This window comes from Kogia breviceps, chromosome 14 (genome assembly GCF_026419965.1).
Source record: "Kogia breviceps isolate mKogBre1 chromosome 14, mKogBre1 haplotype 1, whole genome shotgun sequence".
Classification (NCBI taxonomy): domain Eukaryota; kingdom Metazoa; phylum Chordata; class Mammalia; order Artiodactyla; family Physeteridae; genus Kogia; species Kogia breviceps.
The window spans coordinates 41,598,995-41,743,173 of NC_081323.1; positions in this window are offsets into that span (position 1 = coordinate 41,598,995).

Sequence of the window (144,179 nt, forward strand, 5' to 3'; positions counted from 1 at the left end):
CTTTCAACAGTTTTATTTAATGAAAATTAACATAATAAAGTGTCTTTATTGCAGGAATCATGCTGCAATGGAACCCCTTCAAAACACATGTCTTTCATTTTTTTCTTGAAAGACTAAAATATCTTGCCAAAATAAGATAGGCAAAAAAGAAAAAAAAGTTTGATTATTTAACATTCCATGATTTGTAATGGATGGAGTATTAGAGAATGACAGTGATGAATACCAGAATTGATCTCATGTCACCAACTTAAGACTTTATTTTTGGTAGCATTTTACAGTGACATGTGGTAAAAGTAGTCAAAGTGTTAGACCAGAAATGAGGGGGTGGAGAAAAAAAAATCCAATTTTGTTCTATAAGAATTGTGAATTGGGAACAGTCTTTTAAAATGTTAGTTCAGCTGAGACTTTCTGATGAGTAGGAAGGTCTGAGTAATTTGCTTTGGAAAGTAGTCATTTGAAATTGCTGGCTATTTTTTTGAGAGCTAACGAGAGCAGGTAACATGTAACATACTTTTAAAAGGAATCACTTAAAGCTAACAGTTCCTTCTAAAATGACATCCTTGTTCAACCAAACTCCCAGCAGAGAATTACCACTTGTGTACATTTATATTAGGCAGGTTTAGGCTGAAAGCATATTAAATGAGACATTTGCAAGATCTTCAGTAAATTAATTTATACTGAACTTGGCATGACAACAAGAGAGGGAATATTCTCATAGATTTTTGGCATGCTTAAACACTAGACATGACGTTTGTGGAAATGTAATTAAGTGCATAAAATATACTTCATAATAGTACAGTTGGCAAGAAAGGGGAAAAATTCTCTATTAAAAAAGTGAAAGCATCTAATGTAAGAGCAGCTATCCAATGTGAGCATCTTGAGCTTTGCTATTTATTATTATTGATGACATATTTTCTTTACTAGCATGGGCAAAGAGAGAAGCATTTTTTGAACATAAAACTAAATATATTATTTATCCTGTAACCACAAACATTACTGTAAACATAATTTTTAAAATTATCTGAAAAAACAGACCTATATTTACATATTATCCATTATATCTGATAACCCAACACTAAGTTAGACACTATACCATTGAGACTCACTTATCCATCTCTCACAGCTACTTATCATAGTTGTCTTCTAGAATCCCAGGTGGATTTGGTAACTTGTTCAAAATGGTGCAGATGAAAAAAACACCTTCTGCTACTCCCAACTCTAAAGCCTAACTCCAGTCTAAGAAGATGGAAATCCAAATGGAGAAACCTTCATTAGTCTAGAGCAACTTCCATAGATACAGGGCAGGAGAAGATTGCACCTACCTTAAAATCAACAGCTCAGTTCATACAGAGTGAAGTAAGTCAGAAAGAGAAAAACAAATACCGTATGCTAACACATATATATGGAATCTAAAAAATATATACATATATGTTCTGAGTACCCAGGGGCAGGACAGGAATAAAGATGCAGACGTAGAGAATGGACTTGAGGACATGGGGAAGGGGAAGGGGAAGCTGGGACGAAGTGAGAGAGTGACATGGACGTATATACACTACCAAATGTAAAATAGATAGCTAGTGGGAAGCAGCTGCATAGCACAGGGAGATCAGTTCCATGCTTTGTGACCACCTAGAGGGGTTGGATAGGGAGGGTGGGAGGGAGATGCAAGAGGGAGGGGATATGGGTATATATATATATATATATATATATATATATAGCTCATTCACTTTGTTATATAGCAGAAACTAACACAACACTGTAAAGGAATTATACTCCAATAAATACGTTTTTTTTTAAAGAGTTCAGTATGCCTAAGGATCAGAGTTTAAGTGTAGATAAGCAGATTAAGCAGAGTTTAAAGGTAGATAGATATTCTCTACCCTTCACCCAAGGGTGAAGGGTAGAATATATCTATCTTTGAGGTGGAACTATCACTGGAAACTATTAAGTAAGCCTATGCCTATATCTACTGTAAACTCATTTGATTTACTTTTGACTTCCTGTAGTTATATGCACCAAATGCTTGTTTTTATCTCAGTTTTGAAGATCTGTTCTCCTCTCCTTGTTTAGGACACTCTAGCATTACATTTGACAACGAGGAGGGATCCACTAAAGTTTCAAAGAGACATATAATTAGAGGAATCTCTCATATCCTGTTCCCTAAATGTCCGTCTCTCTATTCCATAGCTTGCCAGCTTAGCTTCAAGGGCAAATGGGACTGTAAAATCTCTAGTCCAACACTAGTAACCAGACTTATAGTCATGCTTATGGTCAAACTATAGCCTCATTCTCCAATTTGAATTATTAGGTTACAATCTCATTTTTGAGATGCTTTTCACTATAGTCCACATGTATCATTTTGACATTGCATAGTTAAATAACTTCAGAACTTAGTGATGTTAAAAACAAAAGTTAATGACATAAATTTTAAAGATTTCATTGGCTTTATTCAATGATTCATGAATCAGAAAGCACCCAGTAGGAAGGAACTCTGAGGAGCTGTACAAAATGAAAGACTTTTATAGGCAGAAGGGAGCAGGAATAAGGAAGTTATACTAGATGAAAAAGCAAATTGGTTATGGCAAGGTCACTTTCCTTTAGAGGGTGGTCAGGGTGTCTAGCAGGCAGACTACATAACTAGTGCTGATTAGGCAATTCTTGATTGACTGGTTTAAGATTCCATTTTTGGAAGAGCTGTAACTGTAATCAAGTCTTGGTTTGGTGATGTGGAGCTTAGAGTAAGTGACTCCATTTTAGGGCTGCTGTCTTATTTTTAACAGTGGCTTAAGGATTAAGCATTTTATTGGTTCAAGAGTGTATGTATCAGCTAACTGCTTCTGGTCTAGGCTGAGATGTGTCTGAGGATGGCTGCAGTGTTGGTTGGTCTAGGCTGTCCTCAGCTAAGATGCCTCCTCTCTGCCCCATGTCACCCCTCCCTCTCCAACAAGCTAGGTGGAAATGAATTTTTATAGGCTTTTGGATCAGAATTCTAGCAACTTCTATTAAAATTAAATATGTCTAAACACTTAAAATGAGCAATGGCATTATTAGAATACCATCACATAGACAAAGGAAATGAGAGGACACTAAACTATGAGGACAAACTTAAGAATTTTCTGGCACCAAAAACTTTGAGTTTACTATTCATACATTTTCAATAAAGAAATGAATAAAGGATACACTCAGGAAAGAAGAAACTGAAAATGGAAGGAAAAAGGAGGGTAGAAGAAAGAATGGTTGTTAAGACATTTATTAAATTAATTTAAAAATTGACTATTGGAAAACAGTTTAAAGTAATGACAAATTTGATGATTATTAAAACAAGGTGGAGCTAAAATTCTAGAAGTACAAGTTCTCAAACAATTTCCTTAAAAAAATGCTGAACAAAATGCTACAAAATGTGCCCCAACATAAAAGGGCATTAATTTTTTTAAAAGAAAGATATGATATCCAGGAGAGCTGAGATGCAACCACAATAGCTGAAAGAAATTTTTGTTTTGCTAATAAGAAGAGATCTTAGAATGACAACTTTATATATGTACAACATGTTCACAATACCTTGTAAGACACAAGGGTGATAAGAGTTAAAGAATTATAAAGTTCCTATAATATTGAGAAAACAAAAATTTTTATTATTTTGAAATTTTGTTTAGAAAAAATTCATAAGAATTAAGGTGAGTTAAGGGTGAAAGATGTTAGTGAGAATGGCAAACTAAGGACCTCCAAAAATTCCACCCTTCATAAAAGCAAGGATAAACTAGCAAAGTTGTCAGGATCTTATTTTTTTTTCAGAACTCTGGAAATTAACCAAAGGACTGCAGCAATCCAGAGAGCTTTAAAGAAACACAGCTGAATCCATGTAAGAGGAGAGTTTTGTGGTCTTTTAATATACCCTGGTCCCATTTCTCACACTCCAACTTATAGTAGCTTGAAAAAACAAGCTCACATTCCCAATACTGATGGGGGCAGAACAAAGCTGCAGCTTTTTCAAATTCTCATTCCCAAAGAATTATCATTATTTAACCTGTCTAATGGTTCCCTGAAAGACCTCACTTGAAAAGATCATCTTTATCTAACCTGATTAAGTGCTCACCTCATGCTAAAAGCCCCTCTTTGGGGGACATTTATCAAAAACATTTACAGGCAAATATTTTAATGTCATGGCTGCCTGAGGCAATGGATAACATTTGGGGTAAACCAGAGACGAATGAAAAATCTTAAAAGGAAAAGCTGAGGAATGACATGTCCATAGGGGTTTTGAAATGCTTTGACATATTCCTGGGAATTTAGAAGCCTATGCACACATGTAAGGCTGTGTGCATGCTCAGGAAAGAAATTAAAGAAGTATCCATTGCCTTTTTTGCAGAAATGGATTGCTGTTACTTAAAAAAAATATGGAAATACAAGGGACACAATAGAATCTTGAAAAAGAACAAAGTTGAAGGACTCAACCCTTTTTGACTTCAAAACTTACTACAAAGCTACAATAATCAAGTGTGGGGGGTATGAAAACAGACATATAAATTAATGGAACAGAATTGAGAGTACAGAAATAAACCATACATCTATTGTCAATTGATTTTTGACAACAGTGCCAAGAGTATACAATGGGGAAATAATAGTCTTTTCAACAAATAGTGCTGACACATCTGGTTATCCATATGAAAAAATGGATTGGGAGTCCTAACTCACACCATATACAAAAATTAACTCAGAATGGATCAAAGACTTAAATGTAAGAGTTGATACCATAAGACTCCTAGAAGAAAATATAGGTGTATATATCCATGACTTTAGATTAGTCAAAGATTTCTTATATGACCCTGAAAGCACAAGCAACCTGCCTTAGTCTGTTCAGGCTGCTGTAACAAAATGCCACAAACTGGGTAGCTTATAAACATCAGAAATTTATTTCTCACAGTTCTGGATGCTGATAAGTCTAAGATCATGGCTCTGGCAGATTCAGTGTAGTGGCTGGTGAAATTTCACTCCCTGGTTCGTATGTGGTGTCTTCTTGCTATGTACTCACATGGTGAAAATGGCTAGAGATCTCTGTAGGTCTCTTTTCTAAGACACAGATTCCATTCATAAGGGTTCCACCCTCATGACTTAAGTACTTTACAAAGGCCCCACCTCCTAAAACCATCAACTTTTGGGGGTTAGGATTTCAACAGACTAATATGGCAGGGGGAGGGGGTACACACATTCGGAGTACAACACAACCAAAACACTGGAGATAAATTGGACTTTATCATTTTAAAAACTTTTGAGTATCAAAAAACACTATCAAGAAAGTGAAATAATCCACAGAATGAGAGAAAATATTTGCAAATCACATGTCTGATAAGTTTCTAAGATCCAGAATATATAATGAAGATGTACAACTCAACAATAAAAATGCAAATTACCCAATTAAAAAGTGAGCAAAGGACTTGAATAGACATTTATCCAAAGAAGATGTACAAATGGCCAATAAGTACATAAAAAGATAATCAACATCATTAGTCATCAGGTAAATGCAAATCAAAACCACAGTGAAATGCCACTTCACAAACTGTAGGATGACTACGATAAAAAACACAGATAATAAAAAGTGGTAATGAAGATGTGGAGAAATTGGATCCTCATACATTACTGATGGGAAGGTCACATGGTGTGGCTGTAGAAAATAATTTGGCAGTTCCTCAACAAGTTAAACCATGCAGCCTGGCAATTTCACTCCTAGGTGTATACTAAGGGAACTGAAAACATATATTCACATAAAAACCTATACACCAATCTTTACAACAGCATCATTCACAATAGCAAAAGATGGAAACAGCCCAAAAGCCCATCAGCTGATGAATGGGTAATATACTCATACAATGGAATATCTTTCAGACAAAAAGAGGACTAGAGCACTGTTGCAAGCTATATCATGGATGAAGCTTGAAAACATTAGAGTAAGCTAGATCCAAAAAAAACTATCAATTGTATAATTCCACTTATATAAAGTGTTCAGAACCGGCAAATCCATAGAGACAAAGAGTAGATTAGTGGCTGCCAGGAGTTCCAGGGAGAGGAATGGCGAGCTGGGGAACAAATGTAACAGATGCAAGGCTTCTTTAAAGATGATGAATATGTTTTGGATTAGGTAGTTGCAATGATTTTACAGCCTTGCAGTTATACTAAAAACCACTGAATTGAATATTTTAAAATAGTGAATTTTATATGTGAATTATATCTCAATTTAAAAAAAATTAAGGCCATAACTAAGATAATAGAAATAGAATGTATAACTTTCAAACCAATCAAAGGTAGAATATAATATGATCCACTTGAAATCAGTAAAGATGAAAAAGAAAGAAAAAAGAAAATTTCTAAGAAACAACAACAACAACAAAAACCACACAGAACTGACCTAAATGTATCAGCAATGACATCAGGTATAGATATTGGAAAATTATGTCTTGGGTCAGAGCCTTGCAGCCTGACTTTGTACAAACTAAGAAGGAAGAATGGACTTTGCATTTTTAGAGTTACCATAAAGAATGATGAAAGAGGTGGGGGAGCAGCAGCCACTGAAACCATGGCCCTCAAAGCCTAAAATATTCACTGAGAGGCCCACTACAGAAAACGTTTAGTTGATAACTTAACCTTTCAAATATGACATTTTAAAGTTAAACACAAAATCTAATAATAGTATAAAACCAAAATTGCCCTTGTCAAATATCCTCTGCCAATTTCAGAAGAGCTGCTGGGAACTGCCTATTTCAATGTGTTATTCCCTGTCTGTTTCCAGATTAAAGGTTGCCACAAGTGACACTGGCTTGACATTTGGAAGGAAGGAGGAAGGTCAATATCTTCTTTAGCTTCAGCCTTCTCAGGAACAGGCCTAGAGAGTAGGTAGTGGCTCTGCCAGAGACTCTCAACAGTCGTAGTCTTTCCCGGTGAACTTTTTGGGACTGCCTACTTTAGTGCTTTAGCTAAGGTCCTCAGGGATTTTTATTCTCCAAAATTCCTGCTGCTTCTCAAACTTCATTTCTCTATACAATCATATGTATCGTATGTATATATAAATATCTTGATATCTGAGCTTAGAACTTGCTTAAAACACCATCATTTTTTGCCACATTCTATTTGTCAAGTGAGTGAAAAAGCAGGGATGTTAGTTTGTGAAGTGTCTGACAGGAGAAAGGGCTCATCATTAAAGAGATGCAGCCTAATGATGGCAACTTCACAGAAGAAACCAAAATAGATACCCATGCTTCCCTCTCTCTTTGTCTCTTGATACTGTTCCCATTGGCTAAACTAAACAGGAAAATATGTCCATCAAATCAGCCTCAATAAAAAGTGTAGAAAAAGATGGAGAATAGACCCAGAAGGGAAATAGAAGCCATCCTGCAGTTATCAACTTAAATCATTAATTCATGCTTGAAAAGAAACACAGTCTTACTGGTAATTGGAGAAATACAGATTAAAGAAATAATCTACCAACTCATAGTCTTAAAAAATAGTAGTTATAAATTTGAGAATCTCAAGCATCAGCAAAGATGCTGTAAAACAGTAATGCATATTAATAGCTGACTGGAGTGCTACTTGCTACCCCCACTTTATAGGGTAAATCAACAATATCTAAGTTGATGGTCCACCCACCCTATGGTCCAACAATTCTATTCTTGGGCATCAGCCATGGAGAGATGTTAACACATGTACAGAGGAACATATATAGGATTGTTCAATGTTTGCAATACCAAAACAAACAAAAACAAAATACACTCACATTTAACAGTACCTTAGAGGGAGATTAGAGGAATAAACTCATTTAAAATAAAATAATCATAACATTTAAAAGATATAGACTAAAGTCTCAAATATCAATAATGATAAATCTTTCAAAAACATCATGTTATGTAAAGAAAGCAAGGTGCCAAATAACAAGTAATTCACAATAAGTAAGATAAAATGTATACAATATATATAAGTTTAGATAACACAACTACTTGGGAAGGACTCTTTAAAAGCAGAGCCTGAGGCAAGTGTTGTGGTATATGTGACCTACTGCAGGAAGGTTCACAGAAGGGCAGGGAGGAAAGCAGGTCAGAACAGAGGAAAGAGTAAACCAAGGTTGCGGGCTTGGCTGGAATCTCATCTCAGCCTGATCCCAAGAGGAGCTCTGGAAAATAAATTGAACTACAGCACTGGTCTCATCTTGAGGCAACAGGGTGATTGCTTATCTTCCTTAACTCCCTACCCTGGACACATACATTTACTAGTCAATCACTGGTTATGGGCTGACCTGTGGGAGGCATTCTCCCAATGGAACATCTTCCATGTAGCCCAGGACAATCCTTCAGAGAACAAGAGAGCTGAGAGCCATTAATAGCTCACCCTCACTGCAGTTGGAATATGAATGCACCAGCAGTGAAAGGGGTCTGGCAGGGGTATGACAGTGTCCACTGCACACATGAAATAATGGTGTATGGTTTATGGTCTTAGTGGGTAGTATAATTACAAACATTTGCATAGAAATAAAAAACAACGCTCATTTCAAAATAGCAATTTCCTCTAATAAGGGAGGGAAGAAGGAAAGGAAAGTGACTCAAATACTGGCCTTATTCTATGTTTGCATTATTTTACTTCTTTATAAAAAATAGCCTGAAGTAATAAAATTGTTAACATTTAAATCTTGGTGTAAGTACATGGCTATTTGCAAACTTTAAAACTTAAAATAGGGGCTTCCCTGGTGGCGCAGTGGTTGAGAGCCCGCCTGCCAATGCAGGGGACACGGGTTCGTGCCCCGGTCTGGGAGGATCCCACATGCCACGGAGCGGCTGGGCCCGTGAGCCATGGCTGCTGAGCCTGTGAGTCTGGAGCCTATGCTCTGCAACGGGAGAGGCCACAGCAGTGAGAGGCCCGTGTACCCCCCAAAAAACCACACAAAAAACAAAAAACAACACCTTAAAATAATGTATACAGCCAAAAATGAGTAGTAAAATATGTAGATTTAAAAATAATAATAGTGGTTCTTGTAATATTTTGATTTAATTTATACCAAAGGTAAAAAATATATCTTTTCTAAATTATAGGTAAAACTAGAAATTACTGTTTGTTTAATTTTTATCCTGTCATTTTCATTCATCAAAAAAATCATACTTTTAATTGTAAAATGTATTTATAAGATTATTTAGTTCATATAGTATCTCTTTTGATGTTTTAATCTGACATTTTATGTGAAGATATGAGAGAGAAAATATTATAATTTCTGGGATAGTACTTACCAAATTTTGAAGTGTAATATATCCGGATTGTGGGATTTGGAATAGTTTATTAACTTCTTCTTTATAAGTTTATTAATTGCTTTCATTTTTATAATGGCCATTTCCTCATTTTTACAGAATCAACAGTCACTCTTAAAAATAAAGAAAAATATGTATCTTCCTTAGTAATAAGACCATTATAAAGTCAACAACTCCTTGATGTTATTTTACACCTGATATATTTGCCAAAATTAAAATAAAAGAAATATCCAAAATTGGCAGCATGTTTTTAAACTTGGTACAATGATGTATTGCTAATGGCAGTATAAACTATTATAATTCTATTTAGAAAAATAGAATCTGGCAAAATTTCTTGAGTAGCAAACAGATGTTTATATCCTTGTATCCATAAACTCATTTCTTAGAATTTATTCCATGGGAACATTACAATAAGGAAATATCTTCTCCATGAATGATGGCTATTTCAACAAAGAATTTGAAACAATCTACCTTAGCTAAGAAAATCATGGCATGCTAACTTAATGGGGTTTTATGCTCTGATTATGTAACAGGGAAGAGCCAAATCTGACTGCATGTTGGATCTGTTTCTTTTACTTTAACCTTTGTTTCCCATTGCTTTTGTTCACTAAAAGGATATTGTCTATACATAATGGCCTGCCTTGGGGAACACTGCCCCTCTGCCTGAATGTTAAATCAAAGTGCCTTTGTTCAGGGAAACATCCGGATGCTGTCCACCTGTGGATGGCTACAAGAAAGAAGAAATTAACACATCCCCTCCCCGAGGCTGGCCATTCCAGGGGATATTTGCAAATCTTATGGCCTTTTTATTCTACTTCCTCATCTCCTCCCCCTCTCTGTGCTATAAAAGAAACTGGCATTCAAACCCTGATAAGATGTTTTTTTGGAGACAGTAGGCTGCCATCTTCTCAGTCTGCCAGCTTTCCCAATAAAGTCGTATTCCTTGCCTCAGCACCTTGTCTCCCGATTCATTGGTCTATCGTGCAGTGAGCAGAGGGAGCTTGGACTTGGTAACAATTATAGCATGAAAATGTGAATAAGGAAATATGTTGATAGTTCCTGGGCACCTAATTAGGGAGCTCAGGTGATTTTGTGAACTATCTTCTCTCTCAAAATTCATGGGTTCATTGTCATTAAAATACCCTTACAAGGGGAAGGAACCTTTTGCTCATAGTCACATGGCAAGCTAATAATTGGCAGGAGTGTTAAGATTCCCTCCAAGTTCTAATTCCAAATCCTAAGCTCTTTCCACTGAATTTTTTTTCTTAACTGTAAAATTCATTTTACAAGTAAATGTGTAAGCAGAACTCTTTTAGCTCTGAATCAAAGAGATAACAAAGGCTGAGCTTATTTAGATGGATGTGCTGGAGTGTGGGCTCCAGTCAGCCTCACCCCACCCATTTGGCTTTACCCAAATCCTAGAGAGCCACAAATACTCTTTTAAAAATCACTCCACTACACCATATTTCATCTGGAAAGTGTAAAAATGGTTTGATTTAATGTTATGTTTTAAAAGATAGTAATATAAAATATTGCCATTCACAACTCTCAGTTGAGTAGAAGGATACATAGAAACATGGATGAAAACATTCCTGTGCAAAGAACAGACCTGCTGCTATTTCTTTCAGGTGGCAGCATATACAGCTCAGCAATGGGCCCTGGGAGGACATCTTTGGTTGTTTTTTCCACTGCTTTGGAGGTGGTCCTCAGAGCTTTATTAAACCTGGGTAGATCTTTGTGCCCATTCAGACATAGTTATTCATAATATATTATAAAGAGTATGCATTGTTTGTGAATGTGGATGTAATTGGGAATGGGAGAGGAATGAGAAAACTCATATGTACATGTTTAAGATCAAAATATATTTCCACCAAACTGGGACAGACAGTGTGACTCATCTCCTTCCTTCTTGCCACTTAGGAAACTCGAGACCCTGTCATCTATCTCCCCCAATTCTGTACCAGTAAAAGCTGAAGATAGCTGAAATTTGCTTTACCAGCCTACTATGAAGCTATAGTATGAACATGTGGACCACTCTTTGTCCACAAGATATTAGAGGGAAATCTAGTGACTCAGGGAAAGATTGCTATTTCTGAGATGTGTGAAGAGCAGGTCTATTTCCCTTCCTGCCTGTGACATTATCTTGTAAGGATGTGAGGCTTAACATTACTACAGCCATCTTGCAAATCAAGAAAATAACCAAAAGTTCCAGGAAAGCTGACAAATACCTTCCCACACAGAGTTTGATCTGTGGTAAAAAGGACCTTCTACTGTTTAAGCTCCTTTGTGTTTGGGCGTTCTGTTATGTGTAGCAGAAAATATCCTAATATAAACTGCAGAAATCTATCAGACACCCGAAGTTCTCAACTAGAACGTACAATTCTACATTATTAAGGGTGTCGTCTTTTTTTTTGCTAGTATAAATCAAATGGAGTTACTTCCAATGTGGGCTTTCTTGATTATGAAGAATTTCTGGTAATTTCCTTCTTTTTACAGTGGTTATATCATAATCCATGAAGTTTATCTGAAGTGATAGTTTCCGATTATTGTGGCTTCCTCCTGATTTTCATAAGTGAAGTTGCCAACTTCAAATTGCTAGAAAAAATGCTGGCAGCTTTTCAAGGAGCATGGCTATTATGTCCCCAGAAGATGAAGAATGAATTCTTTCCTTTCCTTTCCCTTGGCTTTCCCTTCTATCCTTTCTACTCTAGGGCCAATATTTTGAAATAGCCCTCAAATACCACTGAAGTAAATCTCTGCATACTCTACTGCAAGGATCAAATAAAATATGTGGAAAGTGCTTTAGAAGCAGAAGAACATTCTGCAAGGCTGTGGGGCTGACATTATTTGTTACATCTTAACAACATCGCCCCATATTAACAACAGCAAAGTAAGAATAGACAAGTGATTGTAGGGTCTGCCCAAATTATTTTCAAAACTAGATTTGCTCTAAAATTGGGATAATGCCTCTGACACTTCATCAGCTTTGGCTGACATGGTCATGATAAACAGAAACTTTTTATTGTTTTTATTTAATAAACATTCCTGTAACAGTGGTTTAATCTTAGTTGTATTCCAACCACTGATCAACATAAGCTGACCCTTGAATAGCACAGGTTTGAACTGCATAGAACCACTTATACTCTGATTGTTTTTCAATAAGTATAGCACATGTCTTTTTCACTTTAAAGATCTTTAAATTAACTAAGTATGGGGAAGAGTTTGTGTCCTATTAGAGTTCACAATATGTAACATTAAAAGAAGTGGGGTTTGAGTCTTGATTCTATCCAGACGGTCGGTCACAGCTTCCTGCTCTTTGGAGATTCATTGATCAATTCCTTTGTTTTTGAGGCAAAGATAGCAGTATTAGCATTTCTGACTATGTGGGTGGGTTCGTGCCCCTAACTCCTGTATTGTTCAAGGGTCAACTTTATAACAACTCTTTTAGTTCTTATTACAACTTCTGAGGGAGATACTTTCATTATTCTCATTTTGCTCATGAGGAAACTGAGATATGAGATGTTGATTGTTTAAGTATCTTGCCAAAGCCACACAACTGGTAAGTGGCAGAATTGGAATAAGAATCACTTTACTTGACATTGTAGGGAAGGAAAAAGTTTCTTCAAGCCTCTTAGGGTTCCGGGCTGGGTTTGAAATTTAAACTGACAAAGACAGATTACTAGGAAAAAAGCATACAAACATATTTAGTACAAGTTTTAAATGGCATGGGATCTTTTGTGAGGAAATGAAGACCTGAAGAAACAGGCCAGTGTATTTTAATGCTAGATTTGATGGACTGGGGAAGTTGTGTAGAAATAGGATAGTCAAGGAATATGAGGTAATTGTAATAACCTGGGGGAGACTTAGCAAGTCCTGTTTGTTAGGATTCTTCTTGGTGTCCCTTTGTCTTTGGAGATAAGGATGCTCTTTGCCTCCAAGTATGGGGAGGGAATCTCCTACATGAGGGTTTTATGATCTCTTTCAGGGAAGAAGGGTAGAGAGGAGGTCAGAGGGACCTACCTTCCTGTGTCTTCTGTTTTCTCAAACTCTTTCAGCTTAAAATAGTCAATGTGCCAAGGTGTAATATTTTGTGGGTGGTGTGTCCTAACTCCATCAACATATAGAAATAAATGTATGAAGTCATTCACTAAAAGTGAGAAAGTGTGAACAGGTTCACCACATGCTTCATTTTGCTTTATGGGCAAGTTTAAAAAATAAGGAAAGGAAGAAAATAAAAGGAGAAAAAAAATCTAGTTAGGACTTTCTTTTTCTTTTCCATTCTTTTATCTTCTTTTCTTTTCTTTATTTTTCTTCATGTGTGTGGTAGTGGTGGGAAATGGGGGAGGATAATGAGCCTCTTTGTCTGAAAATAACCATGCTTCATCAACCTGTACGTACTGTGAGAGGGAAATTTTACAAGAGAAAAATCATACGGTGAAAAGCTCAAAAATCTCTCCAAGTATTAACTGAATGATTACAATGATGACAATTATATACCAAAAATAGACACGGAAGCCATGTCTCCAACTGGTGTTATCTTCCAGAACTTCCTTTGGATCTGAACACATTTATGGTGGGACATATTCAGCTTTCTTTACATTTTTTGCCTTATATGATCAATTGCAAAACTGACCACAAATTCTTTCTCTTCCTATTTCCAGGACTTTTGCAGTGAGACATTGCAGCCTCTCCAAAAAGTGGAGAGTTTATTTCTCTAGTTTTTGAATCTGGATTTAGGCATGTGACAGACTTTGGCCAGTGGGACATCAGGAAACCTAAGAACCTTGACAAGTGCCTGAGCACTGGGGCTTTTCTTCTCTTGCTATCCTTAGGAATTATGACAGCCACCCTGTAATGAACCTCAGCTAGCCTGTTGGAGGATGAATGGCACATAGTCCAGTTACTTTCATTGACCCTGAAGCCAGGAATCAGCATCAGGCATGTGAATGATGCCATCAACCTTCCACTGATGAGAGCAGAGATAAGCAGTCCTGGTTAAGCCCAGCCCAAAGTGCCAACTTACATTATCATGATAAAAGAAGAGATTGTTAGTATGAGGCACTACTTTTGGGATCATTTATTACACAGCAAAACTACTCTTCTTTTAAAGGGAATCATATTTGATTCACCTTTACAGAGAACAGAAGCTTTAGGTACTATATATGACTAAGGAAGAGAAGTCTCATCTACTTCTGGAGAAGATGTATTATTAGTGGCCCTGGGAGAAAGTCAAAGTTCTGACAAAAATGCTGAAAATTGAGGAAATTTGATTCAAATCCTTCCCCAAGTCTCCATAATATGTTCATTAAACTCAGGGAAAGAACAATCCAGTGAAGGGTTGCTTGAAGTTTACAGGAGGGACAAGACCCATTGTAGCCAAATGTGTTTTATTTTTTCTCCATCCAGCCTTTCTTTAGGCTTTCTCATGCTTAACGGCCCTTGGAGGTAGAGCATATAATGACTCTATGCTTTACCAGCTCAAGGGCATTTCAGTGCTATGGATTAGTCTTAATTCTCTTAGAATATGTCTAACTTCATTGCAAAAGCAATATATTGGGCTAATGAGACTTAGACCCCTTGACTGTGTTTCCTATCCTTCCCACCCTAGAGCTCTTGCCACTACACAGCACCTTTCATTTCCAAAGGATGCCTGAGGACTTCATAAACTTAGCCAGTGGACTTATAAACTTTATGGTCAAGGAATCAGTCCACCTCTGAAAAGTAACCTGCTTCTGGTGTGAAAAGTAGCAACTGTTTACATATGGTTAACCTGAAGGCATAAAGAGGTCAAGCATTAGGTTTAAAACCCCGAGATGCCTTGGAGCAGGTCCTGGTAGGATTTCCTTTCCTTTATTAAGTTCTCTTCTGCAATGGATTTAGTTGACTGAGCCTAAAGGAAGTATATCCAATGAGTGAACTGAACCTGTGACCCTAAGCACCTGGTTAGAATTGGCCCTTGTGTAATGACCTGGGAAAGCACCACCTCCTCCACTTGTAGGACATGTCAATGAGAAGAAAATCACATTTTAATGCTGTTAATTTCAAATAATTTTTCAAGGAAACCTATTTAAACATTATCATTTGCCCATTTTTCTGTACCTTTTACATTGAATTTCATATTTTTTATCTTGTGTCTTAATTGTTGAACTCATTGTTTGCCCCATTTAAGGCAGGATCTTTGAATGAGTCATGCTGACAACCTCCTTAAACCACATCACAATGAATATGTAGAAAAGGAAACTCTTCTGTCCACCTCTGAGTTCAGCACTACCTGCCACCTCTTCCTAATGGTAAATTTGTTAATCATGAAGCTAAGTTCAGGACGTTTACTGGACCACAGTTATGAGTGGCAGTGTGACTGTGGGTTAAATCGGGCCTCTGTTTCTCCCTTTATTCACTACATGCAGAGAACCAATAGCTCTTGAAGCTCAGGAGTCTTGCTTTCTTCACTTGCACTCTTCACAATATACTGGCCATTGCTTCATATAGTTTGACACCATTATGAATAGCTAGTACTTCTTATGAATTGGGATGAGAGGTGGGAGGCAGTAGACTCAGTTTTCTCAGACCTCTTTGCTGATTAAATGTATTCTTATTTTCCATTGGCTATTGACCAATGTGTGTACTTATCTTGGTGACCTCCAGATCAAAAGGAAAAGAGATGATTCTCAGAGATGGGACATCTCTGGTACTGCTAGTGCAAATACAATCAGATACCTTTTCTTAGCAGAATGTTTTGAAACAAAATTAGCTGTTGATGTAATTAACTTACTGATGAAATATTTTTTATTCTTCCAAAATTATTTGTTTGTATTAAAAACTATTATCTTGCAACCCAAAGTATAATTTACTAGCTATAACTATAATCTTTTGTGATTCTTGATTCAAAATAGTCAAAGCAAATTCGACATCATGTGTATTTCCAGCAAGGTTAGAATCAATTCAGTCAAGACATTTCATGTGGGAGATTCCCATGCCGATATATTTACTACTTCTCACAGAAGCTACCTCATGTATCAATCGAAACTCTTATGCCATGGATCTGGGTTTTCTTCTCTTCATTGGTCTCTTCTTTGTGGTAATGAAGATAGTCTGAGTTATTCTTCTGCTTTTCCTTAGTAGAATATGATTTGTTGGGTCTCATCAATAACTTCACAATTGATTGGGCTGCTCAATTTTAAAAGTCTTCTAGGAAGTGCTCAGAGACTGATGGGATCATGCTGAAAAGACAGACAAGCCAGCTGGAAGGGGCTCCTACTGGCCAAATTTGGGACAATTTTAACATTGGAACATGTAGGATAGTAAAGATTATGAGCCAATATATAAAACAAGAATCCAGGAGAATATCCTGATATTTATAAATCAATCAATCAATCAATAATTGAAAGTTTGATAGCTAGTGGTATATTTACGAGTTCAAAATACCTCTTCTCAAAATATTTCTTAATTAAAAATGTGAAATTTACAGTGGAGGATGCTGGAGACAGCACTTTAACCAAGTGATTACCAGTAAAGGGACACATCAAACGCATGAGTCATATGTGTGAAACAATGAGATGAACACAGCATTAGTTTTGTGATTTTTCTTTCTCTCAGTGAACTATGACTTAAATTTAATCAGAGAAGAAAAATAATGAGCCCAAACTCAAATTGAGGAGCATTCTACAAAATAAGTGACCTGCAATCTTCAAAATTTCCAAGGGTAAAAAAGTCAAGAAATGACCAAGGAATGTGCACAGATTGAAAAAGACTGAAGAGACATGACAACTGCAGTGCAACATGATTCTTATTTTTCCTTAATTCATCTGCTAGTGTTCTATTTTTTCCAGCTTATTGAGGAATAAGTGACAAATAAAATTGTATATAAACTATATAATATAATGATTTGATATACATGTACATTGTGAAATCATATAATTCTGAAATAAGTCCTTTTACTATAAAGGTCATTACTGATGCAGTTGGTGAAACTTGGATGGGATTTTGTTAGGCATATTGTTATTATGTAAGAGAATGTCCTTGTTCATATAAATACTCTAAAATATCCAGGAGTATTGGGGCATTGGGTTAGTACCTTACTCTCAAATGGCTCGGGGGAAAAATTTTGTACTGTACATGGAAAAATAAAGAAATAAATAGCTTCTCCTAGAGTCGTGGTCTCAGACCATGCAGTTTGTCTAATTAAGTAGAGGGCAGAGAAAATCAGTCAGAAATGTTCGTGAAACAAAATGAAGAGTCAAGGGACACCTTACATTTCAAAGTCAGGAGTTTCCATAGATGCTAAAGCAATGCAAGGTTTTAATAATTAGCTTAAAGTAGGTGATCATTCCTGCCAAAGTTTCCAAAAGTGTGATGATGAAGCAGACACTCTGGGCCCTGCCATTCTCATGGTTCCCAGCAGCCCTTCAATAAACACATTTCCATCTATTTCCTGAATATTATTTGGTGATTAAATCTACTCTGCCTGGCTACACAGGTTTAATTAAGTGTCTCAGGAGCAGCCTACTGCCACTGACTAATGGATTTAGTCTATTAAATACTCCAGCTCCATTGCTCCATAGGTGGTAGAACTCTTGATTTGCATGTTCCATAGCAGCTCCCAGAGTTCCCTGTTGGGACTGAGTTCAAGCTGCCCACTGTGGTAACTTGCTTGATAATACACCCTCTATAGGTGGCTTTCTTTACCATAAATCATTCCAAATTCACTTCCTGCAATCACTTCCCAAATGAACTACATGCCTCACATCCTAGTCTTAATGTCCTTTTTCAGAGAACTCAAACTAAAGCGTACGTTTAGCTTAATTATTTTTAGTAGGGCCCAGCCTAACTCTAGGATATGGATCCGTATAAAGTTAAAACATTGTTTTACCAATTTCTCCTCTCACTTTAAATCAGAAGGTTTACCAATCTGTGTTAAATCTAAAAAATAAATTTGATGATGATACATTATTAGCTGTTTTAAATATGGTTGAAACCACACAGATAGCAGGATTGGACCCTCTTTCTATTCCAGAACATACATTATTATATATTCAACTATTACAATGGATGAATAACACCATTTGCTATGAGCAAAGGAAATAGTTGAAGAAAACAGTGCACAAAGCAAAAATTCAAAGTAAAAAAAAAATAAATCAAGCTAATGCAATAGCTTAAAGGTGTAAAAATCTTTCTCCATAGATTTACTCCGAAGCTATATTTCCTGTAATAAAATATATATAATCACACACACACACACACACACACACACACACACACACACACACACACACACACACACACACTTTTATTCCAGTGCTCCAAGGAAATAAGTGACTGTCTTTGGGTCTTCATGCATTTTCAATTTGTCTGGCTCTGTCACTGGGATATGAACAACTGAGAAACAGTGGAGGACAAAATACAGAGCTGAGGCAAGGGGTAAGTAGAAACTGTTCTATTATGTGCAGTCAGGCTTGAGTGTGAATAGGGCTGCACCTGGAGGAAGAGAAAAAAGGAAGCATTCATCCATCTCTCCTCACGTGGGAAGCCAGATAGGGCAAGGGGGCTATCCTGTCAAGAGAATGATTCAGGAGTCTTTTCTCACTGAAGATTAATCATACCAAAGGGCAAGGGTAAAGAATACCTTGCTCTATTTGCTTCCAATCTCTCCCCTCTGCCTGGGTTCCAAATGATTCTATTTTTCTATGTCGAGATATTAGTGGAGCAGAGCTGCTGAAAGGTCTGGGACATCTGGGAGATGAATCACTCCATGCAGAAATGGAACAATTAGCTATGTTTAGTCCAACATAAAGGGCTTGAGAGGTGTCTAATTGAGTGGCCCGCAACAGAGCCAGGAAACAATGTGGATTTGAAAAGAATCCCACAATTAATTTCTGCATTGACCTAATGGGATGTAATTTGTTAATGTGTCCAGAGCCCAAAGTGGGTATATTCCATGATGCTTGTGGATTTAAATGGCATGGCATTCCCTTGTGTTTGCATGTGCTTGGATGAGTGCATGAACAGTAAAGGATGTAGTTAAATGCAAACCTTTTTTGCAGCCCATTATTAAATATATGACCATTTAAATATAAAATGAGACATTCTGGCATGGTTTAAGCCACACATTTCTCCAGAACATCAGGTTTAGAATTAGAGACATTGGCAGTCAAATGATCTTGAAACTTTCAGACATTTTACAAAAATCACATTGCCTTTAGACAATTTTAGAAATAGAGAGAAGGTAAAAGTGTGTAAAACAACATATTTTTATTCAAAAAGTGGAAACAGATTATCTGACATGAAACTCCCTTGCCCAAGAAATAAAGCTCACTTTTTTATAGATGCTAAAAATATATTAACTATACAAGCTTATGTGTGATTGTACTTTAAACTCCTTTCCCCCTGGTTCCCAGAGAATTAGTAGCATGTTTGTTAATTTTGGTATTTTAAAGAAGAAATTATAGTTATTAACCTAAGTGAAGTAATTGGAGGAATCTAATGCGTCTTGGCCCTTTAGAATAATAATAATTTATCACTATAATTAAACTTGCATTTTCATAATAATGAATTAAACGATATGAGTTAAGCTTAGATTTTATCTCTAGTTTTTTCACTGATTTTTTGGATTCCCAAGCAAGCAGACTGTGTGAAGACAAACACTTAAGCACTTTTATCAGATTTCTTTGTGTGAAAAAGTAAGGGAGTAGAAGGAATTGATTCACAGGAGCCCTTCCTGCCCTGACTTCAAAGATGCCATAACTTCTGTAATAGTCACAAAGATACAATTAAATTATCAATGTGAAAAGATCGAATTCACTAAACTAATCACAAATCTCTCCTTCTTTCTAACACCTGCCAGTGAAGTAGCTCTTCTTTAGAATTGTATTCTTGTGGGTCCCAATCTCCAGGCTCCAGGGCATGACATGCAGCAAAGGGGAGAGTGACACAGGACTTTATTGTGTTGGAGATCACATCACTTCAGTGGGGGCTGATTCTGTAGCGGAACAGACTGACTGAAGAAGTTGTAGGCTTCAATGAGAAGGTTGGTTCCTCTGTCAGGAAACAAAGAATTACAAAAAGATGGGAATAAGCAAGAGAGAGAATGACTTAGAAATTGGTGTGTTGCTCATGTGACTCTTTTGGCTTACCACTGTACCTTAATGGATGCAGCAAAATGTCTGGGACATGATAGGTGCTCAGGAAATGTAAGATATATGAATGTTGGCTTATGTGTCAACACAGCCCCTTGACCTAAAGCAGACCTGAGGCTGAAATGGTACAGAGAGAAGCAATAAAGATGCCACATGGCAGGGGAGAGCTGTGTATGGGTTGCCACTGCCAACTCAGAATTTGAATTTATATGCACAGCCTTTCAACTTCTACCTGTTTCCAGCAATCTCAGACAAATAACTGGTCAATTCAGGCAACAACACAAGTCAAATTGACAGGTTTATTGCATTAGCTGGTCAGCTCAGACTTGGTCACTGATCACTAAGCTGGTTTTGTGTGTCCACAGACTGGAAATCTCAAAAGATTTACTGGACTAGGTACCCAAAAGTAGATAAAGTAGAGTAGTAGACAACTAGTTTTTCACTATATTTTTGATCAACTATACACCTTGTGGTGCTGATGGGTGAAAAACTTCAAATTACTAGCAAACAAAATAACTGCTTCTATAGATAGAATAGCTAACAGTCCTATGAATGCTCATTAACTTTTTATAGTGAGGGAAGGTATGAAAACTCTGTTCTTTGAACATCTTAGTTGCTCAGTTATCAATATCACAGTCTTAAACAAAAATCTCTAAAAGAACTCTCTATAGCCAAAACTTGTACAAACAAATGCATATTAAAAAAATTATTTCACTTATAATACAATGGAGGACAATGTTGTCCTTGATGGAAAACTGTTGGAATTCATAGACCAACTGATGCCATGTGGAAATGCTTTTGTTAAAAGATAGAAAAGCATTCATACAGGCATATCCTTAATACTTTCATGATCTTTATGTGATGGCATAAAGCAGCCTCCAACATTTACGTCTGATACTATGAATGCATCCTTAGTCCCTTGACCCTAGTTAGAAGATTTCCTCTCTGCCTCTTCTCTGAACTTTGAAACCTAATGGTCATATGTGAAGGGTAAGAGAAAAAGGGTATCAAGTTGACTCTGAGTTACTAGTGTCAATCTCTTCTTCAACACCCATGAGATTCAAGATCATCTTTTACTTCCTCTCTATTCTACATTACACATTCCATTGGTGACACCCCAATGTCTTCTGAATAAAGTTCAAATTTCCTGATTGTTGTAGGAAATGCTCTTCCTACAGTGCTCTTCCCAGGCCCCCAGACTCTGCTCCTTCAGAGCATGCAAACCTGAGTAACAAGTACTATTCCCTGCATCTCTTTTCCTGAAAGATTTTTTCTGGACACCAGAGCCATATTTGCTGGTGCACATGGGAAGGCAGAAATGCTGAGGAATTACTTCTTATGGAAACAACACTCAAGGAATTACTGAGGGATGGTATTTTATAATACACTCCAGTCCCTTCACCCTTCAGGAGCAAAGTACCTGAGGAATGTGTTCAGCACTGTTTCTGAGTTCCCCAGTGAGACTGAGCTCTAGTTGCCCAGAGTAATTTGGAAATTCACCCTAGAGAGGCTTCCTCTTCTTCCCAGTCTAACTTCCCCATTCCATCATTACTGTTTCTAGATCACTTTTTAAGTAAATCACTTGCATTTGAATTCTTAACTGTGAGTCTACTTCTAGGAGAAGCCACGGCATATGGCATTAACATCATTTGTAATCAGATCCTATATAGTCTTCTCTTCTTAGTCATTTTCAAGTATCACAAAAGTCCCACTAACTCTCTTACCAAGAATGTATTCTCACAGAGAACTTTGTGATTTTCAGAATATTTAATTACACATATGTCTGTTTCCAAAAAAATTCTGTGATATCATGGAGCCCAGGAACTGTATTCTATTCACATCATGGTCCTTAAAACTTGGTACAATGCTTGGTACATATCAGATGTTGTGATGGTTAATTTTATGTGTCAATGTGACAGGGCCATGGGGTGCCCAGACATTTGGCCAAACATTACTCTGGGTGTCTCTGTGAAGAAGTTTCTGGATGAATCATTTGAACATACTGATGAACATTTGAATCAGTAGATTAATGAAGCAGATTGCCCTCCTTAATGTGGGTGGGCCTCTTCCAATTAGTTAAAGATTTGAAAAGAACAAAAAGGCTGACTTTCCTACAAGTAAGAAGGAGCTCTTAGTATCTGACTACCTTCAAGCTGAGATATTGTGTTGTTGCTGTTTTCCTGCCTTTGGACTTGAACTGGGTCTGCTGACTGCTGATTTTGGGACTTATCAGCCTACGTAATTACATGAGCCAATTCCTTATAATAACCTCTATTGGTTCTATTTCTCTGTAGATCCCTAATAACCCTAATACAGATTTTGTTACCAAGGATGTTTCTAGAAGAACTGAATTTTAAGGATAAGTTTAATGAATTGGTTCTGAGGTTTCTGGAATTGCTCTCTAATCTTATTAAATTAAAAAATGCTGACTACTCTCTTCCCAGTAGTAAAGAGAAACTGATATCTATGGCATGATCTGACAATAGAGATATGTGAAATATCACCATCGGATACTCCTAATCAACCACTCACAAGAAGTGAGGTTGTGGGTGATAATGTGGGTGACATTTCTGAAGATTTTTGTCAAACTAACAAGTATGTTAAAATTGGATGGTTGCTCCTAAAGTCTCTGGACAAGACTGGGAAAAAAATGATGAGCTCAGGGATTTGAATTCCCAGCTCAAGCACCACATAAATGACTTAATGGCTACTATGTCTGCCCTGAAAGAGACCCTTATCTCCCATAACCTCAGGGATGAAATATCTGATTTCAGCCTGTGACTGGCTAAATTACAATGTGTTAAATAATGTTGATTCTCCTCAGTAACCAACCCCAGCATCCCTCTTTGCTTCCAGACATATAACTAGACTCAAGTGACATCAAACGCCTAAAGGTGAGGTACAAAGTGTGACTCATGAGGAGGTGACCTATAATTCAAAAGAACTACTTGAGTTTTTCAAATTATACAGACAGAAATCCAGGGAACATATGTGGGAATGGATATTAAGGGAGTGGGATAATGATGGAAGGAACAGAATGTTGGATCAGGTCAAATTTATTGATTTAGACTCACTACACAGAGAGTCTACATTTAATGTTGCAGTTTGGTGAGTTACTAAGGGCTCCAATAGTTTACTTGTTCAGTTGGTTGAAACATGCACCATAAGGTGGCCCATAGTGAGTGAGTTAGAAATGTCAGACTAAACTTGGTTTAATATAGAAGAAGGGATTCAAAGACTATGGAGACTGGAATATTAGAGTGGATTTGTCATTTAAAACATACTCATCCTCTCTGAGAGTGTCCAGAGACGTACCTTTTGAGACTGTGAGAAATAAATTTATGAAGGGAGCCCTGATATTCTTAAAGAGCTCTGTCATCACTCTCTGTAACCAAGAACTTACAGTGGGAACTGTGGTGACTCACTTGGGAAATGTACATACAACAAGAGTAGTTGGATCTAAGAGTAGTAGGGGTCATGTGACAGCACTGGATCACCAATGCAAAGGTGGGCATGGTTACTGTAATGGAGATAGGAGTCAAAGTACCAATCAAAATAGTCTAATTCATGAAGATGTGTGGCATTGTCGAGTTGATCATGGTGTTCCTTGAAAGTGAAAGAGATAAGAAGCCTAATAAATTCTTACTTGTCTACCTAAGCAGAAAATTTCTAGGTCAAGTGAACAGAAATCTACCTCAATGATATTAACACAGACCCTCAATCAATTCCCAGACTTGAGCCAATTTACAGACCCAGAATCCCTTGAATAAAAGGAATTGAGGAAAAAGAAATAATCAGACATATCAAGGACTATTGGACACTGGCTCTGAACTGACACTAGTTCTAGGAGTCCCAAGACATCCCTCTGGTCAGAGTAGGGGCTTATTGAGGTTTAGTGACTCAGGTAATCCATGGAATTTTAGGTCAGGTTTACCTCACGGTAGACCCAGTGGGTTCCTGAATGCATCCTGAAGTTATTTTACTAGTTCCAGGATGCATAATTGGGAAAGACATGTACAGCTGTTAGCAGAATCCTGATATTCGTTCCCTGACATGTAGAGTGAGGGCTATTGTGAGAAGAAAGGCCAAGTGGAAGCCACTAGAACTGTCTCTACCTAGGAAAATAGTATTTCAAATGTAATACTGAATTCCTGGAGGGAGCACAGAGATTAGTGCCGCCATGAAAGACATGAAAGATGAAGGTGTGGTGATTCCCATCAGATCCTCATTCAACCTATTTAGTTTGTGAAGACAGATGGATTATTGATAATGACAGTGGATTATTTTAAGATTACCCGTTTAGTGACTTCAATTGCACTAGGTGTGATTTCATTGTTTGAGCAAATTAACACATCCACCGACATCTGGTATGCACTTATTGATCTGGTAAATGCTTTCTTCTCCATCCCTGTCAATAAGGATAATTAGAAACAGTTTTCTGACAAGGCCAGAATACACCTTCACTGTCTTACCTCAGCAGTGTATCAACTCTCCAGGCCTATTTAGTTCATAGGGATCTTGATTGCCTTTTTCTTGCACAAGGTATCACACTGGTCCATTACATTATTGACACTATGAGGATTGGACCTAGTGATCAAGAAGTAGAAACTACTCTAAACTTATTGGTAAGATATTTGTATCAGATGATACAAAATAAATCTGACTAAAACTCAAGGTGCTTCTACCTCAGTCTTATTTGCTAGGGGTCCAGAAGTATGGAGCATGTCAAGACTTTCCTTCTAAGATGAAGCACATGTCGTTGCATCCAGCCTCTCCTCCAACCAAGAAAGAGACACAAAGCCTAGTGGCAGAAATTTGAGCAGTGCACCTGGTTGTTCACTTTGCTTGGAAGGATAAATGGTCAGATTGAGACTGTATATTGATTCATGGTCTATGGACAATGGTTTTGCTGTATGGTCAGGGACTTGTAAAGAACATAATTGGAAAATTGGTGACAATGTAATTTGGGGAAGAGGTATGTGGATAGACCTTTCTGAATGACAAAAGCATGAGGATGCTTGTGTTCTATATGAATGTTCACCAAGTGATGACCTCAACAGAGTAGGATTTTAATAATCAAGTAGATAAGATGACTCATTTTGTGGATACCAGTCAGCCTCTTTCCTCAGCCACACTTTTCATCACCCAATGGATTCATGAAAAAAGTGGCCATTGTGACAGGAAGGAGATCATGTATGAGCTCAGTAATGAGGACTTCCTCTCACCAAAGCTGACCTGGTTATGGCCACTGCTGAGGCCCAATCTGCCAGCAGCAGAGACCAACAATAATTCCCTGATATGGCACCATTCCCTGGGTTGATTAGCCAGTTAGCTAGTGGCAGCTTGATTACATTGGACTACTTCTATTATGGAAGGGCCAGCATTTTGTGCTTACTGCACTAGACACACTGGATACATGGGTATCCATGCTTTCACTGCATGCAATGGTTTTGCCTAAACTACAATTCATGGACTTACAGACTGCCTTATCCATAGTTCTGGTATGTCATACAACATGGTTTCTGATCAAGAAACTCATTGCACAGCAAATGAAGTACAGCCATGCACTCATGTTCATGGAATTTACTGATCTTATCTCATTCCCCACCATCCAGAGGCAACTAGCTGGATTGATCAGTGTAATCTCCTCTTGAAGACTCAGTTACAGTGCAGCTTGGTGGCAGTACCTTGCAGGACTTGGGCAAGCTTCTCTAGAAAGCTACATATGCTCTGAATCAAATCATTGTTCAATATATGAATATATGGTACTATTTCTCCAATAGCCATTATTTATGTGTCCATGAATTAATGGGTGGAAATGGTAGTGGCACCACTCACTGTTACTCCTAGTGGCTCACTATCAAAAATTTTTGCTGCCTATTCCCATTACTGTACGCTCTCCTGGTGTAGAGGTCTCAATTTCAATGGGAGAAATTCTTCCACTAGGAGACACAACAATTATTCCCCTGAATCATTGCCATCATCCACACTGGGCTTCTCATGCCTCTGAATCAACAGGCAAAAAAGGGAGTTCCTGTGTTGTGGTGATTGATCCAGATGACAATGGGATATTGGACTACCACTCTACAATGGAGGCAAGGAACAGTATGTACAAGAGATCTTCAAGCGTGACTATTAATACTATCATGGAGAAGTACAAAATCCCAATCCAGGTAGGAGTATTATTGACCCAGACCCTTCAGGAATGGGCCAAATAGACTCTTTTTGTCATCCCACCAGGCAAAGGATAACGACCTGCTGAGGTGCTTGCTGAAGGCAAAGGAAATACAGAACTGACAATAGAAGAAGTTAGTTATAAATAATAGCTACAATCTCATGATCAATTATAGAAATGAAAACTATAATTATCATATTTTTTATTTGTTTTAAATATGTTTGTGTGTGTGAATATAAGAAAACAACATCTTTGTTTTCTTCCCTCTATTATTCCCTTATCATGTATCATAAGATGTATTGACTTAATATCATAGTATTGAAGTATTGTCAATTTTACATCATAATGTTTAAGTTAACAGGGTATCAAGTAGAAGAGTAAGCATCACTCAAAGACTTTACCTCTTCTACTGGGGAAGGGGTTAGCACTTTTATGGTTGTATGTAGAATAGTTGAATCATGTTAGGTGAAATTAGGACCTTTTTGTTATCTTCATTTGGAGGTTACAGATGGCTTAAAGAGATGTGTAGGGGTGCCAAATTGACAAGGGGTAGAATTGTAATGATTAATTTTATGTGTCAACTTGACTGAGCCATGGGATGCTGAGACATTTGGTCAAACACCATTCTGGTATATCTGTGAGAGTATTTCTGGATGAGATAACATTTGAATCAGTCAACTTAGTAAATCAGATTACCCTCCCTAATGTGGGTGGGCCTCTTCTAATCAGTTGAAGGTCTGAAAAGAATAAAAATGCTGACCTTCCCTTGAGTAAGAGGGAACTCCTCCTGCCTGACTGCCTTCAAGCTGAGTCATTATTATTTTTTTGTTTGTTTGTTTTATCTCTGCCATCAGACTTGAACTGAAACCTTGGCTCTTTCTGGGCCTCAAGCTTGCTGGAATTTGGACTGGAACTATACTGTCAGCTCCCCTGGTTTTCGGCCTTTCAGACTTCATTTAGGACTATACCGTCAGCTCCCTTAGGTCTCCAGTTTGCTGACTGCAGACGTTGGGACTTATCAGATTCCATAATTATGTGCACTAGTGCCTTATAATAAATCCTTCTTATTGAATACATATAAATTATACATATATGAAATCCTATTGGTTCTGTCTCTCTGGAGAACACTGACTAAAACAAACTAATTAGCTCTGAAATTGAATTAGATGGAGTAAAGTATTTTAGTAGCAGCTTTTGTAGAAGAGACTACAGTGTTAAAGAGTATTTGAGACTTTTTCTTCTGGAATTTTAAATAAGCTGATTTGAGTGGTAATTTGGTACCTCCACATATATAGGAGTTTGATAAGATTTCAAGGCTGTACTTGGTTTGTCTGGGAAGCCTGGGTACTAATCATGTTTCAAGAATAGAGATGAGGATATGGGTTGAGAAACATCATCCAGCAAATAGATGAGTGGCAAATATGCATTAGTTTCTGAAGAGTCTACAGAGAGGAAAACTCACTTCATGGGGCATACCACCTAGTAAGAAAGAAAGGCATTCTAGACATAAGTGAACAAGTAAATTCCTAATAACAAATTCTGATGCTATTTTAAGGGATGTAGTAAATTCTCCAAGGGTATGTATAATAGAAAAGCTTAACCTATTCTAAAGGCTCAGAGGAAGTTTCTTGAGGAACTGACACATAAAGTAAAATCTGAATGATGAGGAAGAGATATCCAAATGAAGAAGTGAAAAAAGATTATTCCAGAGCAAGAGGAAGTTTGTGGAAAAACCCTGAGGCAAAGCTAGAGGACAAAATGGTCATTTAGACAACTTAAGCGTGGATAACTGGAGCCTACAGAATGACTCCTGCAAAATAAATTTTTCAGATTTCCTTGCCAAATGGCTTTTGGCTATTATATCCTATTTGATACAAGAGCAGGTGATCAGAGGGCAGGAGAAAAGAGGAAACCAGTGTATTTCTACCATTTCTTCTATCTACTTGATTGCATCTCTGTCAGTAGCTGTGTACCATGTATGGCTCCAGCTCTCACCTGACAGCCCCTCAGCCCATGGTCCCGAAAGGTAGGATGGTCTTGTCTTCCACCAGGTGGCCCTAACTCCCGGGTTCCTGCAACATAGTCTCTATGTGGAATGCTAGCCTTAAGTGTGACCACTTCTTCTTGCTTTTGCTAATCTTCTGGAGGACTCAGTTCCCCCTTTGGCTTCTTAAACCTTCTACTCCCAGGGCAATCAAATGCTTGTATTAAAATATATCTGTTAAAAATACCTAGAGTATTTTCTGTTGCCTGATAGACACAGCAAGTAAAGGGTAGAGTCAGGGTTTGATCCCAGGCTGGCTCCACACACTGTGCTTTTAGCTATTATTTTATACCATCAAATATCTAGTTGCCAAATATATAATTGCCTGGCTAGAAACTAAAGTTGGCCAACAAAGTCAATATCTAATCATGTAAAACTTCTATAAACGGGTTTGGGATTATAATGTATACACATAGCTGTACAACATATACTTGAATTTGTTTTAAATATACCCAAATTTTATCTGATTGTTGAAACTTCAGGACTTGGTAAACTCATCACATTCTTTCAATGTGATAATGTGTTTTTAACAATGTTTATTAACATGCCAGAGATTATTCTAGGTATTTGGAATGCAGTGGAAAAAGAAAACTTCAAAGAACATACTTTTTAATAGCAAAAGACATACAATAGTCACAAAGAACATACTTTTTAATAGCAAAAGACACACAATAGTCACACAAATGAATATATGAGAAAACCAGATGTAAATCATTTATATGAAGAAGGCAGGTTAGATTATAGGACAGAGAGTGGCTATAATATGACATTTAAATAATATTTAAGAATACTATCATTATTATAAGAAAGACAGTATCTTTCTCACTAGACAATTAATGACATTTAATTTTCAGGACAACAGCTGTTTCAGGAAGCCTATTTATTAGCTGCATCTTCAATTTACATATTTATGAATTCTCATGTATAAACATATATATGTATCTATGTATACATATAATAATACATGTACACACATACATACATGGATGCATATAAAATTTGCACAAGTTGTTGAATATTACTTATATAGTCTATACAATTGTTCAACTGTTTATTTACATAAGTAGTTGTAATTATTTCTGCGAGTATTATAAATCCCAAGAGAAAACATAATTTTAAATATCTTTACTGGAAATACCTGGAAATACTACCAGAGGGTGATGTTTCTCCTAAAAGTAAGACCTTTTCTGTTTTTAAAAAATGATACTAATTAATTGATTCTTTCAAGTTTTAATGGTGCCTTTGTCTGCTAATTCTAACATCTGAATCAGTTCAGGGTTGGTTTGTTGATTTCCTCATAATGTGTTGTATCTTCCTTGTTCTTTGCATGCCTGGTAGTAGTTGATAGGATACCAGACACTGTGAATTTTACCTTCTTGTGTGCTAAATAATTTTATATTTCTCTAAATACTCTTGAGTTTTGTTTAAGGATACAGTTAAATTACTTGAAAGCAGTTTAATTCTTCTGTGTCTTGTTGTTAAGATCTGTTAGGGGAGACTGGAACAGTGCTCAGTCTAGAGCTAATTATTCCCCATGACTGAGGTGAGTTCCTTCTGTATACTCTACATGATGCCCATGAATCTTGAGGTTTTCTAGGCTGGCTGATGGGAGAAGACATTATTTATAATCCATTGAGAGTTCAGTTATACAGACCAGTGTCTAATCCTTTCAGGTAATTTTGTCCTCAGCCTCAAGTAGTTTCCTCACACACATGGAATGATCCAGGGGGCTTCCAGGGGACATTCCACAGATCTCCACAGTTCTCCCTCTGTGCAGCTCTCTTGTCTCTGATACTCTGTTCTGTCAACCTTAGATATATTGTTCTCTGTAGACTCTCAGCTCTGTCTTCTCACAGTAAAGAGTCTGCTGGGATCTTCTTGAGCACCCCTCCTGCACTGTGGTCTGGAAACCATCCCAAGGCAGTCATCTGGGGTAATGGAAAGGCTCATCTCTCAGGCATCATTGTCCTTCATTGCCTCATGTCCAGGGTTTTGCAAACTGTTTTTTCCTATATTTTTTTCTGTTTTTCTCATGTTCCAGATGGGAGGGTAAACATCATATTTTCCCTGTTATTTCATCTTGGCCAGAAGTGGAAGTCACTTCCTTTCTTTTAAACCAAAGTTTCCTGATAACTTCTTTTGTTGTATCGTTCTTGATGTTCATCCATTCAAAATGTATGGAACAATTGCAATGAACCACAATAATGCTAAGAATATCAATTTGATTTTCTAACTAAACAAATTAAGCCGAGAAATGTTTAGACACAGAGGTAAGGAAGTAGATTTTTTTTCCTAGAGTTCAGTTCTCTCTTTTTTTAAAAAAAAATATATATATAAATACTTTTTAAAGTATTCTAAATGATTATAAGAAATCTGAATATTTTATGTTAGACAAAAGTAATGATGACATTAACGTTAAGTCTGCTCTAGAACAAAGACCATGTAATTTATTTCTTTAGTTTAGAACGGTGAAGTGAGACTATTGAACGTCATAGAGCAAAGCTTCTCAAACTGTAACATACATGAATCATTTTCTTTCTTTTTTTTTTTTTGTAAAATGCAAATTCTAGTTTAAGAGGTCTAGGGTGAGATCAGACATGCTGCATTTGTAATAAATTTGCAGAGCGTGCAAATACTTCTAGGTAATATATTTGATTTTGTGAATAAGAGTCACCTGTGGACTCTATAAAATTTTAGTAAAAAATAAGGATGGGATCCAGATTATAAAGACATTAAATCTAATGTTATTGATCTCTTTATATCTGGGGGTTGTAAAGCCATGGACCAGTGAGCTGTAAACAGGTGAGGCCTATGTACTGTCTGTCCATATATTTCAAAAGCCTGACACAGTGTGCTAGCTTATAGAAAGTTTTCAATAATATTTTGTTGAAATGAACTAAATAGAACATTAAGGTAGTAAAGTTTCCTTGGAGAAATTTAATCCCATGATTCTTAATTTTGGAGGTCATATCTACCCTTGTAAAAATCTGTATAAAGCATGTGTTGTTAAGCACAAAATTTTTATCCAAATACCTATGTGCACCTCTTAAAGTGCTTTCACAAGCCATATAGGATTTTTAAACCTCTTAATTTGTATACACACTGACACTGTTAATGAACAGAACTCTTAAATTCTTGACCAAAATCCCAGGGCTGATTATTGGCAGAACTTTTATTATCTCCTGAGTCTGTTAACTTTCAATGACTTTTTCCCCCCTCCTCTATTACACTATACTTTTTTTCTAAAAGGAATATATTTTCCATTCCCAACAAAGAAGATGGACTTCACTGTGTAAAACTAAATGAGTTGACCACTGGGAGTTGTAATTTTGTCTTGGGTTTACTGGCCTGGGAAACATCTACAGTGTAAGCATGTGCTTTTCCCTAGGGGAATTGCTTCAGTACAACCAGGACCACCTGCTCTAAATGCTTCCTTGAGCAGCTCTCAATACCAAAGGGGATGGAAATGTTAATGTGAAGTTGTCTTCAGGCAAAAGAAGGTGGGGAGTTTATACTTTTATCCAGATGACTTTAACACATAGATTTTTTGCCGTCATCAAAAGAACTGAAGCCATTCTCTCTCTCTCTCCTTCCCAGTGGGAGTTACACAGTAATAGCAACAGCCTGTGTGCCATAAAAAATGGACACTAGACATTGTGTCCCATCAGCTTATTGACGATTGGTATGTGACAATATTTTGAAAACACCTTTAGATGTAGAATCTGACATAAATGGACTTGCTGAGATTCAGTAGTGTTTGGGGAGCAACACTGAAAATAAGACAAATTTAGAAACAAACAGCCCTGTAAGTGGCAACAACAAGAGGCAACCCCAGGAGGAATCTTAGAGAGGCTGCTTTCTTGTGTGTGGCAGAAGGAGGTAACGTTTCAGGATCTTTCCTAACAACAAAATACAGGAAGAATATCCCTGGGAGTTTTATGTGAGCTTGTAAAAGCTAGATCACTGTGCTGACAGTTTGGAACAAAACCCCCACAATGCCCTGAAGTAAAAGTGCATGTGAGAATATCTAGAAACAGAAAGTTTCCATGTTTCATGTTCCAACATTGCTTCCATGTTGATCTCCTTAATAACTTGTAAAAGGTGAGGTCTGGTTCAGTACCACCAAGGCATACAGGCCACTCAACAATTTGTCACTCATTTATTAAGATGTCGATTTGATTCTTACTCATTTATTTAAGAGCTTCCCAGTTTAATCTATTGATTTGTTTAAGCTTTCCTTGCTAGTCTTGAACTGGGTCATCAGAATAACTCTTAACATTTAACTAGAGTCATTAAAAGTAAATAGACATTTGAGGATAGTGTAGTTGGTTGTGAAGGCATTTCCAAGGTGGAAAGGCCAAAGGTGGCAAAGCAAGTCCGTGTGGACATGTTGTCTTTGAGACCTGACTTACTCAGCAGTTCTCCAAAACGACTAAAGACTTCTTATGGCTTCAGGCACTAATTTGTCCAAAGACTGTTGTAAGACTTTGGCTAAAGAAAACCAGAAAGCCTATGAAAACATGGCTTACTAATAACACATCCCAGCTGTTCACTCCCTGTTAAAAAGTAGAGAATGACGTGTTTTGGAACAGATTAAGTACTCTGTTGAGTATGTTTTTAGGACTGTATCGAGTCTTAACAACATAAGTCCTTTTCATTTTAATTGGGGTTGCATAGTTTAAACTTGTCTCAGAACCCAGCTTTTTGCTGTTGATACATCATGTTTGGTATATCTCTGGAATACTCTCTGGAATTAGGTTATTGCCAATCTTCTATTATGTTTTTGGTCATTGTGATCCTTATGATTTTCTGACTCATGTAACTCAAGTAGGAAGATATCTTTATTTCTCCTGTTAAACTATATTTTCTTTGAAGACAATGTATTACTCATCTTTGCCTTACCTGGAGCAATAATCCTCAAGTAGTTGCATGCATTAAAACATGTACAAGAATCACCTAAAGTGTTCGTTAAATCACAGATCAGTTGAATGCCACTCCTAAGAGATTGTAATTCTGTTGATCTGGAGTGAAGCCCAAGAATCTGCATCTCTAATGGCCACCTTTCTGCCAATTCTGGGACTATACTACGGGTAGCACTGCCCTGGGGTCTTGACCACAGCCCTATCCAATTCAAAGACTCCTGTTTAAATCAGAGATGTTATAACTATAGTGTATTTACTATACTGAAATGAAATTCATAGCTAATATAAACCTCGCACATACTTATTTTTAAGTCAATATAATGTTCTAATTATAATGTAAAAATAAATTGTAAAAGAAATTAAGAAGAAACTCCTTTATGATATAGTAAGCATGTTGACATATAAATGCTTGGGTCACATTGAATGTCAGTCACAGATTCGAATGTGTTGTGTTACCACCCAGCTATGATGCCTTCTGTGATGTTATTTTCTGAAATTTTGATTCTTGGTAGAGTACCAAATAAAACAAAGGGTATATTCCCTCAGTGTGTATAGTAGTTGCTATTAAAACAGTGTAAAAAAGATACTTTGCATTTATATATAAAATGGAGTTAAGTTTTAGGCTTAGGTTTTTCTAAGCACGTTTTTCTCCACACAACCATCAGGAGAGACCTGAGATATCATTGCATCGTGTGAGACTGTACAGCACATTGCAGGACTTCTGCAGTTCCAGGTCCCCACCCACTAAACAGCAGTGGTGCAACCCAAGCATTGTGACAACTCAAATGCCCTCCAAATCTCCCTAATGGCTAGACCGGACACATTTGAAATAGAATATCATACAAAATGTCTTGACAATAGTAAGTAATTGATTATTTATTTAAATTGAAGAGAAATACTCTCTCATGTGGAGTGGAGATTGGTAACTGAACACTTTTTTATTGAATGTATTGTGTCAAGTGACTGGTTTTTTGTGGGGTTTTTTTTGTTTTGTTTTTAAGGTAAAAACCCAACAATAATGATCAGTCACATTTTTCTTTACCCTAGCTATTTTTTAAAGACAGGTTATTGGGCATCTTCATTATTGTACATTTACATCATCAGCTGACACAGACGAGAAGGCTTTTGGTCATATTTGGCAACTGAGATGAGAAAATGTCATGACTCCAGTTGCATGCAGCTGTGGTCCATAACTAGGGTGACAGTGTGCCCTGTTCTGCCTCTGACAGTTCTGGCTTACACCTGTGGTTCTGGTGTAATTACAAATAATTACATTCATTCCCCAAAGTGTCTCTATTTAGATAATAAACTATATTGTCACCATAGTTATACCTCTCTAACAATTCCAGATGCTGAAAAGCTTGTCTCTTTTTCCTGTGTAATGTAAGAAAAAGTTTCCAAATGCAAACACCATAGCAAACTTTTCTGCAATAAAACAAGGCTGGACAATCATTGGTGTTCTGAGATTTTAGTCCTATGTAGTATATAATAGTCATTTACTATTAACTGAGTAGCTTAGGGTGTTTTGTTGTATTTGAAGCACAACACTCAACAATTTCTTATGTTGTTTCTGTATTTCCATGACTTTCTCTTATTATTACTGTATATAGTAGTATCTCTCTCAGAACATTGAATGCATGCCATTTTCTTCCTCTGAAATTTCATGGCTAAGCTGAGATTCACTAAGAGAATCAAAAATGTTATGGATTTTCTTTATTCCAAAGCTTTGAGAATGGCAATTCGTATCCAACTAAAGGATTCAACGTGATCTCTCAAGGAAACGAGGATCCTAATCTAGTGTTTTCAACATCAGTCTTGTGGCCCTAAGACTTGTTTCTGGGGTAAGCCTGGGAACCCACAAATCTCCTAAGTGCAACCTTTCTCTGATTGCCTAGATCCATAATTGAATTTCTGCCTTGGTTTCCTGAGTCTGCTCCATCTATTCCTACTGAATTTCAGCCTCTTTGGTAAGAGCTCAAATACACTGCACTATCTCTTCTCCTTTCCTCTTGAACATGGTCCTTATTCTTGTCCCCATACACCACCTCCAGACTGGCAGAGTCCATGGCTTAATTCTATGTAGCTATCCCAATAACAGGAGCTGTCAGAAAAAAAAAAAAAAAAAAAAAAAAAAAAAAGACAAAGAGAAGCAATTGCCTTAGGTTCAAATAGTTTACTTTGTTGTGATCTTGGGTCAGCTCTTATTTTCTTGCATTTTTCTCAAAGTAACCTATAGACAGTTATTACTCTCTGAGATAAGAATCAAATGACACAAATTTGTAAAATGCCTAGGACTCAGTGGTGTTCAAAGGGGCAGATCCTGGAACACAAGCTGTATATAAGAGTCACAGGAACCATATCTCCTCTGACAGAGGTAAAGACTGAATTTACATGCTGTTCTATAGACTTCAAATGTTATAGTCAGAACTTGAATCCTTTGGAACCTGGATTTAATGTGGCATTTAAGAATTTGTTTTGCTTCAAATTTTCATATATCATCAAGATGGAGGAGTCCAATAAACATTTACAATTCTTGGAGATGAACTGGAAGAGTATAAGGACACTGTAATCCTGTATATCGAAGAAGGACCATAAGGGTAGATACAGAATAAAAAGAACAAAAACTAGTTGGTGATCTCAGATCACCACATCCTACATTCCATTAAAGCTCATATCTCCCAAAGAGGAGGGAAAGAAACCCTGGGTGACCAAGCAAGCATGGCAAGCATAGCACAAAATCATTTTTTTTCCCAGATAGTAGCCTGTTCCCACTGCCTCCTTGGGACATAGTTAATGCTCCATATTCAGGGCACATAGCAAACATTCATTAGGAGCAGAAATATTAATATCAGTACTAACAGTTTATTCATTAATGATAGGTGAATCCTCTAGGTTCAAATTTTAGGGCAATCCTTACTACAGAGTTGGAGCTGAGAAAAGAGTTTCACAGCATTACTAAAAAGAAAAATTAGGTTTTCATTATACAAGCTCTAAGTCCGAATCCTTTCCAGTAAAAAGACATTTCAGGTGATTGCTATCCAATAGAAATTTCCACTATGATGAAAATATTCCATATTTGTGCTCTCCTATAGGGTAGTCACTAGCCACATGTGGCTATTGACCACTTGAAATGTGGCTAATGTAGATGAGGACTTGAATTTTTAATTTTAATTAACTCAAATTTAAATTTAAGTCGTCACCGATAGCTAACGACTAGGATATTGACTAGCCCAACTCTAGAGCAATCATACCGAGCAGCAAATACTTGCTAACAACATCCATCCCCTCCTTCCTGCATAGTCATTAGATTGTATATTGCACTTTTATTGTAACCCTCTCTTTGTTTTTGCATTCAAAGATTCTACAGTCATTCGTTTTAATCAGGTTTCTCCTGCATGAAATTCATTGGAGTGATTAGCAGCACAAAATGGAAACTTGATTCTCATAGCCATTGCAATATTAGTCCCCTTTGGACAATAAACCCAACTGATGAGCTATTTGTGCTAGTCTTCGGTTAGTGATTTAAATGAGAACTGTGGATGCTTGATATATTGGCACACTAAAGGGATGGAAACACTGTGTCCAGGGGCTTCCTGCCAGGGTTACATGCAGGTCACTGTAACCCAGCCAGAAAGCACTAGATACCATGGTACATAACCTGAATCCTGATTGAAGATATAGTTTACAAAATTGGTCAGTCTTCTGAAAATAGAGAATTCTTCTAGGGCTCAGTGACAAAGTTTATGTTTCTTGGACTATATAAACAGCAAATGAGTTCCTTAACTTTGATAAAGAACTTCCTTTGCTAAACCAATGAAACTCTCATGTTCTTTTGGAAGAGGTCTAGTTAATAAGCAGTGGATGGTAATACAAACATTCTGGAAATATTGATCCTCTAGCAGGCCCTGTCAATGATAACAATACCTCTTATTCTCAGCATACTGGTAAAACCCATTTTAAAGCCCTTTGCCAAAAATCAAGCACAGCTTACCTGTTTGAAAAACACGATTATTCTATTGTCATCAAAATGATTTCTTAACTTATATACTTATTTGGATAGTTATTTATGCCTTCTCTCTACATCCCTACATGATATTTTATTGTAACTTGAAATATTTGTAGTGTTTGGGTAGGAAAATCCACTGAATCTATAGGTTTACTTTATTGAGTGGAAAATGGTTGAGAATTTCAGAGGAAAGAATAATGAAGATGAGAAATAGAGTATTTCAGATAAAATAAAATAAAATAAATTATAGCACCCTTATTTCTAAACACACACTTGTAACATGGGTTAACATTGCATATTCTATATTCTTTTTAGTTTCCTACAAAGCAATCAAATAAATTGAAATATCAAGTAGATTTTTTTTAATGAGTAAATGGAATCTGTATTACAGCATTTAGTAAATATTTCAGCTATATGGTAAATATCCCTAACTGCTACAAGAAACTGAAAATTTGTTGTAGGTTATTAGACATGTAACAATTATATTTCAGTCACCACACTGGATATTCTCAAACTCTGAGATCCCTGTAGTAGATTAGATTATTATTCAACAAGTATTCACTCCCACCTCACCCATGTTCAGTGGAAGATTGTATCGTCCCACTCCACTGATTTTGGGTTTGACTGGCTCTAACCAATGGAATGTGAGTGAAAGTGACATTGTGCCAGGTCTGAACCTATGTGTTCAGAAACATCACGTTTCCACTTCTGATTCCCCCGGAGAAAAGCATGTGTCAATTTACCAGAATGAGGTATGTGGAAGAGACCTGCTGACTGAAACCTACCTTGGCAGCTGAGCCCAGATCTGCTGAACCACACTGGACCTGCCAATCTGTGAGTGGGAAAATATGTTTATTGCTGTATGACACTGGGATTTTTTTGGTTGTTGTTCTTATGGTAATAACTGCCTGTTACATTCAGGATGAGTCACGTTTTAAAAAATAATACCTTTTTCTAGTACAGTTGACCCTTGAACTACACAGGGGTTAGGGGCACCAACACTATAAGATCCACTTATAACTTATAGTTGGCCCTCCTTATTAGTGATTCTGCATAGGGGATTCACCAACTAGGGATTATGTAATACTGTGGCATTTGTTGAAAAAACTCCACAAACAAATGGACCAGCACAGTTCAAATCCATGTTGTTCAAGGTTCCACCGTCTAGGCACTGCCCCAGCATCTGTACCATTTCTTCACTTTTATCTTCTCACACTTTTCATCTCCTCTTCTGAAGCTGCTAGAGACTAGCAAAGGATGTTCTAGCTGCTTGTAACTCAAAGTACAGCCTGGCTGTTTTACCATCACCTTGGAGCTTCTCAGAAATGCAAATCCTTGGGTCCCACCCCAGACCAACTGAATCATCTCAGGGGATGGGGAAGCAGAAATCCCCATTTTAATGGTTCTTTGGGTTATTCTCTACACACATTAAGGTGGCCACTGTTTGCCCAGGACTGCTTCAGTTTCAGCACTGAAAATCACTCTTCCTGGGAAAGCCCCCAGAAGGTTGGTCACATTGAAATCTACATTTTCAATGTAAATTTCTACAGTACTGGGAAGGCATAATTCTCCTAAAATCCTTTTTTCTGAAAATAATTCTTGTCTTTGGTGATGCCCAAACAGAGATTTCCCTTGCTAAGTCACAAATCTCCACAGGAAGTTAATTTGTTGAGCCTTTCCAAGTGGAGTGTATTTTCTCATGATGAAGGACAGCCTTCTCAGATGGAAGAGAGCAAGGATTCCCAACTTCCTCATCTATTCTCTGTGTCTAAAGTATAAATAAATATTTTTCAGGTCCTTACCTGTGAGCCAGTCTTTGCAGTGAGCATTAGAATAGAGACTTGGAGACACTGTGGGGTTAGACAAGGGGGCAAGGAAAGAGGAAACACTAAACGTGTAGTTCTAAGATTTAATAGTTTCCTGTAACAGGTCTTCCTTCTCCAACATGACTTTCTGCTTCTTCAGAGAGAGAACGGGACCCCTTTACCCCAATTTCCTTAGGCAGCTACGGCATTAGCTTACTTGTTCTCTATGGTACATTGGGGATGTGATTCCCTGTGTAGATTAATGTAGGTTAAGCCTTGTGATTTCAGGGATCGCTATTCTTGTTAGCTTGAGTTGGATCCAATCAGACTGTGGGGCCCAAAGCAACCTAACCATCTTTGGACAGAGTCCAGCCAAGAGTTCACCCAGTGCCCTGAAGTTCTGCACATGTGCAGGAGCCACAGGAAGCCCCTGGATCAAAGAGAGTGGAGAGAGCCTCGACGGGGCTGCAGGAACATCGTGTAATTTACCCAAACCATCTGCAAGTGACATAAATACCAGCCGCTTAGAACACCTGCACCATATGACTCAGCACCAAGTTGGGAAGCCAGCAGGGGGTTGAAATAAAAGAAAACAAAAACTTCAGTGACTGGAGCAAAACAAATCATTGCATTTTGGCACCAGCTGCACTGGAAAGGAAAAAAAGAAAGAAAGAAAGAAAATGAGTTGGCAAATTTTAATCAACTTCCAGTCAAAGGGATCTGCCAGCTGGACATGTCAAAGTTTATGATGGGGGTGGGGGCAAAGGAGGAGGGTTTAAAAAAAAAAAAAAAACTCTAAGAAATATCAAGTCCCAGAAACCTCCAACAATAGTTTCAGGGTCTTAGGTTTCTAGATAAAGAGCAGCTGCTTTTGAACTTAAGGGAAAGTATGATGATTATGACCTAGAAGGGATGGATAAAGAGGGGACTTTTTGATAGAGTGAACAGAGTGTGAGCAAGTGTGGACCTTGGGTGCACCACCAGAGCAAGCTCGCCCACAAAGTCCTGTTGGGCCACTGCCTCTCAACTCGTTTATTTAGACATAATGCCTCACAAACTCTCAGAAGAATCCCCCTCCCCACCCAGACACCATGAAGAAGGCCAGCCACACAATTTCAAGACTTGAATATACCTTCACTAGGAAAAGAAAAACCTGATTGCCTGTGAGCTGTTCTAGTGAGACAGCTTCTGGAATTTCAATTACTCTGGGGTGCCTACTGTTTATAGCATTGACCTTCTATTTTCTCCAGTAGGGAGGATATGATGAATGGTAGGCCCACCACTTTTTACCTCATCCACCATATGAATGGTCATAGATATTCTTGGCATCTCAAGTGGCCCAGGTAGTCCCTCTGGCCTGATTTCCTTGGCCAGTTTCCCTTCCTTATCTGGGAATTTTGACCCTCCTGCTTTCCAACTAATTTTATCACATTATCTCTCTCTCTTTTTTTTTTTTTTTTTTTTTTTTTTTTACTGTCCTCTCAGCAAAAGGTTTCAAAATCTCAGGCTGCTGGGGCAGAAAGTCTCAATTAACCTCTAACCTTGTTTCAGTGCCTATGGCTTGAGTTATTCCTTACACCTAATCGTGGGCCCATTAACAGGTTGTCCAAAAACAAAACAAAACAAAACAACCTGTTTTGACCAGGCTGTAATTGCTGCTAAGTGACACTTAACAATGGTTCCTTATACCACTGCTAAATGGGCAGGCTGGGCCACTCAGGCGCATGGTTAAATCCTGGGTGGTGAGATTTATTTGTGCTAAGGGCCTCACTGTATCTCTTTAAGCGCTTCATCCAGCAACTCCTTTGATTGAAGGGTAGTCATTCTTTGGTTTGCCATAACTGACAACATGGCACAAAGCACGAAGGACAACTCCCACAGAGGACTATGAAAGCTTTCCTACCCTCCTGCTGCAAATATAATTAGTTTATGTTAGCTGGATAAGGTCAGAGGTTGTGAAAGGGTAGCCCAGTCTTTGTTTTTAGGCAAGATAGTGGAATAATTGTTTGATGTTCAGATCTGCAGGTGCTGTAAGGAGCTCATTTGGGCTTGGCAGCCTGCAGGGAAAACTCATTTCCTCTGGAAAACCACAGAATTCCTTGTGACAGAGTCTATTTGCTGTGACAAGAGTGATTATCCATTTATGCCCCGAGGACAATACCTGCCATACTCTGCCCTCACCTTACTCCCATTTTCACACACTGTAGGCATTGAGCGTCCATCCCCTCCTTTATTATGAGAACCGTCAGGGCATGAGCACACAGACCAACCTGGCTGATCCTATGTGAGAAAATGCCCTGGGTGTCTTAAGACATAGAGGGAGAGGGGGAAAAAAGCCCATGGAGTAGTTTATTCAATATAAAGAAGACAAGAAAGAAAGGAAGAATGAAAGAAAGAAAGAAAGAAAGAAAGAAAGAAAGAAAGAAAGAAAGAAAGAAAGAAAGAAAGAAAGAAAGAAAGAAAGAAAGAAAGAAAGAAAGAAAGAAGAAAGAAAGAAGAAAGAAAGAAAGAAAGAAAGAAAGAAAGAAAGAAAGAAAGAAAGAAAGAAAGAAAGAAAGAAAGAAAGAAAGAAAGAAAGAAAGAAATAGGGAGGGAGGGAGAAATGAAAAAAGATACTGTCATGAGTCACTGAGTAAACTGTCACATTAGGTCTAACTAGAAAAATTAAGGGTGAAGAATGAGAAGATTTTCTAAAACACTTTTTCTTAAAATCAACTACATTTTCCCCCATGTTCATCATTCTTTTTGTTTTCCTTACCTGTCTCAAGAAATAGTAACAGATCATAGTGAGATACCTAATTAATCTGGATCACAAAATCTTTAGAAACCAAGGCAAGTGCTCTATACTTACTCTCCAGTGGACTCACTTTGTTTGTAAGAAAGTCCTTTTCAGTTAATCTATGAAAATTCTGCATATATGATGAGGTTATGCTTTTAGCCATCTGTCCAAGAAGCAAAGGAAAGGGATTCTAAAGCCAGTGTAGGTTCTCTTGTACCTGCTACTTGTATTAACTTGGACAAGACATTCAACATTTTTGTTTACTAAACAGTTGAGTTTCTTCAACAGTATAATGAGGATAATAATGTTGTATTGTATTTCTTACCAAACTGATCTCAGATTCAAATAGTGTGTTTTGGGGTTACCCCTCCCATTCAACACACAGCTTAATTGTGATAAATCTAATGTGGATTTTGTTTTAGTCTTCTTCAAATCTCTGTTGCTGGTGGCTTAGGCTAAGGGCATCTCTATGGTGGAAAATCTAGACCCTGGACGTTTCTATGAAGGTCCTAAAACTATTTGCTAGCCTGACATGTCTTTAGCCTCTGTAAAAATTATTTAGATGGTGGGATTTGGATTAAAGCAGAATTTTACACATATGTATAAATGAGATGAAATCAACACTGAGTGCAACACCTGAATTAACCATATCTTGACAGCAATACAGGTCACATGACTAATCTAGACAGGTTTGTAGCCTTGTGGAGGCACTCAAAAAATAAAGAACACAGTCTTTGATATTTTAAGAAGTTGTGCTTTTAATGTGTTTTGACGCCTGTTTTGGGGGTGTATGTGCCTGAATAAATACTGGTTATGCAGAGTGAGTCAGAAATCTAACTTAATGTGATGAAAAGGATTTTGAGCCTCTTTATCCCCAGTAAATCAAAATCTTTGAACCTAGAGAAAAGTTTTTTTTAAAGTCAAGGAAAGAAAAGAAAGGAAAAGAAAAACTAAATACAGAAGGAAAGAAGAAAGCAAGGGAGGGAAGGAGGGAGGAAGGATAAAAGGGGGAATAAGGAAGGGAATTTGTGTGTTATACCCAATTATCAACAAGAATAAATGTTAATACACTTGAACTCCAGAAAGAAACCATAAAGACTTATGAATGATTAGATTCACAAAAATAAATCAAGGAACAAAGAATCAAAACTATTGATGAGGGTCTCATTTTTGACCAGCTTTTATCAGACTCTGTAAAATTATAAAACAAATACCCTTCCTTAATACCTTATTGTCTTATTGGACAGTCAGTTTTGAAATCATATTCAAGAATGCAGATACAAAAGGAGAAATGATAGAAGCTAATAATGAGTGCCTTAGGGTCTTGGATGGGAAAGTAGGCTGGAATGATCACCTATAGAATCAAGGACATGGGACCAGAACCTCAGAGGAAGGTTAAGATGTAGGATCTGGATCACAGGACATCATAGGGAGAAGATGGGGAAGGGCATGGGGAAAGAGGAAGACCATATGGTGATAGATGAATTGCACCAGTAGTCCACTCTTCATGCTATCTTGTAACCATGACCTTTGCCCTGAAATGTGCAGTGTCTCCTACTCTGGGTACAATGTTCTTTCTGCTCTATACCCTGATTCTTGCTTTGGCCACTTGTTAGCAAACATGCCATCAACAGGGGCTGTAAAAATATACTAGAACTACAGAAAAGTCCTTGAATGTGTCTTTTTTTAAATCTTGCTCTTCTACCTTTGTCATGAGAAAATGCTCAGATTAGGTTTTGCGAGCATGAGAAACGTAAGGCAGAGAATTGTCCCAGTTTTCCCAGTGGAGTTCCTCCTTGATAAGTTTACAATCAATGTATCCCAAACATAGGAGAGAGCCTAGCTAAGATCATCAGAGCCCCCTAGTTCAAACACAGCAGACTGAAGGCACAGGAATGGACCAATTCAAGACAATAGGAACCTCCCAGCCTACTTATAAACTCATGATATAAATATGCTTATATTTTGAGCCAATGCATTTTGAGGTGATTTGTTATGCAACATTATTATGTCAATAAGTAACTGATACACATGCCATGCTTTAAATTGTGCATTTAATAATATAGGCTCCAATTTGGAGACAAATTCTTCCATTCTTTATGCTATAGGTGTTTGGAAATCATCTTTTGTAGAGGAGTAGGTATTAGTGTGGAGAGAAAAGAAGCTCAAAGAGTCAAGTTTGTTTACACAAGAGTCGTAGAATTGAGAAAAGTAATCATTGTCATTTTATTCACAACTACAATAGTGTTTCTGAAATAGCTAGAAACTAAGAAAAAATGTTGCACTCAATTGAATTCTCTCAGTTAGGTGCCTCGAGTAACCACATTTCATGAAATTAAAAAAGACATTTGAAATATTAACAGTTCACTTTTTGGTACTGTATATTTTTGTTTTGAAAGGCAATTGATATTTATTCTTTTTAAAAACTTTTAAATTATGAAATATATATCATTCATATACAACATAAGATGATTTTTGAAAATAATAAAAAAGACTTACCACTCAGATTATGGAAGAAAAGATTACCAATAACTTTTAAGATCACCCCTGAAAGATCCTCTCCATACATAACCCCATCTGCCTCTGCCTCTCCCCAGAAATAACCACCAATCTGTATTTTGTGTCCATCCATACTTTTTCTTTAAGACTTTTAGCCTTATGACTCTCAAATAGTTAGGACCAACTATGAATGCTCCTGTCTGCAAGGTCATATTTCCAAATACATATTATTCCATATATGTACACTTCATGCTCAGTAGCCTGCTGTCACCTCAGAAATAATATGTCTAAAAACAGACTTACCACTGACCCCCAAACCAGCTTCCTTTCCAAAATATTTGAGGTCTGCCAATGCCACACCCTGTCCCACAAGACCAAGCCAAGTGGTCATGAGGTTCAACAAGGGATGAAGCATAAATAGGTTGGCACAAGTCCTTTCCCACTGCAGAAAAACACTTAGATCCACATATGGTCAATGGGTCACTAGCAGGATCTTGGAATCATAAAAGTTACATGTAATTACAAAATTACAGGCAGTCCCCATATTTTTCCACTCACTCAACTGAATAAAAACTTGGAAGTAATCAAGATGTCCTGCAGTAGGTGCATGGATAAGTAAATTGTGGTATATCCAGACAATGGAATATTATTAAGCACTAAAAAGAAATGAGCTATCAAACTGTGAAAAGATATGAAAGAAAAGTAAATGCATATTACTAAGTGAAAGAAGGCAATGTGAAAAGGCCAGATACTGTATGGTTCCAACTAAATGACACTCTGGAAAAGGCAAAGCTATGGAAACAGTAAAAAGATCAGTGATTACCACAGGTGGGTGGGGGGAGGGTGAATAGTAGAAGCACAGATGAATTTTAGGTCAGTGAAAATATTTTGTATGATATTATAATACATTTGTCCAAATGCATAGAATTTATAGCACTATGAGTGTACCTTAATGTCAACTTTGGATTTTGGGTGGTAATAATGCATCAATGTAGGTTTCCAGTTGCAACCAATGTACCACTCTGGGCAGGATGTTGATAATGGGGTTATGCATGTGTGGGGGCAGGGAATATATGGAAAATCTCTGTATTTTCCTGTCAATTTTGCTGTGAACTTAAAACTTCTCTTAAAAAATAAAGTCTTTTTTTAAAAAAGCCTATTTAAGGAAAGGCAAAAATATGCAACTAATTCATTCACTTTTCCATTCTAGAAGAAATCAGTGGTGTGACAGAGACTTACTGTTAAATAAGACTGGAGACACCACTGCTTTCATGTAGTTTATATTCTACTATAAGTGATAGCTAATGAGCAAATAAGATAGCCTGAGAAAATTTTACATTCTGAGAAAGTAATAAAATAGAATGATGTGATAGAGTTGGATTTGAATAGGGAGATGCTACTTGAAATAGAACAGTCAAGGAAGGCTATTTGAAGAGATCACATCTAGATCAAAACTAAATGATGAGAAGTTGCTATGTATAACTGTAGAGAAAAATATGCACTAACTTGTGAAGAATATGAGGTTTCCATACAGAAGAGAAGGGAATCCAATTATACATTTTATTTAGGGTCACATTATGGAGAATATGGGGGTGACAGTGCTCCTGGCAGGAGTGTGGTGCACCAAGTCCTGATTAGCACACTTTTCTATTCCTTTTGTTCATTTTACTAACTACTTAGTCCTCCTATTTGCTTGGGATTTTCTATTTAAAAATATCTCAAGTTTGGCATATAAAAAGTTATTATTTCATAAATGTGCAGGGTAGTACTTGAACCCTCTAAACTCTCTTATTTGGTTCTCTGAGATGAACCACAGTACATCTAAATTTTAAAACGGGTGTGTCTAAAATAACTTTCCATTTATATCTAACTTTTGGTTTGTAAGTTTCAGAAACCAAAGAGAAATTTCCAAAAGCACAAAATGGAAAATGAGTCATGTAGCTGAAAAACTTGGGAGGAGAGGTGGTTTAGGTGTGCTTGGATCCAGGGGCTCAACAAAGGGCTTCAGCTCTTTGTGTCTTGTCATCTTTTAGCTCAGTGTTCTTCTGCATTGACTTAACTCTTGGGGAGATGTTGCCTACATATTGTCTCCCAGCTTCTCATCCAGTTGTTTGAGAACTTTCACTTCCCAATAGTTTCAACCATGTATCTCTGGATTGGGATTCAATTGACTAGAGTCATATGTCCAGCTTTGAATGGCTCTATCACCAAGGTACTGGAATATGTTGGTTTGACTAAGAGTAAAGAAGGGGCTCTTCCCCAAAGAAAATCAAATACAGGACAGCTACAGGTAAAACAATGAGATTAGAACATTTCCTCACACCATATACAAAAATGAACTCAAAATATATTAAAGACCTAAATGTAGGAGTTAAAACCACAAAACTCCTAGAAGAGTACAAAGGAAAAGCACTCTTTGACATAAAACATAACATCTTTTTGGATCTGTCTCCTAAGGACAAAAGATATAAAAGGAACAAATGGGACCTAATTAATCTTTTTTTTTTTAAACATCTTTACTGGAGTATAATTGCTTTACAATGATGTGTTATTTTCTGCTTTATAACAAAGTGAATCAGTTGTACATATACACATGTTCCCATATCTCTTCCCTCTTCCGTCTCCCTCCCTCCCACCCTCACTATCCCACCCCTCTAGGTGATCACAAAACACGGAGCTGATCTCCCTGTGCTATGCAGCTGCTTCCCACTAGCTATCTATTCTAAGTTTGGTAGTGTATATATGTCCATGCCACTCTCGCACTTTTTCACAGCCTACCCTTCCCCCTCCCCACATCCTCAAGTCCATTCTCTAGTACGTCTGCGTCTCCATTCCTGTCTTACCCCTAGGTTTTCCACGACTTGTTTTTTCTTAGATTCCATATATATGTGTTAGCATACGGTATTGGTTTTTCTCTTTCTGTCTTACTTCACTCAGTATGACAGACTCTTGGTCCATCCACCTCACTACAAATAACTCAATTTCTTTTCTTTTTATGGCTGAGTAATATTCCATTGTATATATGTGCCACATTTTCTTCATCCATTCATCCAATGATGGACACTTAGGTTGCTTCCATGTCCTGGCTATTGTAAACAGAGCTGCAATGAACATTTTGGTACATTACTCTTTTTGAATTATGGTTTTCTCAGGGTATATGCCCAGTAGTGGGATTGCTGGGTCATATGGTAGTTCTATTTGTAGTTGTTAAAGGAACCTCCATACTGTTCTCCATAGTGGCTGTATCAATTTACATTCCCACCAACAGTGCAAGAAGGTTCCCTTTTCTCCACACCCTCTCCAACATTTATTGTTTCTAGATTTTTTTGATGATGGCCATTCTGACCGGTGTGAGATGATATCTCATTGTAGTTTTGATTTACATTTCTCTAATGATTAATGATGTTGAGCATTCTTTCATGTGTTTGTTGGCAATTGGTATATATTCTTTGGAGAAGTGTCTGTTTAGGTCTTCTGCCCATTTTTGGATTGGGGTGTTTGGTTTTTTTTGATATTGAGAAGCATGAACTACTTGTAAATTTTGGAGATTAATCCTTTGTCACTTGCTTCATTTGCAAATATTTTCTCCCATTCTGAGGGTTGTCTTTGTGTCTTGTTTATGGTTTCCTTTGCTGTGCAAAAGCTTTTAAGTTTCATTATGTCCCATTTGTATAGTTTTGTTTCTATTTCCATTTCTCTAGGAGATGGGTCACAAAGGATCTTGCTGTGATTTATATCATAGAATGGTCTGCCTGTGTTTTCCTCTAAGAGTTTGATAGTGTCTGGCCTTACATTTAGGTCTTTAATCCATTTTGAGTTTATTTTTGTGTATGGTGTTATGGAGTGTTATAATCTCATAATTTTACATGTACCTGTCCAGTTTTCCCAGCACCACTTATTGAAGAGGCTGTCTTTCTCCATGTTATATTCTTGCCTCCTTTATCAAAGATAAGGTGACCATATGTGCATGGCTTTATCTCTGGGCTTTATATCCTGTTCCACTGAACTATATTTCTGTTTTTGTTCAAGTAACATACTGTCTTGATTACTGGAGCTTTCTAGTATAGTCTGAAGACAGGGCGCCTGATTCCTCCAGCTCCATTTTTTGTTCTCAAGGTAGCTTTTGCTATTCAGGGTGTTTTGTGTTTCCATACAAATTGTGAAATTTTTTGTTCTATTTCTGTGAAAAATGCCAGTGGTAGTTTAATAGGTATTGCATTGAATCAGTAGATTGCTTTGGGTAGTACAGTCATTTTCACAATTTTGATTCTTCCAATCCAGTAACGTGGTATATCTCTCCATCTATTTGTATCATATTTAATTTCTTTCACCAGTGTCCTATAATTTTCTGCATACAGGTCTTTTGTCTCCTTAGGTAGGTTTATTCCTAGATATTTAATTCTTTTTGTTGCAGTGGTAAATGGGAGTGTTTTCTTAATTTCACTTTCAGATTTTTCATCATTAGTGTATAGGAATGTCAGAGATTTTTGTGCATTAATTTTGTACCCTGCTACTTTACCAAATTCATTGATTAGTTCTAGTAGTTTTCTGGTAGCATCTTTAGGATTCTCAATGTATACTATCATGTTATCTGCAAACAGTGACAGCTTTACTTCCTCTTTTCCCATTTGGATTCCTTTCATTTCTTTTTCTTCTCTGATTGCTGTGGCTAAAACTTCCAAAACTATGTTGAATAAGAGTGGTGAAGGCTTCCCTGGTGGTGCAGTGGTTGAGAGTCCGCCTGCCAATGCAGGGGACATGGGTTCGTGTCCTGGTCTGGGAAGATCCCACATGCCATGGAGCAGCTGGGCCTGTGAGCCGTGGCCACTGAGCCTGCACGTCCAGAGCCTGCACTCTGCAACGGGAGAGGACACAGCAGTGAGAAGCCCATGTACCACAAAAAAAAAAAAAAAAAAAAAAAAAAAGAGTGGTGAGAGTGGGCAACTTTGTCTTGTTCCTGATCTTAGTGGAGATGGTTACAGTTTTTCACCATTGAGGATGATGTTGGCTGCGGGTTTGTCATATATGGCCTTTAATATATTGAGGAAAGTTCCCTCTATGCCTACTTTCTGCAGTGTTTTTTACGATAAATGGGTGTTGAATTTTGTCAAAAGCTTTCTCTGCATCTATTGAGATGATCATATGGTTTTTCTCCTTCAATTAGTTAATATGGTGTATCACATTGATTGACTTGCATATATTGAAGAATCCTTGCATTCCTGGAATAAACCCCACTTGATCATGGTGTATGATCCTTTTAATGCGTTGTTGGATTCTATTTGCTAGTATTTTGTTGATGATTTTTGCATTTGTGCTCATCAGTGATGTTGGCTTGTAGATTTCTTTCTTTGTGACATCTTTGTCTGGCTTTGGTATCAGGGTGATAGTGGCCTCATAGAATGAGTGTGGGAGTGTTCCTCCCTCTGCTATATTTTGGAAGAGTTTGAGAAGGAGGGGTGTTAGCTCTTCTCTAAATGTGTGATAGAATTTGCCTGTGAAGCCATCTGGTCCTGGGCTTTTGTTTGTTGGAAGATTTTTAATCACAGTTTCAATTTCAGTGCTTGTGATTGGTCTGTTCATATTTTCTATTTCTTTCTGATTCAGTCTTGGCAGGTTGTGCATTTCTAAGAATTTGTCCATTTCTTCCAAGTTTTCCATTTTATTGGCATAGAGTTGTTTGTAGTAATCTCTCATGATCTTTTGTATTTCTGCAGTGTCCGTTGTTACTTCTCCTTTTTCATTTCTAATTCTATTGATTTGAGTCTTGTCCCTTTTTTTCTTGATGAGTCTGGCTAATGGTTTATCAATTTTGTTTATCTTCTCAAAGAACCAGCTTTTAGTTTTATTGATCTTTGCTATCATTTCCTTCATTTCTTTTTTATTTATTTATGATCTGATCTTTATGATTTCTTTCCTTCTGCTAACTTGGGGTTTTTTTTGTTCTTCTTTCTCTAATTGTTTTAGGTGCAAGGTTAGGTTGTTTATTCGAGATGTCTCCTGTTTCTTAAGGTAGCATTGCATTGCTATATACTTCCTTCTTACAACTACTTTTGCTGCATCCCATAGATTTTGGGTCGTCATGTCTCCAATGTCATTTGTTTCTAGGTATTTTTTCATTTCCTCTTTGATTTCTTCAGTGATCACTTCGTTATTAAGTAGTGTATTGTTTAGCCTCGATGTGTTTGTATTTTTTACAGATCTTTTCCTGTAATTGATATCTAGTCTCAAAGCGTTGTGGTTGGGAAAGATACTTGATATGATTTCAATTTTCTTAAATTTACCAAGGCTTGATTTGTGACCAAAGATATGATCTATCCTTGAGAATGTTCCATGAGCACTTGAGAAAAATGTGCATTCTATTGTTTTTGGATGGAATGTCCTATAAATATCAATTAAGTCCACCTTGTTTAATGTATCATTTAAAGCTTGTGTTTCCTTATTTATTTTCATTTTGGATGATCTGTCCATTGGTGAAAGTGGGGTGTTAAAATCCCCTGCTATGATTGTGTTACTGTCGATTTCCCCTTTTATGGCTGTTAGTATTTGCCATATGTATTGAGGTGCTCCTATGTTGGGTGCATAAATATTAACAATTGTTATATCTTCTTCTTGGATCGATCACTTGCTCATTATGCAGTGTCCTTCTTAGTCTCTTGTAATAGTCTTTATTTTAAAGTCTATTTTGTCTGATATGAGGATTGCTACTCCAGCCTTCTTTTGATTTCCATTTGCATGGAATATATTTTTGCATCCCCTCAGTTTCAGTCTGTATGTGTCTCTAGGTCAGAAGTGGTTCTGTTGTAGACAGCATATATATGGGTCTTGTTTTTGTATCCATTCAGCCAGTCTGTGTCTTTTGGTAGGAACATTTAGTCCATTTACATTTAAGGTAATTATCAATATGTATGTTCCTATTCCCATTTTCTTAATTGTTTTGCATTTGTTATAGTAGGTCTTTCCCTTCCCTTGTGTTTCTTGCATAGAGAACTTCCTTTAGCATTTGTTGTAAAGCTGGTTTGGTGGTTCTGTACTCTCTCAGCTTTTGCTTGTCTGTAAAGCTTTTAATTTCTCCATCAAATCTGAATGAGATCCTTGCTGGGTAAAGCAATCTTGGTTTTAGGTTTTTCTCCATCATCACTTTAAATATGTCCTGCCACTCCTTTCTGGTTTGCAGAATTTCTGCTGAAAGATCAGTTGTTAACCTTATGGGGATACCCTTGTGTGTTGTTTGTTGTTTTTCCCTTGCTGCTTTTAATATATTTTCTTTGTATTTACTTTTTGACAGTTTGATTAATATGTGTCTTGGCATGTTTCTCCTTGGATTTATCCTGTATGGGACTCTATGTGCTTCCTGGACTTGATTAACAATTTCCTTTCCCATATTAGGGAAGTTTTCAACTATAATCTCTTCAAATATTTTCTCAGTCCCTTTCTTTTTCTCTTCTTCTCTGGGACCCCTATAATTAGAATGCTGGTGCACTTAATTTTGTCCCAGCAGCCTCTGAGACTGTCTTCAATTCTTTTCATTCTTTTGTCTTTATTCTGCTCTGCAGTAGTTATTTCCACTATTTTATCTTCCAGGTCACTTACCCGTTCTTCTGCCTCAGTTATTCTGCTATTGATCCCATCTAGAGTATTTTAAAATTTCATTTATTGTGTTGTTCATCATTGTTTGTTTCCTCTTTATTTCTTCTAAGTCCTTGTTAAATGTTTCTTGCATTTTCTCTATTCTATTTTCAAGATTGTGGATCATCTTTACTATCATTATTCTGAATTCTTTATCATGTAGACTATTTCCTCTTCATTCGTTAGGTCAAATGGTTTTTTATCTTGCTCCTTTCTCTGCTGTGTGTTTTTCTGTCTTCTCATTTTGCTTATCTTACTGTGTTTGGGGTCTCCTTTTTGCAGGCTGTGGGTTCATAGTTCCCATTGGTTTTGGTGTCTGTCCCCAGTGGCTAAAGTTTGTTCAGTGTGTTGTGTAGGCTTCCTGGTGGGGGGGACTAGTGCCTGTGTTCTGGTGGATGAGTCTGGATCTTTTCTTTCTGGTGGGCAGGTCCACGTCTGGTGGTGTGTTTTGGGGTGTCTCTGGCAAATTATTATGTTTTTATGCAGCCTCTCTGCTAATGAGTGGGATTGTGTTCCTGTCTTGCTAGTTGTTTGTCATAGGGTTTCCAGCACTGTAGCTTGCTGGTCATTGAGTGAAGCTGGATGTTGGTGTTGAGATGGAGATCTCTGGGAGATTTTTGCTATTTGATATTACATAGAGCTGGGAGGTCTCTTGTTCATCAGTGTCCTGAAGTTGGCTCTCCCACTTCAGAGGCACAGCACTGACACCTGGGTGGAGCACCAAGAGCCTTTCATCCACACAGCTCAGTATAAAAGGGAGGAAAAGTGGAAAGAAAGAAAGAAAGAGAGAAAGATAGAAAGAAAGAAGGAAGGAAGGAAGGAAAGAAAGAAAGAAAGAAGAAAGAGGACAAAATAAAGTAAGATAAAATAAAATAAAGTTATTAAAATAAAAAATAATTATTAAGAAAAATAAAATTTTAAGTAAAAAAAAAAAAGACAAACGGACGGACAGAACCCTAGGACAAATGGTGAAAGCAAAGCTATACAGATGAAATCTCACACAGAAGCACACACATACACACTCACAAAAAGAGGAAAAGTGGAAAAAATAATATATCTTGCTCTCAAAGTCCACCTCCTCGATTTGGGATGATTCGTTGTCTATTCAAGTTTTCCTCCAATGCAGGGTACATCGAGTTGATTGTGGAGATTTAATTCACTGTTCCTCAGGCGGCTGGGAGAAACTTCCCTTTCTCTTCTTTGTTCGCACAGCTCCCAGGGTTCAGCTTTGGATTTGGCCCCACCTCTGCGTGTAGGTCGCCGGAGGGTGTGTGTTCTTCACTCAGACAGGACGGGGTTAAAGGAGCAGCTGATTCTGGGGCTCTGGCTCAGTCAGGCCGGGGGGGAGGGAGGGGCACTCTCGGGGCAAACCTTCAGCGGCAGAGGCCAGCATGACGTTGCACCAGCCTGAGGCATGCCGTGCATTCTCCCGGGGAAGTTGTCCCTGGATCCCAGGACCCTGGCAGTGGCGGGCTGCTCAGGCTCCTGGGAGAGGAGGTGTGGATAGTGACCTGTGCTCGCACAGAGGCTTCCTGGTGGTGGCAGCAGCGACCTTAGCGTCTCATGCCTGTTTCTGAGGTCCGTGCTGATAGCCGTGGCTCGCACCCATCTCTGGAACTCCTTTAAGCAGCGCTCTTAATCCCCTCTCCTTGAGCACCAGGAAACAAAGAGGGAAGAAAAAGTCTCTTGCCTGTTCGGCAGCTCCAGACTTTTTCCCGGACTCCCTCCCAGCCAGCCATGGTGCACTAACCCCTTCAGGCTGTGTTCACCCAGGCAACCCCAGTCCTCTCCCTGGGACCTCACCTCCGAAGCCAGAGCCTCAGCTCCCAGCCCCCGCCTGCCCTGGCGGGTGAGCAGACAAGCCTCTCGGGGTGGTGAGTGCCGGTCGGCACCGATCCTGTGTGCGGGAATCTCTCCGCTTTGCCCTCCACACCCTTGTTTCTGTGCTCTCCTCTGCGGCTCCAAAGCTGCACCCCTCCGCCACCTGCAGTCTCTGCCTGTGAAAGGGCTTCTAGTGTGTGGAAACCTTTCCTCCTTCACAGCTCCTTCCCACTGGTGCAGGTCCTGTCCCTATTCTTTTGTCTCTGTTTATTCTTTTTCTTTTGCCCTACCCAAGTACGTGGGGAGTTTCTTGCCTTTTGGGAGGTCTGAGGTCTTCTGCCAGCGTTCAGTGGGTGTTCTGTAGGAGTTGTTCCACATGTAGATGTATTTCTGATGTATCTGTGGGGAGGAAGGTGATCTCCGCATCTTGCTTTTCTGCCCTCTTCCCAGCTCTCCAGGACCTAATTAATTTTAAAAGCTTTTGCACAGCAAAGGAAACCATCAACAAAAAGAGAAGACAACCTACAGAATGGGGGAAAATATTTGCCAATGATATGACCAACAGGGGTTAATATCCAAAACATACAAACAGCTCATACAACACAATATCAAAAAAAACAACCCAATCAAAAAAACAGGCAGAGGACATGAATTGACATCTCTCCAAAGAAGACATATGGATGGCTCAAAGGCACATGAAAAGGTGCTCAACATCGCTAATTAATAGAGAAATACAAATCAAAATGAGATATCACCTGTCAGAATGGCTATCATCAAAATGTTTACAAATAAAAAGTGTTGGAGAGGAAGTGGAGAAAAGGGAACCCTGGTACTGGTACACTTTTGGTGGGAATATAAATTGTTGCAGCCACTGTGGAAAACAGTATGCAGTCAAAAAACTAAAATAGAACTACCATATGGTCCAGGAATTCCACTCCTGAGTATATATCTGGAAAAAGCAGAAACATTAATTAATTTCAAAAGATACCTCCACCCTAATGTTCATAGCAGCACTATTTACAATAGTCAATGTATGGAAGCAACTCAAGTATCCATGAACATATGAATGAATAAAGAAGATGTGGGGTATGAGTGTGTACATGGATATATATATATATATATATATATATATATATATATATATATAAAATGAAATACTACTCAGCCATAAAAAAGAATGAAATTCTGGCAGCAATGTGGATAGACATAGAGAATATTATGCTTGGTGAAATAAGTGAGACAAGAAAGATAAATACTATGATATCACTTACATGTAGAATCTAAAAAAGTAATACAAACTAATATATATAGCAAAACAGAAACAGACTCACAGATATGGAACACAAGCTAGTGGTTTACAGAGGGGAGAGAGAAGGGAGGAGGGGCAAGTTAGGGGTATGGGATTAAGAGATATATACTACTATGTATAAAATAGATAAGCAGCAAGGATATATTGTATAGCACAGGGAATTATAGCCATTGTCTTGTAATAATTTCTAATGGAGTGTAATCTATAAAAATTACTGAATCACTATGTTGCATACCTGAAACTAATATAATATTATAAATCAACTATACTTCAATAAAAAATCAAATACAGTTACAAAATTGTGGTGAAATCTTTTCTGGGCAGGCACAAATAATAGATATCAATGTTGGGATTCCCTGGTGGCGCGGTGGTTGAGAGTCCGCTTGCCGGTGCAGGGGATATGGGTTCGTGCCCCGGTCCGGGAAGATCCCACGTGCTGAGGAGTTGTTGGGCCTGGGAGCCATGGCCGCTGAACCTGCGCGTCGAGAGCCTGTGCTCTGCAATGGGAGAGGCCACAACAGTGAGAAGCCCCGGTACCGAAAAAAAAAAAAAAAAAAAAAAAAAAAAAAAAAAAAAAGGATATCAATGTTAACAATGGTTTTCAGTGCTGTCCTCACAACAGCAGTGTCAGCACTACCTTTTGGAAATGCAAATTCCTAGGCTCTACCCTAGAGGTACTAAATCAGAAACCTTGAGGGTGGATCCAGTAATATATGCTTTAGGAAGTCATCTAGGTGATTCTGATGCACGCATAAGGTAGAGAATCACTGCCTTACACCATGTTGCTTAGAACAAAATCCACTCCCCCCTTCCCAAAATCTATGAAGGCATATATAGCACCTTCTATCTCTTTGACCTCATCTGTGCCATCTACACCTTCTTACTTCATCTTCTTTCTGTTTATTAACATTCCAAGTACTTGTCATCTCATGGCATTTGTCTGTGATGTTCTCTCTGCCTAGAATAGTCCTCACGTGGCCAATGGTTCTCATGATTCCAGTAGCCCTTCAAAAGCCATCTCTCAGAAGCCTGACCAGAGTAAGGTATTTCCCTCTTAACCCAAACTCTTTGATCACATTTTATTTCCTCTATTTTTATATCATAATTTAAAATTAACCTATTATTCATTGATTTACATATTCACTTAGACAAATATTAAGATAGATGGTTTGTTTTCTGTTTCTCTGCTCAGTAGCCCTAGAATGTAAGTGCTTGTGTGGGTAGGAGTAATCTTTAGCTTTTGACTGCAATATCCCTAGTAAATAAGACAGTTCCTAGCATAAAGAAGGTACCCACCAACTATTTATAGAATAATTCAATAAACAAATCTTTGAATACACTATGGTGGTGTCTGCTGCTCCATCATCTCCATTAAGCATCAAAATAGGGGACATTACAGAGAAATTATTGAGTAGGGAAGGAGGCAGGATGTCCCAGGGGAAAGGAACTACAAAGACCACAAGCATATTGTCTAGTGGCACAAACTGATGCGGCACCAATTTCTCAAATAAAACCATCCTGGTTTTCCAACCATGAAGTCTACATCCTTTCCAATGCTTGTGCTAGAGGAAAAAAGGGAGGAATTATCACTTTTAGATAATAGGGTAAGCTATTTAAGTTGGGATTTTCCTTCTTTTACTGTGCATTTTCACCTTTTATGGGAAAACATTAGCCTAGGAAAAGAAATATGGGAAGAGAACTTATTTCAAACAATGTAAAAATTGAGGAATTTGATTCCAAGTTTGAGGTGGGAAGAAAGCTATACAAGGAAATAACTAAAATAAGAATTTAAGAATATAGATAAATATTCCCATGTGGGTGAGAAGAAATAGATTTCCAAATAAAAGCTTGGGAATAAAAATAATAAATTCCTGGGCTTCCCTGGTGGTGCAGTGGTTGAGAGTCCGCCTGCCAATGCAGGGGACACGGGTTTGTGCCCCGGTCCGGGAAGATCCCACATGCCGCGGAGTGGCTGGGCCCGTGAGCCATGGCCGCTGACCCTGCGCGTCCGGAGCCTGTGCTCCACAATGGGAGAGGCCACAACAGTGAGAGGCCTGTGTACTGCAAAAATAATAATAATAATTATAATTATAATAAATTTCCTTAAAATAGTCTGCAAAATTAATTTATGCCAAGGGTTCACAAATATTGTGGTGACTCTTGCAAAAGTGACATTTGCCTGGGTGTGCTTCCCTAAAATAGATTCAGTGATCTCTAAAGAGTGGCATGAAGAATTGATTGGCAGTCAAAATTAATTTCACCACTGGAACATCAGTGTGGATGTCTGCACATTTCTGATATTACAGAAACCCAGATAGCCAGTTATCACTTTTAATTGTTCCAAATACATGACACAACTTATTCTTGACAGTAATTATTGATGTGGAGCAAAAAGTTTGATGGATTCATCAATACGTTTAAACTTCCCTTTCTACAGTGGGTTCAACATCCTCTATGGGGGAAAAAAAAATTGGAAGTTTATTTTCAATTGTTAAAATTGAGTGATATGAACTTTAGCTGGGTGTATTTTCCTTTCTTAGGGAAAGAAGCATCAGGAATAACATTTAAATCAATTTCCACAATGGATTTGAAGGACAAAACTCTGAGTCAAATAGGGATGCTATCTATCATCGTGTCTCCCTTCAAGGAGGGAAACTGAATTCATGCAATGTCCAAAGTCATTTAGCTAAGCTGTGACTAGAATCCAGGTACCTTGACCTGTGTTTTATGATGATTAAAACAATAAGATGTATAATCCACAAATTAGATGAAGACAAACAACAAGAAAAGAAAAAACAACCTTGAGAGTGTATTAATAGCAAGCCAGGAAAAGCTATTTTAGTCAATTTTAAACTAAATTTAACTTACAGAAAATTAAGGAGATAAAAATATAAACTCCAGACTAGGACAGCGGACATTGAATCCTGGTTCAACCATCTGGCAGTTTTTAATCTCTGTGTGCCTCAGTTTCCTCATCTGGAAAATGGGTTAATACTAATACCAATCTCATACTGTTGTGATAAGGGATTTATGAGATAATGAAAGGTGTTGAGAAAAAATGCTTGAAAAAAAGAAAATGCTCTAAAAACCTTTTTGTTATTCATTGAATTCTGTCAAAAATTCCAATTTTATTGATTGAGAATGAGAATTCTTGAAGAGCACGTTTTGATAATTTAATTTTGATCTTCACCAAGGACAGACATGAACGCTAAGGAAACTATCCAGCAGGTAACAGAATGTTTGTCCATTGACTTTACCCAGAATTACAGTTCCAAAATGCCCAAATCTTCCATTGACCATGTGATGGGGCACCTTCAGTGATTTCATGGGCGGAAGATTTGCAGTGAAGAATTAGTTAAATTTGGATTTTCCAAATGAGTGAAATTACAATGTAAATAGTCAAAATGATGGGGACATGAAAACTGCCCATAACTAAAGGGGCTACAAACATAACTAAAGGGACTACAAACATACACCAAGAAGTGCCCTCCTTTCTTTATCGTAAGTTTTTCCCTTTCATTCTGTCACATTTAAAAATTCACCCATATCCAAAGGTTTTGCGTATTACAGATTATTTTGAAAGGAATGCCAGGTACACATGTGGGAGACCTTTCTTATAATAAAATTGGATTGGAAAAAGCAAAACTATGAATGTTTAGCAAAAACAAACTTTGAAAGGAAACTCAACTTTTTTTTAATGTTTCCTTGGGCATTTTTCTAAAATCAGCCTTGTTTCTGCATAATATTTTTCTTGGTTGGGCAAAGCTTGGTTAAAATATTCATTATTTTTTTAATGTACTATGCTGCTATTTGCAGCTTCAGGTAGTTAATATTTGTGTTTAAGCTTTGCAGTTCAAATGGGAAAATCCACCCTAAACAGCATTGCTGAACAGCATGAAGGAATCCTTCGAAACAGGAGGTCCCTTTCCTGAATACCAATCAGTGTGGCTTTCCTCTGTGGCTAGGAGAGGAAGCACTGACCAATGTTTGCACTCCACCATGTCCTGCTTGTCACAAGCTTAATTCCTAACACTGGCCGCCTTGTCGACAGAGTTTCCGGATGGCAGAATGAATTGAACCTCTGAAGACTGGTGGCGCTACTGTGTCTCCAGATGACGTCAACGTCTTCTGGGACAACAGCATGAAAAGATGAAATGGAATCAGCCAGAGCCTAGCTCAAGATTACCTCAAAGAGTACATGTGTGTATAAATACGATAGGCCAGCCCTATAAGAAAAATCATTGGTATAAGTATGCAAAGCTTGGATTAGAATGCAGGTGTGGCTGGAAGATAGCAAGAGACCTTTGAATAATGAGTAAACAGGCTAAGGAAAGGATTCTCTTCACATGAACAAATTTAGATTCCAAAGTACATTTGCTAATATCTACTGTATACCAAATCCATATCTACTATCTCATTTAATACTGATAACAGCTCAGATAGAAACTGTTAATTAGGAAAACAGAAATGGGAAAATTGACGTTCACAAAAGCTGAAGCATACTTTCCCAAGAGACCAACTATTTATTCACTTTTTAAAATATATTAATTGAACACATAATGTGTATGAGAATCTATGCCCCTATTAGAATGGAGACACAATTATGAGCAAGACAGGGCAGGGACCTGAACTCAGGTAATGTGCAAGATTATGTATTATTTATATAATATAAGTGTCATAATAATATGTGTCAGTTCACTTAAAGATCTTCTTAGACACACTAATATATCAGGTTATAATTTCCTGATCGTTATATATAATCCTTACTGTATCTTTAAAAGGACATATATGTATGTACATATATATATATACACACACACACACATTATAAACATAATATATACCATAATAAACACATACATAAGTAAATGTACCTACTTACATGTGTGTTTATTATGAATTTCTTCTTTTCTTTGTCATATGGAGAAGAAACGAAATAACAATTCTATAACCACTGTGTTACCTCCCATCCGCTCCACAATGTTTAATTATTTTCCCTCAAGGGCTTTGAGATCATCAATAGTCAGAATGGTTCCTGTACTTCTCAGGGCAGAAAAGGGATTACTTTGAGGTGGTGTTGGCTTCTTGCCAATGAACCACTGAGATACCAGGGAGGGAGAATGAATGTTGCTCTGTTACCTTCTCATACCTCTTTTCCTTAACTCAATCTCTTTCTCAACCTTATTGCTCTCTGTCTTAGCCTGGAACACCAATGCCTCATATGATTAGAATTAATCCTAAGCTACATCTGCCAGGCAACTTTAACAAATATGGCATCACTACCGGTTCCAAAAGTGAGAGTTCCTTACAAAGAAAGTTCACAGACTCCTTCATCTGGACTTACCTGCCATCTAGGTTGCTGCTTTCCCAGGTGTTTGTTGTTTATGTGTTTTTATCACAGTTCATCTATTTCAAGGTTGAGAGAAAAAGTTGCTTCCAATTGCTGCTTCTACTCCAATAACCATCCTTCTCAATAACAATAACAATTATATAAATCCAAAATCCAAGTTTTGCATCTCATGCTGTTTGGCTACACTGTGTTTTCTCTCTTTTCACACTCTCATCTACTAACCTCCTTGTCACTCTCTCTCATTCATCCAACATTATGATACTGGGCTTATATTTTCATCTTTTCTCCTAGTACAAGAATGACCCAACACCCACATCTCACTTTTACTTCATTTGCTCCCCTTTCGCTTTTCCCTCCTCTTCAGCTCAGCTCCCCACTTATCCTGCCACCCCTTGGACCTTGTTATCTCACATAACTGCACTACTTCAAAGATTTAAGCATCCTCTTTCTGATTTCAACCTCCCCTTGTTGGTATCATGTTTTAACTATTTCATTATGGTTCTACTTTGGTAGATACCAAAGTGATACCCTCACTTTCCATCCTCTCACACCTTCACATACCTCATTAGCCAGTTTATATTTAAAGATGCTTTACATCACTGACTGCCTTATTTATATCATAAATGGCCTTGTTTCTGTCTTTCTGTATTTTCTTTGCACTTTCTGGCAGTTCCCACACATAGTTTAACATATTTTTTTGGTGCTCCACTGAAGCATTCAAACGTTGCTGGAGAAATTCACACAGTAGGGATATTGGAGTGTACTATTGAATGATGATAATCATTATGAATGGGCTCTCAACACTATGAGGAGTTGTAGACTGAATGTATTAAGGGTTCCAATTCTTTGCCCTTCACTGTGTCCTCACCCCCTTGCCATGGACTTTAGAGTGTCTCCCACTAAAAAGGAAGATTCTATTTCCCCACTGTTTATCCTAAATTTGGGCATATGACTGGGTTTTGCCAATGAGATATTAGCAGATATGGTGCATGCAGAGGCTTGAAAACATTCTTGCACATTTCAAGTCCTGCCTTGGCCTTGAGGACATGCCTTGGCTGGCCTGCTGGAGATGAGAGATACATAGAGAGAAGTCATTCATTCCAGTGACCCAGATGAAGCCAGCCTAGATCAGTGACAGTCAGCCAGTCTCAAAATATGTGCGGAAGCTCAGACAACTCCAGAAGAACTACCAGGCTAATCCAAAGACTTACAAATTAAATAGAAGCCTATTATTCTAAGTCACTCACATTTGGGTTGGTTTGTCACATAGCACTGCTGCAGGAGTAGATACTAACACTATTAGCTATAATTCTCTGATCTACTTGTGCTCTAATTCCCAAAGCAATTCGTTACTTCTCCTCATTCTCAAAAAATGCTTCACAGATAGAATGGAGGTTATCTAATGTTCACTCCCTCAACCTCCTTCCATGAAATTTACAAACTCTCAGTATCCACATCATCCTATCCTGTGTTTCTCCAACCTCTATAGAGAGCTGACTATTTTGCTGTCCATGGAACTAATACTTTAGATACAATCCCTTCATTTATTATCTCTTCTATCTCATGTGTGTTCTCCTCATTCTCAAAAAATGCTTCACAGATAGAATGGAGGTTATCTAATGTTCACTCCCTCAACCTCCTTCCATGAAATTTACAAACTCTCAGTATCCACATCATCCTATCCTGTGTTTCTCCAACCTCTATAGAGAGCTGACTATTTTGCTGTCCATGGAACTAATACTTTAGATACAATCCCTTCATTTATTATCTCTTCTATCTCATGTGTGTTCAGCCTTTCCTTTTCAAAATGATATATTCAACTCATTTCTTTCTGGCCTTTACCCCTTCTCTCCATGTAAAAATTTTACCATTGGTCATCAGTGACCCCCTAAATCATTTTTTTTTTCAATTTTCAGCTTAATTTCCCTCTCAGAAGTACCCAATACTATAGACCATTTTTTGATTTTTAAAATATTGTCTTCTCTTTATTTCTATGACACAAGCTGTTTTGGTTTCCCCCTTAAATATTTGTTTACACCCTTCTATCTTCACTTCAGATTTAATCTCATTTATACTGCCAAGAAACATTATTTTTCAAGGTTTGTTCCTAGGTCCTCTTACATTCTACAGTAAAACAAAGAGAACCCATCTGGGCCAATGGCTTCGATCATCATCTCACTTCAGAGGACTCACAAATTAAGTGTCTCTATCACCTCTGAGCTCCAAATACATTTATCCAGCTGTGTCCTTGATATCTCCATTTGGATATCGCTAACCCACCTCAAGTTTGGCAGTTTCAAAATAAAGTTCATGTTGTCCCTTCTCCCCAAATTGACTCTACCTTCCATGTTAACTATCTCAGAGAATGACAACTATCATCCAAACGGCTATCAGTCATCCTTTACAACCTATCAAATACAGCCAACTACAAGTCCTGTGGATTTCACTTTTTAACATCATTCAAAGATGGCCATTCTCTGCCTCTCTAGGGCCATCAGCTTATTCCAAGCCACTATCTTCTCTTGCCTAGATTAATGCATCATAGTAGCCTCACTGCCACCAAAGTAGAGTTGGAATGTACAAAAATTGTCTTCTCTCTCTTTCACACATACTATCATGTTTAAATCACATCTAATTTTTTATTTCACTTGGAATAAAAATTAAAGTTCTTAAGATGACCTGAAAGGTATGATCTGGTTGCCACTTATTTTTACAGCCTTGTTTCACACATGTGCCCCTACTTTCTGCCTTCTACCTCTCTGATGTTTTCTCTTCAGTTTCTTGAACCTTCCATGCACCCTCCTACCATAAGCCACACCTCTGGATAAGTTGCAGCCACCAGCTCCCCAGACACTTGCTACTTCTTTGGTCAGGAGCATCACCTCTCATGCACTATAGGAGCTTTCAGAAGATGAAGATCCATCTATCTGGACTTTTCTATGCCACCTACTGCTAAAACTTCTTCCAATCATATGCTATACAGTGTCTTGTCTTCTTAGTTTCTACAAATTAGCCATTTTCAATTTGCCACCAAAAGTTCCCTGATTCTTAATTGTGAAATATCTTAACTTCACAGTATTATTGTCTATAAACCCCTGGATGAGTCCTACACAAATAAGCATATAGGAGTTTCAAAAAATCCTTCACACAATCCTTCCTCTCATTCTAGTTAAGTTCTACAATACCAGGGACTGTATTTGTTTTGTTCACAAATGCATTCCTAGCTCCTAGGGCAGTGACTGGCAGCATAAACATCAATCAACATTTTTTGAACGATGGAGGGAAGAAAGGGAAAAAAGGAGGGAAGGAAGGGGTAGGGAGGAACAGAAAGAAAGGAAACAAAAAAGGGAGGAAGCCACATGGAATAAATATGATATTGTTGTTTTCAGCCTCCTGAATTCTGTTGTCAATAAACAGGAATTAATCCTGCCCCCTTGTGTTATAATTATCAAAGCAGTCTTTCCATAAAGAGTGAAATTTGCCAAACATGGACACAGTTCTTAATATTGTGATGTCTATTTTTTCTTTTAAGAAAAATATAGATGTATGTTTTTCTTTCTTTTTTTTTTTTTTTTTCGGTACGCGGGCCTCTCACTGCCGTGGCCTCTCGCGTTGCGGAGCACAGGCTCCGGACGCACAGGCTCAGCGGCCATGGCTCACGGGCCCAGCCGCTCCGCGGCACGTGGGATCTTCCCGGACCGGGGCACGAACCCGTGTCCCCCGCATCGGCAGGCGGCCCCTCAACCACTGCGCCACCAGGGAAGCCCTAGATGTATGTTTTTCATGTAGCACTGTCAAGACAGAGTCTGAAATGGCCTCATAAATCTCCAGGGAATGAGTGTGAGTATAACCTTCAAAGACTCTCTCCTGGGCTGTACAACATGCCTCTACAAGCTCCCCATCCAGCCCTGCAAGCACTTTGGAATGTAGTTGCTCTCATGGAGATATTTTAGTGCCTACAAGCTGAGAATTTCTCCTTTGACCTCTCACTTTCCCTCTCTTTAGATCGCTTATGTCACCTTTACATTCTGACATGTATTATACATACATGTTTGTCTCTTGGCTTGATTCAACAAGTATCTAGTGTGTTGCCATGGTTGTGTTTTTGGTTTTAGTTCACTGTTAACATTCTGAGAGGTGGGGCCTGAAAATGCAGACAAGTTTCTTTTGCTTTTCTTTTGTTGTGAGATTTTTTATTTTGGTTCCCTACAGAGTGGTGATTTCCAATTAATGCTTCCTGCATACTCAATTCTACAATTTAACACATATATACTGAGTGGGAAGGAGGCAGAAGGAATCTTGTTTACTACGTCAGAAGCTAAGGCAGAGTCCTTATAGGAAAGGTCTAGAAAGGAGGGGGTTAATAAGAATGGTTAATGATCAGGGGATTGCTTGTATCATTACCCCAGATAAGATTCAGTCTGTCCCAAGGTTGGTCAACCAGATTCACGAACCAAAAAGAAAGCATGCCCATTTTTACACATTCCCCAATTTTATCCTCTAGTTTACAATATGAATATATATTGGGGATATATATATATATATATATATATATATATATATATATATATATTTTATATGCATACATATGTATATTGAAAATATAATTGTATATATATATGTGCATTTTTAATGGATCTTATTCTTTCTCCTTCTGGTGAAATCTCTCTTATACCACTTTTTCTCTAGAGGATCTATGTGATCCTGACCCAAAAGGGGTTACAGTAAGCCCGCTACATACAAACCTTAAAGTTGCAAACTTTCAAAGATGCAAACGTGCGTTGAAGTCCTGATGGAATTGGAGGCCCAGAGAAAGGACAAAGTGAGACAAGAGGAAGAAGAAGTAACTGAAGAACCGAAGAGATTCACAACTCAGGAAATGGCAAGGGGATTTTTTTTTCATAAATTTATTTATTTTATTTATTTTCTTTGGATATGTTGGGTCTTTGTTGCTGCGTGCCGGCTTTCTCTAGTTGCGGTGAGCGGGGGCTACTTTTTGTTGCGGTTTGCAGTTTTCTCATTGCGGTGGCTTCTCTTGTTGCAAGGCATGGGCTCTAGGCATGTGGGCTTCAGTAGTTGTGGCTCGCAGGCTCCATAGTTGTGGCTTGCGGGCTCTAGAGGGCAGGCTCATTAGTTGTGGTGCAGGGGCTTAGGTGTTCCATGGCATGTGGGATCTTCCTGGACCAGGGCTCCAACCCATGTGCCCTGCATTGGCAGGCGGATTCTTAACCACTGTGCCACCAGGGAAGCCCAACACACAATTCTTACCTTTAAGAATCTTTATTCATTCATTAATACTTACATGCTTGAAGCATTGAATTAGGATTCCGTAATACACTGATGACCAAAGCACAATAAAATCCTTGCTTTCATGAACTTATGATCTAAAAAAGCACATAGAGGGCTTCCCTGGGCTTCCCTGGGCTTCCCTGGTGGCGCAGTGGTTTAGAATCTGCCTGCCGATGCAGGGGATACAGGTTCGTGCCCCGGTCCGGGAAGATCCCACATGCCGCAGAGCAGCTGAGCCCGTGAGCCGTGGCCGCTGAGCCTGCGCGTGCGGAGCCTGTGCTCCGCAAAGGGAAAGGCCACAACAGTGAGAGATCCGCGTAACGCAAAAAAAAAAAAAAAAAAAAAAAAATAAAAAAGCACATAGATATTAATCAGGAAATTACATTAATAAATATATAATTATGAAGCCATGCCACTGCTGGTTGGAAGCTTTGGAAGCATGCATAGTGCAAGAATTCAATAAATTTTTGCTGAATGAATGAATGTTGGTTGACTGCAGTTGAAATAAGTATTTAAAGAGACAGGAACCTTGATTTAGAAAATGGAGCAAAGGAATTCATCTCATACTGAGATCTGAAAGATGATTAGAAAATAACCAAGAAAATGCTTCTGGAAATAGATGTTTTAAAAAGGGAGTATATTAGTCAGGGTTCTCCAGAGAAACAGGATATATATATACACACACACACACATCGGGAGAAGGAGAAGGAGATATTTTAAGGAATTTGTTCATGTGATTGTGGACACTGGTAGGACTGAAATATTTAGGCCATGCAGGCAAGCTGGCAATTCAGGTGAGAGTTTTTGTTACAGGCTGAAACTGATAGACTGGAAACTGATGCAGGTATTCTATGTTCAAGACTTGAGGCAGAATTGCTTCTTTGAGAAATCTCAGTCTTTGCCCTTAAGGTCTTTGACTGATTAAATGAGGTCCACCCATGTTATGGAAGATGATCTTCTTTCCTTAAAGTCTACTAATTTAATGTTAATTACATCTGAAAATATTTTCACAACAACATCTAGACCAGGTTTGGCCATATAACTGGATACCATAGCCTATCCAGGTTGAAACTTATAATTAACCGTCACATGATATGATATAGACAAAGTCAATAGGAAGCTGGGACATTGGAGGAACAGAATATATCTGGACGTCAGAAAGTGAAAAGGAGCATGAAGCTGGAAAGGTAGTGAGACAGAGGCTGGAGCTGCACTGTCCAATAAGATAGTCACTAGCCACATGAGGCTATTTAGGTTTAATTTTGTATTCATTAAAATTAAATGAAATTAAATTAAGCCTTCCATTCTTCAGTGACACTAACCATATTTTAACTGCTCAACAGCTGCACAACTATTGCCTACTTTATAGGACACGACTCATATAGAACATTTTCATCTTTACAGAAAATTTTATTAGACAGTGATGTGCTAGAGTATACGGGATTTTGGATCCTGGGAGTCCATCCTAAATGTATTGCAAAACCACTGAAACATTCTCACAAGGAGGTGACAAGATGGTTCTGCATTTAAGACATCACTCTGCCTTTTGTGGAAAATAGATTGAAGGAGGTCCAGAGTGACCACAAGGATGCCAGTGAGAAGGTGATTGTGATGGGTGAGAGATGATTTTAACTTGGACTCAGGAGTTGGTCAGACTGAGAAAGAAAACTCAAAACGGTGATGGTTTAGGGATACAAGGAAAAGAAAACAAACAGCAGCAACTGATATTTATTATCTGCCAGGCAAATTTTAAAACTATATAGATATTATCTCAATTAACTCTTGCTACAACTTTATGAAGATAGTTTTTTATTATCCCCATTTTACAAATAAGAAAACTAAAGTAGAAGAGGTTAAGTTAACTTGCTCAGTCACGGATTAAATACCTGGGCCAGATTCCCAACCCAGACAGTGACTCTAGGCCTAAGTTCACTCACTACATGATTCTGACTTTTGAGAACACAGGTAACAGTCTCTCAAAGGAGAATGACGCTCCCATTAAGCAAGTGTAAGGCACGAGGTGCCCTCTCATTAGGTTCAGGGATCATTATATTGGGTCAGAAAAGACTTCAAGAAGGAGTCAGCCTTTAAGACCAGCTTTGAACATGATGGAGAAAAGTCTTCTAGGTGGAAAGAATGGGAGAAACAGAGACATGGGGATAGTCACACATGGGGAGTATTAAAGAGCTAGAAATGGGCCCATTTGGTCAGACTGTAGGTAAAAGGGAAGAAGGTAGGGCCCTGGCAGGGCCCTACCTTTTCAAAAGTAGGCTGGAATCAGACAAGTGAAAGTCTGGCACTTCTTTTTCAATTGATTGATGATGAGTTAATTAATTGATAGAAAATTGGAAGTGACTTTTTCTGAGAGGTACATCTATATCTGGGTATATTCCCAGAGCAGAACATAAAATTATTAGAAACAAGAATAAACTGATGACAAGGTAGGAAGATTTTTCATTAGTCTTTAGGAAAAGAGTTCTTGAATGATGTGGCCAGTAGTGAGAAGGGAGGAGGTCACTAAATTTAGAGACATGGAAGCAATGGAACTTACAATTTACATCTACAAAGTTTTCTGAGAAGCAAAAGAGGATAGTGAAAGCTGATATAGGTTCTGTGATTATTAAAACACTAGCAATAAAAGGGAAGAAAAATTAGGACAGTAGTTTTAGGTGCATAGTATGTTTAAGAGAATTTTTTGCATTGGGAAAATTTTAATATTTATCATTTAATATCTAATTCTAAATTATTTTCACTTAGGAATTTACAGTTATCTATTTTAAAAATTCTTAGAACCATGTTTGTCTAGATTTTCAAAATACTTTGGCAATAGATTTATGGATATGTTTATTTAGGTTTATGGATATTTCTAGAAAAATAGATATTATTACTTCCTTTTTACAGATGGGCTAAATGAAGCACCCAGTGAAGGGCTAGACTACAAACCATATATAGAAGCATGTAGTGTTAAATAATCAACTGTTCTTATATTAATTTAGGATTTCTCTGTCTTCTGCTACCCAACATTACTGTCAATGTGAGTGATAAATGTCTATGTTGCATTCATAGTGGACCATGCTGTATTTTCTGAGAACTAAAATTTAATGTCATCTTCTTCCATTCTTCTTTGGGCTTCTTTGCCTCCACTTCCTCTTTTACCAGTTTAAATAAAACATCAGTTATAATTCCCATGTCAATATCTAGGATTGAGGACAACTATAAATTTAGTATAATTCTTGTACTCTATTCTCTTATAAACAGGAAATACCTTTGTAACTTTCTATTTTTCATTATTTTTCTTTATCTTTAGGGTACTGAAGAATATTTAAGAAAGAATTCCTTCCCAATGATGTTGCAGTCTTCATGGACTATAACAGTCTTTTAGATTATATGTTTCCCTAAGTAAACCCTGAATTATTCTAACTTGTTTCTCTAGCTTGTCCTGGGACCACCATGGTTTATAAAATAATTATTTATTGTATATATATCTTGATCTAGTTCTAAGTATTCAATGGTGAATGGACCAGCATAAAACTTATACTCTTCTAAGGAATTGTTTGATTTCCCAAACAACCACCAATTTTCAATATTCTCCAATACCAGCTGGATGTCCAACAATTCAGTTCAGTTCTGACACTACCCCACAGTTAATGCAGACCCCACAAGTTAAGGGCTTAGGCTCACAAAACTGTCCTCATTTTAGATGCCATTCATAAGTGGGGTCCCCAGTCTACCTAAGTTTGTTTTCTATGTCTGTGAATCTCTTTCTGTTTTGTAAATAAGTTCTTTTGTATCATTTTTTAGATTCCACATATAAGCAATATCATATGATATTTCTCTTTCTCTGTGTGACTTACTTCACTTAGTATGATAATTTCTAGGTCCATCCATGTTGATGCAAATGGCATTATTTCATTCTTTTTTATAGCTAACTAATGTTCCATTGTACATACATACCACATCTTCTTTATCCATTCATGACTGATGGACATTTAAGTTGCTTCCATGTCTTGGCTACTGTAAATAGTGCTGCAATGAACATTGGGATGCATGTATCTTTTTTTTTTCTTCTTTTGGCCACATCATGCGATGTGGGATCTTTGTTCCCCAACCAGGGATGGAACCCTCAATTGGAAGAGCAGAGTCTTAAACACTGGAATGCCAGGGAAGTCCCAGGGTGCATGTATCTTTTTGAATTATGTTTTTTTCAAGATGGGATTCTAAAAATTTAACTATGGGTTTATGTACAGAGAGACAGCAGGATTTAGAGATCTAGCAAAAGATGTGAGGCACTCAGTGACTAACAACGGCAGAAATCCATCATTACCTCAAGATCTGGAGCACCAAAATGGGAAATCCCATCACTAAGAATTGGTGAGTACTGGAGTGGTAGAAGAGGGGCTGCCAGATTGGAGTTGCAATCCTAAAGGGACACCACCCTGCCAGGGTCCTAGGTGCCAGAAAAGGGAGGGAATGGAAAAGAATATGGTCCAACCTCTTCTCCAGCCATCTAGTCTCATACCTGTTCTTCACATGCTTAGGTGAGCCTGGAAGGTGTAGTCATTGACCCCATAACATTATGACACAGAACAGGAAGAGAAACACACAAAAAATCATCTATGGGAGAAATTAGAGAAATAATATCATATTTTCTGCTCAAGTTTATACCTTTTCAATAACTGGCCCAATTAACATTAATAGATAATTGCTAGCTAGAATCCTGAGATGCTCCCAAATTTTATTTTAATAGATGGTATATTCTACAGGTTATAACTCTTTGATTTGATGTAATCATCTGCAGGGTGTGTGTGTGTGTGTGTGTGTGTGTGTGTGTGATTGTAAATTGCTTTGCATGTTTATCATCCTTGGAATAGAATTAGCTGAAATATCTATTTAGTAACCAATATACCTACTGTTTATATTTTCTTTAACTTAGGTCTTCTCAACATCAGAATTATTGATATTTTGTGCTGCATAATTATTTATTGTGAGGGGATATCCTGTATATTTAGCAACATATTTGGCATCGACCCACTAGATGCCAATAGTGCCCTTCCCCCACAGTTGTACCAATCTACAGTGTCTCCAGATATTGCCAAATGTCCCCCGAGAGCCAAAATCACTGCTGGTTGAGAACCACTACTCCAATTGATTCTGTGTTCATTAAAAAAAAGAGAACTATTAAATCACTGAGTCCTTCTGATACTAATCAGTTATCATCTGTGGTAGACAGCCTACACAATGGCCCCCAATGATTCTTGCCCCCTTGTATTCACATCCTTGTGTAGTTAGTCCCAGGCCATATTCTATGAGGGCTAACTTGTGTGACAAAAAGAATATAGCCAAAGTGATGTTACGCCACTTCTAAAATTAGATTATAAAACATTTCAGCTCTATGTTAGGCTCAGTCTGTCTGGATCTCTTGATTTGGGAGAAGCCAACTGATATGTCATGAGGACTTTCAGGCAACAAATGAAGAGAGTGTTGTGGCAAGGAGCTGAGATCTCCAACCAAAGCCAGAAAGGTACTAAGACTTTCCAGTAGCCATGTACGTGAGTGCAGAAGCCTCAGTTAAATTCAGATGACTGCAGTTCTGGTCAGCAGTTTGACTGTGGCATCATGATAGCCCCTAAGCCCAAACAACACAGACAAGCTGCCCCAAGATTCCTAGCCCTCAGAAACTTTGAGAAAATAGTCTTAAAATTTTATACAATGGGGGCTTCCCTGGTGGCGCAGTGGTTGAGAGTCCGCCTGCCGATGCAGGGGACACAGGCTCGTGACCCGGTCCGGGGGGGTCCCACATGCCGCGGAGCGGCTGGGCCCTTGAGCCATGGCCGCTGAGCCTGCGCGTCCGGAGCCTGTGCTCCGCAACGGGAGAGGCCATAACAGTGAGAGGCCCGCGTACTGCAAAAAATAATAATAATAATAATAATTATACAATGGAAGACATTATGAATACATGTAAAAGATAAGTGATGTACTGGGAAAAGATCTGAGTGTGTTAATAATTTTAATTAATAATTAAAATACAAAACAGTACTTAAAACCAGTAAGAAAAAAAAATGGGTACAGGTTTTGAACAGGCAATTAGTGGTTGAGTAAACCATGCTGACCAATATGAATAGATACTGCACCTCCCTAGTAATCAGAGAAAAGACAAAGCAACAGTGAGATACTATTTCCACTGGTAAAATTGGCCAAGCTTAAAAAGTCTGACAAAGATATGCTGATTGAAGTTTAAATTGATGCCATTTTAGAGACAAGTTTAGAATTAAACCGTAAAAAAAGAAAAATCTCAGTTTTAGGTATATATCATGGCTATAAAACTTAACTCTTGAACATGTGCATAAGGAAGCACGTACAAGAATATTGATCCATTGGTTAATTTAACAAGTACTGATTGATCACCTATTATAAGCTAGATTGTTCTAGGTCATGGGGATTTATCAATATCAGACAAAATATCTCCTCTTCAGTAACTTACTTACATTTTATCTGGGGGAAGACATAGCAAGAAAATATAGATTGAGCAGGTGCTATTACAGAACACATGGCAAGAAAAGGCCTACCTGATGTGGGGACATTTGAGCACAGACCTCCAAAAAGTGAGTGAGCAATTTAGGGCAGATATTTTGGAGGAAACAAAGGCTCTGAGTCAGGTGCCATTCTAGAAACAGACAAGAGGACAGTAAGGCTAGAGCAGAATGGTTACCAGATGTGATAAAAGATTAAAATGGTTGATGAAAAGGCTTGTAAATCGTGATAATGACTTTGGGTTTTAGTCTCAATGACATGGGAAAGTAGAGAAAAGCACTTAGTAGAAAAGTGAAATGTCTTATCATGTATGTCACTCTGACTGCTGTGTGTAGTTATTTTGAAAGGTGGAGAAGCAGGTAGGTGAGTTAACCAGAGGCTCTTTTCATTAATACAGGTGAGAGAGATGATGATGGCACCGGTTAGCATGGATATATTCTGAAGACAGAGCCCAAAGAATTTGCTGATAGGGTGATAGTGGATGGGTAGGAAGAAGAGTTGAGGTAGAGAGGAGTCAAGGGGGACTGCTACATTTTTGTCCTATTTTTATTATTCAAAGTAACACTGAAAATTGCAAATAATCAAAATAACTATCAATAAGGGAATGGATAACAAGCCAAATGGTAAGCAGTTTTAAATGATGGAATTTGATCCATATGTATCAATAGGAATAAATCTTGGAATCATAATTTTGAATAAAAAATGCAAACTGGAAAATGATACACATGGTACAGTATTATTAATGGAAAATTTAAAAGGTATAAAACAAAAATGTATTTATTATGCATACATAGATAGTGAAAATAAGGAAATATGAATAAATGATTATAGTTTTCTTGGGGCAATCACTGGAGGAGAAAAAGGTGTGGCAGGGCTTTTGTTAGCCTTTGAGATCTATTTGTACAAATTTTAAAAATGTGAACCAACACCTTGAAACAGATGCAGTCCCACAGCAGGGTATATGGCTGGATTCAACTCACCCACCTCCTCCTAAGCTGGACATTTTTGGGCAGCCCTTCTGGGAATTGGGCAGTGGGGCTGGGGAGGGCTGAGAAGACTTCATCTGTATCTAATTGCTTTATTTTTCTTAAAATCAAAGAGAACATGATCTGGAGAAACTATGTCAAATGTATGGCTGTTCTTGGTGTTGACTAGTTGAGCAATTGCTACATTGCTCACTGTACAGTTTCATTAGAAATATTTTTGTTTTTAAAACTTAAAGTTTTGTAAGAGCTACCCTGTTTTGAGGACCAACGATGTGAATCACAGTACCAGCTTTTTCACGCCGGGTATGAGTTCAATAGACGTGCTTGGAATCAAGCTTAGCAATTTAGTTACTAAAGCTCCTTTCCTCATCTGCAAAACAGGATGATAAACCTATCTGCCCCACAGAGCTGCTGAAGACTTGTTATCTACCATTATTATTGCCACCAATGCTAGTACTGATGATACACTCACAAAACTGTGACAGAGTTGTGATCAATTCTGCTTCCAATTTCAGAGAAGTTAAGTAAATTAAGTAATTTTCACAGTTGGTAAGCAAGAAGGTTAGAATTCCAATTCAGAACTTTGTGGTGCAAAAATGTGTGATTTTTTTTGCTAATACATACACCAAAAATGCATTCATTTAATGTTTTGTGTATGAGGTTTAGGGACTTAAATATCACAAGAAAGAGAAGAGTCACACTCATGGATGTTGTAACGCATGAGGAGAGTGGAGAGTGGCTAAATACATAAAGCCAGTTAGCAAACTCTTGTGTTCAAAGAAAAAAGGAAGTACACAGTTACACATGTGTAAGTATCCAAGTCAGAAGCAAAAAATCATCTCCTCTGAGGGTAAATGCCTGTTTTCTACAAGCGTGTCAAGCCTGTGTTTTATGAGTTCCTTATCTCTGGGTGGGGGAAAATGTGATGGACAGAAATATTGTCGCTGTGTTTAGAGAAAGCATTCCAACAGGAAAAACCAACATATCGTTTAGTTTAAATCTGTGGTTTTCAACATCAGGACCTATGATAATCATTTTTTTGTCATCCTTACAGGCTGTTCTTAGGATCTTTAGTTTGAATAAGAAAGTAATCTCTTAGACTCTAACTCTTCTGTGCCTTGCATTATTACAGGGTAAAACTTTGTTGAGATTATGCATGTATTTCCATGAAGGGTTGCACGCTCAGCCCAGGTGAATTAAATCTATGATTTGTATTATAATGATTTATAGACTGAGAGCGTGTATTTTGAACATTAGCACCTATAGATTTCTTGTTGAACACGTTCTTTTTTTTTTCTTTTATAACGTGAATACAGATTCAGATTTTATTGCATTTTGTAAAATGAATTGACATTTGAAAGCTAACTAAAGAGTTTTTTTAAAAAGCAAATACTCACTGATATCAGTTATGTGGCTAATGAATGTGCTGCAAGCCTTAAAAGTTCGAAAGGAGCTTTCTCTTCTAGAATGATTGTCAGCCTTTATTTCTCCTCCAATTACATTTTAAAACTCTAAGCTGCAATGTTCAATACAATAGCTATTAGCCACATGTAGTTATTTAAATTTAAATTAATTAAAGTGAAATACAATTTTTAAATTAATTTGTCACTTACAGTAGTCACATTTCAAGGGCTTAGCGTCCACCTTGGGGCTATTGGCTGCCGTATTGGGCAGTACATATTATAGGATATTTTATAGTATTTCTATGATTGTAGAAAGTTTTCTTGGATAGCATTTCTGTAAGACATAGAGCAAAGTACCAGTACTCATTTCCTTCTCTTTTTAAGATATAAAGTACAGAATTATCCTCCAAAGATCAGGTTCAGTTTGCACCCCCTTACTGATTGTTACAAAGTTTCAGCTTATATTAGCTAAAAAAAAAAAAAATTATCAATTTTATAATCCCATCACCACTCTCCTTACAAATAAGAAAATATTTTATTTTATTTCAAAAAAAAGGAAACAACAGCATCAAACAGGTTTAAAATATTTAAAAAATAGGGGCTTCCCTGGTGGCGCAGTGGTTGAGAATCCGCTTGCCGATGCAGGGGACGCGGGTTCGTGTCCGGGTCTGGGAAGATCCCACATGCCGCGGAGCGGCTGGGCCGCTGAGCCTGCGCGTCCAAAGCCTGTGCTCCGCAACGTGAGAGGCCACAACAGTGACAAGCCCACGTACTGAAAAACAAACAAACAAACAAACAAAAAAAAATATATATATATATATATATGTTTGGAAAATGTATTCATGAATAAAGAAACCTCAGGTTACTTTCTTTGATTAAATACTTCAAAGTTTGTTATGCTAAAAAAAAAGAAAGAAAAACAATGCTATTAGTGATTTTTATTAAAGATGTATATTTCTTCTAGTATTTCGTTTGAACAAGCCAGATGTCCAGGAATGCTGAGCACCAGTGAATGCAAATGATCACGCAAAACAACTATAATATATAGTAACAGGCCCCAGATGAGACTGTCAAGGTCACTAACACCCAAGTGGCGTCAGTCTTATCTCTGTTCACTATTCAGCCTCCTCCATTCAGACACAAATATTTTTATACTGAAAAAAAGGACCCAACCCTAAGAAATTTCATAGTAGACATTTTTCTCCTTGAAAGATTACTTGAGCTAGAATTTCCATCTGGGAAAGGAAATCCGTCAGTTGGAAATTCTAACAAGGTTCAAGTGAACCCTTGCTTTGACATTCAGAAGGAAAAGTTTTCATGGCTCTAAATTGGATCAGGAAGCACTTGACTGAGAATGAAGTGAAACTGGTCACACACAAAGCAGTGATTTTGTTGACACCAAGTTACAGTCCAGCACTATCTCAAAACCCACATTTATGGCTATTTTGAACTTCTGAATTTGATCACCCATTTAAGTTCTTACATTTACATACCATATAGTAAATGACATACTGCTACCTTTTTTTTATTATGGTAAAATATACAGAACATAAAATCGACCATTTTAACTCTTATTATGTGACTATAGAATGATAATACACTATCAGTACGGCCTCCCTTTAGTTCAAAGTGTCATTATTTCTCATTGCTGTTAGGATAGAGTTAAAGGTCCCTAACATCACCTCTGAGGCCCCAAAGGCTCTAGCTGCCTCCCCTTCCCAGGCTCAATTCATGCCAAGCTCCACCCCCACTTTTGCACTCCATCAACACTGTCCTTCAGATTCTGTCTGTTTTATTCCTGCCACAGGGCCGTCCCACCCAATCTTCCTTTCCTGTGGAATGTTATTCCTTCTTTCTTGCACATAGGTGGTTTCTACTCACCTTTCAGGTTTCATTTCAAGCAAGACTTCCTCAGACACGTCTTCCTAGATGATCCTCTGACTCAGGTCACTTCTCTCTATTAGAAACTCATCATCTCACTTTAACACTGATTTCTGACTTTTGCAGATGTGCAAATTTATGTATGCTGAAGCATTTGAAGAGCATCTGTCATGCTTACAAGTTGATGACATCACTGTTGGATCACCATTTTATTTCCAGTGTGGGGTTTCATAACCTCAGTGCTATTGACCTTTTAGGCTGGATAATTATTTGTTGTAGGAGGCTGTCTGAGCTTTGCGGATATTTAGCAAACATCCTTGACCTCTAGCCACTGGATGTTAATAGTACCCACCTCCTTCACCCTTTGTATGACCAAAAATTCTTCAAGTCCTCGTCAAAATGTCCTTGGTGGCAAAATCACCCCCATTTCAAAGCCACTGTTTGAGTGCACAGTATAAAGCTTAACACTTAAAATATTCTAAATATACATATTTATGGAAGGTGAATAGAAGTTTACTTGGTTTCAGCCCATCACTGGTACTCTCGCACGTTTAGCTGGGTTCCTTATGTTTTGCAATAAATAAGAGGAACCATAACTGCAATAGTATTTGAGGCAGGGACGAAACTATATAAGTTAATTTGAGATATGTGACTCTGACTGTTAAGCCTGAGGGGTGATTAGGGACATAAACCACTAGTGTCACACACTAGAGGCACCTATAGAAATCTACTGGGGAAAGTGTGTAGGCAAAGAGTCAGTAGGACATCACCAAACTCACTGTCAAACCCTTTCATAGGGGCACACTTGGACAGGCAAGCCTGAATATACTGTGGGTTATGATGCAGGACAGAGGTTCTGCCTCTGCTGCCAGTTTTTACTTTTCCAGGAAAGTTAGTTATTCTTTGGTCAGATGAAATGACCTTTGAATTTGAAATTCTGCACCTAGAGGAGTTTGTATACATGTAGCAAGTTTGAGTAGAAATCTTAAATCCATTGCTGGTGACCCAAGATACCAAATGGAGAAAGGACTGGGGAAGGGAGTCCATCTGGGTTGACAACGGAAAAAAAAAGACTTACTCTCCCCTCCTTGACAATGGCTGCCTGCCTCCCTTTTTCAATTCAGCAGCCAACTGCTTTATCCACTAAAGTGAGCCTGGGAAGCATTCATTTTCATCCTCAAGGGCCTTGGTAGACTAGCCTTTCTGAAGACTTGCAAAACATTTGCTGGGTTTGGAAGGCGTTTCTTTCTCTCTGTTGTGCATGTGGGTTTACTATGAGCTTGTCTCTGTTTTCCTGACTCGGGGGAGTATGTGAGTATGTTTGTATGTAAAATGTGTGTTTATCCATCTCCTGGTCTCCTTCTTGTTTCTTATATCTAAACAAGGATTAGTGAGTCATCTAATCCCTAAATATTCTCTTCAAATACAGTTTTAGTGGCTTGGAGTAAATATACTCTTTAAATGTGTGTACTTCAGAAATGCCAGCTCCTATCCAAGCTGTGGGATGTATATCAGTACTCTATTTGTAAAACCAAGGATTTAAATTGTAAAATGAGAAAGAAAAGGGAGTCATTACAAGAAAACCCAAATCACATAGTGGGAAGTTCCAAATTAAATTAGAATCCAGGTGTTCTGACTAAAGTTCCTGGTCTTCATTTTGAATTAGTACCTTTTAATACCTGGACAGAGGGCATTTGAATGTGTGTGTGTGTGTGTGTGTGTGTGTGTGTGTGTGTGTGTGTGTTTGCAGTTGTTAACTATATGTATAACATATGCTTTGTTATGAGCTATGAAGTCCCAATTCCATAGTCATATTATGGGACTCTAATATATTACAGACTCTCAAATAAGGCTGATGGCAGAACTGTGCCCAGACCAGCTCTGTGGATAGATATTCAGTATATTCAGATTTCAAGGTATTCTTTAGTAGAAAGATCATAATTTTCTTGTTATCAGGCATTTCCAGTTAGATGTGAAACAAAGTTCCTTTGTTTCACATCTAAACTGCTCGGATGCCCCTTCTCGGTAAATGCATCACCTCCTTGTCTGTTGCCCAAGCCAGAAACTTAAGAATCTTGAACACTATTTTCCTCAAGCCCTCCATGTCAACACTAAATCTTGGCACTCATGCACTCTGAAGTCCTGGTGTTGTGCCAGTGCCATTGTCCCCATTGAAGCTACCCTATACCTTCATGCCTGAGTGGCTGGCATAGACTCCTGACAGGGCTCTCCTCCTTTAGTGTTTCACTCTCCACACTGATGCTTCAGTGAACTTTCTAATTATGAGTCTGATTATGTCTTTCCCCTGTTAAAACCTTTCCATCTCTTCGGCCTTCAGGATGTAGTACAAATTCTAACATGGTGGAGTCCCAAGTAGACTGTATCTTTTAGCAATCCATACTGAAATTATTTTGAACTACATGAAGATATTAACATGTGTTCCTTGTGCTCATCTTGACCACCTTCTACTCCTCCTTTAAGAGCCAGTGTAGATGTTTCTTCTGCCCTGACCAGCTACCATAATGTCCAATTTTACTACCCATCCTCTTATTCCTATCTGGTCCTTATAGCACTGTACTAATGAACTTGTAGATATGGCTAAGAAACACTTCTTTTAAAATTACATTTCATGATGTATGAGAAGAGAGAAATGAACTAAGGAAGGAGATATTCAATTTGCCAGCAGAATTTAGAGAAAATACAGGGCTTGATAGGCTGGAAAATAGAACACTCTCATCTCTAGTCTTTCCAGCAGCAAAAAAAAAAATCTCAAATTAAGAAACACCTTATAGCAAATATCAAACCAACAGTGTAGCTGTAATACACTTTGTTAAGGTCTCTGAAAAATTTAAGTTGATTTCTAGTAAACCCTCTCATTTAGACAAAAAGGCTTTTAAGGAATTTAAGAGTAAGATCACAAAGAAGCCTAAATGGCTAAGGTTAAAAATGGCTCTGAAAAAGTCTAAGAAAGAGGTCACAAAGATTTGTGGGTATGTTTTGTTTTGTTTTTTTAAAAAATTTTATTTATTTATTTTTGGCTGTGTTAGGTCTTCGTTTCTATGCGAGGGCTTTCTCTAGGTGTGGCAGGCCACTCTTCATCGCGGTGAGCAGGCCTCTCACTGTTGCGGCCTCTCTTTTTGCGGCGCACAGGCTCCAGACATGCAGGCTCAGTAGTTGTGGCTCACAGGCCCAGTTGCTCCGCAGCATGTGGGATCTTCCCAGACCAGCACTTGAACCCGTGTCCCCTGCATTGGCAGGCAAATTAAATTCTCAACCACTGCACCACCAGGGAAGTCCTATGGGTATGTTTTTTGTTGAATGAAGTAGACTGTAATCTAATGCATAGGAAAACCAAAATAATTTTTAGGAATTTACAGCACTATAATCTATAAGTGGCATAGACAGTGCAAACAGAAAACGTACCTCTGGACTCTCAATTTCCCTAAGTAAGAAATAGGATGAGAAAGCTACTCAGCTGGAAATATGCAGAATTTGTTATGGAAAAGAAACATCTCAGAGGCAAAGCAAAAGTCCTAAAGGGCAGGGCCAAATACCCAAATACCCAAAGAGTACTGTCAAGACATAAGGACAACAATAGACTAGAGAGTTAATCTCATAGAGCAGATCAGGATCCTAATCAAGAACTATTGCCACCTCCTGGGGTAGGGAAAGCTGATACTATTTGCTATAGTATATAAATTGCTGTGCACCAGTACCTGCTATGTGATGTTTTTTCCTCTCCTTTTTGAATGACACTGACTACTCTAGTTATCATATCACCATTTCAAAATTGTGCATTGGGAGTATGGAAAGCAGATAATGCATCATTTTATAGACCTATATATCAAGAGAAACCACATTAAAGAAGCCCCATCTACATCTGGATTAGATGCATATTTTGATTTAATGAACACAGATCTGATTCCATAATTGGATGAAAATTTCCAGCAGTGGTGTGCTGGGGCCAGCTCATCTGAGCTTTGGAAAGCCGATTGTGAGCATATTTTCCCAACTTACAATCAGTGATGTCATATCAGTAGCTTGAAATTATGTGTCCTGGTAGTATTCATACCACAGAAATGGGCAAATGCTACAAATCAGGGCTCTTTTCTCCCTAGAGAGTTGGTTGTCATACATCACAACATTTGGTGGTCTTAGATGGTGGTAAGTGTATTTTTCATAAAAAGCAATCTAAATAATTGTGCCAAGAAGCAGACTGTGCTACATTTTAAATGGCCACACATTATTTGTAGTTCTTGTCTTTGACAGGTAGAATCTATTTCCTTACCCTTTGAATCTGGGCTGGCCTATTGACTTTTTTGAGAAACCAAATAAGGTGGAAGACCTTTATTTTGTGGGACTTATGAATATGGGCCTCAAGAGGCCTTGCCACATCCCTCTGTCCTCTTTGGTCATGCTGTTGCCATGTGAGCAAGTCTAGGCTAAGCAACTGGAGGGTAAGGCCATGCAGATCAAGGATATGCTGAGGCCCCTTAACCCAGCTAGCCTCCAGCCAACCCTCAAGCTGACCAGAGCTGTACGAGTGACTTTAGGAGAGGGAAGAAGGAAAATCACCCAGCTGAGCCCAGCTCAAATAGCTGACCAAGAGTATCATAAATGAATAAAATTATTGTGGTTTTCAGCTACCAACATCTTAAATAATTTCTTATGCATCAATAGATATCTAATAAAGGGATGGTTTATTATATAGCCCTGTTGTGACAGAAAGTGATTAAAATCCCAGCCTTGAGTCACACATTTGAAGATATTGATATCTAGAACATCTTCCCAAATGGTATTAATAGTTCAATAGAAGAGGATCAAGGTCTAATCCTTGTAGATCATCTTGAGAAATTCCTTCCAGATTGACATCTGTTCATTAACAGGCAAATTTCAAATATGATCATTCATCTCTTTCTAACCCATCAAGTAGTCTACACCTTGGTACGTATTTTCCTGTAACTGTTAATTTAGAGTATTTATATTGGTTTATTTTATTTCTTTTTAAAAAAAAAATTTAGTCAGTACTATTCAATAAAACTATGTAACAGGATTTTACTAAGCTTTTACAATTTGTTTTGCCATACTTTTTGTTTCTGAAAACTTTAAATGAATAACTTTGGAACTATGCAACTGGAGAGCTATTAGAACTCTGTGCTATAACACTGTCATGATTGATTCATTAATTTATATGTACAACCCCTACAAATATCTCAGGGAAAACTACATCAGTCCCAGACGTACCTCAGAGCTTAACTTGGCCAACTTTCTTGAACTTGACAAAGTAATGTTAAGAGACTTAAGTCTATTACATCTAAGACTTTTAAAATTCTGTGAAAGCTAAGTCAAACCTTCCCCTTTAATTCGTCTGAAGAGAGAGCCAAAGGTCCCATGTGAACTCTGAGTTTTTACTATTAATGGTTTGGGTTTAAGTACGTTGATTTATATATCTGGGCCAAACTTTTTTAAGCTCATGCCCAATAGCATGAAGCCAGGTGTGTACATGTTTTCCAGAATCACATAGAGGGTGTTAAATTTACATTTACCATAAGTGTCTATTTATGGATTCACCTATTTTCAATTCACCAGTGTTTCTGAATTCCTTACTCTTATTAATTTTATTTTCATATCGTTGGTGTTTCAATTTAGATTTTGATTGCACTCATAGACTTGAAAGGAAATGGGAAGAGATTAAAGATGGTGGAAGAGTAAGATGTGGAGATCACCTTCCACCCCACAAGTACATCAGAAATACAACTACATGTGGAACAACTCCTACAGAATACCTACTGAATGCTGGCAGAAGACCTCAGACCTCCAAAAGGCAAAAAACTCCCCATGTACCTGGGTAGGGCAAAAGAAAAGAGTAAGAGAAGAGACAAAAGAATAAGGAAAGGACCTGCACCACTGGGAGGGAGTTATGAAGGAGGAAAGGTTTCCACACACTAGGAAGCCCTTTTGCAGGCAGAGACTGCGGGTGGTAGAGGGGGGAAGCTTTGGAACCACGCGGGAGAGCACAGCAACAGGGGTGCAGAAGGCAAAGTGGAAAGATTCCTGCAGAGAGGATCAGTGCCGACCAGCACTCACCAGACCGAGAGGCTAGTCTGCTCACCCGCCAGGGTGGGTGGGGGCTGGGAGCTGGGGCTCAGGCTTTGGAGGTCAGATCCCAGGGAGAGGACTGGTGTTGGCTGTGTGAACACAGCCTGAAGGGGGCTAGTGCACCACAGCTACCCGGGAGCTGCCAAAGAGGCAAGAGACTTTTTCTTGCCTCTTTGTTTCCTGGTGAGCAAGGAGAGGGGATTAAGAACGCCACTTAAAGGAGCTCCAGAGACAGGCATGAGCGCTGCTTCAGCGCGGACCCCAGAGATGGGCATGAGACTCTAAGGCTGCTGCTGAAGCCACCAAGAATCCTGTGTGCGAGCACAGGTCACTATCCACACCTCCCATGCAGGGAGGCTGTGCAGACCACCACTGCCAGGGTCCTGTGATCCAGGGACAATTTCCCTGGGAGAATACACAGTGAGCCTCATGCTGGTGCAACATAATGCCAGGCTCTGCCACCGCAGGCTCACCCTGCATTTCGTACCCCTCACTCATACCGCCCTGAGTGAGCCAGAGCCCCCGAAACAGCTTCTCCTTTAACCCTGTTCTGTCTGAATGAAGAACAGAAGCCCTCAGGTGACCTACATGCAGAGGCAGGTTCAAATACAAAGCTGAACCCCAGGAGATGTGCGAAAAAAGAAGAGAAAGGGAAATCTCTTCCAGCAGCCTCAGGAGTAGCGGATTAATCTCCACAATCACCTTGATGTACCCTGCATCTGTGGAATACCTGAGTAGACAATGAATTATCCCAAATTGATGAGGTGGACTTTGGGAGCAATGACATATATATATATATATATATATATATATATATATATATATATATATATATATATATATATATATTTTTTTTTTTTTTCCCCTTCTTCTCTTTTTGTGAGTAGGTAAGTGCATGCTTCTGTGTGTGATTTTGTCTGTATAACTTTGCTTTTACCAATTATGCTACGGTTCTGTCTGTCCGTTTTTGTTTTTTTGTTTTTTTTTTAGTATACTTTGTAACACATGTTATCACTGGTAGATTTGTTTTTTGGCTTGGTTGCTCTCTTCTTTCTTCCTTTCTTTTTTTTCCTCCCTTTTATTCTGAACTGTGTGGATGACAGGCTCTTGGTGCTCCAGCCAGGCATAAGGGCTATGCTTCTGAGGTGGGAGAGACAAGTTCAGGACACTGGTTCACAAGAGACCTTCCAGTTCCATGTAATATCAAATGGAGAAAATCTCCCAGAGATCTCCATCTCAACACCAATACCGACCTCCACTCAACGACCAGCAAGCTACACTGCTGGAAATCCTATGACAAACAACTAGCAAGACAGGAACACAACCCCACCCATTAGCAGAGAGGCTGCGTAAAATCATAATAAGGCCACAGACACCCCAAAACACACCACCAGACATGGACCTGCCCACCAGAAAGACAAGATCCAGCCTCATCCACCAGAACACAGGCACTACTCCCCTCCACCAGGAAGCCTGCACAACACACTGAACCAACATTAGCCACTAAGGACAGACACAAAAACCAACAGGAACTATGAACCTGAAACATGAAAAAAGGAGATCTCAAACACAGTAAGGTAAGCAAAATGAGAAGACAGAGAAACACACAGCAGGTGAAGGAGTAAGGCAAAAACCTACCACACCTAACAAATGAAGAGGAAATAGGCAGTCTACCTGAAAATGAATTCAGAATAATGATAGTAAAGATGAGCCAAAATCTTGGAAATAGAATGGAGAAAATACAGCACATATTTAACAAGGACCTAGAAGAATGAAAGAGCAAACAAACAATGATGAACAACACAATAAATGAAATTAAAAGTTCTCTAGAAGGGATAAATAAAAGAATAAATGAGACAGAAGAATGGGTAAGTGACCTGGAAGAAAACAATACTGGAAATAACACTGAAGAGCAGAATAAAGAAAAAAGAATGAAAAGAATTGAGGACAGTCTCAGAGACCTCTGGGAAAACATTAAACACCCCAACATTAGAATTATAGGGGTCCCAGAAGAAGAAGAGAAAAAGAAAGGGACTAAGAAAATATTGGAAAAGATTATCATTGAAAACTTCCCTAATATGGGAAAGGAAGTTGTTAATCAATTCCAGGAAGCACACAGAGTCCCATACAAGATAAATCCAAGGAGAAACACACCAAGACACATATTAATAGAACAATCAAAAATTAAATACAAAGAACAAATATTAAAAGCAGCAAGGGCAAAACAACAAATAATATACCAGAGAATCCCCATAAGGTTAACAGCTGATCTTTCAGAGGAAACACTGCAAGCCAGAAGGGAGTGGCAGGACATATTTAAAGTGATGAAGGGGAAAAACCTACAACCAAGATTACTCTACCCAGCAAGGATCACATTCAGATTTGACGGAGAAATTAAAAACTTTACAGACAAGCAAAAGCTAACAGAATTTAGCACCACCAAACCAGCTTTACAACAAATGCTAAAGAAACTTCTCTAAGCAGGAAACACAAGGGAAGGAAAAGACCTGCAATAACAGACACAAAACAATTAAGAGAATGGTAATAGGAACATACATATCAATAATTACCTTAAACGTGAATGGATTAAATGCTCCAAGCAAAAGACACAGACTGGCTGAATGGATACAAAAACAAGACCTATTTATATGCTGCCTACAAGAGACCCACTTCAGACCTAGGAACACATACAGATTGAAAGTGAGGGGATGGAAAAAGATAGTCCATGCAAATGGAAATCAAAAGAAAGCTGGAGTAGCAATTCTAATATCAGCCAAAATAGACTTTAAAATAAAGACTATTACAAGAGACTAAGAAGGACACTACATAATGATCAAGGGATCGATCCAAGAAGAAGTTATAAAAATTGTAAATATTTATGCACCCAACATAGGAGCACCTCAATACATAAGGCAAATACTAACAGCCATAAAAGTGGAAATCGACAGTAACACAATCATAGTAGGGGACTTAAACACCCCACTTTCACCAATGGACAGATCATCCAAAATGAAAATAAATAAGGAAACACAAGCTTTAAGTGGTACATTAAACAGGATGGACTTCATTGATATTTATAAGACATTCCATCCAAAAACAACAGAATACACTTTCTTCTCAAGTGCTCATGGAACATTCTCCAGGATAGATCATATCTTGGGTCACAAATCAAGCCTTGCTAAATTAAAGAAAATTGAAATCATATCAGCTATCTTCTCTGATCACAACGTTATGAAACAAGATAGCAATTACAGAAAAAAAAATCTGTGAAAAATACAAACACATCAAGGCTAAACAAAACACTACTTAATAACCAAGAGCTCACTGAAGAAATCAAAGAGGACATAAAAAATATACCTAGAAACAAATGACAATGAAAACACGATGACCAAAAACCTATGGGAAGCAGCAAAAGCAGTTCTAAGACGGAAGTTTATAGCAATACAATCCTACCTTAAGAAACAAGAAACATCTCAAATAAACAACCTAACCTTACACTTTAAGCAATTAGAGAAAGAAGAACAAAAAATCCCAAAGTTAGCAGAAGGAAAGAAATCATAAAGATCAGTTCATAAATAAATGAAAAATAAATGAAGGAAACGATAGCAAAGATCAATAAAATTAAGAGCTGTTTCTTTGAGAAGATAAACAAAATTGATAAACCATTAGCCAGACTCATCAAGAAAAAAGGGAGAAGCCTCAAATCAATAGAATTAGAAATAAAAAAGGAGAAGTAACAACTGACACTGCAGAAATACAAAAGATCATGAGAGATTACTACAAGCAACTCTATGCCAATAAAATGGACACCCTGGAAGAAATGGACATATTCTTACAAATGCACAACCTTCTGAGACTGAACCAGGAAGAAATAGAAAACATGAATAGACCAGTCACAAGTGCTGAAATCGAAACTGCAATTTAAAATCTTCCAACAAAAAAAGCCTAGGACCAGATGTCTTCACAGGCGAATTCTTTCAAACATTTAGAGAGAGCTAACACCTACCCTTCTCAAACACTTCCAAAATATAACAGAGGTAGGAACACTCCCAAACACATTCTATGAGGCCACAATCACCCTGATACCAAACCCAGACAAAGATGTCACAAAGAAAGAAAACCACAGGCCAATATCACTGATTAACATAGATGCAAAAATCCTCAACAAAATACTAGCAAACAGAATCCAACAGCACTTTAAAAGGATCATACACCATGATCAAGTGGGGTTTATCCCAGGAATACAAGGATTCTTCATATATGCAAATCAATCAAAGTGATATACCATATTAACAAATTGAAGGTGAAAAACCATATGATCATCTCAACAGATGCACAGAAAGCTTTTGACAAAATTCAACACTGATTTATGATAAAAAATCCTCCAGAAAGTTAGCATAGAGGGAACTTACCTCAACATAATAAAGGCCATATATGACAATCTACAGCAAACATCGTTCTCAATGGTGTAAAACTGAAAGCATTTCCACTAAGATCAGGAAGAAGACAAGGTTGCCCATTTTCACCACTATTATTCAACATAGTTTTGGAAATTTTAGCCACAGCGATCAGAGAAAAAAAAGAAATAAAAGGAATCCAAATGGGAAAAGAAGAAGTAAAGCTGTCACTCTTTGCAGATGACATGATATTATACACAGAGAACCCTAAAGATGCTATCAGAAAACTATTAGAGCTAATCAATGAATTTGGTAAAATAGCAGGATACAAAATCAATGCACAGAAAACTCTTGTATTGCTATGCACTAATGATGAAAAATCTGAAAGTGAAATTAAGAAAACACTCCCATTTACCACTGCATCAAAAAGAATAAAACATCTAGGATTAAACCTATCTAAGGAGACAAAAACCTGTATGCAGAAAAGTATAAGACACTGATGAAAGAAATTAAAGTTGATACAAATAGATGGAGAGATATACCATGTTCCTGGGTTGGAAGAATCAACATTGCGAAAATGACTATACAACCCAAAGCAATCTACATATTCAATGCAATTCCTATCAAACTACCCCTGGCATTTTTCACAGAACTAGAACAAAAAATTTCACAATCTGTATGGAAACACAAAAGACTGCGAATAGCCAAAGCAATCTTGAGAACAAAAAATGGAGTTGGAGGAATCAGGCTCCCTGACTTCAGACTATACTATAAAGTTACAGTAATCAAGATAATACGGTACTGGCACAAAAACAGAAATATAGATCAATGGAATAGGATACAAAGCCCAGAGATAAACCCACACATATATGGTCACCTTATCTTTGATAAAGGAGGCAAAAATATAGAGTGGAGAAAAGACAGCCTCTTCAATAATTGGTGCTGGGAAAACTGGACAACTACATGTAAAAGAATGAAATTAGAACACTCACTAACACCATACACAAAAATAAACTCAAAATGGATTAAAGACCTAAATGTAAGGCCAGACACTATAAAACTCTTAGAGGAAAACATAGGCAGAACATTCTATGACATAAATCATAGCAAGATCCTTTTTGGCCCACCTCCTAGAGGAATGGAAATAAAAGCAGAAATAAACAAATGGGACCTAATGAAACTCAAAAGTTTTTGCACAACAATGGAACCCTAAACAAGAAAAAAAGACAACCCTCAGAATGGGAGAAAACATTTTCAAATGAAGTAACTGACAAAGGATTAATGTCCAAAATTTACATGCAGCACATGCAACTCCATATCAAAAAAACAAACAACCCAATGCAAAAATGGGCAAAAGATGTAAATAGACATTTCTCCAAAGAAGATATACAGATTGCCAACAAACACATGAAAGAATGCTCAACATCATTAATCATTAGAGAAATGTAAATCAAAACTACAGTGAGATATCATCTCACACCGGTCAGAATGGCCATTATCAAAAAATCTAGAAACAATAAATGTTGGAAAGGGTGTGGAGAAAACCCTCTTGCACTGTTGGTGGGAATGTAAATTGATACAGCCACTATGGAGAGCAGTATGGAAGTTCCTTAAAAAACTAAAAGTAGAACTACCATGTGACCCAGCAATTCCACTACTGGGCGTATACCCTGAGAAAACCATAATGCAAAAAGAATCATGTACTACAATGTTCATTGCAGCTCTATTTACAATAGCCAGGACATGGAAGCCACCTAAGTGTCCACCATCTGATGAATGGATAAAGAAGATGTGGATGTGGCACATATATACAATGGAATATTACTTAGTCATAAAAACCAAAGAAATTGAGTTATTTGTAGTGAGGTGGATGGACCTGGAGTCTTTCATACAGAGTAAAGTAACTCAGAAAGAGAAAAACACATACCGTATGCTAACACATATATATGGAATGTAAAAAAAAAAAACTGATCATGAAGAACCTAGGGGCAAGAAAGGAATAAAGACACAGATGTACTAGAAAATGGATTTGAGGATGTGCGGAGGGGGAAGGGTAGGCTGTGACAAAGTGTGAGAGTGGCATGGACATATATACACTACCAAATGTAGAATAGATAGCTAGTGGGAAGCAGCCACATAGCACAGGGAGATCAGCTCGGTGCTTTGTGACTACCTAGAGGGGTGTGATCGGGAGGGTAGGAGGGAGGGAGATGAAAGAGGGAAGAGATATGGGAACACGTGTATATGTATAACTAATTCACTTTGTTATAAAGCAGAAACTAACACACCATTGTAAAACAATTTTACTCCAATAAAGGTGTTAAAAAATATGGAAATGAAAATATTCTCTCTCTCTTTTTTCTTTCATTCTCTCTGCTGCAAGGATCTATTAGAAGCAGGTGCCACATAGAGAGTGACTCAGATAAAATTTGAAATTCAATATTTCTCATTGAATGATCATTGTTTTTGCATCTTCACTCTTTGTGCAAAGTTAATACAGTTTTTTAGCCTACCAGTATTCAGTACAATTTAAGTACATGAAAATGCTCAAATCTTAAGTGTACTGTTCTATGATCTTTGACAAATGCACACTGCATGTAACCATCTTCCAGATAAAGATATAGAATATTACTATTGCTCCAGAACATTCTCTTGTTCACTTTTCTAGTAATTAATATTCATCTAAACCCAAGAAAACCACTATGCTGATTTCTATTACCATAGGGTAATTTTTTCTTGGATTTTGTATAAATGTGGCATACAGTATGTACTCCTTTGTGTATGGCTTATTTTCCTCAACAAAATTTTTTGAGGTTTAGCCATGTTTGTGTATACATAGAGTTAATTTCTTTTATTGTTGTACAACAATTATGCTATATGAAATAAGCCAATCACAGAAGGGCAAATACTGCATGATTCACTTACATGAGGTACTTACAGAAGTAGAGAATAGAATGGTGATTTAGGGACCAAGGAGAGAGGGAATCAAGGAGTTGTTTAATTAGTATATAGCTTCAGTTATGCAAGATTAATGAGTTCTATAGATCTGCTGTATAGCATAGCACCCATATTGTATTGTGCACTTAAACTTTTTTTAAGAAGGTAGATCTCATATTAATGGTTCTTATGAAGTCCAGAAAAAAAATATAACAACAGCAACAACAAAGAGACACAAGGAAACTTTTCAAGGTGATGTATGTGTCTACTACCTTGATTATGGTGATGGTTTCACAAGCATAAGCATATGTCCAAACTCATCAAATTGTATATGCTAAATATGTGCAGTTTAATATTAGTCATACCTCAATAAAGCTGCTAAAAAATCTGTCTTGATTTCCCACTGATATGATTGGTCTGATGTTAGATGTTGCTTTCCAACCAGGAGATGATGTCATTTTTATTGTATGGAAGTGGCTATTGCATAATATAAGGGCTTTTATAACTGCTCTTTAGAGCAGAAATAGTAAACACTTGCAACAAGCAGGCCCTGAGCAAGAAGTACATGTCCATGTCCAGAACAAACAAATTTTTAAACTTAGTGTTACTTTTCTACTCCCCCAATGCCCCTTACCTGCCAGAAGTGTTTAATTCAGTATCTATATCCAGTTTTCTATTCTCCCCAAACTTTACCATTACAATTTCACCTGTCCTCCATTGCATACCTTCAGCCATTTGCATAGAGTTAGGTAATTTAATACATTAATTCATTATGAGATAATAAAGCAATATGAGGTTAATTTATTACTCTCTCCAGTTAAGATATTAATATTTTGTTGGGATTTCTGTGAAAATTAACCCAGCCAATTCTCTTTAAAAGTAGATTTTGTAAATCACAGTTTATTCCTGAGTCATGGGATATATTTGGTGAGGTGGTATTTTCAATACTTCTAAGGAATTCTATCCAGGATTAATCCACCTGTATGGAAGCTATTCCTGGCCAACAAAATAATCTTGATGCAGCCACCAGCGTCAATTTTTTATTCAATCTCGAGACTGTTTAACTGACACCTAGTAGGTAAGTGAGTGCCAACAGAACTGACTGGTAGGCCAGGAAATAGTAGAGACTATTTCAATAGTTAGATGTTTATAATGTTATCCTATGTATAATGCCAACTTATATTATGATCCTCATGATATATATATATATATATATATTTTTTTTTTTTTCCAAGAGGTCTCTTTCTGATCCTGTCTGTATATATTCTGAGTAATTTCTAAAGGAGGATACCATTAATAAGATAAAATACCTCCTACTAACTTGTCTTTTCAGGCAATACCTGCCCAGAGATTTGAATAAGAAGGATACACAGACTGTTACATGGAACATTCCAGAACAAACAACACTTACAAAACTTAGTTCATCTTCTTTTTTGAACTTACCATATTAAATAAGGCCCAATTTGCATCAAAATATTAAAGTGGACTTAAGAAAGAGTTTTACCAAGTCTGGCTATGTGCTCACCAAGCCCATTTCCTCTTCTTCTTGAGAACTCATTTACACTACACTCCCTGCCTCTTTAGCAGTTAACTGTGATCATGTGACTGAGGACTAGCTAATAGAATGTGAGTAAAGGTAATATGTGTGCCATTTCCAGGTCTGGGCAATACAGATATGTCATTTGAGGAGCACAAGGACAGGATGTAAACAGTTTTAGTCTCTGTGTGATTTCTATGAGAAAAAAAATATAAGCACAATTTTTGGAGAAATGCAATAAGAACAAAACAAAACAATCAAGAAAAACAAATAAACAACAGGAAACCCTGACAAATTAAAAGCAAGAGATACATCTACAAACAATTTTTTAAATGTATCAAAATCTAGAAGGATTGATATTCTGATTGTTTCACAGGTGTCTTTATTTCTCATTTGATTTAAATTAAGCAATTGAAACTAGAAATCATAATCAAAGTAGTATGGGTTATGCTATTAAAAGAAATATCTAGAAAAACCTCCAATCATTCAACAACATGCTTAAAGATCAGTAAAGGAAAGCACATATCTATGTTAACACACAGTTAAAATAAATAATTTTAGTCTTTAACTGTCTTTTTGCTGTGATTGCAGTTATCCAACCAACTACTGGTTCCAATCATACGAAATGATAAAGCTTCTACTGAAGTTACAATATGTGGAAAGTAGTCTGTAGTATTAAAATAAAACACAGAATGGTTGGGAAAAGACTAGTGAGTTATGAATGTTAATACTGTTGGGTTAATCACAAATGCTCTTTCTAAAGAGATAACATTAAACCAGAGAACTGGAATTTGGGAAGGTAGAGCATTGACAAAAGTCAGCAGAAGGGTGACCCAGATACACAGAACAGCCTCAACTAAGTGGAATGAACTCACCTTTGTGAGGACAGGAAAGTAGATCAAGTTAACTTTAGAGAGAAGTAAGCAAAGGCCAGAACAGGGAGGGAGTTGCCATGGTGGGGAATTTGGCTTTTACTCTAAGTGCAACTATAGGCCATTGTAGACTTTCAAGCAATGGGACAGTGCATGCTATTTTCAAGTTTTAAAAAGATCACTTTGGGTATTTCTAAAGAATATATAGGAGAAGACAACAGTGAAGTGAAAATTTTGTTAGAGGATTCCACGGCATCTACAAAATTGAAAATGGTGGCTTGGTCCCTGATCATAAAGGTTGTGATGTAAAAGAGTGGACACATCCAAGATAAATCTAGAGATGAAATGAATAGGACATGGATTGAATGTGAGAGTGAGAGAGGGTGATCAAAGAAACTGAAAATCGATGTTTTTTTTTTTTTCTTCCTTTTGTTTTGTTTTGTTTTAGCAACTCTTTAACTGATAAAGCCATTTCCTCAGGGGTGAATGACTAGAGAAAGAACTAAGACATTTAGTGGTTTTTTTTTTTTTTTTTACTGTGTTTAGAACACTTAACAGTGATCTACCCACTTGCCAAATTTGTAAGTTTACAATAGAGTATTATTAACTATGGGCACAATGTTGTACAACAGATGTCTAGAATTTATTCATCTTGCATAACTTGAACTTTATACCTGTTGAAAAACTCCCCATCCCACCCTCCCCTTTGCCCTGACAATCATGATTTTACTCTCTGCTTCTATGAGTTTGACTCTTTTAGAGATCTAATATAAGTGGAATCATGCAGTAATTGTCCTTCTATGACTGGTTAATTTCATTTAGCATAATGTCCTCAAGGTTCATATATGTTGTTGCATGTGGCAGGATTTCCTTCTTTTTTAAGGCTGAATTCACTGTATGTTCATTGTATGTATATCCCACATTTTGAATAGACATTTCTCCAAAGAAGACAAACAAATGACCAACAGGTACATGAAAAATGCTCAACATCACTATTCATCAGGGAGATGCAAATCAAAGCCACAAGGAGATATCACCTCACACCCATTAGGGTGGTAATTATCCAGGTAAAAAGAAGAAGTGTGGCTGAGAATATGAAGAAAATGGAACCCTTGTACACTGTTGATGGGAATGTAAAATCATTGTGCACTATGGAAAACAGAATTAAGATTCCTCAAAAAAATTAAAAATAGAGTCATCATATCCAGTTATCCCACTTCAGGGTATTTAACAACAAAAAAAATTAAATCAAGGTCTCAAAGATATATTTGTACACCCATGTTTATCTCTGCATTATTCACATAAGCCAAGATATGCAAACAACCTAAGAAATGAAATTCTAACTTTATCTTTAATATACCTGCAAAGCATTCAAGCAGAGATGATAAATACACAGATTGATACATGAGTATGGATCCATGAATATATTGATGATACATACCACTTCAAAAGAACTTTATGAAGAAGAAAAACAATTTTTTCCAGAAGTAAATTTGAAGAAATTATTGTAGAAAGAGTATAAATAATGTGTCTTATAAATATATGTTTGTATGGCATCAACATAATGAAACTAAACCATGAATTTGTGGCAGTTTATCCCGGGCTTGTGAAGTCAATTGATTCGTTGTATGTCAGGTGTCATTTTATAACAAAGCTATTTTTTTTTTTTTCTTGAGACTCCCTTTGGTGGAGGAGAAAATATGAATTAAAATTCCAAAAATTCTCATTACAACTAATATGAAAACTAAATTGTTCAAATTTTTTTTCTGGAGAGTTTTTAGTAAACACTTATTTTATTGTTTTTGTTCTTGTTTTAGTGGGTTTTATCTTATCTTATCCAACATAGAAAAATAAAAGGGAAGAACATAGTTAACAAATACTTAATGGGTGGCTAATATGTGCTAGTCATTGTAATTTTTATATAGTTAACATTCTCTACTCTCAAACACACACACAAATCTTTCTAAAATGATTTTTTTCTTTGACAAATAATTGATTTTTTAAGGATAATTTAATAACTGTAACTTCAGTGAAGAATAAATAAGTTCAAGACACTGATAAATACACTTTGAACCACTTGTGGAGAGGCATTAATATTAGATAACAAAGGTGCAGGTGTACACAGTTCTGCCCTTCCTTCAGTATAAGAAAAATATTGATGCAAGTCATGAAAAATATTACCAATTTGAAATAAAAGAGTAATCTGTCCCCAATTACTTTGTATGGTCTCCTGCCAAGATGAGATATATGTTTCTTCATGTCTATCTAATGTTAAATTAATTGTAAAAATGCCGTTGGCAGTCAGAACCAAAAGGAGTAGGCAATTCCATCTTAAAGAAAACTCACATGTTACACACCTGCTTAATTTCCAAATATTTTTCAGATGGATTGGAGACGGAGATAGGAATGGACATCTTTTTTTGACCTTGAAAGGTCTTACTATTAAATAGCATCTGAATTCTTTACCCCCCAGAAACCTAATATTGATCAGATGGTCTGTGTCCAACAAATGTGATGTATGTAGATAGTGGTTTCTGGAGAGTATTCTGGGGTCTGTAGGAAACACTGACCTCACAAACTCAATCCAGGCATCACAATGCAGGTGCTGTAAAAGATGAGGCCTCACGTTCATGACCTTTAGAATCCATCATTTCTGGTGCTAGATGAAATCTTCACTGTTATTTTATTCAACCCATACTTTGAAAATATGAGGTACTCCAGCTCAACTACTCTAAACCCCGCCTAGATGAAAAATGAGAAGAAGAAAGAAAGAGTGGGGGAGAGAGAGAGAAGAAGGAAGGAAGAGAAAATAAACAAAGAAAAGAGAAAGAAAGAAAGAAAAGAAAGAAAAGAGGAAAGAAAAAGTGAAAAATGAGGGGGAAAAGGAGAGAGAGAGAGAGAAAGAGAATGAGACATTGTTGTGTTGAATCAATTTTGTAGTAAACAAAATGCATCTGTTTCCTATCGTGTCCAGAGCCACTGTGTCCCGGGTCACAACTAAGTAGGTGTGGGACGTCAAGCCCACCAAGCATTCATTTCTTGGAATTTTCTGGTGAGGTTTGAGGTGGTCTTACAGGAGACAAATCTACTGCTTGAAGAGTTGGCATTTACCATGTGCATATGGCACCTGGAGCCTATGGCAGGACACAGATGATTTGGGGACAGCAGATAACATGGCACCGTGGAAACAGTCTCAACGGGGTCAGTGGAATCTGAGGTCAGACAAGTCTTTATATCTGATCAGGCAAGGGCTCAAGTATCAGTGTAAGGAGTTGTGGGGAGCTCTTGGAAATGTGTGAAAATGATCACATTTTCATGTTAGAAACAAAAGGCTGAAATCTTAGAGAAGAATTAGACTTTTCCATAAATTCAGGTAGCAAGAATACAACCTGAATAAAGCAGAAAGGTTTCGATGAAAGTTTTTAGTTTGTCAAATCAATCAATTTAACTATTATTTGATGAGTAAAAGAATGTTTAACTCTTTATCCAAGTCTTTTCTCTCTGGGTAACAAGCTAGACTATGTTTCCCAGCCTCTGTTTCACTGAAGCGAGCCATATGTTTGAGTTCTCATTAATAGAACAGGGAGGAAGGGGTGTGAGCTACCTCTGGAGGAGAGGACCCTCCTCCAGGTCTTCTTTCTCCTTGTGCTGGCTGTCTGCTAATGAGGTCCTAAGGAACAGAAGAACCATAAGATGCAAAAACCTGGGTCTTTGAATTGTTGAGTGGGAGAGAGTCACCTGCTGATGTGAAACACCTGCATTGGACTATTATATGAGCAAGAAATAAATTTCTTTTTCATTTCTGGCTTGGGAGACAGGGTGAATTTCATAAGAAATTATGGTAGGGCAGGAGGGCTGGGTTGAGGGATTAAGTAAGTAGAATGACTTGTTTGAGTTTTGAACAGTTGGATGGTAAAGTGATCCAGCAGGCAGAGCAGTCATTCCTTTGCTCAGGACCTCGCAGTGATTTCCCCTCTGATTCTGAGTAAAAATCAGAGTCTACGGCAGCTCATGTGGACTTGCAGGCTTGGTCTGCATTGCCTCCCTGATGTCTTCTCAGGCTCGCCTCCTAGTTTGCACTCTCTGGTAAGCACCAGTCTCCTGACCGCCCCAGAAGACCCAGGCTCATCCCTGCAGTACAACCATTGCATTGCTTTTCCTCTGCCTTGATTGCTCTACCTTAGAGATGCAAGGCCTTATTCCTACATCTCCTTCAACTCTTTGCTTAAATAAACCTACAAAACAAAACCTACACTAAAAATTCTATTTAAAGTTGTAAGAACCACAATTCCCAGGCACTCCTGGTTACCTTACCCTAAGGTGAACATTTTTTTCATAACACTTACCACCTTGTTCATATATAAAATAGCACAAATTATATACATTTTATTTATTTATAAATATAAATTTATTTACAAATATAAATAAATAAAATAGCACAATGTGAATTACTTATTATCTACATCTGTCTCTCTCTGACTCTCTCTCTCTCTCTCACACACACACACACACACACACACACACACTCATGATGATGTAACCTTCACAAAGGTAAAGATCATTGTTTGTTAACTGAAGGATCTCAAGCACTTAATTCCAGCACAGAGTACAACTCAGTAACTCTTTTTTAAATTAATGAATAAGGGGATGTATGAGTTGGAGGCACATAGCTGGGGCTTTCAGAAGGCATTTGAAAATATGAGTCTGGAACCAGAATACTGATCTAAGCTAGTGAGTTAGGAATCCATCTGTACTTAGGAATCCATCTATCATCCTGGGACAGGGAGAATGGATGGTCACCAGTGGGAAAATGGAGATTGAAACTAAGATGTAGGCCAAGAAGATAATTTTGAAATTCACAACATTTGAGACTGTACAAAGGAAAAGGAATCAGGCATGGAAATAAAAATGAGACAGAGGGGCCTAAGGAATAGTGGGAGATACATGGTATGGTAGATATGAAACTAAGAATTTCAGCTGTCTCACATGTATCAAAGTGAGCACTTCTGATGTCTTGGAGATGTGGGTCTCAGAGCAAACCTTCCACTTAATACAGGCATAGATATTCAGCCTGCTAGAGCTTAATGTCAGAATTTTTTACACATGATGACTTGGAAACAAAGGAAGGAAGGAATGAAGGAAGAAAAAGGAAGGAAGAAAAGAAGGAAGAAAAAAAAAGAACATAAAGAAAGAAAACATAGCCAAAGTCTAAATTTGGTATCTTAAGTGAGTTTGGATTAAACCCTTTTTTTTTTTTTTTTTTTTTTGCCTTACATGGGCCTCTCAGTGTTGTGGCCTCTCCTGTTGTGGAGCACAGGCTCCAGACGCGCAGGCTCAGCGGCCATGGCTCACGGGCCCAGCCGCTCCGCGGCATGTGGGATCTTCCCGGACCGGGGCACGAACCCGCGTCCCCTGCATCGGCAGGCGGACTCTCAACCACTGCGCCACCAGGGAAGCCCCTGGATTAAACCCTTTTTAAAGAAAGAGTCTTTGCTTTATTCCCTTTCTTCAAATAATACATTCATAATAATATATATGCATATAGATATGCATATATATATATACATAATGTTAAGCATATGTTAATAATTTCAGTGAACAAATCTATACTACAATGATGTTTCAAGTTCAAAATTTAAATGGATATAATCAAAACATAAAATTAAAATTTCTAAACAGTCATAAATGTCTATTGAACTTGTTACACTGCATTATACATTTTATATCTATATCTATCTATCTATCTATCTATCTATAAGCTTAAGTTCATTTGTAAATGAAAGAGTACACTTATCACATAGTCCTATCTCCTATATGCTGTATATTCATGGACTTATTATTACATTACTTCTACTTCCATTGGCAAACTGGAGATATGAACCATAATCACATTTTGTTGATTTATGGTTACATATCTTCTTACTAAGGATGATATTTTATTTATTTATTTATTTATTTATTTTTTTTGCGGTATGCGGGCCTCTCACTGTTGTGGCCTCTCCCGTTGCGGAGCACAGGCTCCGGACACGCAGGCCTAGCGGCCATGGCTCACGGGCTTAGTTGCTCCGCGGCATGTGGGATCTTCCCGGACCAGGGGACCAACCCGTGTCTCCTGCATCGGCAGGCGGATTCTCAACCACTGCGCCACCAGGGAAGCCCAAGGATGATATTTTAAACATGATAATTTTAATTTTTAATTATGTTTTGGACAGAAGATATGAGTGAATCTGTCATTGGACTATACCAACTAAGTTTAGTAGCAGAGCTGTGAGAATATATGTAATGACTATTAATTTTTGTTATTACTTATTTTGTACAACTGGTGATAAATCCCCTATAATATTTCATTTATACACTTAATCATTGTAACCCTTTAACACAAAGAAAAATCCCAAGCTAGAGGAATGGGAACATTTCAATTATTGCATTTGCAAATATAAAGAATACTTAGAAATTCAAATAAATCCTCTCAAAATAATTATTGTTTTTAACAAAAACAATAATAATGCTTTAACAATAGTTAAAACATCCTGAGTACAATATTTAAAACATAAAATATCCTAAGGAAATAAGAGAATCTTACTTTAATATTTAAAATTTAACTTCAATAAATAAATTTATTTTCAGGTTAAAATGATGTAATAAATAATGTGAAGAGAAAATTATAACTCAAGGTAGGTTAAAAATACTAATAAATTTCTAATTACCAAGAATTCATCTAGGTGCTGTAAAAGCAGAGGTAAATTTTACTTGGAATCTTAGCAGGTTTTGAACATGTTATCTCACTATTTCTTGCTAATTTCTCAGAAATAGTGGATAATGGCAAAGTTGTAAATAGATCTGAGTGTGATAAATATTTAATTGAAAGAAAGAGGAAGGAAAGGAGAAAGAAAGGGAAGGAACGGTGGATTCCAGAGACCAGTAAATTCTATTTGGCTCAATTCCCATATTTATTGAAAATATAATATAAGAAATTTCAAAGGAGTACTATAATCTGTTGAAAATAACATAAATTCATTAAGAAAAATTGTAGGGTTAAGAAAGCAAAGAGATAATTTTTTTCATTATATCAAATAAGCATCCAGCAGCCTTCTTGAGACATTGTAGATATAAGGCTGAAATTCAGCTCATTAATAAATAAATTATATAAATCCATAGACAGATTAATAACGAATGCACAGAGCCTTGATGAATGGCTCTGTACCAACCTAGATGGAAATTTCTCTGGTTCTGTCTTGATCCCACTCTACACAATTTTCTCAACATTGTGATAAATGACAGATAGAAGGTTAAGCAAATTTGTAAAAGGTAATTAATACCTTATATAATTAAAATTATATATTTAAAGTAATCTTGATAATCAGGAATGCAATACCCCAAACAATAAGATGTTTAAGAACATTAAGTACAAAATAGAAAATTTAGTTGGAAAAGTCATTTGTAAAAATGAAAAATAATGGAATTTTTACTATGTCATTAGTTTATGAGTCAATCATCTAGAAATTTTAGTAACCTCTAAGCCTTATAAAAGGCAGAAGTAATATAATTATTAATGCCAATTCAAATTAAAATTTAACCACAGAAATTTGGTGCTTGTGCCCCAAGATGGGCCAGTCTTACAGGGTTCTGCTTTAGTTAGATCTTATTCAGAATATTCCATGCAATTAAAGCTAGCTCTCTTTAAGTCAGACTAGAATGAGTCTAGATGAGACAGAAAAACTATCATCAAAATTACTATTCCAGAGAGAATAATTTTAATTCTGGTAAATTAAAGCCTACAGAGAAGCATGCTATCAACAAGAAATCATTTTTCAGGATTGGATAAAGGCAACTGGTCCATGAGTTGATGATGACTTCTTAATTTGAATATCTCCACATACCTTGCCCTGAAAAACTATACAGAACAACAAAGAGAACAAACAAAACCAATGGACAGTTGTATAACTAGGAGATGGAGAATATTTTAAAACCTCAGTTATTATGTAAGTGGGTGGACATATGGTTTTAGCCTAGATAAGTAAAGAGTGAAGAAAAAAGCCTCCTACCCTTAAGAAAGGAAAGCTGAACAGATATCTGATCAATAACTTTTCATGAATCCATCAGAAATCAAGGTCATAGGTGGCAATCCTGAGACCGAGAGAAACAAACACCTGTGTGAGACACAGTATCCAAACATTTGCTTGCCTGGAGTAGAAGCCATTGGTAAGCTGTTAAAAACATTATACTAGAGGTTTTGATGAATACATTTTTGGAGGCTGAGAGTTTTCTAGTGTGAAAATGTGGAGCCCCTAGGCAATCAAATTAATAGGAGGGTTTCATAATATTGTAAGTTTTTCCTCAATGAACCCCACCAGGAAATCACAGGAAAGAAAGGGGAAAATATGGAGAAAGTTCTCCTCATGGTGCTTTCTGGAGGAGGGAACAGCAGGCACTGCTGAAGACCCACCACCCTTGTGGAACAAAAGATTTAATATTCAGAGGTACATATTTCCAGATTGTACCATTGCAACTGAGAGAAGGAAACTCTTTCTTGACAAACTGTCCTCTCTCAGCTAAAAAAGCTAGGCTCGTGAGCCGTGGCCTCTGAGCCTGCGCGTCCGGAGCCTGTGCTCCGCAATGGGAGAGGCCACAACAGTGAGAGGCCTGCGTACCGCAATTAAAAACAAAACAAAACAAAACACAACACTTTATCTAAAGGGGCGGAGTGCATCTGGTGCGTAGACTGAGAACATTGGAGGATGATATCCATTTCAGCCAGAGAAGGAAATAGGGGAGGGGGAAAAATCTCCATTCCTGGATAAGGGTCAGAATCAATTATAAGGGTCACACTCCTTAGAAACAGGCCCCACTCCTTAGAAACGGGCCCACTGTAGACACCAAACATTGATATTTAAATCAAACGTTAAGACTGGTCTCCTTCACTGCATCCCACACTAACAAACCTGTGATAATAGTAACATTGTATTTCAGCTCAGAGAGATGCACAAATTAGAAACTCTCAGAGTAAGAACCCAAAGTGACATTCCAAGATGGAAAACAGAAAAGTTAACTAGAGGAATTTGAAATCTCCGGTATACATAAAAACAACAGCTCTCAACACTGGTAACCACAGGAATAGCAAACCTCAAATACTGCCCAGCACTGGATAGGTTACCATAAATAGATTTATCTCAGTATCTTGGTAAATATGCTTCTATACAATATGGTTCTAGGTACTTTTGTTATAAGTATCTTTACCATAGACATCTTTGCTGCAAACATTTTCCCTGTATAACTAATTGGCCATAAGGCAATTTTGCCTGCCATGAAAGATAAAATAACTAGTTTTATCAAACTAACTTTTGGTTTGAGAAGTTGGCTTCATCTGGTTGAAATGCATTAGCATTTCTTCCTGTTAGCAACATTATTGATGGCTTTATTGAGCTGACAGATGACAATGATTTGCCTTAAGACTTGATTTCTTATTTTGAAGCACACTACCTTGGAGGAGAAAGAGGCCAAGGACTTTGAAGATGCAGCATTAAACTCACATTTCCCGAAGAACTTTGGAATATCTATCAACAAACATGTGACAGTATGCCAAGAACAAAAACACTGTAGAGGCTTTCACAACACAATGCAAAGCTCAGTTACAAATATGCATCCTAGTGTTTGGAAATTGATGCCTCTCTTAATGAAGGAAGAAATATTAGCAAAATAGAAAATGTGCAAAGCCAAATGAGGAGATAAACCATCAGCACCAACAACCACAAAGTATGATATACTATAAAGAAAAATAGTTGTCACCTCACAGACAACTAGTTGTCACCTTACAGACAACTAGTTATATGATGAAGATGTCTGTGGCAAAAGTAATAGTGGAAAATATGTCTATGGCAAAGATGCTTGTGTCAGGAATATCAAACGTGATACAATATACCCAGTTTCCAATTTAAAAAATATATAAAATATGCCAAAAGGCAATAAATGTACTCTGAAGAAACAAAGCCATCATCAGAACCAGAGTCAGAAATATTAAAAGCTAAATACAAAGATAGTAAACATGCAAAATTAGATAGGTAACTTCTGCAGAGAGATGGGATCTATAAGAAACAATCAAATGAAAATATTAGAAATACAAGATGTTGTAACAGAAAAGAAGATTTTCAGTGGATCCATTACTAGATTTTACAGAGCTGAGGAAAGAATCAGTTAATTTGAAGGAAAGGCAACAAAAATTACATGAGCTGAAGCACAGAAAGGTAAAATGTGGAGGGAAAAAAAGACAGAGTGTCCAAGACCTGTGGAATAATATCAAATGGTATAACATAAGGATAATTGGAATGCTAGAGGGACAGATGAAATTCTTGAAGAAATAATGCTCAAAATTTCTGAAACACCAAACCAGAAATCCAAATAAAATAAATATACCAAACAGCAAATCTGGAGATATCATATTCAAACTGCAGAAAACCAAATAAAAAGAGAAATTATTGAGGGAAGTTAGAAGAAAAAAAAAGAACAAAAACTTTACCTACAGAGGCACAAGGATAAGAATTAAAGCAGATTTCTCATTAGGAACTATACAAAAAGAAAATAATAGAGGGCTTTAAAGTGTTAAAAGAGAAAAAAAGGAGCCCTCTCAACCCAGGATTCTCTATTCTGCAAAAGTGACCCGTGAAGAGTTTCTCAAAAGCAAACAAAAAGTGAGAGAATTAATTGTTAGTAGATGTTCCCTATGACAAAAGAACTTAAAGGAAGTTCTTTAGGCAGAAGATATACAATTAAGGTCAGAAACTTAGATCTACATAAATAAATGAGTGTTGGAAATGGAATAAATAAGGGTAAAATCTAACTTTGTTTCTATTATTTTCAATCACCTTAAAAGATAGTTATTTATTTAAGCAGTAACTGTAAAAATGGATTGGGTGTTTATATATATAGTGTATCTGAAAGTGAAATATATGACAACCCTGACATAGAGGTGGGAGGGAGATGGGAATATACCATAATAAGGTACTTTTACTACATATAAAGTTGTATAATACTATTTGCAATAGACAAATAATTTCTAAAAAGCATATTTCAAACTCTAGCATCACCAATAAATTTTTTTTTAATGTGAATAAGTGAATTAAAAAAAAATACAATTGAAGGAAAAACTTTAAAACTAGAAAGGATAAGATATGGGAAAACAAAAAACAAATAATAACTACAATAAATAGATAACAGGTAGCAACATGATATATTTTAAATGCAAATATATTAATAATTATTTTAAAGACATGTGGTTTAAACACCCCTGCTAAATGACAGGGACTGTAATATTGGTTAAAAGGAAAACAAAATAAACAACAACAGCAGAAAACAAGACTCAACTATATGCTATCTACCAAAAACACACTATTTTTTTTAATCTATATGTAGCTGTGTTAAAAATTAAGGGGTGGGGCTTCCCTGGTGGCGCAGTGGTTGAGAATCTGCCTGCCGATGCAGGAGACACGGGTTCGTGCCCTGGTCCGGGAAGATCCCACATGCCGCGGAGCAACTAAGCCCGTGAGCCATGGCCGCTAGGCCTGCGCGTCCGGAGCAGACACTAACCAGAAGGTTGGAGTCGCTATATTAATTCCAGAGAAGGCAGAATTCAAAACAAGGAAGATTATGAAGGATAAGGAGAGGTATTACATAATAATAAAGGGGTCAGTTCTCTAAGAATACGTAAAAAGTATTATACATGCATACACCTAACAACAGAGCTTGAGGCAAAAATTAAGGGATCTGAAAGAATAAACAGACAAATCTACCAGGATAGTTGAAGACTTCAACACCTTTTCACAACAGTAGATTAAACAAGTAGGCAAAAAGTCAGCAAGCATATAAACAATCTGAACATTATCTCATAACTTAACCTAATCAATATTCATGAAATATTTAATCCAGCACAGCAGAATACACATATTTTCAGTATACATGGAATATTCGCCAAGATAACCATATTTTGGGCCATAAAACAAATCTAACAAATTTAAAAGCACACAATGTGCATTCTTGGACCATAACTAAATTAAAGTAGAATTCAATAACAGAAAGATATCTGATAAAATTCCAAGTATTTGAAAGTTAAAAAGTACACTTCTAAATAATGCATGGATCAAAGAGAACATTTTAAGGAAAATAAACAATATTTTGAACTAAATAAAATTGAAAATAAAACATACCAAAATTCTTGGGAGGCAGCTAAAGTAGTGCAGAAAATGAAATTTGAATCACTGAATGCACATTAGAAATGAAGAAATTTCTAAAATTAATAATCTACATTTCTACCCAAGAAACTAAAGAAAGAACAAATTAAACCTGAAGAAACATTTCCAACATAAACAATAAAAATTACAGCATGATTAAATTGAAAAACAGAAAAACACTAGAGCAAACCAATGAAGCCAAAAGCTGATTATATGAAGAGATCAATAAAATTAATAAATCTCTAGTCAGACTAACCAAGAAAAAGGAAATGTCACAAATTATCCACATCATTCAAGAAAAAAAAGAGACATAACTACTGATCCCACAGACATTAAAAGATAATAAAAGATTATTTTGACCAACACTATGCCCATACATTTAAAATCTTAGATGGAATGGGCCAATTCCTTGAAAGACACATACAACCAAAATACACTGAAGAAGAAGTAGATAACTGAATAGCCCTATATGTGTATTAAATGGATTAAACTTATAGTTTTAAATCTGCCAAGACAAAACTAAACAAAACCCTCTAGACCCAGATAGTTTCACCATTGAATTCTACCAAGCATTTTAGAAAGAAAAAATACCAACCTATATATTTGTTTCCAGAAGGTGGAAGAAGAGGGGCTACTTTGAAATCATCCTATGAGGTCAGCATTACGTTAATAGCAAAAGCAGACAGAACATTACAAGGAAAGAACACTATAGACCATCATCTCCTATGAACACAAACACAAAATGTTATAAAAAATATTAACAAATCAAATCCAGTAATATATAGAAAACACAATATGTCACAATAAAGTGGAGTTTATCCCAGGAATATAAGACTGATTCAACTTTCAAAATTCAATCATTGCAATTCACCATACTAACAGACTAAACAACAAAAAAAAACATGATCATATTAATATTTGCAGAAAAAGCTTTAAACAAAAAGCTACATATATTCCTTCATGATACATTCTCATATATCAACAATAACAACTCTTTTCAAGGAAACTCCTTTAACCTAATAAAGGCTTTACAGAAAACCAACAACTACCTTGATACTTACTAGTGAAAATGAAATACTTTTCTCCTAAGCTCTACAACAAGGCAAGAATGTTCTCTTGCTACTCCTATTCAACATCATACTGGAAGTTCTAGTTAGTGAAGTTCTAGTTGATGCAGTAAGGCAAGAAAAGAAATAAAAAGCATACATTGGAAAGGGAAAAATAAGTCTATTTTTATTTAGCGGTAATATGATTTCCTATGCAGAAAATTCCAAAGAATCCACAAAATGTTCCTTGAACTAATAAATGAGTTTTGCATAGTCTCAGAATACAAATTAGACTTGCAAAAATCAATTTCATTACTATATATCACATGAGAAATTAAAACCCAAAATGTAATAATAGTAATAACAATAACAACAATACCATTTGCAATAGCACCCAAAACTGAAATACTTAGGTATAAATCTAAATAGGTAAAGATCTAAATACAAAAAACTGATAAAAGAAATCAAAGAAAATCTAAATAAATGAAGAGTTATATAAGCAGTCATGGATTGGAAGACTCAATATTATCAAGTTGTTTCACCCCTGTTTAATCTGTAGATTCAGTACAATCCCAATCAAAATTCCAGTAAGTATATTTGTAAATATCAATAAGCTGACTTGAAAATTCAAAGGAAATTTTGAGAATCAATTCTCTAAAAGATGATGAAGATGAAATAGAGAGGCTAACATATAAGTAGGAAACTAAATACCTAAGACCAGCTCAATTGATCGGGAATGTACACCAGAGGAGGGTTCAAATGGGGATTGCAACAACAAAAAAAAAAAAAAAAAAAAAAGAGAGAGAGAAAGAAAGAAAAAAGGTGAAAGGGGGGGGATAGTAATACCTATTAATCAAGAGCAGATCTGCACTATAATAAATGTTAAAGGAAGTCCTTCAGGCAGAAACAAAAGATGACCAGATGGAAAAATGGATCTACCCAAGGGAATAAAGAGCACTACAAATAGTAACTACATAGGAAAACATGTATTTTATTATTATTGAAATCTGTTTTAAAAATTGACTGTTTAAACAAAAATAATATGTATTGTGAGGTTTATTAACATATGTATAGGTAAAATGTGTGATAATAGCATAAAGCATGGGAGGTGAGAAATAGAAATAAACTATTATAAGATTCATATATATATATATATATATAAAGTAGTATAAAAGTATTTAAAGGTAAAGATGTATTACTATAAATTCTAAAGCAACCACTAAAGCAGAGTAAAAACAAAGAGTTAAAGGCAACAAAGGAGACCGAAAAAAAAGAATGCATACCGTGTGATTCCATTTATATAAAAATCTAGGAAATGCCAACTAATGTACAGAGACACAAAACAGATCAGTGATTGTTCTGCAAGGGGTTTGGGAGAAGAGCTAGAAGGGAGGAATTACAAAGAGGCATGAGAAAATGTTCAGGGTTGATGGGTAAGTCCACTCTCTTGGTTGCAGGGTGTTTTCATGGTTGTATGAGAAAAAAAAAAAATGGAAGCCAAACAGTGGAGGGGTTTAGAAACTCAAAGTCTGTGTTTTGAACAATAAAGTACAAGTATGTGTAATAAACCTCTATTATTAGTGCAAAATGGCTCCCTTTGCAACTCTTCAATGTAACACCTGCACTTCTGCTCACTGAATAACAATCCATTTTGATGGATGTGTGAGGAATAGTAAGTGAGGCCTTTTGCAGGCTCAGTAGAACCAAGGTGAATATCCAGACAATATGCTAATATTGGTTTTAAGATTCCAAATACCTTCTGTTTAGTTTGTAACTCACTCAGATGAGAGTTACAGTTTTGGTCACAGCCACCTGAAGTTTTCCTGAGGCCGAAGCTCCACCAGCCTGTATTTGGAGGAAGATTTTGAGGTTTGCTAAATATAGGTAATAAGGGATTATCAACTGGATTTTTCATGAAAATGTAAAAAGACCAAAACAGAAAACATGAAAACAAATATGCATCTTTCACAGAGCTAGAGGGAAGAAAACAACCAATTCAGCTCCATAACAAAAGATGATCAGCTTTTCCAATGGCTAAAAAGATGCTATTGGAAAGAACTGTGTTTCACTAAGTAGAAGCAGAATTCAAAACCTTTAGCTTTTGAGTGATGTGGAACTGCAAATGTGGGTGGGACGTTGGGTATCTTTTGAAAGGGAAGAAGGTGGTAGTGCTGAACTCCTGAGATTTAAGAATACAAGAGGAATCAAATGGCTCCCCTAATCTATGACTGTAAAAGTAAAACAACACCTCCTTCCTCACAAAGAAAGACATCCTGATGTGCCCTAGGATTTATGCTGCTCCCAACATGTTCATAAACAATAACTTTGATTTGCACAAAGTCACTTAACCTTTCTGAGTCACTGTCTCTTTATCTATAAAATGAACTATTGACCTAGATCAAGAATTTTCAGTGAAAGGCACAGATGTGCATCATATGAATAAAGCTGTCCAGATGATTGTGGAAAACACTGGGCCAACTGATTTCTGATGTACATTTCATCAATAATCTACTACAGATCTATTTTTCTTCAACATTGTGAATAATCACAAATAATTATTTGTACTACCATGCTAGCTTTCTGGATATTATAATACCAGATGTTAGTATCTCCTTACTCCAGGGAACATGGGTTCCCTGATCATGATTTCTTTATTCCACTTATTTAAAATCTTATTTAACTCCTAGTTTAATTTCTACTGTATCAAGACTAAACCTGTCTCCTGGCTTACCCTATTCTGTTTGCCATATCCACAACCTGAACCTGGACTTTCTAGCATTCTTTGTTTTAGAAGATCACCCATTTATTGACCATCCAGGAGGAATCTTCTGTCTTCATAATGACAAAAATTCTGCAGGAGGAGGCAAGTAGTTTCAGAAAATCCATATAAAATCCTAATGAAACAAATTTCCTATGAAGTGGAAAAAGTTGCCTATAATTTTAAAAACAGCCTATGCTATTCCCAAGAAAACAATCTCTTTACCTTACACACAGACAAAAGCAGACATTCCACAGACCCCACAACTGCCCAAAGACAATGAGTGAGAAGAAAGTTGGTAAATGAAGACATAGAGGCAGAAAATCATCAGACGAGCCTCAAAGCTCCATCTGTGTGAAAACTTACTTCAACATTTTCTTTTGATAGTTTTAGGGGCTGCTATCCATGAGTTACAGTTGCCAACATGTGTATACAGTCTATATTTATCTATCTAACATATTTATACAGAGAGAGAATAGATAAGGATATAGATATAATGTATAATGTACTTATCACATCTCTTTTATGCCTGTGGGGATTAGAAATCATGTTATTTCAAGTAACTAAATAATCATAAATTGATGGAGAAGGTTGATAAACAAAGGCCTAGTCAGGGTTTACCTGGAAGACACAAAATCTGAAAATGGATTCCTGTGCAACTGTCATCAAAAGCTTCTACCTATATTAGCCTTGTGAACACTTGGAAAAAGTTAGAAGTATCTTGCTGGTTTGTAAACTCCATATGGCCTCATACTTATTTCTGCCTGTTCTTTTGTGTCACTTGTCCTGAAGAGGCAAACTCAGATCCTTATGACAGAGCAACAAGGTAAGGAAATACAGTAAACTTTCTGTTCTCTTTGCTATAATGTGTGGATTTTTTTTCCCAATGCTAGGACTAGTGCAGAGTAAGTTTGATCCAGATCACTTCCACAGAATGATTATCAGGAAACTTAAATATCACATACCCTAATACGACCATTGGACAGAAAAGTAAACTGAGAAACAGAAGGTTTAGATCATTTTAAAGGAGTCAGGATTGAAAACAAATCTTTGAAAAAGAGGCATTTTCCATTCAATCTTCCCCTAGAGATTTGGTTCTATAGATACTACAGAATGAAAGTCCAATGACACTGTGAGTAAAGAAACATGTGTGTGGCTAAAATAGTTGTGAGAGTTGCATCTCTCCAGATTAGTCAATGATCCTTTCCCATCACAACCTTTAGAATTGAAGCAAGATAAATAGCAAGTGTCCTTACAACAATAATGGACAGATGTGTGAATCAGGCAGTCTCAAGAAAATGCAGTGCAGGGCTTCCCTGGTGGCACAGTGGTTAAGAACCTGCCTGCCAATGCAAGGGACATGGGTTATGCCCTGGCCCAGGAAAATCCCACATGCTGCGGAGCAACTAAGCCCATGTGCCACAACTACTGAGCCTGAGCTCTAGAACGCACAAGCCACAGCTACTGAGCCCATGTGTCACAACTACTGAAGCCTGTGCACCTAGAGCACATGCTATCAACAAGAGAAGCCATGACAATGAGAAGCACGTGCATCACAACAAAGAGTAAACCCTGCTCACTGCAACTAGAGAAAGACCGCCGCACAGCAACAAAGACACAATATAGCCATAAATAAATAAATAAATAAAAAGCAATACTGCAATGATTATCCTTTAAAAAAAAAGAAAGAAAATCCAGTGTATATTTTTGCTGTATTTACAGCTCTCATGAAACGGCCTTTATTTATATTTCCAAATCACCCATTTCTGAAATTTCTATTTTATACAGTTCAACACAGATATATAAAGAGGTGGATATAAATTTGAACATTTTTTAACATATTTATTGGAGTATAATTGCTTTACAATGGTGTGTTAGTTTCTGCTGTATAACAAATTGAATCAGCTATACATATACATACATCTCCATACCTCCTCCCTCTTGTGTCTCCCTCCCATCCTCCCTATCCGACCTCTCTAGGTGGACACAAAGCACTGAGCTGATCTCCCTGTGCTCTGTGGCTTCATCCCACTATCTATCTATCTTACACTTGGTAGTGTATATATGTACATGCAACTCTCTCACTTCATCACAGCTTACACTTCCCCCTCCTCATGTCCTCAAGTCCATTCTCTATGTCTCCATCTTTATTCCTGTCCTGTCCCTATGTTCTTCAGAACGTTTTCCTTTTTTAGATTCCATATATATGTGTTAACAAATGGTATATGTTTTTCTGTTTCTGAGTCACTTCTCTCTGTATGACAGTCTCTACATCCATCTACTTCACTACAAATAACTAAGTTTTGTTTCTTTATTTTTGGATCCTAGAATTTTACTTATGTTTTCTTTTTGCTAACCATGGTGTTATGATAGCTTTCCTTTCTTTCATAAGAATTTTGTTTTTGTATTTGCCGTCAAAACACCTTACACCCAAGGTGGGTTGGGTTGGGTTGTTACCTTCTTGAGGGCAACAGACATGTCACATTCATTTTTTTTAACATCTTTATTGGAGTATAATTGCTTTACAATAGTGTGTTAGTTTCTGCTTTAGAACAAAGTGAATCAGTTACACATATACATATGTTCCCATATCTCTTCCCTCTTGCATCTCCCTCCCTCCCACCCTCCCTATCCAATCCCTCTAGGTGATCACGAACCACCTAGCTGATCTCCCTGTGCCATGCGGCTGCTTCCCACTATCTATCCACCCTACGTTTGGTAGTGTATATATGTCCATGCTACTCTCTCACTCCATCAGAACTTCCCCTTACCCTCCCCATATCCTCAAGTCCATGCTCTAGTAGGTCTGTGTTTTATTCCCATCTTACCCATGGGCTCTTCATGACATTTTATTTTCTTAGAGTCCATATATATGTATTAGCATACGGTATTTATTTTTCTCCTTCTGACTTACTTCACTCTGTATGATAGACTCCAGGTCCATCCACCTCATTACAAGTAACTCAATTTTGGTTAACTTTATGGCGGAGTAATATTCCATTGTATATATGTGCCACATCTTCTTTATCCATTCATCTGCCGATGGAACTTAGGTTGTTTCCATGTCCTGGATATTGTAAACAGAGCTGCAATGAACATTGTGGTACAAGACTCTTTTTGAATTATGGTTTTTTCAGGGTATATGCCCAGTAGTGGGATTGCTGGGTCATATGGTAGTTCTATTTTTAGTTTTTTGAGGAACCTCCATACTGTTCTCCATAGTGGCTGTACCAATTTACATTCCCACCAACAGTGCAAAATGGTTCCCTTTTCTCTACACCCTCTCCAGCATTTATTGTTTGTAGTTTTTTTGATGATAGCCATTCTGACTGGTGTGAGGTGATACCTCATTTTAGTTTTGATTTGCATTTCTCTAATGATTAGTGATGCTGAGCATCCTTTCATGTGTTTGTTGGAAATCTGTATATCTTCTTTGGAGAAATGTCTATTTAGCTCTTCTGCCCATTTTTGGATTTTTTTTTTTTTTTTTTTTTTTTTTTTTTTTTTTAATTGAGCTGCATGAGCTGCTTGTAAATTTCGGAGATTAATCCTTTGTCAGTTGCTTCACTTGAAATGTTTTCTCCCATTCTGAGGGTTGTCTTTTCATCTTGTTTATGGTTTCCTTTGCTGTGTAAAAGCTTTTTAAGTTTCATTATCTCCCATTTGTTTATTTTTGTTTTTATTTCCTCTAGGAGGTTGGTCAAAAAGGATCTTGCTGTGATGTATGTCATAGAGTGTTCTGCCTATAATTTCTTCTAAGAGTTTTATGGTGTCTGGAGTTACATTTATGCCTTTATTTCACTTTAGGTTTATTTTTATGTATGGTGTTAGGGAGTGTTCTAATTTCATTCTTTTACATGTAGCTGTCTGGTTTTCCCAGCACCACTTATTGAAGAGGCTGTCTTTTCTCCATTATATATTCTTGCCTCCTTTATCAAACATATGGTGACCATATTTGCATAGGTTTATCTCTGGGCTTTCTATCCTGTTTCATTGATCCATATTTCTGTTTTTGTGCCAGTACCATACTGTCTTGATTACTATAACTTTGTAGTGTAGTCTGAAGTCAGAGAATCTGATCCCTCCAGTTCAATTTTTCTTCTCAAGTTTGCTTTGGCTATTCAGGGTCTTTTGTGTTTCCATACAAATAGTGAAAATTTTTTGTTCTAGTTCTGTGAAAAATGCCAAGGGTAGTTTGATAGGGATTGCACTGAATCTGTAGATTGCTTTGGGTAGTAGAGAAATTTTCACAATATTGATTCTTCCAATCCAAGAACATGGTATATCTCTCCATCTGTTGGTATCATCTTTAATTTCTTTAATCAGAGTCTTATGGTTTTCTACATACAGGTCCTTTGTCTCCTTAGGTAGGTTTATTCCTAGGTATTTTATTCTTTTTGTTGCAATGGTAAATAGGAGTGTTTCCTTGATTTCCCTTTCAGATTTTTCATCATTAATGTATAGGAATTCAAGAGATTTCTGTGCATTAATTTTGTATCCTGCTACTTTACCAAATTCATTGATTAGCTTTAGTAGTTTTCTGGGGAGGACAGAACACAGGGACTGATGCTGTGTTCTGGTGGATGAAGCTGGATCTTTTCTTTCTGGTGGGCAGTATCATGTCTGGTGGTGTGTTTTGGGGTGTCTGTTAACTTATTATGATTTTAGGCTGCCTCTCTTCTAATGGGTGGGGTTGTGGTCTTGTCTTGTTAGTTGTTTAGCATAGTGTGTTCAGCACTCTAGCTTGCTAGTCGTTGAGTGGAGCTGAGTCTTAGCATTGAGATGGAGATCTCTGGGAGAGCTTTCACTGTTTGATATTATGTGGGGCTGGGAGGTCTCTGGTGGACCAACGTCCTGAACTCAGCTCTCCCACCTTAGAGACTCACACCTAACACCCAGCCAGAGCTCCAAGATCCTGTCAGCCACACAGCTCAGATGAAAAGAGAGAGAGAGAGAGAGAGAGAGAGAGAGAGAGAGAGAGAGAGAGAGAGAGAGAGAGAGAGAGAGAGAAAGGAAAAAAGAAAGAAAGAAAGAAAGAAAGAAAGGAGGGAAGGAAGGAAGAAAGGAAGGAAGGAAGGAAGGAAGAAAGAAAAGAAGAAATAAATGAAAGAAAGAAAGAATAAAATAAAATAGTTAAAATAGAAAAAATATTAAAAATATAAAAAATAAAAAGTAATAAAAAAAGAGAGCAACCAAAGCAAAAAACAAATCCACCAATGATAGCAAGCACTAGAAACTATATTAAAAAAAAAAGGACAGTCAGAACCCTGTAGACAAATGGCAAAAGCAAAGCTATACAGATAAAAATCACACAAAGAAGTATACACATACACACTCACAAAAAGAGAAAAAGGAAGGCTTCCTTGGTGGCGCAGTGGTTGAGAGTCCACCTGCCGATGCAGGGGACATGGGTTCGTGCCCTGGTCCGGGAAGATCCCACATTCCAAGGAGCGGCTGGGCCCGTGAGCCATGGCTGCTGAGCCTGCATGTCTGGAGCCTGTGCTCCACAACGGGAGAGGCCACGACAGTGAGAGGCCCGTGTACCACAAAAAAAAAAAAAAAAAAAAAAAGAGAGAGAAAAAGGAAAAAAAAAAAAAATATATATATATATATATATATATATATAATTTTAAAAAGGAAGAGAGCAACCAAATCAATAAACAAATCTACCAATGAAAATAAGCTCTAAATACTAAACTAAGATAAACATAAAACCAGAACAAATTAGATGCAGAAAGCAAACCCCAGGTCTACAGTTGCTCCCAAAGTCCTCCACCTCAATTTTGGGATGATTCATTGTCTATTCAGGTATTCCACAGATGCAGGGTACATCAGGTTGATAGCAGAGATTTAATCTGCTGCTTCTGAGGCTGCATGGAGAGATTTCCCTTTCTCTTCTTTGTTCCCACAGCTCCTGCGGTTCAGCTTTGGATTTGGCCCCACCTCTGCGTGTAGGTCGCCTGAGGGCATGTGTTCCCCACCCAGACAGGACAGGATTAAAGGAGCAGCTGATTAGGAGGCTCTGGCTCACTCAGGCCAGGCGAAGGGAGGGGTACGGAATGCAGGGCCAGCCTGCAGCAGCAGAGTCCAATGTGAAGTTACAACAGCCTGAGGTGCACCATGTGTTCTCCCAAGGAAGTTGTTCCTGGATCACAGGACCCTGGTAGTGGCATCTGCACAGGCTCCCATGAGGGGAGGTGTGGATAGTGACCTGTGCTTGCACACAGGTTTCTTGATGGCTGCAGCAGCAGCAGCCTTAGCATGTCTTGCCTGTCTCTGGTGTCTGCGCTCTTAGCCGTGGCTCGTGCCCATCTCTGGAGCTCGTTAAAGCGGTGTTCTGGATCCCCTCTCCTTGCGCACCCCGAAACAATGGCCTCTTGTCTCTTAGGCAGTTCCAGACTTTTTCGCAGGCTCCCTCCCAGCTAGCTGTGGTGTACTAGCCCCCTTCAGGCTGTGTTCACACAGCCAACCTTACTCCTCTCCCTGGGATCTGAACTCCAAAGCCTGAGCCTCAGCTCCCAGCCCCCGCCCACACTTGCGGGTGAGCAGACACACCTCTCAGGCTGGTGAGTGCTGGACGGCACTGATCCTCTGTGCGGGAATCTCTCTGCTTTGCCCTCTGCACTCCTGTTGCTGCGTTCTCCTCCATGGCTCCAAAAGTTCCCCTCCCACTGCCCACTCCCCGTCCCCACCACTGAAGGGTCTTCCTAGTGTGTGGAAACTTTTCCTCCTTCACAGCTCCCTCCCAGAGGTGCAGGTCCCATCCCTATTCTTTTGACTCTGTTTTTGCTTTTATCTTGTGCCTACCCAGATATGTGGGGAGTTTCATGCCTTTTGGGAAGTCTGAGGTCTTCTGCCAGCGTTCAGTAGGTGTTCTGTAGGAGTTGTTCCACATGTAGATACAGTTTTGATGTATTTGTGGGGAGAAAGGTAATCTCCACATCTTACTCCTCTGCCACCTTGAAGGTGCCCCCTGAACTTTTTAATTACTGTGTAAGAGATTGTTCATTCACTCTGGAAAGACAGTTATGTTTTGTTCATTTCCTCTTTTCTTTCTTTTTTTAATCAACAAGCAGTTGGACTTTGGCTGTAGATAAAAATAATGAAACTTCTACCAGGTTCTTTACAGAAAGAAATCACTTCTCTAGACCTATGGCAATAGCTGTGAACATAAACACCCTAGTGGAGGTATAGGCATTACAGTGATATAGATAGTTATATGGAATCTCTTTTCAGGGGTGGTTGACAAACAGAAGCTCCATACTTGCTAGACAGCGAAGATATCAAATGTATCCTGCCTGGGACTGATAACTGAAATTCCTTCTTTAGATGGGAGATGCTAATACTCATGAGAACAAAGTTACATAAGAGTAGGGTAAGAAAGAAGAAAAAAAGATTAAGAAATTCTAAAGGGGAAACATATGGAGAAACTATACAGAAAGGACCAGCTAGAGAATAAATGGTGGTCCATATCCATGACTTTAAAATTTCCCCTAGGTCTGCCGTGATGCTTTATACAGTTTATATGAAAAAGAGTGCCCACATCCATCAAAAGAGCAGGACTCTGATTGTTTGCCTTCAGCAATGGTGTCTTCTAATGGTTTGAAAATCTCATTTAGTCTTGTCTTATTCATTTGTCACTCAAGATATACCTTGGTAATTAATACTTCTAGCATCTAAAACTAGAAACTTTCACTGGTTTTCTTTTTTTAATTTCTGTCCTGAAACCACACCTGGAAATCACGGATTTTGCTATCATTACAAGAAGGGGCACCACAAGATGATGTTTAATTCATGACTGAGGAGATGCAGGTCCCCTTAGTAGACTGTGTGTGTTTGTTAAATAACGCTGTGAAACCCAGACATTTTCCTGTTTCATCCTGCTTGGAAATTTTCAAAAATGATTTTTCCAGGCTTTGCCCATCTATTACTTTTAATAATGACTTTATTGGGATACCATTATTTTCTTTGGGCCAGAGGAGAAGTGTTAAGCCATATTTCTCCTGTAATTTAAGAATTCTTTTTATGGGTTATAAGTATGTTACACTATATATAAGATGAAATCCAATAAGCTGCAGTGAAGAGTTGAGAATGCTGCTTTGTGACAAGCTGAGAAGTTCTTCACCATTTGTTTCCTACAAAGAAGGAGTCAAACAGAATGGGGGAATTTCTAATGTTGATTTCAATGTTGAGAGATTTCCATTTTGTAATGCTTACGTGAATATGGCAAGAAATGCCTTGGAGAAGACAAACATATACATAACACATGATGGATGCTGAAAATCTGTCTTCTAACCTTCAAATCCCAACTTGATCTTATACCAATAGGTTTAAGAATCCCTATTCATTTCAGTCATTCCTGCCAGCCAGCGCTTGCAACCTCCTTCTTCCCACACCCACTGACTCAGACTACTTTAAATATATCTGAAAGAGTTCAGGAATCTCAAGGAGATTTTAGCTCAAAAGTGGCTGTAGCAGAACTTTTGAAGAGTTAGTGTTGATGTCTGCCTGGTAGTATAACTTTGGGTACCACGGAAAGCTGTGTGCCCGCCCAGAATTGCCTCTGCATCTCTTCTCTGATGCCTGCCATTTCAGGAGGGGTTGTATAAGCCATTTATATCATTAAAGTGCCTGTTGAATTCAGAGAAAGCACCCTATAGCGTATTTCATATTGAAGAATGCTTGCACTATGGTAAAGATGATTGAAAATCTGTCCTTTAAAGAAATTGTTTTGAGAGGAAAGAGGATAAGTAGGGGAGACAGAAGAGGGGAAAATATGAGTGAGGGGAGGGAGAGAGGAGAAAACACAGGAAAAGGGAGAGAGAATGGGAAAGATCAGAGAGAAGGGAGACAAGATAAAGAGGAGAGAGGGGACGGGGTAGAAGGGAGACGAGAGAAGCCAGAGAAGAAGAGAGAAACGAGTGAGGAGAAAAGAAAGACTGATGGAGGGGAAAAGGAAGGTGGCTAGGACATAATAAAGAATAAAAATGCTCAGTACAAGCCACTCACAGATGGTTAAATAAAAGGTTTAGCTTGGGCATAACAGGCTGCCATAACCATCCCTGTTGTAAAAAACCAGTAAGATGTGTTCACGGGGACTGGAAGGTCTGCTCTCTAGGAGTTAAAATGTTAATGTACAGCTTTGCTGCGTTGATGTTTCCCAAAGCTTCTGCTTCATTACTTTTCCCACTTGAGGGCTTCAAACAGATTGTGTTGTTGTTAGTATTAGTTTGCTAGGGCTGCTATAAACAGGTACCACAGAATGGGTAGCTGAAACAACAGAAATTTATTTTCTCACAGTTCTGGAGGCTAGAATTCCAAGATCAAGGTACCAGCAGAGTTTGGCGCCTCTGAGGGTCATAAGGGAAGCATTTGTTCCAGGCTTCTCTCCTGGCTTGCAGATGGCCACCCCCTTGCTGCCGCTTCACCATGGTCCTCCCTCTGTGCATGCCTACCCCTGGTGCTTCTTTTTCTTCTTATAAACACACCAGTCATATTAGATTAGGGCCTACCCTAAAGGCGTCATTTTAAATTAATCACCTCTTTAAAGAGCTTATCTCCAAATATTGTTACATTCTGAGGTGATGAGGATTGGGATTGTAACATATGAGTATAGGGAGAAAACAATTCAGCCCATTAACAGAGGCAGAGTGGTGATCAAAATTATCTAGCAAGAACATCTGGCTACACTTGCTCAGATCCTAGTTTTCTCCCAATTAGAACTCAGAGGGTGACTCTGCAGTTCTGGGGAAACACATATTATTTATTCCACACCCCTAAGTATCTTCAAAGAGAGCACAATGGGGTGGAAAGTGCACTAGCTGCAAAGGGGTAGATTTTAGTCTTGGATCCACTATTACCTGTGTGACCTTATATTAACTTCTCAGGCTGAGCCTTGGCTTCTCCCTGGGTAAAATAAGGCTATTCATTACTTGCTGCAAAACAGGGTTGGTCTAGGCTAAGTCTTAAATGAGAGACCATCCTTGATAAGATCGGAAAATGCCCTGGAAAGCCTTTGTATACTGTCATCCTTTGAACAAATGGAAGGGATTATTATAATCATTGGTATATTTGATTTTAAGTGATTGCCCACTTAAAACACTTAGAGATTTAAGTAGAGTCAACTTTAAACCAGTCACCATTCATAATGGACTGAATTCTCCTTGTGTACTGCTTTTTCCATGGGGCTTATTCATTAACCTTTGGTTCAATATTCATTAGCACATACCTCTAGATTAACTTCTGTCAGTCACATGTCTTACTAGGACCATATAACTGATGATAATATCAGCCTTTAGTTTGACAAAATATTGAAGAATAAGACAGACAATAAATATTTCAATGTTGATTTTTTCTTTTTGGGGGAGCCATGTAGAAGCCTGAAGCAGGAAGAATTTTCCCTATCTTTTATTCTTATATTTTTGGTGCCTTTAAACTCAAAATAACCCAAAGTCGTCACATACCATCAGAAAATAACTCTTCTTAGGAGGAGAATAATCACAATTTATTAAATTAGTAATGCTGGAATAGTGGAATTCCAGGCACCATGGTGGGAAGATAAGGGAGATAGAACAACCAGACATTCTAGAAGCCTGTGAATGACACCTATGAGGCTGACACTGTTTTCTTTAACAAGAACCTTGAAAATATTACCAAATTTTTAAGGCCTTTGTAGTTAATATACTGCCTCAGAGGTGAAAGGCATTGTTAATTATTGCTCCTTGTTTAAAATGTGCATTAAGGAAAAGCACTGAATATGTACTCAAGACCTCCAAGACTAGACTATACTTTTCATTTTTAACGTACTGAGGAAATGAAGGAAACTTTCCATTATCCAATGACATTTGTTTATTTGGGCTGTCTTTCCAGTAAGATTGGTGATGACAACTTTATTAATACTAACATGGCAGAAGAGATTGAGATGTGAATAACGAACCAAGTGACTGTTTAAAAATAGTAAATAACATAATATTACATATAATAAACAATATTAATGATATATATTACATATTATATATTTTACCTTTCCAACAATTTTTCTATATTAATAATAATTGTATATGTAATATTTTAATATATTTTATGTATACCTTGCACATAGATATGCATTTTTAAAATGACTTTGCATAAATCAACATGAATACAATTAACATATTATTCTATATGTTTAATTATGTATTATATAATATACATAATATGACAAATATGATTAACTGAGATTTGATATAATATTATATGTAAACATATTATGTATGTAATATATGTATTATATTAGTACAATATCTATTTTATTAATTATTAGAATACATATAACATATTCCTTTTAAAATATTTAAATAATTAAAATATTGTATCTGCCTTTTTATTTTTAAATATTTTACTTTTTGCTTTTAAAAACCATGTAGATATCAATATAAAAGCAATTAACGTAGCAAACTCTGCGATCATAATGTAGTAATAAAATACTTCATATAGACAGATTATACTCTTTCTTAATTCTTTAAATGATGCTACATATATTATCTCCCAGAAACTTTCTGAGGGCAGTAACTGCTTTTATTAAGTGTCTTTCTATGTGCCAGCACTCTTCTATTACTCCTCATAGGAAACACAGAAAGGTTAATTACTTGCCCAAAGTCTCGTAAATAATAACTGACAAAGCTATTTGCATTTCATCTGCAGCACTCTAGCTCCAGAAAAAGAGATCTAAAGTACCATCTCCAGTGCAGTGAGGCATTTAAGGAATTGACCGCTCCATTCTACTAGCTTGAGAAGGCTCCAGCCTCTCAACTTCTTTCTGGGACCACTTAATTGTAACAATCAGTTTTCTTCAAAGTTGGAGAGGAATGCTAGGGCCGAGGCTGGGGCTAGGTCCGGGTCTGCGGTGGGTCTAGGATGGAGAAGAAAGTGAGAGGCAGGTTCTGATCACTGGTACTGATAGGAAGAAAAGATGAAAATCTATGGGTATTGGATGATGCTAAGGGGGGAGAGGCCCTAGAATAGAATCATAAGCCTGGAGAGTGTCAGTTTAAATCAATTAGAGCAGTAGTTCTCAAATGTAGTCCCAGACCAGCAGCGTCACCATCATCTGGTAACTTGCAGGAATGCAAATTCCCAAGTACCATGCCAGACACACTGAGTCAGAAACTCTGGGCATGAGGTCCAGAAATCTGTGTTTTAACAAGCCTTCCAGGTGATCCTGATTCACTCTTAAGTCTGGGAACCACTGAATTAGGGAAAGAAAGGAGACACAAGGTGGTGAGTCTGTTTTGTTCTGGTGGGTAGGGATAAGCTTTGTGTCCACATGTGGCACATTGATTAGAGCGAGGACTAACTGGCCAAGATGCACTGGTGTCACCCAATTGACCAGTGGCCCTAAGGCATTCCCCTGTTCCCTAGAAACACTTTCTAAGCACAGGACCCTTTCTTCTCTCCCATCTTCCACTTCACAAACCGCCACCTTGTAATGTATGATGAACAACAGGGGAATATGTAATATTGTCAGGCATTAAGACCAAGGAGAAGTTAAAAACCATCTTTTTCCATAAAGTCATTACACACTTGCCTCATTTCCTGCTGACTGACTTTCTCTGGGGAATAGGAACCAGGAAATCTTTGAGGCAGGTGCAGTTATAACAGACATTACCAAGCCTGAGACAGCTCACTGCTTCCCCTGTTTGTTGTTAATTGAGTAATTCCCCAGCAGAAATCACCTCAATTGCTCACAAAGAAACAGCTCTTTCCTACCTAGTAAGAGTATTTCTCCACGGAAGTATACTTTGTTCTGGTGTCCAGACCACCTCTTCTGTTGATCATGGACTATCAAGGGAACTTAATGTATGTTTTGTTTTCACTTCCACCTCTTACAAACTGACCTTGACGAGGTACTCTCTCGCCTCACCCATGTAAAATTCAGTTATCTGGAAACACAGTGTCTCTTGTAAAAACCATCCACTAACCAGATGTTTTTCCTTTCAGTTCTGTAACATAAAGAAGAGGAAACATTTTCTGGAATGTAAGTTTTTAGAAGGCACAATAAGAGCAAAGAAGGCAGAATAGAATCATTGTTCACATGGGCTTTGGAGCCAGCCTGACTCAGTTACCTAATGGCTGTGTAGCTTGGGCAAGTTACTTAACCTCTCTTTTTGTGTAAGATGGGAGTCATAGCTCTTAGCTCATAGGGTTGTTGGAAGGATTAAGTTGTTAAATTACAAAAAGCCCCCTTATAAGAGTGATCTGGAAAGTATTAAGCACTTCATAAGTGGCTGCTATCATATTCTTATTATTACTATTATTTACCTAATACACCACCAAAAACAACTATATCAAAAGAATGACCCAATTCCAATTACCATCTTGTATTTACTAGGGCAGGAAAATAAGCTGGTTTAGAAAATGAGGAGCTAACCTTTAAAAGATCTCCTTTGGGGACAAGAAATAACCTTCCCCTGCTGTCTAACTAACTCTCCTGTTAATTAAATTTTTAAATACATTTGCCTTAACTCCTCACCTGGATTGGCTGATCCTTGAGAGCAGGTGCTCTGCGTTAGTCCTCTTCATACAAACCAGAATACTAAGTACAACAACTTTCATATTGTAATAGATATGATTTTCAGAAAGACATTTTCCAGTCAACCAGAAAGGATAATTACCACTAAATCCTCATTCATCTTGGCATACTGAGGTTTTACTTTTGATTCGCCTTTTTCTCAGGACACACCCGTGGTGCTGTGAATGGCACTTGCTGTCTACCTGCTGACTTTGGTGTTGAGATCTTCAAAGTAACTGCCAGGTCAAACAACCAGGTGATAGAATACTTAGGGGTACTTCTGGAGGCACTGCAGGAAATTCTAAATGAGTCCATGACATAGTGCTTGGACTATGCCCTTCCCCCAAATATTACTGGACTAACAGACTTACACATAATGAAGAGATTTTTGGAATAATAAAGTAGATAGTCCAGTGCAGAGGTCTATGGTCATTCAGAAATGGAGAACTCAAAGTGGGTGGCTGTTTTCAGAATAGACTTCATGAAATAGTTGGGAACTGAGTTGGATTTTCTATACCAAGGAGCCTGAGGTTCCCCTAGATGATAGGCATAATTTCACATCATATAACACAGTCCTCTCATGTCTAGGCTGTTTGCAATGGACACTCTAACAGAAAAAAAAAAAAAAAAAAAAAAAAAAAAGAATCCAGAAAAGATTTTGTGTGACAATAATCAAGAGAAATGTATCATGTAGTGCTAAATGCCATAACCAGTTAATTAAATAAACCCAATAAGTACAAAAAGCTCTAATGGCATCTTCTCAACAACCATGAAGCCTCAACAGTGCATAAAAGGGAATTCTCCTCTATGAAGCTTTATATTGAGGCTGCTACATTTTAAAATGCAGGGTTTTTTTTTTTAATATCATAAACTCCGAAACCAGGTGTTCCATTACTCTGGCATTTTGTATATAAAGCTCTATATTAATCAGCTTATCATAAACTGAAAGGCCTGCTGGAAACTGTTGGAATTCTCCACCATTAATTTAAGGACCTGGAGAGCTGGGGCTCTATCTTCTTTATCATTTTTCCATCAGCAAGGCCACATACCAGGCACTTAATATATGTATAGTGAATGAATTAATTTATACTCAGTTCAGATTTATTCTTCTGTATTTTATTGAATTCTCTTTTTAAAAGCTAGTAGATCACATATAATATTTTGGGTTTGACATATAACTTGGACTTTACCATCAACTGTAAAAGGTAACATCCAGTAACAACCAACTATATTTGATAACAGAAATTCAAGCTATCCAGCCAGTCAAAACAATAATAATTATCATGATTATTATTATAATTCTATCTGATTATCGCTCAGAGTGTAACTTGAAAAATGCTGGAGTGTTTTCTCAACTGTGCCAGGATCCCCAATGGCAAGGTTAGGTGTCTTTTGGCTTCTTTGTTTACTTCAGATAGTATTTTTTTCTCCATTTGTTATATAAATCTATTAGGAACCACCAATATATCTCTGTTACAGCTGTGTGTGTGTATTTGTGTGTGTTTGTGTGGGTCCTGTCTTGAAATGATAATCCAGTGGTTTCTAAACCTGACTTATCAGAATTCCATGCAGAGGTTAGAATATGAAAATTACAGTCATTTTGGTCTCCATCCACCCATGACTGATTTGGAAGCTCTAATGGTTAAGACTGATGGATAATATACAAGACATTCCAGTTAAATTTGAATTTCAGATAAACAGTGCGTAACTTTGTAGTCCAATTATGTCCCATGTCATATCTGGGACATACTTACCCTAAAAAATTAATATTTGTTTATCTGAAATTCAAATTTAACTGGCATCTCAGCTCTGATTTTTTGTTTGTTTTTGTCTTTTTTCCTTTTAAGTAAATCTGGGGATCCTAACAAGAGTAGCAACAAGGAATCTATTATACATTATTAGTAGTTTCCAAGCTAATTCTGTTAAAACTGGGCTTTACATTTTCCCCAAGTTTTCTCCTTTGTTTATTCTTCTTTTTCAAACCCCCATTTCAGATTTGAACCAGAGAGTTATCACATAAGGTACATATGTTTCAAAGTTGAGGAGTTGACTATTTCTTATTTGAGTAACACTATCTTATTTATTCATGATTCAAGAAAGGCATTTTACATTTTTAAATAAAATATCTGTTTCAAATATCTTATTATTTAGGTGTGAATTAATTTACATAGGTTGTGTCCATCATTTTATTTTTTTAAAAATTTCCACACTATGTTTATTGTTAAATGAGAGCCATGACCATCCAGTTTGGGTTTTTTACCTAATATTAAACACATAGCTAAGAAATAGAAGGAAAAACATGAAAGGGTGTCTTTTCCACCAAGATAAAGTTTTGCCTTTTCTCCAATGGCAGTACCCCAATTCTGAGAGTTTTATCACAAGGATTTATAATGAGGAAAAGTGATAACTAGTGCTTCTTTGAAAATTTCCCTAAAGAGGGGAACGAGTAGAGAACAAATGGACTGTTAAGGAGAGTGCAGTCAGGTCTCAGGGGAGGAATTCCTTAATCCCTGCAGTTTGTAATAGGGAGTTAGGACCCAGAGTGTGAAAACGTCAGAGCAGCACCATGAAATCCTAGAAAGACTCAGTAGGTGCAAAAAATCAAGATTGTATATGAGCAGTTGCTGGGAGCCAGGGTCTGGTAAACACCATGCATTCCAACACAAATCCCAAGCCCAGGTACCATGGGAACAGCTGATCCTCCATAAACATTTATTGATACATGGAGATGAGATGGGTCCTGACATGCTGTCTGGATATTATGAGCAAGGTGAAGAGTAACTAAGGGAACCAGACTGACAGCATATAGTTGCATAAATCTCAGCTGTGAATTCAAAAGGATGCCTGGGCTGGAATATTCTTTTTGCCCCCTGCTAATGTGTGTACTGACCTCTGCTAAGGAGCTTGGAAATATTTCCAAGTAATTTGGTTCCCATAAATAGGATGTCCTCTTCAGGTGTTATGTGAGGAGGAACTAAAAATAATTAGTGCAAATGATTCCTCAGACAGTGTACCACTAGAGCTAGAGAGAGAGAGACACACACACAGAGAGAGAGAGAGAGAGAGAGAGAGAGAGAGAGAGAGAGAGAGAGAGAGATGGAAAGGAGTAACTTAGATGCTTTTTTTAAAAAAAGTGTTCTCTGTTGGGAGAAGCTGGTAGGAAATTTTCTTGGAAAACTTTCCAATAAATTGGACTATTCAGGCACATTCCTCACTGCTTATTAAAAAAAATGTAAAACATAATTATTAAGTTCACTTAGTATGATTTCTAAGTGGTCACTTGAGGAAAGTTGTTGCAATTTGTTTTATATACCTGGCTTTGAATACTACGAAACATCCATTTAAAAATATATATACATTTTGTAGCACTTAAAATGCATGCTTCCAATCCTTTCTGGCTTCTGAATTCAGTATCAAACTGAAATTCTATATGGGGCAAATTTCATTTAAATTTGGCAAAAGACAGCCTTGTTTCAGGCAAAGGGGAAAAAGCATAAACAAGTAATAAAATCAGACTTCCTGGAGTGTTGGGTTGTGAAAACTTGATTTTGAAAAATACTGTGTATTTATTGGGAGTTTCACCAGTCCCTTCTAAGTACTCTGTGAAGTACAAACAGGAGACAGAAATGGGAATCTTTTGGAGAAAGGAAAATTTAAAAAAAAGAAAAAAAACTCAAGCCCCCTTCATTTTTCCCTCTTTTGGGAAAAACCAGTAAGCTAGCCAGGGCTCCACATGGATTGTTTCAGTCATTTGCTTTGGCTCCAAAATACTTAAAGAAAATAGTACTAGATGGAAAAAGTCATCAATTCAGGTCACAGTATTTCAGTGACAAAAGCTGACCACAGTGACACACTGATCATGAACAACACTGGCTTTTGATCCATCTCATTTTGGGGTTCAAAAGTACCTGTTTGGTTACATGTACCTGTATATAGACTTTAGGATGCCCATGATAGTTTTTGTCTGAGCTCAGACAAACCTTCAGGGCCAAATGTTTTTTATTCTCTTTTTTTTTTTTTTCTTATCCTTCTTAATATCTTATGTTGCCAAATATTTTTAGAAAGTGTAATGTTCTCTCTCAAACTACTAAAATCAGAAATGAAAGTGGTACAGTACTACCAAATCTACAGAAATGAAAAGGAGTATAAAAGAGTACTGTGAAAAATTGTACGACAATGACTTGGGTAACCTAGATGAAATGCACAAAGTCCTGGAAACATACCAAGACTGAATCACAAAGAAATAGAAAATCTGAATAGAGCCATAACTAGTAAGGAAATTGAATCAGTAATCAATAACCTCTTGACAAAGAAAAGCCCTGGAACTGATGGCTTCACTGGTGAATGATACCAAACATTTATGTAAAGACAAACACTAATCCTCCTTAAACTCTTCTAAAAAGTCTAACAGGAGGGAACACTTCCTAACTCATTCTATGAGGCCTGCATTACCCTGATACCAAAGCCACACAAAGACATTACAAGAAGAAAAACACAATATGTTATAAACAATGATGTAAAAACCCTCAACAAAATAGTAGAACACTGAATTCATCAGCATATAGAAATGATTATACACCATGACCGTGTGGAATTTATTCCTAGAATGTAAGGTAATTCAAAATACAAATAAATCAGTGGAATGCACCACATTAACAGAATGAAGGAAAAAGCCATAAGATAATCTCAATATATACAGAAAAAGCAATTGACAAAATTCAATACCCTTTCATGTTAAAGAAAAATTCAACAAACCAGAAATAAAAACTAACTCAACATAATAAAGGTCATATATGAAAACTCACAGCTAAATCACACTCGATGTTGAAGGACTGAAAGATTTTCCTCTAACCTAAAAAAAAAATCCACTTTTACCACTTCTACTTAACACTGTACTAGAAGTACCAGCCAGAAAATGTAGACAAGGAAAAGAAATAAAAGACATCCAAAATGGAAAAGAAGAAGGAAAATGATTTCTGTTCCCAGATGACATGATCTTATATGTGGAAAACCTTAAAGATTCCACCAAAAATATTAGAATTAATATGCAAATTAAACAAGGTAGCTGGATACAAAACCAGCAAACAAATCAATTGCATTTTTATACACTAATAATGAACTACCTGAAAAGGAAATTAATAAAACAATTAATTTACAGTAGTATCAAAAAGAATAAAATACTTGGGAATTTACTTACTAAGAAAGTGAAAGACAAAACTACAAAACATTGCTGAAAAGTTAAAGAAGACATAAATAAATGGAAAGACATGCTGTTCATGGATTAATATTATTAGAATGTCATACTATACAAAGCAATCTGCAGATTCAATCCAATCCCTATCAAAAGCCCAACATTTTTTTTGCAAAAATAGAAAAAAAATCATACTAAAATTCATGTGGAATCTCAAAGGATCACTCAATAGCCAAAACAATCTTGTAAAAGAACAAAGTTGTAGGACTCACACTTCTTGATTTCTAAATTTGCTATAAAGTTACAGTAATCAAAACAATGATGCTTGTGTAAAGGTAAACATGTAGACCAATGGAATAGAACTGAGAGTGCAGAAATAAACCCTTGTATATATATGATCAAATAATTTTCAACAAGGGTGCCCAGACCATTTGATTGGGAAAGGACCATCTTTTCAACAAATGGTTCTGGGAAAACTGCAGGTCCACATGCAAAAGAATGAAGTGGGACCCTTACCTTATACCATATACAAAAATTAACTCAAAATGGATCAAAGATATAAAAATAAGGTCTAAAACTGTAAAACTTTTAGAAGAAAACATACAGGAAAATATTTATGACAAAGTATGTGGCAATGATTTCTTGAATATGACACCAAAACACAGGCAAAAACAACAGAAAAAAAAGATAGGACTTTGTCAAAATTAAAAACTTTTTTGCATTGAAGGACACTATCAACAGATTAAAAAAGCAACTCATAGAATGGGAGAAAATATTTGCAAATCACATATCTCATGAGGGATTAATATCCAGAAAATATAGAAAACTCTTAAAACTCAACAACAAAAAAGCAAACAATCCAATTGAAAAAAATGGTCAGAGAACTTGAATAGACATTTCTCCAAAGAAGACCAATAAGCACATGAAAAGATGCTCAACATCACTAATTATTAGGGAAATGCACGTCAAAACCTTGAGATACTATTTCATACCCATTAGGATGGCTGTTTTTTTGTTTTTGTTTTGTGGTACGCGGGCCTCTCACTGTTGTGGCCTCTCCTGTTGCGGAGCACAGTCTCCGGACGCGCAGGCCCAGCGGCCATGGCTCACGGGCTCAGCCGCTCCGCGGCATGTGGGATCTTCCCAGACTGGGGCACGAACCCGTGTCCCCTGAATCGGCAGGCGGGCTCTCAACCACTGCGCCACCAGGGAAGCCCTAGGATGGCTATTGTAAAAAACAAAAAACAAAACCAGAAAACAAGGGTTGCCATGGATGTGGAAATATTGGAACCTTTGTACATTGTTGATGAGAATGTAAAATCGTAGAGCCACTGTAGAAACAGTATGGCAGTTCTTCAACAAATTAAACATAAAACTACCATTTGATCCAACAAGTCCACTTCTGGACATATACAAAAAAGAACTGATAGCGGGGAGTCAAACAGTACACCAATATTCACTGCATTATTCATTATAGTCCTGAAGTGGAAACTACCCTAATGTGCATCAGTGAATGAATGGATAGACAAAATGTGCTATAATGTACATACAATGGAATATTACTGAACCTTAAAAAGGAAGGAAATTCTGATACAGTATGGGTGAAGCTTGAAGGCATTATACTAAGTGAAATAAGCCAGACACAAATGGCAAAAATATTGTATTATTGCCTTTATATGAGGTATCTAAAGTATTCAAATTCATAGAGACAGAAGGTGCAATAGAGGCTACCAGGGGTTGGAAGGAGGAGGGAAATGGACAGTTATTGTTTAATGGGTACAGAGTTCCAGTTTAGGATGATGCAAAATTCTTGAGATGCATGGTGATGACGATTGTGCAACAATGTGGATGTATTTAATTCAATGTGGATGCATTTAATGCACTGAACAGTACACTTAAAAATGGTTAAGATGGTAAATTTTATGTTATGTTTATTTTACTACAATTTTTTAAAATCCTATAAAACAGTAAGTAGATTGTAGATTATCTTCTGACATAGGAGGCGCCAGTAACATAAGTGGACAGACACATACTCATCTAACTGTGGTGGTAGAAAATTGTACAAAAAAATAATCCTTTGCACATAGGGAAGCAACAAAAGAATGCAAGAATTATAGGAACTGGGAAGGAAATGGGAGGAAACTGGGCAAGAATGCCCAGGGAGAAGTAAAGTTAGAAAAATAGTTTGGGGCCAGCTTCTGAAAAGCCTTGAATGCCACACTAAGAATCTTGAACTTTATCCTTCAGGCAATGAAGAGCTGCCAGGTCTTTTAGCAGAAGAATGGCTTGACCAGAAAAATACCAGGAATGAAAGTTTTATGAAACCATAGAGCAGGGAGCTAAGCTGAACACTGGAAACCAATTATGCAGTGGGGGGAAGAGAACTATAAATTTATGAGTGAGCAATTAAATGTTTTTATGGAAATTGATTTTCTTAAAATAACTCCAGTGAGTTAAATCTTTCCTTTCTGATATATATATATATATATATATATATATATATATATATATATATATATATATAATTTTTTTTGCAGGCCTCTCACTGTTGTGGCCTCTTCCGTTGTGGAGCAACAGGCTCCGGACACGCAGGCTCAGTGGCCCTGGCCCACGAGCCCAGCCGCTCCACGGCATGTGGGATCTTCTTGGACCGGGGCACGAACCCATGTCCCCTGCATCGGCAGGCGGACTCTCAACCACTGCGCTAGCAGGGAAGCCCTCCTTTCTGATATATATATATATATTTTAAAACAAGCAGAAGAAAATACCCACAAGTCTGAGATTTACGCTTTAAGCCTAATCTCCATTCATTGTAGTCACTCACAAGGGCATGGTCATTCCTAGCATTAGGATATGACTAATAAAGCTATGATTTCACTCCAGTAAAACCCACTCTGATCTGATGAGATCAAGAAAGAAAACAAAGATAACTGCTCTCACCCTAAATGAAAGACATTCTTATAATAATCTTTGGTTTCATGCCAACAAATTACAAGAAGAGAAAAATGAAAATATACAGACATATATACACATATAACATTTAAAATATGTCCCTAAATCCTTTTGCAAAACATAATCTTAGAGCTATAATAATTAAATTAAATGGGAAGTAAGATGCTCAAGAAAAGATCGTATTTAAGGCTCCTGAAATATTCTTGCTGATCCTTTTTATTTTCATTTCTTGAGATCAAAGGTTAAGTTTCTCAATAGGTGCTTATCCCAAATTTCCCCTGTTCAATCTGGAGGGACTTGCTTTTCTTGCCTGACGCAATATAACAGGAGGCATTAGGGGTTAGAGCATCGTGAAGACATTGGTTGGTCTATGATGTCAGAAGTAATCACTTGCTGTTGAGGGCAGCCCTTGAATTATACAATGCTGGGTTGACAGTCATCCACTCTCCTGGCCCATCCCTAACACATGCCATCTCTTAGTAAGGAAGGAGTCGTTCCTAGCCATAGTTCATATCTCTGCATAGGAGCTTGCAGCATCCATCACCTTCCTCAAGATCTTGGCAAATTCTGGCCAGAGACAAGTGATAGCTTATTTAGTTTGGGGGAGGGTTCATGCTGCAGCTCTGCTCATGAGGAAACCAGACCATCATCAGACCCCTAATGCTCCCAGCCTCAAGGAGGTCACATCATCAGGTCACAGTTTATCACATGGATCCTTTCTCTCCCAGTCATTTTCCATGTCTTCTTTATATATGCTAAATGGAGATATCCAAAAAAGAAAATTAATAATACTACTTAAATGATATAATATGAAAAACTGTTCTGATATGTAAGCATTCTGATGTTAAGCAAGTCCTATAGGAATTCAAAATAAGAACAACAGCAACAGTTAGAACTTTACAACAAACTTGATTTATTAGTAAAAACCAAAGCAGATACTGAGCAGGAGGTGGGGTGAGGAGCAAGGAGAGGTGAGAGGAGGAGGTGTGAGCTCCTCCAGGAGGACAGGAGCAGGCGTAGAGAAGGGAGCGCTCTGTCTGAAATATGTGATATTGTCTGAATCTCAAAAGTCACATGTTGAATGAAAGAAACCTCATTTATATGAAATTCTAGAATAAATCCATGGTGGAAAAAATATCAGGAGAATGATTGCTCTTAGAGAATTTCCCAGGATGGTGGTAATGTTCTCAATCTGGACAGAGACTTGAGCTACACGGTTGTTTGCATTTATCAAAATTAAGTAACAAAATATATTTATGATTCTATTGCATTGCTTTGCATGTAAATTTTATCTCAAAACAAATGTTGAAATCTAGTTAATGATATGCTTGCTAAAGTGTTTAGGGGAATTTTTCTTGATGTCTGCATAAAGCAATTTACTTTGAAATGCACAGGCAAATAATATGGATTAATTGAAGAATAGAGAGATAGACAAATGCATAGATACACGAGAAAGCAATATAACAAAATGATACCGGTAGTATCTAGGTGGTAGGTATACAGGTGTTTACTCTAAGATTCATTCAACTTGGCACATACCTGAAAATATATAAATGCTGGAGAAAAAGATATTGTCATTCACTTTGTTGTTCAACAAATAGAGATCCATGTGTGTTAATGACCATTCTCTTTTTAGAATACCAGTGCTTCTGGAAAAGTTAAAGGCATCAAAATCATTGATACATTTACATTTACTTCCTCTGTTTTTTCTCCTAACAAGTAGTGGAGTTTCCAGTAGAACCAGAAGAGTTTAATTGTTATTGTTGATGGTGGTGTTGGTACGAAAGATGGTGGCAGTGTTGACAGTGGTGGTGAACCACTGTGTTCAGATGACATGGATCTTGGGGCAAGGTCAAAAAGGATAAGTTCGCACTAGAAAACAGAGGGTTCATAAAGCAAGATGGAAAGATGCCAAAAATCAATTTCATCATTTTAAAAATTTGCCTTAAGTTGGTCCTATTCATGGAAAAAGAGACAAAAGAAAGGGAGTGAGGGGGTTCATTTAAGGTTGTGAATGAAAGAAGGAAAGAATTACTGCATTTACTAGAAGTTTTTGAGGAAAAAATTAGTAAGAATTCAAAAAATATTTTATATTGTTCAAGCATGAGTAGATGAATGGATGATGGATGAATCTAAGACAATGGAAAAAGGAGGTAATTTACTCAAACTCTGGGTTTTCAGAATAACACCGACATACTCACAGCAAATCATCTTCTCTTCTCACAAAAATGAATCTCTCATTTGTCAAGTTAAACTTGCCACCTGGGCCCTTAAGAGGAGCAAACCCTAATGCCCCCAGGAAAGCATTTAGTTAACTTGTGAGGGAAGCAGGCCTGCTGAAGACAAGAGCAAAATGCAGAAGCAAAACACTCATGGTGGTAGTCCTGGACCGTCTAGGTCTCACCCTCAGTGGAGAATGCTTGCCTCACAACTTCTCCCTCATGTCTTTAGGTTTTCATTCTCCACCTGTTGACCCTTTCCATGAACCTTACCTCGGTTATATTAAGAGAAGTATTTAAAAACTAGTCTATGATATCACTTGTTTGTGGAATCTAAAAAAATGATACAAATGAACTTATCTACAAAACAGAAATAGACTCCCTAACACCATACATAACAATAAACTCAAAATGGATTAAAGACCTAAATGTAAGGCCAGATACTATAAAACTCTTAGAGGAAAACATAGGCAGAATACTCTATGACATAAATCACAGCAAGATCCTTTTTGACCCACCTCCTAGAGAAATGGAAATAAAAACAAAAATAAACAAATGGGACCTAATGAATCTTAAAAGCTTCTGCACAGCAAAGGAAACCATAAACAAGATGAAGAGACAACCTGCAGAATGGGAGAAAATATTTGCAGATGAAGCAACTGACAAAGGATTAATCTCCAAAATTTACAAGCAGCTCATGCAGCTCAATATCAAAAAAAACAAACAACCCAATACAAAAATGGGCAGAAGACCTAAATAGACATTTCTCTGAAGAAGATATACAGATTGCCAACAAACACATGAAAGGATGCTCAACATCACTAATCATTAAAGAAATGTAAAATCAAAACTACAGTGAGGGCTTCCCTGGTGGCACAGTGGTTGGGAGTCCACCTGCCGATGCAGGGGACACGGGCTCGTGCCCCCGGCCGGGAGGATCCCGCGTGCCATGGAGCGGCTGGGCCCGTGAGCTGTGGCCACTGAGCCTGCGCGTCCTGAGCCTGTGCTCTGCAACGGGAGAGGCCGCGGCAGTGAGAGGCCTGCGTACCGCAAAAACAAACAAACAAACAAACAGAAAACTACAAGGAGGTATCACCTCACATCAGTCAGAATGGCCATCATCAAAAAATCTACTAACAATAAATGCTGGAGAGGGTGTGGAGAAAAGGGAACCCTCTTGCACTGTTGATGGGAATGTAAATTGGTACAGCCACTATGGAGAACAGTATGGAGGTTCCTTAAAAAACTAAACATAGAACTACCATATGACCCAGCAATCCCACTACTGGGCATATACCCTGAGAAAACCATAATTCAAAAAGAGTCATGTACCAAAATGTTCATTGCAGCTCTGTCTACAGTAGCCAGGACATGGAAGCAACCTAAGTGTCCATCAACAGATGAATGGATAAAGAATATATGGCACATATACACAATGGAATATTACTCAGCCATAAAAAGAAATGAAATTGAGTTATTTGTACTGAGGTGGATGGACCTAGAGACTGTCATACAGAGTGAAGTAAGTCAGAAAGAGAAAAACAAATACCTTATGCTAACACACATATATGGGATCTAAACAAAATGGTTCTGAAGAACCTAGGGGCAGGACAGGAATAAAGATGCAGATGTAGAGAATGGACTTGAGGACATGGGGAGGGGGAAGGGTAAGCTGGGACGAAGTGAGAGGGTGGCAAGGATATATGTATAGTACGAAATGTAAAATAGATGGCTAGGGGGAAGCAGCCATGTAGCACAGGGAGATCAGTTTGGTGCTTTGTGACCACCTAGAGGGGTGTGATAGGGAGGGTGGGAGGGAGATGCAAGAAGGAGGACATATGGGGATATATGTATATGTAGAGTTGATTCACTTTGTTATAAAGCAGAAACTAACACACCATGGTAAGGCAATTATACTCCAATAAAGACGTTAAAAAAAAAAGAAAAAGAAATAGACTCACAGACATAGGAAACAAATTTATAGTTACCAAAAAAGAAAATGGGTGGAGGAGATAAATTAGGAGTTTGGGATTAACATATACCCAGTATTAAATATAAAATAGATAAACAACAAGGACCTAGTATATAGCACAGGGAACTATATTCAATATCTTTTAATAACCTATAATGGAAAATAATCTGAAAAAGAATACATATATATGTGTACGTATAACGAATCACTTTGCTGTACACTTGAAACTAAATTAACTATACTTCAATTAAAAAATAAAATAAAAACAAAAATATTTTAAAATAGTCTCAATTCTTTGCCCTTTAAGTGTCTGAAGAGAGAAGCTCACATTCTCTGCTCCTACATCCTTACCATCCAGTCTCTCCTAAGACTTCAGAACTTGACCTCCAGTCTCACTTCTCCACCCATGCTTTCTCACTGTTGTCTAAATCAGGGTCATCCAATCCAGCTGCTGAGAACCAAAAGGAGATCCTGAGCACTTGACATGTGGTTCTTTCGAACTGAGATGTGCTGTGGGTGTAGAATATGTGCTAGATTTCAAAGACAGTACAAAATCGAGAATGTAAAACTTAAATTTTTATATTGATTATATGTTAAATGATAACTAGGTTAATTAAAACACATTTTTAAACTTAAATTTACCTGCTTTTTTTTTTTTTTTTTTTTTTTTTTTTTTTTTTTTTTTTTTGCGGTACGCGGGCCTCTTAGTGTTGTGGCTTCTCCCGTTGCGGAGCACAGGCTCCGGGCACACAGGCTCCGCGGCATGTGGGATCTTCCTGGACCAGGGCCCGAACCCATATCCCCTGCATCGGCAGGCGGACTCTCAACCACTGCGCCACCAGGGAAGCCCTACCTGCTTTTTTTTTGATGTGGTTCCTGGGAAATTTAAAATCACACATGGGGCTCACCTATTGGAAAAGGTCTTTTCTCAGCTGTTTTCTATTTTGTCCTCACTGCAGCCTTTGAGTCTGTCAGTGGCCCTCCAACTTCCTGCTATCTCTTTCTTGAAATTCTCTCCCTGTTTTCTTGTTTGCTGCAAAAACCTACTCCTGCCTCCTTTCTCACCTTCTCATCTTCTTTTGAAATAATGCAGCTGGAAAGTGGCAGTCGAAATCCTCCAACAGGAAGCAGTCTCTCCAGAGCTGAAACACTTCAGTGTTGTGCTCTATTACTGCATGCTGAAATTAACAAAGGAAAGGGGAGAAACTGTCCAAGGAAACCATGACAGGTAGGTTATCTCAACTGCGTAAAGACAGGTAGGTAAAACTGAGAAGAGGGAGAAAACATTGAAAAGGGTTCCAGTATTTCACACGTCCCTCCCCTGCTCCCCACACTGACAGCTCACCTTGGTGAAATGCTCTCTTCCCATTTCCATCTGCCTGAGCGTCCACAATGCTATCTCTTCTACCAGAACCTTTCCTCTTTTCTCCACACCTCAGTGTGGAAGAACTTGCTCCAATTCTCAACTACTAAAGGGAACATTTTCTAGCACTGAGCACTTTAAAATCATTGGTATATGTGTGCTCGCATGTGTATGACTTAGCTTATGAAACGAAAAGTTCTTGGAGAGCAGGGCAGATCTGATCACCAGTCCCCAGGAATTGTGTAATCAGGAAGGCTCATCAAGGAGAAGGTCACATACAGAAAGTCAAAAGAAAACAGCAAATTAATATTTTTCACCTTATTCTCTCTCTCCATATCTAGTCATTCATTTTCTCTATCTCTAAACACACACACGTATATATGTGTCTATCTATATCTGTCAATATGGATCTATAGATAGATGATAGATAGAGAAATTGATAGATATCGCAAGACCAGGACTAGGATGATATGAGTGAGGCACCTCAGAGTAAAAAATTTAGGGAAGCATCCTCAGGACATACAAAGGGCTCTAGTCCCAGGACTAACTCTATATACCTGTATCTGCATCTGTATCTCTATCAGTTCCACCATTTACTAGACATATGCACCCCTCTTCAAGGTACTTAACCTCTCGATGTCCTCACTGAAAGAGTAATAGAATCTAACTCACAATGTTATTGTAAGTATTAGATGAATTATTGCACAAAAAGTCTGAGAAACATTGCTTAACAGTATTCTCAATACATTTCACTATTATTAATAATCATTATTATAATAATATTGAATTTGATTTACTTAAACTAGCAAAGTTTTAAGTTGAAGCACCTGGAATTAAGTAGCCCCATATTGTGCTAATTTAGAAAAAAGAGTTTTCATGTGAGTGTGTTTATGCCACTTCTGTCCTTGCAGCAGTGAAAATTGGATTATATACTTTTTGAATACAGAAAAAATAAACACAGTTCAAAAATAAAGTTTTATTTTGCAAATGGTGAAATCAAACTGGAAAATTCTAATTAGTTCCATCTGCACTTATTCCCACTCTTATCTGTAATATATGCTATAGATTTTTTTCATGGTGATCAAATATTACAGGACCTCACAAGAGCTTAAGTGCTGAATTTTAATTTTAAATTTGGTATTTTTTCATGAGTGTGGGAAGAATTGGACAGAGAAATGCACTTTCAGCTGTGTGGAGGGCAGTGGGGTCTACTGATTTCATTTTCACTATTAAAACCTGTATAAAAATAAAATGATTATCACACAGTGAAACCCCCTACAATATGTCAAAATGACTAAGAAAAAATAAGGAGGAAAACTTTAAGTGGGTTTGATTTTGAGAGCTGAATATTTTTAGAAAAATTGAATGAAACCTGCTTATGACTTTCTTACTTTCAACATCTCCCTACATCAAATGTTTATCTTTCAAAGGCCTGGTTAGAACACACACACACACACACACACACACACACACACACGCATGCATGCACGCACACACACACGTACACACACACACACACAGTTTTTCTTTTCAACATTTCCCTTTCCTGGTCTTGGGGAAGATATTATAAGGGATGGGCTCTAACATTAAAACAAACACATAAATAAACTACCAAAGGGAAAAATAGCACCTCATTTCTTAAAGGACTTAACCTAACCAAAATTGGGCTTCCCTAGGATCTACTTTGCCCTGTCAGACAGGAAATGGCAAATATGGTAACTTCAAACTGTGGATTGTTGTTGTTGGGCCCTAAAGAAAAACTGTTCAGGAAATGAAATTCCCCATAGCCTCTTGTAGTCAGACTCCCAGGACATTCTCCATAAACCATCAAAGCTGCCATGGGCCAAAGGGCCACGGCTTGTCCTTGGTTCCATCGTGGCTCTGGTTCTTGGTACTCCAAGTGCTGAGCTTCCCTGGATCATGAATGAGCACCTATAGGCAGAGTTGTCTATCTAAGGCTTAAAAATATGTTAAAATACACCTTAGTGAAAGCCAAGGCACTCATAGAGAAGTGTTCACCCTTAAGAGTGCCTGGTGCTTGGGAGTAGAGTGCTATAGCAGCAGTGGTAAGAAAGCCAGGAAATAAATAATTAACATGTACCTCTTTTCCAAATACTCAACTCACCCTGTTTTCATGTAAGCTGTGTCCCAGTTTATCAGCAGATGGCGCTGTTCCCTGAGGCTCAGAGCTTGTCAGAGTAGGGTGTACACACTACTGTACTACTGTGTACACACTGGATTGTACTTCACAAGGCACACAGGTAGAATGTGAGGGGCTATAAACCACCTTCCCAAAATGCTATAAAACCTAGAGTTATTTGCCATTAAGAATTCACCAGGCAGTTGTTAATGGATGGAGAAGTCCTGATAAATCTATGCTATGGAAAGCTTGTCACTCATCTGTGATGAAACTGGCTTTCTCTTTTATGGTTTCCAAACATAATTTTTGCATTTCAGCCATCCTGTTCATCCCTACAGCCTGGTGCTACTACCAGTGAGAAAGGCAAACCAAACACAATCTCTGGAGGAGGTCTGAGATGAACAGTCTCCTGGTGTAACTCCCATGTGGAGAACGACTTGATTCAGGACTAACACCTCTTGCTAATGGAAGGATAGAACCTTGAGAGTTTCTAACCACCTATTGCAGAATAAGAGGCAGGATGTGGTCCAACTTCCCATCAGAAACACTTGGGAGACTCTTTTAAAGTGACAGACTTCCAAGGCTTACCTCAAACCTGCTGCATCCAAAACCCCGGGGGTATGACTCTGGAACCTGTAGATTTTTAAATCTCCTCAAGTCAATTCTGATGCAGCTGGGCCATTATTTGACAATGAGGACTTCTAAACAATATATCCAGTTCCAAAATATGATGAAGAATCCTATGATATTAAAAAAAAAATCTTGCAGGAAGCATGAGTAAACTCAGCTTTCAGAGATTCAAAGGACAATATCATTCCTTGGACTAGCTCTTAAAAACTTGCTTTTAGGATTATGAATGTTCATGACAAAAAGCTACTTATCTAAATAAACTCAAGGAAATTTTTCCCTTTTATGAGAGAAATCTGTGAGTAAAAACTATAAAGTTGAATTACTCTTTCTTATGAAGCTGTTGTGCTTCCCACTCAATATTAGTGGATATTAGTGGATCACCTATTATATGATTAACATCCTACTAATGAGACCTAGCACAAATTGTGCAAAGAAAGGTGAACAACAGTATAAACAAGAAACTGTGCTATAGGCCAGATGTATTCGAACACGAAGAAGAAACACAATAAGGGGACTGAGAGAAATGAAAAATAATGTTGTATCCTGAAATGGGCAATTTCGGTTACCTCCTTAGCAGAAGTGATATACTTTTAAAAGAAATTATGAATGGGATGCCATTTGCTAAAAAAAAATAGCCAGTTATTTTGAACAGGTGCCTTTCCTGGGAAGATCCATCAAAAATAGTTCCTGGACCGTAGGAATTTTAAGTAAGCCCCTCTCAGTGCTGCGGCTGGTTTCCCCATTCTCTCTGGCCCTCCAGCCCCTAGCCTAATGTCACACCTGTAAAACTTTCCTAAAGAAGAAGTGAACCTAAGCTTGGACCCCCTGGGCTTGTTGAACACTTCTGGTTTTGTAAAGACCTGGAATTCTACTTCATGGTCCTCTGTCAGATTAGGAGGAAGCAATGATTAATTAATTTCAGATTAAAGTGAGAGAACACTCTAAATCCATGAGTGACTTAACAAAATGGGTCTTGCACATCTACTGTCAGTTGCTGGCACTGCACTAAGTTAGAAAATGTTCCATTGTTTCCAGGATCTTGCCCACCTCTGATGCTTCTTATATCATTTATACTTTTGTGAATTGCATCTTATTTTTCCCCATTTAAAAAACTAGGCCAGTATACGTTACAGCTTAGACTTTCTTGGAAGACTTGTTCTTCTAGATCAGGGGTCCCCAACCCCCGGGCCACGGACTGTACTGGTCTGTGGCCTGTTAGGAACCGGGCAGCAAAGCAGGAGTTGAGTGGCAGGCAAGTGAGCGAAGCTTCATCTGTTTTTACAGCTGCTCACTATTGCTCACATTACCGCCTGAGCTCCACCTCCTGCAAGATCAGCGGCGGCATTAGATTCTCATAGGAGCGCGAACCCTACTGTGAACTCCGCATGCAAGGCATCTACGTTGCACGCTCCTTATGAGAATCTAATGCCTGATGGCCTGAGGTGGAGCTGAGGCAGTGATGCTAGCACTGAGAAGCGACTGCAAATACAGACTATCATTAGCAGAGAGGTTTGACTGCACAGAGGCCATAATAAATCAATTTCTTGCAGGCTCATGTCAAAACCCTATCAGTGAGTGGTGGTGAAAACAAGCTCAGGACTCCCACTGATTCTGCATTATGGTGAGTTGTATAATTATTTCACTATATATTACAATGTAATAATAATAGAGATAAAGTGCACTATAAATGTAATGTGCTTGAATCATCCTGAAACCATCCCCCACCTGGGCCAGTCTGTGGAAAAATCGTCTTCCACGAAACTGGTCCCTGGTGCCAAAAATGATTGGGAACTGCTGTTATAGATTATAAAATGCCTAAGACTAGCTTTTATTTTGGGTTACCGCTCCAACTCAATCAGTGGAACAGAGATACATGAGAATATCAAACACTAGTTGGTAAAGTTGTTTCTCATGAGGGTATGGGTTAAAATTTTTGAAACGCCTACATGGGTATACAGGAATCAAACAATTTAGTAAATTCATGGAAGACGGTGGGTGGGAACCAGGTTTGTCACCGTTGCAGTGGGAGGTTACACACATACAAGGTGAAGGGGAGCCTAGAATGAGCCACGTGGTACTGAATTCAAGTTGGAGACATCTTTGTCTTTTTTTTTTTTCTTCTTTTCTGTCAGTTTTCATTTCGTTGTTTTATTCAGTTTGCTCCAAAAGCAAAATCAATGGTAATAGGGATGACAAACATTATTTGAATTGGCTCACAAACCTGATAAGTAAAACCTGAAAAATGGAAAATGTTATACAAGTTGCAAAGAATGTACTTCTGAAGTTTCACTGACATGATAGCAAAGGGAAATAATATAAATGCAACAGGTGTTAACATTTAGAGCAGTACTTGTAACCTGCTCATTTCTAGACAATTATAGGACCCTGGTACAAACCCTTCATCTATCACTGCTGATTTCTTTTGACATGTATGAACTCATGTTTAGCTTAATATAAAGACAAATGGTTATGCATATAAATGTTTATATATATATGTGTGTGTGTATACATGGGTTCATATATACACATATATTTTCTTGCGTTGTCAACTGAGAGAACCTAGAAACAGTCACACCTCAGAAGCAACAAGCACATCCAACACCCAGATGTTAGTTTCCAATGCTGTTCTCCAACAAGAGGAACCAAGGTCTCCTTGGAGAAATGGTTGATTGTATGACATGGGCAAGGAGTATACAAAATGAGCCTGGAGCATCTTGTGGTGCCAGAAAATAAGGAAGTGCTGAAACAAACAATCAAACAACAACAAAAAACAAAGAAAACAAAGATAGGAAATGCCAAAAGGGCACGGCATTTCTGAAAGAGTCCTCAACAGCCAACACTGGAAAAATTTGAGCTAAATAAATAAATAAATAAAACAAAGTATTGAATGATAATCCAAAATATGAGTATCCATGCCTGCACACTGATCTAAGTAAATAAATAGAGAGAACAGACAAACCTTTGTGCAAAGGAATTCCAAATAACTGATACAGATAATCTGTCATCAAGGATTTATTTACGCCAAGAATAATATTATTCCATATATAAAGGGCATCAAATCAATCATATAGCATAATGACCATATGGTACCTGATCATAGTTGAACATCTTGACATCATGGATACCATATATATATATATATATATATATATATATATATATATATACACACACACATATATATAATATATGTATATGTGTATATTATATATATACATATACACATATATATAGATTGTGTTTATTTTTGCATAAACTGTACTATAGTATAGTATGTAGTACCATACAATATAGTTAACCTATAGTATAATATATATACAATGTAGTATAATTTACAGTTATATTTTATACACACACCCAGTAACATAGTTACTATCCCACACACACACACATAGTAATATACTTACTATATTTATAACATTCCTAAGTTTCAAAATACTGAAAACAGTAGACCTAATACATTTCCATTGAATGGAATTGAGTATCCATAAGAAAAAATATAATTCTAGGAATATAACAACTAAGGAAGAGTAAAGAATTGTCTTAAAATCTACTGGAAATTATGAAATGTAAACAATTAACTCTAAAACAAAGCAGGTACATGCAAGTCTAAGAAGCTGAGAAAAGGGAATTTAAGATTGTAAAGATAAGAGTACAATATATAACAAAAAGAAAAAATAGTGCAAAAGGAGCCTAGCAACTGATAAATAGATAAATAAAAATGGTCTATCCATACAATGGAATATTGTTTTACAATAGAAAGGAATGAAATACTTATACATGCTACAACATGGATGAACCTTAAAAACATTATGCTAAGTGAAAGAAGACCACATACAAATGATTTTATCTTTATGAAATAGGAAAATATTTTCCATAATAGGAAAATCTATGCAGACAGGAAGTAGATAGTTACATAGGTCCCCTATGGATTGGGGGTGGATAGGGCACATTGATGGGGTGACTGCTAAAGGATATGGCATTTCTTTTTGAAAGTGAAGAACACGTTCTAAAATTGATTGTGGTGTAGGTTACAACACTGTGAACATACTAAAAACCATTGAATAGTACACTCTGAATGGGTGAAGTGCATGGTATATGTGCCATAATAATAATTACATATTATATAATTCACAAAGTAAAAATAAAGGAGATTTGAAAAACAGTTTGGAGGCTTATTTTAAAAAATCATATATGGTAGGACTTTTCACTTTAGAGACTTAGTAGGGAGAGAAGAGGCATATGCAGATCTAAATATTAGATTGATCATTTTGGCAGAAGTATATCCCATGAAACAGAGGTAAGGTAATAGGACACTATTATTATAATAAAGCCCAATGGAACAAGGGCTGTGATAGTTGGGGCAGAAAAATGGTAGTCACATAATGGGTACTGAGAAGTAAGACTTGCAAGACTCTTATTGAATATGGGGTGAAGAAGGAAAAAAGGGGAAGAGAAAGAGTCACGTTTGAGTGCTGAATGGTGATTTATAGTCCAAGGTAGTTGGGATATTATGAATATACCCATGTCAAGATGTCCAAATGGCTACTGAAACTTGCTCTATTCAGGTGAAGGAAGACTGTGTAGAAAAACTAGAAGAGATTGAAGATGTTCTTGGAGTCTCTCTATTTGAGGTTGGGGATAAGGTCAAAAAACATGGTGACAAAGAAAGTTTAAAAAGGGAGGAAATTTTAAAAATATATTTATTAGAAGCCAAAGGAAGTGAGATTCAAGAAAGAAGAGGTTATCAGCACAGACAAGGGAAGTGTTCTATAAAGCTGTCAGGGAACTCTTTGAGAGCAAATTCAATAAACTTATGTAGATGAAGATAAAACTTCAAGGAGTAATAGGAAAGAGGAGGAAATGTGAGTGTTATTTGCTCTTCGAAGAACATATGTTTTACATAGTAGCACACAAAGAACAAAGCAAAGGGAACATAACATTATAACACAAGAAAGACTATTTAGTAAGAGATCAATTCAGTGGTGATTTATTCTAGCTACAGAATCAAAGGAAAACAGGGCTAAGGCCTCAAAGTTTTTTCAATCATCTCATTTCAAAAATTCTTCATTTTGCTGCCATAGATTTTTCATCCATACATTTTATCCAAATTCCTCTTGTAGCAATTTGTACCATCCTCTATATTGAATTTTAGAAGGGAAATGGTTTCCATAATTTAAATTGTGTATTTTATTACACTAAAATGACTAAATTTAAATTACAATGTATTCAGTTATTTATTCAAAAGTTTTTACTTAGCATCTATATGGCACTTGCAATACAAGCTATTGGGTTTATGATGATGAGCAAAAGATAGCTTAGGCTCTTCATAATGCAGCTAGCCATCTGATACTGATTATAAGCATTAATCAAATAATGATAATAATACAAATAAATGTGAAATTACTATGTAAGTGCTACTTCTAATATTCTGCATTATGGTGAATAATTTATCTTTAT